Below are 144,179 nucleotides of genomic sequence, written 5' to 3'. Positions count from 1 at the left end.
AGTAAGACACTGCATTCATTGGTACAAATTTCTGTATCAAGAACCTAAAGCTTCAAATGTGGAAGAGTGATTCATCTGTACAATTGCCAACAAGTCTTCCATGTAAATTCCAATAACAATAAAAAAAACTACAAAAAACAATGAAAGTGCCATTCTCTAAATTTTATTAATTAAGTTTGCAAGTAGAAGAAAGGATTAAAGGAAGAAGAAAGCAACTGTCCTTGAAATCTGATAAACTTATTTAAGAAACTCAGATTAGAGTGAAATTGCTCGCTTGTAACCTGTATAAAATGCAAGTGCAAATCTTTCACAACTCTCACATGTTTGGTGGCCTCCCTAAGTGGGACCCTAAACACATCTGCATAGGATGCAAGTGATGCTTTATTGCAGCGAAGGACATTCCTGACAAGCTACAAGGATGCCAGGTTACATGTGAAGTGGTTTGCGATTGTTCCAATTGATAAAATGGTAGTCTGTATTGCGCATACTAAGTACACTTGGTATATATATCCATGTATAAATACATTATCCTTATGTGGAATGTATATATAAACATATGTAACATGTAGTCAGTACATAGGATGGACACATGTATTTTGTTTTCTTATGTCTTCAATTCTTCCTTTCTGTATTTCTTTGATTTCTTTCCTTTTTTTGTTTCTGGTGAACTTTGGTCTTTGACCAAATGATCAAAGTCTGACTAGCCGTTAGATACTCTTCCAGCAGCTCAAATAGAGCCATTGGAGGATTCCAACAGCTAATGCTTCTGTGCCTTTTGTTTATAAGTAGCACTGTTGCTCCGCATGTGTATTGTGTTCTTTTACCTTATATTTTAAGAGTGAAACGGAAGTACTTTTTATCCTTGAGTGCACCTTTGGTTTTTAGTGCATATTGCATCGTGAATTGGTGAACTACTCACTATTGAGTAGATTTTCGTAGGGTATAAGAGCTAGTTTTTATACATGCTGTGGAAGTGCTGTGAAGCTGCTCTGTGGAAGTGTGCCACCACAAGAACTCTCAATTCTTGGTATAAAAAGGCTTCCTAGCAACATTTGCTGACCAACGTGAAGGTTTCTTTTGACTTGGATTCAAGCTTAATGGCTCCAATTACCTTGCCTGGTCCAGCTGGAGATGCAATTGTCTGCTGTGAAAGTTACTCGCAAAAAGACAACAAAATTGGTTATTTTTATACATACTCATGGGTATTTATTACATACAAACATATACATAGGACCTACATCAGCATGCAATCACTTTGCCATTCAATTTTTGACTCCTCAGAGTATTCATGAGTCAAAGTGCATAAGGAGATGAATAGAACACATGCAAATCGGCATGCACTACACTGCAAGGAGTTGTAAAGGACAATATAACTAATAAGTTCTGGAAAGGTGTTATTTTGAAGCACTATGGTTGGTTGACAATGACAAACGACTGGCTAGGGAATACATATGTGAGAAGATGGATTGAACAAAAGTGTAAATAAAGTTAATTTTTGTTTCGATGTTTATGAATTCTTATGTAACTCACATAGTATAATAAATTTCAAGATTTTTCAACAAGACATTTTTAGTATCTTCAGCACAGTAGGTGAATATCAACCATGCAGGAACACGATATTCTGGTATGTGCCAAATCATTAATAAATGATGGAATAGACAAAATGTCATCGGTGCATGTAGTTGGGTTATACATAAAGCCCAAATCATATATGATTATAAAGATAGTGAGAGCAATATGAAACTCAAGTGCAGGTTGCATGACTACATTGCACAACTTAGGTTAGATATAGCAGTTAACACTTACATATTTGATCAGCTGATGACTTCAAAAAATGTAAATGGTCCTTGTGGTATTGACATGGTTATTAGTTTGTATGAATTTTAATCATTTTCACTAGCAACTAAAATTATTTGTTTTTTAAAAAATTTGAAATATAGAGATACCATAAAAAACAAAAGAATCTGTTTACATAACACACTCTGTGGAAATGCAGATCAGTTTCATAAGGCAATATTGGCAAATAAAGCAAACATGGCCAATAGAAAAAAACATAATGCATAGAAAAAGAAACATTAATCTGACTGCAACACCATGCAATATTGTAAAAAGCATATCGTAAGTTGTATCGATCTGGTTTTAAGATACGCTGTATCGTAAAATATCGTAACGTATCGTAACCGTATCGTCTTTTTTAATAAATCAGAAAAAATAGGAAAAAAATTCGAATAATTCATAAAAAATCAGTAAAAATCAAGAATAATATGTTCTTCATAAAAAACATGTTTTATAGAATGATAGACTTATTATTGCTATAGAGTTACGGTTCATCATTCGTAGACATCAAAATTCATAATAATATCAATCTAGAAAGCACAACAAGTCAACAATTACATAACGTATATCATAATTTCATAACCACAGATTCATAAGGTCCATAAGTCTATGAGATACCATATCAAAAAACAAGTTTTAGATGTTATGTATTACATCACAAGATGATAATGAAATTGTGAAAATGTTCAATGTCAATACATACAAAATGAAAGCACTCTCGACTCTCATTCACAATCTTCAATTCTTCATCATATTCATTCTCATCCTCATCTCCATCTTCTTCTTCATCTTCATGATTTAAAAAAACCCCTTTCCTCCGAACGGGAATCAGCCACCACGCACAAATCCATGGTTTAAACCATTGTCACAAAAGACGTTAACGGGCATAATACGGCGAGGAAAAAAATCTCGGGAATAAAACGGGAAGAAGACGGCAAATTTTGAAAAAATAAATAAAAAATCCTAACAATTATATAAAAATAAAATGAATGAGAAATCAAAAAAACATTAGAAAATAGCTAGATAAGCAACAAATTTTAGGTACACCTTGAAACAATTTGTCAACTTAAAAATTCAAATAAATAAAGTTAATAAACTCTTCCCCTGCAACGTGAACTCCAGCAATAGGTGGGAAAAGGGGAAAATAAAAAGAGAAAAAGAGAACGAAGGAGAGGTTGGCGGGAAAGCCCCTTTTTCTTTTAAAAGGACGTTTTTGCTATTAAAAGGAGTGTCCAAGTTAAAAAAAAACAATTCGTTTACAAATATTACACGCGTGCCATCTTTCAAAAGACGTTTTTGCCATTAAAAGGAGCGTCCAAGTTAAAAAAAACCAATTCGTTTACAAATATTACACGCGTGCCATCTTTTAAAAAGACGTTTTTGCCATTAAAAGGAGCGTCCAAGTTAAAAAAAACCAATTCTTTTACAAATATTACACGCATGCCATTTTTTTAAAAAACTCATTGTGTATCTTTAAAAAAACGTGAAAGACGCGTATAAAACACGTTTTATACACGTCTTTTATTTTTAAACGTTTTTTTTTTGAAAAAACGCATCTTATTCCCGTTTTATACGGTAAAGTCATTTTTAACGTATAATACGCGTTTTTTTAAAAAAAACGGCGTTTCGAAAGGAGCGTTGAAAATCGATGATTTCACAGTGAAAATCGATGATTTAACGGTGGAAATCGATGATTTCCCTCCACGGCGGCACAACCTCTAGGTTAGAAATGAAGAAGGGGCGTGCTTTTATAAAGAAAACTTGAAAAATGGGGATTCGACCCCCCTTTTTTGAAATCAGCCCGTATCATACGATATGGGACATAACGCACCGTATCGTACGATACGGGACATAACACACCATATCGTACAATAAGGGAGTCTGTGTCGTACGACAACATGCATCAGACTTAGTTATGGCTACTGCTAAATTTTTGAAAATATAGGCCTAAATGTTGTCTAAAAAACTTATCTAAAGGGAAAAACAATCACCAGTATTGGATTTATATTGCTCAATGTCATGGTGTCAGTGTTAACGTATCATACGATACGTATCGTATCGTTTACAAAATACGATACGATACACCCCTTGTATCGTAAATAGAGGTGTCTCGTGCCTGTATCGTACGATACATTTAGGCCTATATTTTCAAAATTTTAGTAGTAGCCATAACTAAGTCTGATGCATGTTATTTATTCAATTAATATATCAGATGCACACACAAGTTCACGCATGCACATTCATGTGTGCAGAACAGACATTGGATTCACACCAACATGTAGACTAGGCTACATCAACTGAAGAGAAGCATTATCACAAGACAAATGGAAAGAAGAAACTAATGTTGAATTTGCTTGCTTAATATCATCTTTGTTGAATAATATTAATGTTAGGTGGTATTTTGGATATTTAATAATTTTAGAAACAACGCTTATTAATAATTGTTTTAGTCTTGGACTTATTTTGTAATTTGTTGATTTCACCACGATTCTCATTTAACATGGGATTAGGGCAGATTAATGTTATTCAAATAGAGTTTCTCTCTCTCTTTCTCGACCTTTTCTCTTCTCCCTTTTGGCCTCACGCAACAGGGTATCAGAGCTCAATCCTTTTTAGGACTGACACCTATTTTTCTCCATTGCCATCCTCATCGTGCCCATCTTCTTCCTCTTCTTCGGTTCTCTTTGTGGGTGAAACAGTTTGCTCGTGCATATTGGGCTCGATCTAGGGTTTTCTCAACAAAAGGTTAAAACCCTAGATTGATGCCTTGTTGAAGCGGATGTGGATGCAACAAAGTTAATTGTTCTTCAAGTTGGATGGACGTCAAAATATATTAGTCGACCATCATGGTTCAGAGTTCATGTCAAACATCCCAGGCATCTTCTTCCTTGCCGCTGGTCACTCCTTGCTAAATTCCGGCGTCTCTCTTCTCTTCAACATTTGGTCTAATATATATATATATATATATATATATATATATATATATATATATATATATATATATATCTGATCATGTCTATGTGGAATATGTGATCAGCCCTCAAGTTAGGTCTAATATAAGGAATCAAACTGTCGTGAATTACATGTGGAGTTAAACGGAGCATGAAAATAGAACTACGATGACCAGTTTCCTGTCTGCCGTGGACTAGCTCAGCTCTCTACGTTATAAATGTTAGATTTTGGGTGTCGAAGTATAACCCACGTCCAGATTGAGCAAAGGAAAGATAAGAGAGAGAATAGGAAAAGAAAAATGAGGAAGGGAGGTGAGTGTTTACATTCTCACACAACCCAGTGATCCCTCTACACAATTTACAAGAATCTAGAATGAAGCAACACATTAATCTAGAGCCTAGAGTGAAGCAACACATTAATCTAGAGCCTAGAGTGAAGCAACACATTAATCTAGAGTCTAGAATAAAACAATTACAGAAATTACAATCATAACTCTGCCTAGATAAATGCTCTCAGACATGGTTAGACGTGTTGGATCTGATTCAGTAGACATATTGGATCTGGATCAGATTAGATCCAACATCTTATCATCCTCCCTCAAGTTGTATATGGTTTTGCACCATGTACAACTTGCCTTTTAGAAACCATAATCGTTGCTTAGTTAGTCCTTTTGTAAATAAGACTGCAACTTGTTCATCTGTATGAACATAAATAAGCTGAATCTCCTTGTCTTCCACCTTTTGTCTAATAAAGTGTTGATCAATCTCAATGTGCTTTGTTCGACCATGTTGTATGGGATTAAAAGCAATGTTAATAGCGCTTTGATTATCGCACATTAACATTGACGTTTTAATCTTTTCTCCAATGTCTTCTAGCACCCATGTGACTTCAGCAACACCTGCAGCCATGCATCTGTATTTTGCTTCAGTGCTGGATCTTGCCATTGCCTTTTGCTTTCGACAACTCCAAGACACAAGATTACGTCTAATGAAAATACAAAAACCAGAAATGGACTTTCTTTGATCGGGATTTCCAGCCCAATCTGCATCTGTTAATGTTATAAGTTGATGTCCAGCAGTTATATTTTCACTCTTACCATAAACTAAGCCATCTCTTGTTGTCCCTTTTAGATATCTTAATATTCTTTTGACAGCATCCATGTGAGTATCTCTAGGTGCATGCATAAATTGAGATACTTGATTCACAGCATATATAATATCTGGTCTAGTGAATGTAAGATATTGAAGTGCCCCAACAATACTTCGATATTGTGTAGGATCTTCATATAACTCTCCATCCTGAGCACTTAGTCTTTGATTTAAAACACTAGGAGTTCCAACAGGCTTACAATCAGACATACCTGTCTTTTTCAGTAGATCCAACGTGTATTTCTGTTGTGTCAATGTGAGGCGATCATTGTGCCTATCAATCTCCACTCCAAGAAAGAATCGTAAATCACCAAGCTCTTTCATTTTGAAATTTTGCATCATCAAAACTATAACTTCTTCTATGTGTTTTTCTGAATTGCCTGTGATAACAATATCATCAACATATATAAGAAGTAAAGTAAATATGTTTTCCTTTCGATAGATGAAAAGAGAGTGATCTAAAGGACATATCCGAAAACCACATTCTTGAATCTTGCAGAAACTGTCAAACCACGAGCATGAGGCCTGTTTGAGTCCATAAATAGATTTTCTTAGTTTACAAACTCATGCATGAGGATCTCCTTTCGTATATCTTGGAGGCTGTTCCATATATACTTCCTCCCTCAAATCACCATGAAGAAAAGCATTCTTCACGTCCATTTGATGTAGTCTCCATCCATGTTCAACTGCCAATGATATAATCACACGGATTGTTCCCATTTTGATCACAGGGCTGAATGTTTCATCATAATCTTCTCCATATTGTTGTGTGAAGCCTCGTGCCACCAATCTTGCCTTGTATCTTTCTACACTACCATCAGGTTTATATTTAATTTTATAAATCCATTTCGAACCTACTACATTCTTTTCTTTGGGAGTAGGAACAACTTTCCATGTCCCACATTCATGCAATGCATCTATTTCTTCATTCATTGCCTTGATCCAATGCGACAACTTGGATGCTTCCTCAAAAGAAGTAGGTTCATCTCGTTTTATAACTTGAGACATAAAGAGCTGAAAATCTAAGGAGAGATTATCATAGTTTACCCATCTATGAATGGGGTGTCGCACTCGCACCGATCTTCTAACAGGCTGATCATAGATTTCAACATGGGAAGAGGTCGGATTGCCATCTCTCCTTCTTTTCTGACGAGTGTAAACCTATCCTGAAAATCGACATGAAGCATTGTTTTCTCCTTCTTTCATAGGTGGAACAAGTTCTTTGTTTCCTTATGTTTGTGTGATATGTGAAGATCCTATCTCATCATGTGGATGTGATTCTAGACTGCCTCCTGCAAATAACTCAACACTTACCCAAGGATCATATGATTCCACGGTTTGAGAATTCTCCGTAGAAATGTTAAAATTGTGTTCATCAAACACAACATTTCTCGATACTTTGATGCGTCTGGTTATAGGGTCATAACATTTGAAACCTTTGTATTCATCTGCATAGCCAATGAACCTGCACTGCACTGCTTTGCTTTGAAATTTATTTCTCAATGACGAGTCAATGTGAACATAGCACACACATCCAAAAACCCTTAAATCATTGTAGTTTGAATTTTGATCAAAAAGAGTGAAGTAAGGAGATTTTGAATCCAAAACTGTCATGGGCAGACGATTTATTATATGCATAGCAGTGTGAAAAGCCTCTGTCCATAGAGTAATAGGAGTATTACTATCATGCATCATACTCATACCACTTTCCACGATGTGACGATGTTTTCGTTCAACTACACCATTTTGTTGTGGGGTGTATGGGCATGAAATCTGTCGAGTTATCCCATTTTCTCGTAAAAAGTTAATAAAGTCGTGTGAAGAATATTCCCCCCCACCATCACAGTGGAAATGCACAACATTAGAAGAGAACTGTGTTTGGATCATGGCATGAAATTCTCGAAAGATACTAAACACTTCTGATTTTTGTTTCATGAAGTGAATCCAAGTATGTCGAGAATAAGAATCTGTGAACAAAACATAATAGCGAGAGCCAGACAAAGAATCAATGGGAGTTGGCCCCCATACATCAGAATAGACAATCTCAAAAGGTTTAGAAGCTCTTTTATTGATATTATGAAAAGGAAGTATATGACTCTTACATAGTTCAGAACTAAAACTTTTTTTGTCATAGGAATCAAAAGATAGACTGGATTTTGGAATGAGATTATTTGATGCAAGTTTTTTCAAAAACCCAAGACTACAATGTCCCATACGACCATGCCATAAATTTGACTTACTGACGTCTGATTGGAGACAGCTAAAACTTGGAATTTGTGAAGGTTTGGAAGGAAAACAGGTCAATTGAGCTGGAGTTGAAGAGGACTGGAAGAGATAAGGATTTTCCTTGAAAACATACATGTTTCCTTGGCGTTCCCCTTCAGCGAATGTTTTCTTCGTTAGAAGATCCTTGACATACACAGAAGAAGAAGTAAATTCAACAGATGAGTTTGTATCATCTACAAGTTTAGAAATTGAAATAATATTCTTTTTGATATTTGGAGCAAGGGCAACATTTGACAAAGATAGTGGAAATGGTGATGTTGGAAGAGAAATTTGTGCATTTCCAATATGTGTGATAGGATGAAAACCTCTGTCACCTGTAACTATATTACTTTTACCATAATAAGGAAGAAGGTCATGTAACTTACCAGCATTTCCAGTTACATGAGTAGCAGCGCCTGAATCCAAGTACCATTCGCCTTGATCATTTTGTTTCACTGTCATCTTGGAGAGGGCAGTCATAAGTATTTGTTGTGCATCGGCTTCAGGTTTATTGCCTCCGTTTTGTGGATTGAACCAGCAATTTGCTTTGATGTGACCCTTCTTGTTACATTGGAAACACGTCGGCACCTTTTTTGTGGTATTAGTTTGAAATCTTCTTGTAACACTTGGTGTTGGCAGAATACCTTTACCAGTTTGTTCATCATGCCCACGATTCATGCCTTCTTGTGAGCCCCATTTCCTTGTCTATGACCTGCAAGAGCTTCCATAACTAAAACATTGTGAGCATTACCTTGGTTTGCTCCTCCCATCAGTTGTTTCATATTCATTTCATGTTGAAGCAGCTTGCCTCAAGAGCAGTAGTGGAGGCATAAAAATCTAGTCCAAGGCCGCTAAGGGTCTGTTGGACTTTTTCTTCGTCGAAAACAACATATCCAGCAACTCCCAACTGATCAGCTATCTCTTTAAGACGTCCCAAGTATTCCATAGTCGACATTGACCCTTTGCTAATATTTTGAAATTCTTTCTTCAAATATAGAATACGTGCCTCTGAAATTTGAGAATAGGTTTCAGCAAGACTGATCCATAACTGTCCTGTTGTACAGTCATCAGAAAGAGAAATCAACACTTCTTGGGAGAGCGTTGATGTGATATATGACTTTGATCTCGTTTCATCCATGTTATAAATTGAGGGTTACGAATTTCCCAAGTGGCAATTGTCTCTCCTCTCTCATTCTTAACCTCTTGTTGAATGAACTGTGGTGGGATTGGAATGGAGCCACCAAGATGTCCGTACAGATCTTGACTCCTTATGAAAGGAGTGATCTGCCTTTTCCATGTAAGATAGTTGGAGTGGTTCAGTTTTTCAGAAATAAGGTGTGGCAAGAAGTTGGAGGACATATTGGATTGTGAGAGAATATCCATTATATATATCTATCAACGTAGATATATACGAACAAAAATATAAGAGTGTTGTCAAGATAGATGAAGGATTAAGAGCAGAATGTTAGAAGGAGTATAAGAGAAAACCAACTAGGAAATTTCAAGTCTGTTCAAACATTCTCCTTGGTAAAACCAGCCAGACCTTGCTCTGATACCATGTTAGATTTTGGGTGTCGAAGTATAACCCACGTCCAGATTGAGCAAAGGAAAGATAAGAGAGAGAATAGGAAAAGAAAAATGAGGAAGGGAGGTGAGTGTTTACATTCTCATACAACCCATTTATCTAGTGATCCCTCTACACAATTTACAAGAATCTAGAAAGAAACAATCACAACAATCTAGAGCCTAGAGTGAAGCAACACATTAATCTAGAGCCTACAGTGAAGCAACACATTAATCTAGAGTCTAGAATAAAACAATTACAGAAATTACAATCATAACCCTGCCTAGATAAATGCGCTCAGACATGGTTAGACGTGTTGGATCTGATTCAGTAGACATGTTGGATTTGGATCAGATTAGATCCAACATCTTATCAATAAAGTGGTACTTTTTTATCAGCAGAAAGCTCTTTATCATCTGCTGCTGCTTGGTTCTTGTTAATCCATGGAAATACCTATTTACTGCTGCATATTCTAGTTAGTCTGTGTAGTTCTGTTTTGTATTTCATGATAGACCTTAGACAACAGTCTAATATGGCAGACAACCCTAAGATTGAGTCTCATAATGAATACAAAGTTGTTAGAAATTCATTCTTCTATGGTTATACTGTGAAATTAGATGGTCACAACTACGAAATTTGATCGCGTATGTTCATGATGTCTGTAGTAGGACATTGAACATACCACATCATTGAAGAAGATGAACTGATTGTTAAAACAGGAAAGTATACCACATGGAAAGAAGATAATAGTATTGTTATGTCATGGATTATGAACAGTCTGTAGTCAAATATTGCTCCTACTCTTGCTTATTACACAGCTGTCAAACACATTTGGACATTCTTGAGACAGACTTATTTTTATGACAAGAATGTTTCAAAAATTTTACAAGTTGAGGAGGAGTTACTCAAACTGCAGCAAGGTGACTTGAAATTGTCTCAATACTTTGCTTCAATTAAAGCAGCGTATGAATGATTGAAGGCTCTTTAACCTCCTTGTCAGGCATGCTACAAGACTCATTTTGAGCAGACAATGGTGGCAAAGTTCTTAGCTAGTCTGTCCCCTAAATTTGAGGTAGCTAAAGTACAAGCATGCTTATTGAAGAAGAAACTCTAGATCATGCTAAGGCATATAATAGACTCGGCAAATTTGTTGCATCTCTCTTTCAGCCCCAGAGTGAGGTTCCTGCTGCTACCTTAGCCATGTCTGCAGGGCATGGGCAGGCCACAAGGGGAAGAGGCTCAAATCGTGGTGTAGGGGGCAGAGGGAGATTTCAGTGTACACTGTTGAAAATTGGGACATTTAGAAGATAAGTGTTGGGACAAACATGGTCATCCGGCTTCCATTTCCCAAGGCAGAGAATATAGTACTTCAGGTGGTAGAGGGATTCACTTCTTAGATTCCTATAGGTTCAGTCCGAGCTGCTACACCACCTATGTCACACAGGTACGGGTACGGGTGCCGGTGTAGGTACGGGTACTGACCATTTTCAAAAAACTTGGGTGCGAGGGTACGGCCGTATGTATATATAAACAATAACAAATACTTAGAAAATATGTATCAAAATAAAGAATATACATCAACATAAACAAATAAATAACATAGAAAATATATATCAACGACTCTTGCAGCAGTGTGTTTAAGAAACCTATGAAAAACTTTAAACATATGGACAACCAAGCAGCCCCCAGTCAAATATGAACATCAATCGAATTTTCACATACAAAGAATATAATAAAAAGTAAGGTGGAAAAAATTAAATCAAAGTAAAATTAAGTAGTTTGGATCTATAAGTACCCAAGTATCAAAGTACCTATTTTGGGTACGGGTACGGCGACACGGGTACGTGGACCTTACTGAAGTACCCATGTGACTGTGTACACCACTTAGAGAGAGTCCTTCCATGACAACTTCTGATAGCTCTATTGTGACCATGAGCAAGGTAGAGTATGATCAATTTATGGCTCAGCGGTCTCTCCCTGCCACGACGTCTGTAGTTGCCTCCTCTGTTGTGATGGATTCTTCTTTATATGTTGGTAGTACTTCCCATGGACCAAGTACCGTGTGGATTATTGATTTTGAGGCTTCAAAACATTTTTCAAGTCAGCCTCACTTATTTATCTCATTGCATCGTTTTTCATAGCCTCAACATGTTAGACTTGCCAACGGGAGGCTTTCTCCTATTATGGGAGTTGGGCATGTGAAACTCTCTAGTTCTGTCTTTCTTTTCCATGCTTTATATGCTCTAGAGTTTTCTGCTAACTTTCTGTTTGTTACTCAGTTGACGAATGATTTGCACTGTAGAGCCATATTTGATCCTAGTTCATGTCTTTTTCAGGACTTGCAAACTAAAAAGACGATTGGTGGTGGCCATCAACACAAGGGAGTTTACATACTATCGGAACTAGTGAAGGTTGTGGCATCTACTGCTCTATCTAAGCCTATCCCGTATCAGTGGCATCTCTGACTATGTCATCCATCATTATCCAAGTTTCGTGGTGTCCTCCTTAATATTTATGTGTCTGACTCATTTCAGTGTGAAGCCTGTCAGCTGGGCAAACACACTGGAAGTAGTTTCGTTCCAGTATTAGGCTATTAGCCCATCTAGTCATGCAGTTTTTTTATCTTATTCATGTTGATGTTTGAGGCCTAGCCGAGCTGGGCCAAGTTTAGGTATTATCTTGTCATTGTTGATGATTTTTCTCGTCTTAGTCGGGTGTTCTTATTTAAAAGATAAGTTTGAAGTTATTCGTATTCTTCAAAATTTCATTATTGGTGGTGCCCTGCAGCAATTTGTGTCAACCTTGTCAGTGCACTCTATTCCCTCTAGTCACCAACAGGCATTACTGGACTCGAAGTGGTGGCAAGCTATGTAGGATGAGATGGAGACTCTATTGCAACGGGGGCATGGGACTTGGTTGATCCCCCTTCTAGTTGTGATGACATTGGCTACAAATGGGTTTGTACCATAAGTTATCTATGATTTTATTCATGGCTCAGTGGAGCGCTACAAAGCTCATAGCAAAAGGGTATACACAAACATCTGGTGTCGATTTCTTTGAGACCTTCTCTCCTGTGGTCAAGATGGGGATCATACGTCTTATTGTGTCAGTCGTTGTACACTATAATTGGCCCTTATATCAGTTGGATGTCAAAAATGCTTTCTTATATGGGGATCTCGATGAGACTGTTATATGGAGCAGCCTCCTAGATTTAAACGTCAGAGGGAGTGTGGTAAGGTGCGCAGATTGAAGAAAGCTATATATGGCTTGAAACAAAGTCCTCGTGCTTAGTTTCACAAATTCTCTGAAGTTGTGTTAGAAGGTGGCTTTAAGAGGTATCAGTTGGACCATTCGTCGTTCATCAAGAAATGATCTAGAGGTACAGTTGTGCTAGTGGGGTATGTTGATGATATTGTTTTGACAGGTGAATGTGACCAGGAGGTAGCACTAAAAAAGAAATTTCTACAAAAACACTTGGTTATCAAAGATCTTGGCCAGCTACGATATTTCCTTGGCATTGAAGTTGTCTGTAGTAATGGAGTAGTGTTATCACAAAGAAACTATGTTCATGATCTTTTACAGGACACAAGGATGCTAGGAGCTGAACTTGCAACTCTTCCTATAAACTCACGGCTACATTTATATGATGATGACTCGAAAGAGATAAGTTCACAAGGCCTACAGATCATTGATTGGTAAGCTTCTTTATGTGACAGTGACTCGGCCATATATTAGCTTTGTAAATGTGGAAAAATTAAGCCAATTCATGAAAAGACCAAAAAAGTCACATTGGGATGCAGCTATGTTTATTGTCAAGAATTTAAAATGTTCCCCTGGCAAAGGCCTTTTCTTTAAAAAAGGTACATCTCTTGATGTTGAAACTTATAGCAATGTAGATTATGCTGGCTGAGTTGATGACAGGAAGTCTACCATGATAGAAATCTAGCACCAATATCTGTAACCAGAAAACAGTACTCACGCAGGAAGATAGAGATAGAGAGAGAGAGAGAGAGAGAGAATGAAAACAAGAAGAAACTGAGGAGAAGAAGCCGTAGCCAAAATGGTTTGCACCGCCTTTATTTATAATCCCATTTCCAGAATTCTAAGAGTCTCCAATTGTAGAATCCTAGGAGATTTCACAAGCTCCAAGGACATTAATTACATCATAGAAACCTAAGAGACTTCACATATTACAAGGATATTAACTACAACATAGAATCCTAGGAGACTTTACATATAACAAGGATATTAACTACAACATAGAATCCTAGGAGACTCTTCACATGTTACAAGGACATTAAATATCTTAACACATTCTACAAGGAGGTGGAATCCTAAGAGACTCCTCTTCAACGTGCTGGTGAAGGATTTATATTTTAACACCCTCCCTCAAGTTGTGCATGGTTTTGTACCATGTACAACTTGCCTTTTAGAAACCAGAATCGTTCCTTTGTTAATCCTTTCGTAAATAAGTCGGCAACTTGTTCATCTGTATGAACATAAATAAGCTGAATCTCCTTGTCTTCCACATTTTGTCTAACAAAGTGTTGATCAATCTCAATGTGCTTTGTTCGACCATGTTGTACAGGATTAAAGGCAATGTTAATAGCGCTTTGATTATCGCACATTAACATTGATGTTTTAATCTTTTCTCCAATGTCTTCTAGCAAATGTCTAACCCATGTAACTTCAGCAGTACCTGCAGCCATGCATCTGTATTCAGCTTCAGTGCTGGATCTTGCTACTGCCTTTTGCTTTCGACAACTCCAAGACACAAGATTACGTCCAATGAAAATACAAAAACCAGAAATGGACTTTCTTTGATCGGGATCTCCAGCCCAATCTGCATCTGTGAATGTCATAAGTTGATGTCCAGTAGTTATATTTTCACTCTTACCATAAACTAAGCCATCTCCTGCTGTCCCTTTAAGATATCTTAATATTCTTTTGAGAGCATCCATGTGAGTATCTCTAGGTGCATGCATAAATTGAGATACTTGATTCACAGCATATATAATATCTGGTCTAGTAAATGTAAGATATTGAAGTGCCCCAACAATACTTCGATATTGAGTAGGATCTTCATATAACTCTCCATCTTGAGCACTTAGTCTTTGATTTAGAACACTAGGAGTTCCAACAGGCTTACAATCAGACATACCTGACTTTTTCAGTAGATCCAACGTGTATTTCTGTTGTGTCAATGTGAGGCGATTATTGTGCCTATCAATCTCCACTCCAAGAAAGAATCATAAATCACCAAGCTCTTTCATTTTGAAGTTTTGCATCATCAAAACTATAGCTTCTTCTATGTGTTTTTCTGAATTGCCTGTGATAACAATATCATCAACATATATAAGAAGTAAAGTAAATATGTTTTCCTTTCGATAAATGAAAAGAGAGTGATCTAGAGGACATCTCCGAAAACCACATTCTTGAATCTTGCAAGAGAAACTGTCAAACCACGAATGTGAGGCCTGTTTAAGTCCATAAATAGATTTTCTTAGTTTGCAAACTCATGCATGAGAGTCTCCTTTCGTGTATCCTGGAGGTTGTTCCATATATACTTCCTCCCTTAAATCACCATGAAGAAAAGCATTCTTCACGTCCATTTGATGTAGTCTCCATCCATATTCAACTGCCAATGATATAATCACGCGAATTGTTCCCATTTTGATCACAGGGCTGAATGTCTCATCATAATCTTCTCCATATTGTTGTGTAAACCCTTTTGCTACTAACCTTGCTTTGTGTCTTTCTATGCTGCCGTCAGGTTTGTATTTAATTTTGTATACCCATTTGGAGCCCACTACGTTCTTTTCGTGTGGCCTCAAAACGATCTCCCATGTTCCACATTCATGCAAGGCATCCATTTCTTCTTTCATAGTCTTTCTCCAATGATGTGATTTTGATGCTTGATCAAATGAAGTAGGTTCTTCCTCCTTGCCAACTTTTGCCATGAATAACTGAAAATCAAGTGATAAAGAATCATAGCTAACCCACCTGTGAATGGGATGACGAATGCGTTGGGATCTTCTAAGGTGGGGCATGTTGTCTTCTTCACTGTGAGCATCTCTGTCCCTTAGTCGTCGACTGTAGATAAGACCCGAATACCGATGTGCATCATTGCTCTGTTCTTCATTATTGCTTTCGTGATGACTTGATGACTGTGTTGGATCTTCTTGATTTTCACTTTGAGCCATATCCGACGGTTGTATTGCTCTCTCTGGATCTTCATTTTGAAGCACATCATTTTCTATAACAGGATCTGCATTGAATAACTGTGTACTGGTCCAGAGATCATAAGATTCAATGGTCATAGGCATTTCATTTGTATTATCAAAACTATGTTCATCAAAAATGACATTTCTTGAAGTTTTGATACGTTTAGTTGTTGGATCATAGCATCGAAAACCTTTATATTCATCAGTGTTGAAATAGATTGTAATGGGGAACCGGGTCCAATTCTGGACCCAGTCCCATGGGGCACGGGTACCGAGGCTGGCTCGGTACCCTAGGCAGCACTCTTTCTCTCCCTCCTATATAATCTTCACTTTAGTGTAATTGTTGAATTAAGTGAATAGATTTTCTCTCTCCTAGGGTTGCGGTGTGCACCTAGGTTAGAGCTTCCCGTGGTTTTTTTCCTCTTTTTGAGGTTTTTCCACGTATACCATGTATTCCTTTCTTCTTCCTTCGTGTGTTGCATGTTTCTACATGGTATCAGAGCCAGGTTCGTGAGATCGTTCGGCTTCGTCTCTTGTTTCCGCCGTCGCCCCTGTGCCGCTACCGCCTGCGCCGTTGGAGTTTTCCACGCCGCCGCCTTTGGGATCTTCTGCGCCGCCGCCGTCGGACGATCCAGCGTCACCGCCATCGGACGATCCAGCGCCGCCGCCGCCGTCAGACGATCCAGCGCCGCCGCCGTCAGACGATCCAGCGCCGCCGCCGGTTGCCGTTTGTAGCTTCCGCTGCCGTGGGTGTCTCCTGTTCCGCCGTCGGACGATCCAGCGCACCGTCGCCGACACCTAGGGTTCCGTGTGGTGCTGGTGTTTCAGCCGCCGCTGTGTTGTCTTGTTGCTGCCTGGTGTTGCGTCTGACTTGACTGCTTGTGATGGCGGAAGAGATCGCACCTAAAATTGATGTGGTTTTTGACGCGGGCAGTGCTCCCAAGAGTGAGATCTTGCCGGTCCAGGTCACGCCCATTCGTCTGACCAAAGACAACTATCTCTCCTGGTCTGCTGCTCTCGAGATTGGGATAACAAGCCGTGGTCGTCTTTCCTATATCACAGGCGACAAACCGGCGCCCAACAAAACTGATCCTCAATGGGCGACGTGGGTGTTGGAAGACAGTCAGGTTAAGGTGTGGATCATCAGCTCTGTGTCCGCTGATATTCAGCCTCTTATTCTGCGGAAGCCGACTTCGTTTGATATGTGGACTGTGCTTGCGAGGATGTATGGTCGCAAGAAAAGGGTTCTGCGTACGTACCAGATTAAACGCAGTATTTATTCTCTGAAACAGGGTGACCTATCTGTTGCCTCCTTCTATGCAGCCCTGAAAACTAAGTGGGAGGAACTTGATTATCATGTGAATGATAACTGGGACTGTGGTTCTGATCATGCCTGGTACTGGGAAAAGGAATGGATGGACCGGACGTTCCTTTTCCTTGGAGGCTTGCGTGATGAGTTTGAATCCATTCGGAGTCAAATTCTCAACTGTGATGAGATTCCTGGAATAGAAGATGTTTATGCCAGAGTGGAATCCGAGGAACAAAGACGCCAAGTGATGCAGATTGACCCCAGTCATGGGAATGGTCCCTCGGCCTTTGTTAGCCATTCTTCTGTGTCTGGCCAGCGCCCTGTTAGGCGATGTACACATTGTCACAAGTCAGGACATTCTGTTGACTTTTGTTGGGATCTACACCCTGAGAAGAGACTTGTTCGTGGTCGCCCTCCGTCTAGTCGGCGAGGTTCTTTTGTGCAGGACTCAAATCAGAGTGGTTCTTCTAGTGGTGAAAAGTCGAGGCTTTCCCTGGATCAAATCAAGGAACTACAAGCTTACATCAGTCGCCTTTCTACTACGTCAGAGGACACATCTACGTCTGATGGAGCTAAGTTAGCTCAGGCTCTTGTTGCTACTAGTGATCAAGGTAATTCCCCTCCCGGTGATTGGATTGTTGACAGTGGGGCTACTCATCATATGACCGGGGACCCTAAGATGTTTCAAGTATACAAGTTGACTTCTGGGCAGCAGCGTGTATCTATGGCTGATGGTTCTTCTATTTCTGTGGCTGGAAAAGGGAGTTTATCATTACTGAACAAATATTGTCTTCATAATGCCCTGCATGTTCCGAATATTCTCGTAAATTTGTTATCTGTCAGCAGTATTACCAAAGAGCTAAACTGTAATCTAATATTCTCTGCTGATCGTTGTTTACTGCAGGACTTGGAGACGGGGCAGAAAATTGGGATTGGTTCGGCTATTGATGGGCTCTACAGAATGCCAGTACAGGTTGCCTCTGCTTTGATTTCAGCCACCAGTGGACAGTTGTCTGGCGTGAAGGACAGATCCGTTATTATGCGCTGGCACGAGAGACTTGGTCATCTTCCTTTTCAGTTGATTAAACAGTTGTTTCCTAAGATGTTTCAGTCTGTTTCTTTGGACACCTTCGCCTGTGAAGTGTGTCAGTTGTCTAAGCATGTTAAGACCTCGTACCCTATTTCGTTCAATAAAACCAGCCGTCCATTTGCTTTGGTTCACTCTGATGTTTGGGGTCCTTCGGGAGTACCCACCTGTCGTGGTTTTCATTATTTCATGACTCTTATCGATGATTACTCTCGGTGTACGTTCGTGTATTTGTTGAAAGAACGTAGTGAAGTTCCGGCATTGTCAAAAACTTCGTTTCATTTGTTGAAACTCAATTCCAGACCCCTGTTCAGACCCTTCGTACTGACAATGCTCGAGAGTATGTCTCCCAATCCCTTGATGACTTCTTGCGAAGCAAGGGTATTATACATGAAACGTCTTGTAGCTACACACCTCCTCAGAATGGCGTGGCTGAAAGGAAGAACCGTCATTTGTTAAATGTCACCCGGGCCATCATGTTTCAACGTCATGTCTCTAAGCGGTACTGGGGTGATGCACTTCTCACTAGTGCTCATCTCATTAACCGTATGCCTACTCGTGTGTTGAATGGTCATTCCCCTTAATCTGTTTTGTGGCCTACTCAGAATCCCTGGCCTTTGACCCCTCGGGTGTTTGGGTGTGTTTGCTTTGTCCATGATCATAGTCCCACTCTCAAGAAACTTGATCCTCGGTCCATCAAAGCGGTCTTTTTGGGGTATTCCTCCACCCAGAAGGGATACAAGTGTGTTGACCCTAGCACTTCCAGAGTGTATGTCTCCAGGGATGTTACCTTTCATGAACATGAGGCATACTTTCCTGCGAATCCTCTTCAGGGGGAGTGTCTAGGTGAGAGAGTGGACGAGTATTCTTCGCATCAGTTGATTCAGTTCACAGATTTCTTGGATTACACGGCTAGTTCTCCGAGTGTGAGTGTGGTAGACACAGTCAGTGAGGACAGAGACAGTCGGATGGAGGGGGGCCCTGTGGAAGAACAGTCCCGTGATCATTTGTTTGGTCAGGTATACAACAGGAAGAAGAAGGATGTGATGGAGGTTGTTGATGTTACCAATCCCGATCTTGTGAGCTCCCCGGATGATCCAAGTCCAATGAATGAAGATCTTCCCATAGCCCTACGCAAAGGCACCAGGTCATGTACTTCTCATCCTATTCAGAGATTTGTTTCGTATGCAAAACTCAGTAAACACTACAAGTGCTTTGTTGCTTCTTTATCTATGGCAGTTATTCCCAGGTCAGTGGAAGATGCCAGGGAGGATCCTAAATGGCTACAGGCCATGACAGATGAGATGGACGCCCTGAAAAAGAACAATATGTGGGAGGTTGTTGATATCCCCAAGGAAACTCACTTAGTTGGTTCCAAGTGGGTGTTTAATGTGAAGTACAAACCTGATGGCACTGTAGAACGCTATAAAGCTCGTCTTGTTGCTACAGGGTTTAGCCAGAAATATGGGATTGATTATCTTGAGACGTTTGCTCCCGTGGCGAAACTGAAGACCGTAAGGGTCATCTTAGCTCTTGCAGTGCAAAAGAAGTGGAGCATGGACCAACTTGATGTCAAGAACGCCTTCTTGAATGGTCACCTTGAGGAAGAAGTCTATATGAGCATGCCGCCTGGATATGCTCAGAACGGAAAGTGTTGCTATCTCAAGAAAGCTTTGTATGGTCTCAAGCAGTCCCCTAGAGCTTGGTTTGAAAGACTAAGGGTTGTAATGAAGACTAATGGATATAAACAGGGAAATGGTGATCACACCCTCTTCATCAAGCAGAGAAATGGTCTGGTGAGCCTTCTACTTGTATATGTTGATGATATGATTGTCACAGGTGATAACGAAGAGGAAAAAAAGAAGATGAAAGAAACGTTAGCTGCGGAATTCGATCTCAAAGATCTGGGTAAACTAAGGTATTTTTTGGGGATTGAGATCGCGCGATCTGAGACTGGACTTGTTATGAGCCAAAGAAAATACACTTTGGATCTTCTAAAAGAGACAGGTAAACTGAGATGCAGGCCCTTTCTTACTCCAATGGAGTCTGGCACAAGGATAAGTATCAAATCTGGGACTATCTTGGATGAGGAAGGAAAATGGAGGTATCAGCGGCTGGTTGGTAAACTTATTTATCTCACTCTTACTCGCCCGGATATTACGTATGTTGTGGGTGTGTTAAGTCAGTTTATGCATGCCCCTACTGATTGTCATTGGAAAAGTGCTGAAAGAGTATTGGGATACTTAAAGAATGACCCAGGGAAAGGACTGCTCTACACTCGACAAGATCAACTCAGCATTGAAGGATACTCTGACGCCGACTGGGCAGGATATTACGTATGCTGTGGCTGAAAGGAAGAACCGTCATTTGTTAAATGTCACCCGGGCCATCATGTTTCAACGTCATGTCTCTAAGCGGTACTGGGGTGATGCACTTCTCACTAGTGCTCATCTCATTAACCGTATGCCTACTCGTGTGTTGAATGGTCATTCCCCTTAATCTGTTTTGTGGCCTACTCAGAATCCCTAGCCTTTGACCCCTCGGGTGTTTGGGTGTGTTTGCTTTGTCCATGATCATAGTCTCACTCTCAAGAAACTTGATCCTCGGTCCATCAAAGCGGTCTTTTTGGGGTATTCCTCCACCCAGAAGGGATACAAGTGTATTGACCCTAGCACTTAAAGAGTGTATGTCTCAGACACCCTAGTATCTGTGCATCCTGCCCAGTCGGCGTCAGAGTATCCTTCAATGCTGAGTTGATCTTGTCGAGTGTAGAGCAATCCTTTCCCTGGGTCATTCTTTAAGTATCCCAATACTCTTTCAGCACTTTTCCAATGACAATCAGTAGAGGCATGCATAAACTGACTTAACACACCCACAGCATACGTAATATCCGGGCGAGTAAGAGTGAGATAAATAAGTTTACCAACCAGCCACTGATACCTCCCTTTTCCTTCCTCATCCAAGATAGTCCCAGATTTGATACTTATCCTTGTGCCAGACTCCATTGGAGTAAGAAAGGGCCTGCATCCCAGTTTACCTGTCTCTTTTAGAAGATCCAAAGTGTATTTTCTTTGGCTCATAACAAGTCCAGTATCAGATCGCACGATCTCAATCCCCAAAAAATACCTTAGTTTACCCAGATCTTTGAGATCGAATTCCGCAGCTAACGTTTCTTTCATCTTCTTTTTTTCCTCTTCGTCATCACCTGTGACAATCATATCATCAACATATACAAGTAGAAGGCTCACCAGACCATTTCTCTGCTTGATGAAGAGGGTGTGATCACCATTTCCCTGTTTATATCCATTAGTCTTCATTACAACCCTTAGTCTTTCAAACCAAGCTCTAGGGGACTGCTTGAGACCATACAAAGCTTTCTTGAGATAGCAACACTTTCCGTTCTGAGCATATCCAGGCGGCATGCTCATATAGACTTCTTCCTCAAGGTGACCATTCAAGAAGGCGTTCTTGACATCAAGTTGGTCCATGCTCCACTTCTTTTGCACTGCAAGAGCTAAGATGACCCTTATGGTCTTCAGTTTCGCCACGGGAGCAAACGTCTCAAGATAATCAATCCCATATTTCTCGCTAAACCCTTTAGCAACAAGACGAGCTTTATAGCGTTCTACAGTGCCATCAGGTTTGTACTTCACATTAAACACCCACTTGGAACCAACTAAGTGAGTTCCCTTGGGGATATCAACAACCTCCCACGTATTGTTCTTTTCCAGGGCGTCCATCTCCTCTGTCATGGCCTGTAGCCATTTAGGATCCTCCCTGGCATCTTCCACTGACCTGGGAATAACAGCCATAGATAAAGAAGTAACAAAGCACTTGTAGTCTTTACTGAGTTTTGCATACGAAACAAATCTCTGAATAGGATGAGAAGTACATGACCTGGTGCCCTTGCGCAGGGCTATGGGAAGTTCTTCATTCATTGGACTTGGATCATCCAGGGAACTCACAAGATTGGGAAGATTGGGATTGGTAACATCAACGTCTTCCATCACATCCTTCCTCTTCTTGTTGTAAACCTGACCAAATAGGTGATCAGAGTGAACCAAAGCAAAAGGACGGTTGGCTTTATTGAACGAAATAGGGTACGAGGCCCTAACATGCTTAGACAACTGACACACTTCACAGGCGAAGGTGTCCAAAGAAATAGAATGAAACCTCCTAGGAAACAACTTTTTAAGCAACTGGAATGGAAGATGACCAAGTCTCTCGTGCCAGCGCATAATGACGGATCTGTCCTCCACGCCAGGCAACTGTCCACTAGTGGCTGAAATCAAAGCAGAAGCAACCTGTACGGGCAGTCTGTAGAGGCCATCAATAACCGAACCAATCCCAATCTTCTGCCCCGTCCCCAAGTCCTGCAGGAAACAACAATCAGCAGAGAAAATTAGATTACAGTTTAGCTCTTTGGTAATACTGCTGACAGATAACAAATTTACGGGAATATTGGGAACATGCAGGGCATTATGAAGACAATATTTGTTCAGTAATGATAAACTCCATTTTCCAGCCACAGAGATAGAAGAACCATCAGCCATAGACACATGCTGCTGCCCAGAAGTCAACTTGTACTCTTGAAACATCGTAGGATCCCCTGTCATATGATGAGTAGCCCCACTGTCAACAATCCAATCACCGAGAGAGGAATTACCTTGATCACTAGTAGCAACCAGGGCCTGGGCTAACTTAGCCCCCTCAGAAGTAGAAGCATCATCCTGGGTAGACAAACGACTAATGTATGCTTGCAACTCTTTGAGTTGATCTGAGGAGAGCTTGGATTTGGCAACATTGGACGACCCCGAACTAGGCTCGGGCACAGAAGGAGCACGGCGATGAGGAGGAGGAGGACGACCCCGGACGAGATGCTTCTCAGGATGAAGATCCCAACAAAAATCAACAGAATGGCCCACTTTGTTGCAATGGCTGCATCGTCGAGTAGGACGCTGCCCTGTCCCTGAAGTATGGCTCACAAAGGCTGCTGGAGAACTCCCCTGACTGGAGTCAATATACATAATCTGGCGCCGTTGCTCCTCAGACTCAATACGAGCATACACCTCTTCGATCCCAGGAATCTCATCACAATTAAGAATCTGGCTCTGAATGGTTTCAAACTCATCACGCAGGCCTCCAAGGAAGATAAAGGTGCGGTCCATCCATTCTTTTTCCCAATACAGGGCATGATCTACACCACATTTCCAGTCATCATTCACATGATAATCAAGTTCCTCCCATTTGGTCTTCAGGGCGGCATAGAAGGAGGCAACAGATAAATCACCCTGTTTAAGAGCATATATGCTACGTTTGATTTGATATGCACGTAAAACACGATTCTTACGACCATACATTCGTGCAAGAACAGTCCACATATCATAGGCAGTCGATTTACGCAAGATCAAAGGCTGAATATCTGCGGAAACCGAACTAATAATCCATACTTTAACCTGACTATCTTCCAATGCCCAGGTCGGCCAATGCGAATCAGTTTTAGAAGGCGCAGGTTTCTCCCCAGTGATATAGTGCAAGCGACCACGACTAGTAATTCCTATTTCTAGGGCAGCAGACCACGAGAGATAGTTATCCTTGTTCAGCCGGATGGAAGTGACATGAACAGGCAAGTTCTCACTCTTGGTATTGCTGCCCGTGTCCAGGGCATCATCAAGCTTGGGGATCACTGCGTCAGCCATCTCAATCCCCAAAGAAGGTCACAACCGGCGGCAGAGAAGACACAACCCACAGCGGCGGAAACAAGACAGCCGGCGGCGGCGCAGAAAAAAATAATGCAAGAATGGCAGTGGAGATAACCCAGTCGGCGGCGGCGCTGGGAGCGGCGATGGCGGCAGTGCAAGACGTCAGCAAAAAAGAACCACACCGGCGGCGGAGCTTGGAACGACGGCGGCGGCGGTGCTGGACGGCGGCGGCGTTCCTGGACGGCGGCAGCGCTGGGAGCAGTGACAGCGGCAGCGCTGGGAACTGCGACGGCGGCGGTGCTGGAAACGGCAACGGAGGCGGCACGGGAAATGGGGACGGCGAAAAAACACTACTTGCACACCAACGATCTCACACGCGGTGGCTCTGATACCATGTAGAAACACGAACCACAAGGAGAGAGCAGAGAAAGAACACACAATATACGTGGAAAACCTCAGAAAGAGGTGAAAAACCACGGGGAAGCTCTGACCTAGGGGCAAACCGCAACCCTAGGAGAGAGAAAATTATATTCACTTAACTCAACAATTACATGTAAGTGAAGAATAAATAGGAGGGAGAGAAAGAGTGCCGCCTAGGGTACCGAGCCAGCCTCGGTACCCGTGCCCCATAGGACCGGGTCCAGATATGGACCCGGTTCCCCATTACAATATATTCTAACAAGTGTAAAATATGGCAATTTAGACATCAAGAGTGTCATAGGCAAACAATTTATTATGTATACAGCAGTATGGAAGGCTTCAGTCCACAAGGAAATGGGCACATTAGTATCATGCATCATGCTCATGGCGCTTTCAACTATACGTCGATGTTTCCGCTCAACTACACCATTTTGTTGTGGTGTGTAAGGGCAGGAAATTTGTCTAGTTATCCCTTTTTCACGTAGAAATTCAATAAAATCAAGCGAGGAATATTCTCCCCCTCCATCACATTGAAAATGCATTACATTGGATGAAAATTTAGTTTGAATCATGGCATAGAAGTTTCGAAATATGTGGGGTACTTCTGATTTGTGTTTCATGAAGAAATCTAGGTGAAACGTGAGTAAGAGTCAATGTATAAGACATAATATCTTGACCCAGACATGGAATCAATAGGGGCTGGCCCCATACATCAGAAAAAATAGTTTCAAAAGGTTTGGAAGCCTTTTGATTTATATTATGGAAAGGTAAAACATGACTCTTACAAAGTCCACAACTTGAACATTTTTTGACACTTGAAGTAAGAGGTAAACTTGATTTTGGAATGAGACTATCTGTGACAAGTTTTTCAATGAAATGTCGACCACAGTGTCCTAGCCGACTATGCCACAAATCAGACTCCAAAAATTGGTTAGGGCCCCTTACTTTTGATTGAAAATGGCAAGAACTTGGCACTGATGATGAGAAAGAGAAAATGTCTTCAATCCTATATCAAAAGTGGATGAATCCTTGGGTAGACATTCCTTGAGGACGTACATATTCCCTTGACGCTCCCCTCTAGCAAACATTTTCTTCGTTTGGAGGTCCTTGACATAGACAGAAGAAGGTGTGAACTCAATAGAAGAGCTTGTATCATCAATGAGTTTAGAAATGGATATGATGTTCTTTTTGATATTGGGAGCAAGAACAACATTAGACAGTGATAGAGATGAGGATGACAATGGAATATGTGCATTTCCAATATGTGTAATGGGATGAGATTTTCCATCACCTGTTATAATGCAACTTCTACCGTAATGAGGGGATAAGTTAGTCAATTTACCTGCATTTCCTGTCACATGGGTAGCTGCACCTGAATCCAAGAACCATTCTCCCTGCTCATTTTGCTTTATAGTCATCTTTGAGAATGCGGTCATCAATAGTTGTTGCATATCTTCAGCGGTGGATTTAGAACTTTGTCCTCCTTGTTTATAATCATGTCTTACCCCTTTGTTTTTATTTTGAGGATTAAACCAACACTGTGCCTTCATGTGTCCTTTCTTGTTGCACTGAAAACAAATTGGTATTTTTCTTGAAGTATCCAAAGGAGACATACCTTGGTTATGTGGTGTTGGTAGAATGCCACGACCACCATGGTTGGAGTTCCCATGGCTCTTACCAAACTTTACATTCATAGCCAACACATTTTGGGAGTTCCCTTGATCAGTCCTTTCAATGACTCTTTTCATATTCATTTCATGTTGGAGAAGTTTACCTTGTAGTTCGTTGAAGGAAGGCAGAACAGGAAGGACCTCAAGAGCTGTAATAAAAGCATGATAATCATGCCCAAGTCCATTCAAGGTTTGCTGCACCTTTTCCTTATCAGAAATGTTATTCCCTGAGGCAGCAAGTTGGTCTGCGACGGCCTTAATACGCCCCAAATAATCCATGAAAGACGTTGAACCTTTGCTCAAATTCTGAAATTCTTTCTTTAAGTACATAATTCGAGCTTCTGATATTTGGAAAAAGGTATCAGCAAGGGTTTCTCATAATTCTTCTGCAGTACAATCATCAGAAACTGAAAGTAACACTTGTTGAGATAAAGTGGACAAAATATAAGCAACCTGACTTTGATCACGTCTCATCCACATAGCATGTTCAGGATTGCTGTCTTCATGAACAGCAATAACTTCTCCTGCCTCATTTTTTATTTCCTGTAAAACGGATATTGATGGAACCTTTGTTGAACCATCGAGATGTCCAAAGAGGCCTTGACTTCTTATGAAAGGCATGATTTGCCTTTTCCAGATCAGATAATTCTCATGGTTGAGTTTTTCGGTAATAAGGTGAGGAAGAAAACTTGAGGACATGCCAGAATGCGAAAGGTTTTCCATGACAGCAGAAAGGAATGGTATATAGGTAGAAGATGAGAGGGAAAGAAGACACGATATAACAAGATGTGTCCTTGGGTAAGCAAGAAGAAAAAGGAACAAGAATTGCGCAAGAGAAAAGTAAATTCAGGATAGAGACAAGATGAGAAAAGAGTTCTAACCAGATCAGACCTGTTTGGGCATTTCGTTTGGTAGAGATAACGTAACCTGGCGCTCTGATACCATGATAGAAATCTAGCACCAATATCTGTAACCAGAAAACAGTACTCACGCAGGAAGATAGAGATAGAGAGAGAGAGAGAGAATGAAAACAAGAAGAAACTGAGGAGAAGAAGCCGTAGCCAAAATGGTTTGCACGGCCTTTATTTATAATCTCATTTCCAGAATTCTAAGAGTCTCCAATTGTAGAATCCTAGGAGATTTCACAAGCTCCAAGGACATTAATTACATCATAGAAACCTAAGAGACTTCACATATTACAAGGATATTAACTACAACATAGAATCCTAGGAGACTTCACATATAACAAGGATATTAACTACAACATAGAATCCTAGGAGACTCTTCACATGTTACAAGGACATTAAATATCTTAACACATTCTACAAGGAGGTGGAATCCTAAGAGACTCCTCTTCAACGTGCTGGTGAAGGATTTATATTTTAACATACCACAGGGTTTTGTGTGTTGTAGGAGGAAATCTCATATCTTGGAGGAGTAAGAAACAAAATGTTGTTTCTAGCCTTCTAGGTCTAGTGCGGAGTCAGAATATTGTGATATGGCTCAAATTGCTGCTAAAATGACTTGGTCTAGATTCTTACTTGAGAGTGTTGGTATTTCTACTTCTATACCTATGCAAATGTTTGGTGATAACAGGACTGCCACCTATATTGTCAATAATCTTGTATTTCATGAGAGGACAAAGCACATTGAAGTAGATTGTCATTACATTCGTGATATGGTTCAAGGGAGAATCGTCTCCACCATACCTATAGTCTCAGAAGATCAAACAACTGATAGCTTTGTTAAGTTGTGTTTTGAATATTTAATAGTTTTAGGAACAACTCTTTATTAATAATTGTTTTAGTCTTAGACTTATTTTGTAATTTGTTGGTTTCACCCTAATTCTCATTTAACATGAGATTAGGGCAGATTAATGTTATTCAAATAGAGTTTTTCTCTCTTTCTCGACCTCTTCTCTTCTCCCTTCTGAACTCATGCAACAATCTTGTTAAGTTCTTATGGGTCCAAATTAAGAATATAAACTCCTTTCTCCTTACAAGCAGGTTGATTCAGCATTAGAAATAATAGTTCTTAAGCATAAACTTTTATAGATTCATATAATCCTAGTATTTGTCCTACATCATATTTGGTAACGAACTCTACTCCTCTGATTCTCCACCTATGGTCCTATACATTTTAATTATTTGTTGTTTAAAACAGGTTCAAATCAAATCTTTGCCTCACAGAAGAAGAAAGGAAGACAAACAAAAGTAAACATGATATTGATTCAAAAGCAACTCAAAATTTAAAGTTGCATAGGATTCTCCATTTTCAACCACACTTATTGCAATAAGGTAACCATGAGGTCAAGATCCATAGCTGGAAATTGGTTTCACAGATGTACAAAGTCCCATTGCTTTTGTACCATACTGGAGTTTTACTTGAACATATTTCTTCAGTTGATGTTCCCATTGTTGCGAGAGAGAGAGAGAGAGGCAGCAAAAAGTTGAAGTTCATTACGTGACCCTAATCTCTATTAAGAGATTAGGGTTAGGGAAAATTACAAGAGAAGTCCACTAAAAATAACAAAACATTTAAAGAGATCCTCCCTAACTTCCTAATATTTCAGAAAACCCCTTTTTGTATCTTTAACACTCCCCCTCAAGCTGGAGCATATATATCAATCATGCTCAGCTTGTTACAACATCTCAGGAAATCGCCTATGGGAAGAGCTTTAGTGAGAATATCTGCTGCCTGATCTTTTGAGGAGACGTGAATAGTGCTAACAATTCCTCCTTGAACTAAGTCCCGAATATAGTGGCAATCCACTTCAATGTGTTTAGTCCTCTCATGGAAGACAAGATTGTTAGCGATATATGTAGCTGCCTTGTTGTCACAATACATCTTCATTGGGAGATTCACTGAGACACCCAACTCTACAAGTAGTGATCTAACCCACGACATTTCAGCCGCAGTTTGAGCCATAGCCCTATATTCCGACTCAGCACTAGAACGAGCCACAACATTCTGCTTCTTGCTCCTCCAGGAAATATGATTACCGCCCACAAAAACACAAAAACCGGTAGTAGACTTCCTGTCATCTACAGATCCAGCATAATCAGCATCACTATACGCCTCGATGTCAACACATTCTCCTTTCTTGAACCATAGCCCCTTTCCCGGGGCTGATTTCAAGTATCTTACAATCATTAGAGACGCATCCCAGTGAACTTTTCGGGGTTTTTCCATGAATTGGCTCAACTTATTTACAGCAAAGCTAATGTCGGGACGAGTGACACTCAAATATAACAGTTTCCCTATCAGAGATCTGTAAGATCTAGAGTCAAACGGCTCTGAGTCATCATCATGTATATGAATGCGAGGATTTATGGGAAGTGTGGCAGGTTTAGCCCCCAATAGTCTCGTTTCCTGTAGAAGATCAAGAACATATTTCCTTTGAGACACTACAACTCCTTTATTACTACGAGCCACCTCAATACCAAGAAAATAACGAAGTTGTCCAAGGTCTTTCGTAACAAAGTGTTGCTGTAAAAACTCCTTTGTTTGAGCTATCTCTTGATCATTTTCCCCTGTAAGAACAATATCATCCACGTAGACAATCAATATCACAAGTCCTGCTGAGTCTCGCTTGATAAACAATGAGTGATCAAGCTGGGATCGGCGAAATCCACACTTAGATAACACTTCAGTAAGCTTTTGGAACCATGCACGGGGACTCTGTTTGAGTCCATAAATAGCCTTCTTTAACTTGCATACCTTGGAACACTCCCATTGTCGCTCAAAACCAGGTGGTTGCTGCATATAAACGATTTCAGAAAGGTCTCCATACAGAAAGGCATTTTTTACATCCAATTGAAAAAGAGACTACTCTCGTTGGACAGCAAGAGAGATAATCAAGCGAATAGTGCCCAACCGGGCCAAAGGCGAAAAGGTCTCAAAGAAGTCAACACCATAAGTCTGAGTATACCCTTTTGCGACAAGACGGGCCTTGAACCTTTCAACTGACCCATCAGAATGATACTTGATGGTGAATACCCATCGTGAGCCAACCACATCACAGCGTGTTGGGGGGTCTACCAAATCCCAAGTCTCTCGAGAAAGAAGAGCATCCATTTCCTCCTGCATAGCTTGTCGCCAACGTGGACCTAACAGGGCGTGATGGTGCGAGGACGGGATAACATGACTAGATAGAGCTTGATCAAACTGTACTAAGCGTGTACTCAGATGAGCAGTAGAGACAGAATTAGATATAGGATGTAAGGTACACTGTCGCTTGCCCTTGCGAATAGCAATAGGGAGATCTGCTGCAGAATAGTCATCACTTAAACGTGAGTCAGTCTTATCAGTAGAGCTTACCTCTTGAGACGATGCTGGTGGACGGTTGAGAGAGGGACCTAGACGACGAGTGTAAACCAACGGAGGCTCAAGAAAACGTTCATGTGACCTAGGTTGAGATGATGGAAATGACTCAAGTGACACTGGTGGAATAGGAAGAGGTATAGGTGCATGCATCTCAGATGAAGAGGGACTTGACGGAGGGAAATAAGGACGAGACTCAAAGAAGGTAACATCCGCACTGATAATATCTTTCTTGGTCAAGGGATCAAAGCATTTGTATCCCTTTTGATTGGCTGAATAGCCAATAAAAATACATTTGATGGCTTGGGCAGCAAGTTTGCTTTTGTTCGGGCCTAGGATATGTGCAAAGCAAGTGCATCCAAAAACTTTGGGAGGTAAATGAAATAATGAACGCCCTGGATATAGAATTTGAATTGGAATACGGTCTTGAATGGAGGAAGAGGGTAATCTATTAATGAGGTAACACGCAGTAAGAATAGCATCACCCCAAAAATAAGCAGGCATGTGAGAATGTAACATGAAGGTACGAGCTACGTTTAGGAGTTGCCGATGTTTGCGTTCGGCTACACCATTCTGTTGGGACGTATGTGGACAAGTATATTGAGGTCGAATTCCATGGTCGGCATAAAACTGAAGTAGAATGGAAGACTTGAATTCAAGAGCATTATCAGTGCGAATATTTTTGACAATGGGTCCAAACTGAGTTTTTATTTCCTTGATAAATTTTTGAAGAATACATATGACTTCAGATCTTTCCCTTAACAACAAAACCCAACTGACTCTAGTAAAATCATCAACTAGAACAAGATAATATCGAAAACATGATCGAAAAGGAACCCGACTAGGACCCCATACGTCCACATGAATGAGATCAAAAGGACTCTGACTCGATGGACTCTGACTCGAAGGAAAGCTGCTCCGTGTATGCTTGCCCAACTGGCAGGCATCACATAAGAAGGACTCTGATGCAGGAATATCTGGAAACATGCGACGAAGTTTTGGTACTGAAGGATGACCCAGTCTGAGATGCCATTGGAAGGGAGAAGGCTTGGAAGGGACTGAAGATGCAGCAACATCAACTGGGATTGACAAAAAATAAAGGCCCTCACGCTCATGGCCGCCACCAATCATTTTCCCAGTTGGTAAGTCCTGAAAAGAACAAGAGTCAGATTCAAAAATGACTTTACATTGTAAGTCGATAGCTAGCTGTTTCACAGATATCAAATTAACAGGAAACTGAGGAGCATATAGCACATGTGTAATAGTGCCTAAACGTGGAAGGTAAATATCACCGCTACCCAAAACAGGGGACAACTTGCCATCAGCCAGCTTAACATGCTGTGGTGTAGAAAATCTGACAAATGATGAAAAATTTTGTGGTTGATTACAACAATGTCTAGAAGCGCCCGAGTCTATCATCCATGTCATACCTGGATCAGCAGTAGGAGCACCAACAGAGAATGCTGAATCTACAACAGCGGCATTGGTAGATGTAGAGGTAGATGTAGAGGCAGACCTCTGAGCAAGAACACGATCATATTCATCCTTACTTAGGTTAAGGGAATATAACATAGATATAGAAGGATCAGTAGAAGACTCAACCACAGATATTGTTGCCTTTGAATGAGTTGCTTGGGATGAAGAAGGACCTCTGCTTGTGGTGATTCTACCTCCACCACGTCCAGATGAAACATTAGACCTGAGGTGAGGATGTTTGTCCCAACAACGATCCTCTAGATGACCAATTTTGCCACAATAAGAGCACTGAAATCTGCCACGTCCAGCACCACGGCCTGTACCACGTCCCCTAGTGCCTCCAAAAGAACTAGGGCTCCGTCCTCCTGATATCACAAGTGCAGAGACTGGTGTGTCATGCGTAGTCTGAGAAAGAGTGGCTGCAAAACGACTCAGCCTATTATATGTGTCTGCTAAATCTGGAAGTTCACTGCCTGTTAGAATTTGAGACTTTGCCACAGAATATTCTGAAGATAGGCCAGATAAAAACTTCGCCACCATACCAGTCTCAACGTGTGATGCATAACAATGCTGGCAAGGTGGACGAAGAGCCTTTAACCGTTCATATGCAGCAGTCAAAGTAGCAAAATATTGGGATAGGTCCTGATCCCCTTGTCGAATGTTACATAACTCCTCTTCTAGTTGTAGGATTTTGATTACATTAGTGGCATGCGAGTATGTCTTTCTCAAAAAAGACCACATATCCTTGGCCTTGGTATAATATGCAATAGTTGGGGCTATATGAGACTCCACACTATTCATAATCCAAGACATAACAATATAATTATCTTCATCCCACGCAGCATATATTCCTTTTTTCTCAATAGGTTCATCCTCCTCAAGAATATATTTCTTCCTATGACCAGCCACCGACATTATGAATAACCTAGACCATATTTCATAATTTGAGCCATTAAGTTTCATCGTGGTTCCATAAGAGAATGAATTCCCAACCATCTTGTAGTCAGTAGACCCTTCAGATTTACTGTTTTCAGCCATAGTAAATAAAGAAGACCAGATTGACGCAAACGTTTAAAGAAAGAGGGCTAGGAAATTACTGTCACTTCAGATCTGGTTCAGCCGATGACAAAAAAAAAACAAGAATGAACTCCCAACGACTGAAGACTGCTGCTCCCAACGACTGAAGACTACTGCCACTTATAACAGCAGCTAGTTCTCATAAAACTTCCTGTCCACGTGTCAAAGAAATCCACAAAATCAAACAAAAAACTTGTACTAAGGATCAGCAGCAGTCCTCACTCCTCACGCAGCCTTACTTTACTGAACTTGTATCCACGATCTATAGAAAAATTCTGATCATATTCAAAAAACTGAATTTATAAGCAGCATATAGACTCCACAAAGCATCCACAACACCTCACGCAGCCTGACTTTCCCGAAATTGTATTTATGATCATCACAAACCACAGCGTCACACGTCACACTACATCCACAATAGTCTGCTTCATACGACCAATATGAGGATCTGATCACGCCTTCCACATAGGCGTGATCAGGTCCTCCTTCACACGGCACGCCCAACCCCTATTCCCTCACTGTCTCCTTATTGGGTGATAAGAGGGAATAAGGAGTAGCGATGACAAGAGAGAGGACGAAAAAGAAAGGAACTCACTTGGCTGTTCGCCGGAAAGATTGTCGCCGGAGAAGATGGTCGCCGGAGAAGGTCACCAGAAAGCGCACCCTGCCGTCGACGCCCACACCCGCTCTGATACCATGTTGCGAGAGAGAGAGAGAGGCAGCAAAAAGTTGAAGTTCATTACGTGACCGTAATCTCTATTAAGAGATTAGGGTTAGGGAAAATTACAAGAGAAGTCCACTAAAAATAACAAAACATTTAAAGAGATCCTCCCTAACTTCCTAATATTTCAGAAAACCCCTTTTTGTATCTTTAACACCCATGATCTTCTCAAAGAATTGAGTATTACTCTACAGCCTTATGTCAGTCAGAAACAACCTTACATGATGATTCTTCTATAAGTTATCCTCTTCAGCAAATCCCCACAATATACGGGAAACTCGTTTATTTGTATTTCCTATGAGAAACAAAATCCCTTTTTGATAAAGCCATTAAGTAACAGAAAATCTAAATCAGGCACAATCAACCAACAATGTCTTGTTTGGATCATTCTTCTACAGGAGCTACCTATCTACCTATCCGTAAAATCAGCAAATATGTAATAAAATTTTTAAAGACCACAATCGTGAGTGAAAGAGCAATATTAAGAAAAGTCTAGCTTCAGAGAGCTGTGTTTATTCAAGTGTTCAATTTTGTCTGTTTTAGCATGAAGAGTGTGCAAAAATAGACAGCACAGTCCCCTTTGCAGTATGCAGTTAGTTTTTCTTTTCTTTTTTCTTTTTTTTCCTACTTGCAGCAAAAGTGTAGCTTTCGGGAATTCGTTCCGTGTTCCTACCTTTAGTTCTTCAGCCATTTGCTCATTGTTGGTATTTGCAATTCCCCGCTTTAGTGCAATTTTTGCAATAATATTTTTCTGCCATAACTTCAAAATAGCATGAGCCAGGCCTTGAAGTCTTGAATTTCTTCCTGCAAAAATGAAAAGAAAATTGTACTATCGAAGTTATGACAGTGGTTAAAATAGTATTCCCAACTCTCAAAAAGTATTAACCCATACAAAACTTTGTCAATGATTTATGAGGTGAAAATTAGATTGTATCTCAAGTTCCAAAAAGCATAACCCTTATACAAACTTCATTGAAGGTTTATGAAGTGAAAATTTCAGGAAACCAAAATCCATCCCAAACTGTATGCAAACTGAGATCATGAAGAATTAATTACCAAGAGCAAAATGAGTGGGCATTGTCCGTGCAATCTTTCGCAAGTATGTCAGCTCATCATCTGTCAAAGTAGGTCTTACATGTGGAGGACAGTGCCTCAATGGTGTCATATAACCTGGAACTACTTCGGGTAACAAGTCGGCGTCTACAGGCAGAGGCTTGGCCCACCACCAATCAACAAAACGGGGTCCCAGGCCATCCAATAATCGATCAGCCTCTCTCTCAAACAATGTTCCATTAATTGGTGGAACATGTTCCTCACCAATTATTGCTACTGCAGAAGCAACCCCAACTGCATTTTTTGTATTTAGTACTCCACTTGTAGTACCAGACTCTACCGTTCCTGAAGACACAGAATTCCTCCAAAATTTAGATATCTCAGAACCACTCATTTCATACTTGCCCTTAGCATGATCTGGCAATGAAACAACTATACTGCATGCGGAAGATGGATCATAATTACACCCCCGGTAAACAACAAGCCTGTCTTTCTTGATCCAGATAACAGTACCACCAGTCTTGGTCTGCACAACAAACAAAAGCATGAGTAACTCATAATAACAGATCCACAAGCCAATTAACTTGACCATCAACGTTTATCATCTTCCTGTATCCATGTAAGCTAGACGTAGAGAAAGAGTCATCTGAAAGAAAAAACAAATCCAGCAAAGGAAGATAAATCAATTGCAAAAATTTCAAGCTCTATAAAGACATTTCTGGCTCTTTCCAAGAGGAACATATCAGGATTACATGAGGTGCTTGGGAAAAGATTATCAGGAAGAGACCTGAACACAGTGAACATTTTCTTCTGTTCACCAAATTAGCATGCAGCTTTGCAAGCTTCCCCAGGAATAGTAGTTACAATGCCCCGTCTTGAACGCCCTTCCTTTATTAACAACCAACCCCTTCACATTCGTGTTCCCTGATCCTACCAGGGTCTAGACGACCAAATAACATGAAAACATGAGGAAAAAAACTGACTTTCTCAGTTGCTTGAGTAACATATGTTGCCCAGTTGGATTCCCGAAGAAATCTACCATTTGGAATTTTTCTCCTTTGGTCACAAAACGTAAAGCTTGTTTACTATGGTTTATAAACGAGATGTATGATAATTTTCAGTGTGAAGTTATTGAAGGCTCCATACCTCGGGTACTAACAAAGGAACCAGGATCAGAATCATGAAACTAGACGAATTTGACAACAAAATAGTTGACATTTCAGAAAAGTCTCCCAACCTCAACAATTTCTCTAGCTCTATCCATGTTGTGGCACAAAGGCACGTCAAATTTCACCATGGCGAGTTCCCCCTTCTTCCATGTCCTCCCTATCCTATCAACCACCTCTTGAGTCACTCCCGCCTTTGTTGCCTTCACCCATACCTTCATCTTCTCAGCTTCAACCCGCAATCTCGACAATAGTACCTCTGAAAGCCCCAACTTCTCGGAAGTTAAACCATAATCCTTCTTCACTCTCCTTCTCAAAACCACCCTCTCAGCTCTAGCCCATGGCAATCTCACTCTCTGTCCAGAATTTGACACCTGCTCCTTCCCGCCAATCCCATTTTCCATCTTCTCAGCAAATTCAGTAAATCTAAACTCAGAATCTGTCGCATTCGCAGATTGGAGCTTCTGCAATTCATCCCTCTCACGGAATTCACCAAGCTTGTTAACTTTCTGGATAATTTTTCGCATCGCCTGCCTCCCTCTTCCGCCACGAACCCCTCCCGTCAACAATCTGTCGCCATGGTAGCTGGCTTCCTTACCTCTGTCGCCTCCCTTCTTGGAGAGGTCCAGAACCCTATCGATGGGGAGCACAATCGGCTCTTTCATCCATGGCGCTACGGGCAACTTGACCATAACTCTGCCATCACCATCCTCCGACTTCAGGGTGTTGCCCAAAAAGGAGGGTAAATCGAAGTTCTGGCCTCCGGAGAACTCCTCCTGTTCGTCAGCGTCATCGGAGGTGGGACCAATGCCTCGTTTTCCGTCGTATGCACTAGGAGAAATTTTCTTGCTGATTGAAAATATGGTGTTCCGGATGATGGTCGGCGAAGGGAAGTGGAGAGAAATGTGGTGGAAAGTGGAAGCACAGGAGTACTTGGAAGAGAGAACTGAGGGAGGAGGGAGTTGCAGAGGAGGGAAAGAGAGCACCTCCATTCAGAGGCAGAGACCAGAGAGAGAGAGAGAGACTCCGCTGGTTAGTGTGCGTGTTGCCAACGACCAGAAGAGGACGGCTAACTAAGTTTAACCAGAAGGGGGGTGCGGCAGCTCGTTATGCAGCTCGAGCTGTGGAGGACGTCGCCTGGTGAAAGCGGGTTGGGATGAGGTCAGGTTTGGCAATTACCAAATTAACGGTTTCTGTTAGGGCGTGTTTTCGTTCATGAATTTCACTGTTCAAGTGGGTTTTATAACGCGTGTTTCTCATAGAATTATGAAATCAAAATCCATGGATTTGATTCCCTGGTGCTGCAAAAGGCTGCCCTTTAAGTACTCAACCCGACGCTCCAAAACGGCTCGGGCTAGGGCGAGCAGAAGGGGTGTCGCTGGTGAGTCTAGCGGTTCTCCCTTATCTTTAGGCTGGGCATCGGGTTGGCCGGATATTTAAAAATTTGGATTCAGGTTAGATCTACTACTGAAATTTGAGTTTAGACTCAGCCCAGTTAAAATAAAAAATTTATATAAAATAAAAAATTTATATATAAAATATATTTTTAATAATAAAATATATATCATTATTAACTAAAAATAATATTAAAAAATAAATTAAACCAAATCAATCCTGTCAAGTTGACACGGGTCGACTTTTTTGGGTCCAATTGGGCTGAGTACCAGGTACCCGAGTGATGCCCAAGCTTCTTTTTTTCCTGTTTTCCTTGGCCTCCTCTCTAACGTCAGAGATTTGCTTTTGTGACTTTATCAATGTATTTTTGTCTAACTCTTGTCGGACTTATTTTAAGACTTCTTTCTTCGTCTTTACATAGTCATGGTTGAATCTTCTTTGTCTCCATTCTATTTTTCATCCACATTTTATGTCTTTTCATGTATCCTGTGTAAGCAGGGGTTTTAGATAGGTTTTCATGAATTCTTGTTTCCATTATTTTACATCATTCTCTCCTACATAACTTTTAAACATCCTAATGTTGTGTATTATTTTAATATTCTCTTTTTTATTTTTCAAATACATGTAGCAGATGTGTGGTTTTTGTCCTCTGACGATGCTCGTGGAGTCCCCAGTTGGCAATGGTGTATGTGTGGATATGCATTACTCTGATTTTCATGGGCTTTACCTTTCTGTTATGTTGCGAATAATTATTGTGAACTATTACATGCATGATGGTTGAATTCTTAAGACCTTACGGGCAGCTTTGTCTATGGTTTTCGTTGGTTTGTGGTGTGCCATGAGAAGGATACCCACTATCTATTTAACCGCCTCATGACATTTGATTAATTACTTCCCTTAAGATTTCACACAGCAAGACGGATAATGTTTAGTAGCGTTTGAAATGCAACACTGAATGTCTTTTGCCGGGCATATTCTGTGCCACCAAAAATGGAAATGAATGTCACTACGGTGACAGCATTCGATGATATGTTGGCAGACGCCATAAATGGTCGTCTTATGTGGCGCTCAATGTATGCCTTGGAAAGGTTTTCAATGAGACTGCAGTTCTATCATAACATAGACCTCTACGCCATTGAAGTTCTTTCAGTAGCATTAATAAAACGTCATTGTATCAGCATTAGGGGAGAGTACGAATTAAATAAATTTGTCTCCTCACTCTCGTTGCTACTCAACTGCTCCTCTCCAATCCTATTCTTTATGATGAATTGAAAGGATCAGGCTTACGATCGGTTGGCATCTATGGTCAATCAATAGGTCGCATGTATTTGATTTTCAGTCAACTAAAGGTTAGAAAAAACAAAAAATCACTAGACAGAAAATGACCTGGAGTGAGCTGCAACTCACTGCAACAAGATTGGTTAAATGCAGGGGAGATGGTGTCTCACTGTCTGATGAGCGTAGCGGTGTAACGAAGTAAAACGGCTGCATTAACCATTTTTACGATAGTCCAGGAAACCTCCATCGTCTACAGTTGTAGATTACGCCTGTAATTCTTATGTATATCGTACCTTTTATCTCTTTGCTGATTTTTAGGAAAAGGGGAATGTCTATCTCTTTATCGCACAGCCTTATATATTCTCTGTAGTCTTCTTCTGTAACAGTATATAAAAAATAGACACAGATCTGTTCTTCTCTGGTCTTTTGTTCTTAGTTTCTTAGCATGGTTCTTCGTTTCTTAGCATGGTATCAGAACTAGCAAAGCTCTAATCTTCTGTCATGGTGAAAGAACTCTCTCAAGGGAGGACAGCTGCCAGTGCACAATGAGCATCGGATGTGGACAATCCGTCTTATCTCCACCACTCCGACAATCCAGGTATGCCATTGGTTTCTCAACCATTGACTGGCAATAACTATGAGATGTGGAAACAAGCCATGACAATGGCTCTCACCCAACTTCTGTTTTGGCAGCTCCATTCCAAAACCTTAGTCCCCACCGTCTCTCATCCGCTCATGGTAAGATGCATAGTATGGTATTATCTTGGTTACTCAATTTTCTAGATAAGTCTGTCCTCTACAGTTGCCTATGCCAAGACAGCCTCTACCATGTGGAAGGTGTTACAAAATCGTTTCACTGAATCAAATGGTCCTCGCTTATTTTAGATCCAGCAGCAAATAATTAATTGTAAGCAAATGAAATCTTCCATTGCAACTTACTTTACCTCATTGAAGAATCTTTGGGATGATTATGATTGTCGCAAATGCAATTCATGTGATTCTAGAGGCACGAAAAAGATGAATGACATTCTAGAAAGGCAGCGGCTTGTTTATTTTTTAATGAGCCTTCATGAAAGCTATGCAGCTGTTTGAAGCCAAATTCTTCTTATGGACCCAATGTTTGATCTCACACATGCACATGCTTTACTCATCCAAGAAGAACGTCAAAGAGAACTTAGCATCATGCCTCATCCAAGCCCATTTCTGCAGCCATTCGAAGGACTGATTCTAGAAAAATTACTCACGGTCGTCCCCGACCCAATTGCGATCATTGTGGACATCGGGCCATGTAAAGCACGCTGCTTTCATCTCAATGGTTTTTCCAAGAAGTTCACCTCTCAAGTTTCAATTCAGCAAACAAAGGTAAATTCATGCACGGTTGACGGTGCATTACCATCCAACGCCTCCTCTTCCAACCAAAATCTAGTAAACTTTACTCCTGACTTATATAAGGAGTTCATGGACTTCTCAAGTTCCTAAAGTTAATCTTGTAGGTATGCTTTCTATTCTTCATGTTAATTCTGTTGTCTAACATAATTGGATCCAAAGAGACCAGAGCCACACACCACATTACAAACTCTATCACTCATTTAACGTCAGCCGTTCCCACCAATTCCAATCCTTTAAAAATGCCGGATGGATCTATTGCAGCCGTTACTCATGTTGGAACCATGGTCTTTAACTCCCATTTCCAGTTGTCTAACATACTTTGTGTTCCTTTTTTCAAATTCAATCTGATCTCTGTATCTAAACTTGTCAATAATCAGTATAATGTGATATTTGATAATACTCTTTATGCAATTTAGGACCGTCACTTAAAAGAGGGAGAACGGGGAGTGTAGACTGATCAATGGCCTCTACTACCTTGAGATTGAAGAAAACATCATGCGCTGCTCTTGTCTCCACCGTTGACTCCTTACTTTGGCAGGACCCCCTGGACACTCTTCTTTGTACCGTTTTAAGACCTTATTTCCTTCTCTGAATGTTTCTAGTTTACATGAACAATACTCTATTTGTTATAAAGCAAACACTCATGTTTGCTTTTTTCTCTATTTTCACTTCTCATCTTTTTCAATTGATTCGTTGTCATATATGGGGGGTATCGAACAACTTCATTATGTGGCACATATTTTTCTTTAACGATAGTTGATGATTTCTCTCAATACACATGGCTATATTACAAGATCATTTGGTGGGCCGGCATATGTTTAGGAGGAATTTCGAACATTATGGTTGTCTTAATGTAAATATCTGCTTAAGTGATTGCGTTTTGAGATACTATGTAATTTTATATGATATAGGGTAATTTTGAAATATATAGATACATGTACGCAATTACGAACTATTTGATTGGTTGAATCCGTAATTGCCCTTAATATAAAATGGTAGTGGTCCCTGAGGTCGCGCGAATGGTTACTTGAAACTTTGGTTTCTAGGGTTTTCCTCTTCTCCATCTGAGAGAGACCTCACATGCGCCGCACAGACTTTCAAAGATCCTACCGCGATCTATCGTCTGTGCACTTCAGATGGATTCAATTACGCTTCTGCTACAGTTAAGGTTATTTTGTTTAATTTCAATGATTTAGCATGAGTAGGATCCTGTTTAGGGTATATACGTTTGGTTTTGTATATAGCATGAGGGAAATCAGATTCTTTCAATTGGTATCAGAGCCCATGTTCATTAAAACGTTGATTTTTGTGCGTTCTTCCCTTTTCGGATTTTCTCTTTCCCTTGATTCCCTTCGAAATTCTGCATCACTGGCGCGCTTGTCCCTTGTTGTGGGCGATGGGAGATGGAAGCTGTTGGGCTTCCATTGATGAAGCCATAGAATGAGGGACGGGGACATGAGGCGACTGAAGGAGTGGGCGATGGAAGCCATCGGGCTTCCATCGCAGCAGCAGAAAGAGGCAAAGGGAGTGGCGATGACCGGCGAGATCGCTGTTGCCGGAAGGGACCGTGTGACCCACCGGCCGTCGGACCTCTGTTGTGAGCAATGGAAGCCATTGGGCTTCCGTCGCAGCCAAAACAGAAGAACAGGGAGAGGGAAAGGGGAAGCAGGGAAGGGCGACAGAGGTGCAAAGAGGGGCGACGGTTTCCGGCCGTCTTGTCTGGCGTCGGCCGGCCATTAGGCGACGACTGAACCCCGCCGTCCTTGCGCGACCCGCCGGTGGCCACCGACGCCGTTGGGTGGCCTGCTGGTGGCTTCTTCGTCGTCGTTTCGACCGCCCATCTTCAGGAAGGGGCAGATGTGCAAAAGGTAGAAAACGGGCCGATTCCAGCCAGTTTTCGGTGGGAGACGGCCGGCCATCGCGGTGGGCGACGGCCAGCCGTCCTGGCGGCACCCGCTGGCGGCCACCCACGAAGTTGGGTGGCCTGGCGGTGGAAGACCACCGCGAGCGGTGGAGACGACGCCCTCGACGGCTCACGCGGGTGGGACCGGGTCGGCTCTTCACAGACCCGATCCGGAACCATCAGTTTCAAAAAAAAAAAAAATTGCCGCCGCGCGCTTGCTTCTTTTGTTTAAGGATTTTTGGATCCGGGTCAGGTCCTACCATACAGTTTAATTGTTTTGCTGACTTAGGATCCGGAGGGTCCTTTCGGACCCAACCCGTATCCATCAGGTTTAAAATTTTGCAGAAAATACTTCGGCCGGATCGGGTCATGTGGGTTCCGACCCGTATCCATATGGTTTAAATTTTCAAAATACGGATCTTTCGGATCCGGGTCGGGTCATGTCGGACCCGACCCGTATCCTTTTGGTTTACATTTGGATTTCTGGTTCGGGTCGGGTAGATCTGACCGACCCGTATCCATATGGTTATTGCGGATCCGGTTCAGGTCATGTTGGACCCGACCTGCATCCATAAGTTTTGAATTTTGAAAAATATGGTTTCTCGGATAAGGGTCGGTCATTTCAAACCCGACCCGTATCCATTCGGTTTAAACCCTTGTAAAACAGTTCTTTTTAAGAGCGATTCTGAGGAGAATCGAACCGGTTCATTCGGTTTAGGACCGATTCGACTCCACTCAGAACCGGTTCGTACGTTTTGGAACCGATTCAGACCATTTTCAGTCCGGTTCATTCAGTTTTCGAACCGATTCAGATCCTTTTCAAACCAGTTCAGTTGATTTTCTGACCGATTCAGGGCTTTTCAGGCCGGTTCATTTAGTTTTGGAACCGATTTTAGTCATTTTTTAACTGGTTCAGTGGGTTTCAGAACCGAGACGGTCTACTGTTGATCGGTTTGTCCAATTTTTAGACAGGTTCAGCCCTATTTAGGGCCTTGTAGGTGATTTTGTTGTGGTTTAAGAATAATACGGGCCATTTTAAGGCCAATTTAGTGGTTCTTGACCAACTTAAGCATGATTATGGTATCGGTTCATGCAATTTTGGACTTTTTTGGGCCCATTTCATTGAATCATCTTGTTCTTGGATTCAATGTAGGGATAATGTTGTAGGCAATTTTAATTAATGTATCTTGTTTTGCATGTTATTAAAATTGTGGGTGTACTTTACATGAATGTTTGGACCATGAATTTGAATTTTGGCTATGTCTATTGTTCGAAATGAGTAGGCTTGTACTTTATATCACCAAAGTGACCTCTGTTGTACGAATTTAGCTGTTTTGAACATTAGATGATAGTATACTTGATCCATGCAGGCAATAATCAACCCAAAGGAGGATTGTTGTTTGGTCAAGTTTAAGTATACAGGGCAATGAATATGTAATAATTTTCAGGTTTCCATGTGAATAGCGAGTCAATCCAAAGGTAGGTTCGTTGTTTGACATGGTTAATTATCTATATTCATTGTTGACCAAGAATACTACTTGCAGTTAATATTTCAATCCAAAGATTGGATATTAACGTTACACCGGTACCTTGTGATGAGATTTAGGCCATTGTATTTAAATTCATTTATATTTGTTATTTCATTTTTGTAAATGTATTGATTGTGAGTATGTTTTGGCTTGTTCTTTGTACAGAGAGTTCTGCATCTATGATATTTGTAAATTTGAGTACTATTCCTGAGTTAAATGATTCGATTTTTATAAGTAAGAAAAGAAAGACTGCTAAGGAAGTTGCAGTTGACCAATCATCCATTAAAAAACAGAAGAAGCATACGGAATGCCAATCAGGCTGCTTCTTTTACAAGGGTGAAGGTCATATGAAGAAGGATTATACTAAGTATCATGCATGGCATGAAAGGAATGGTACACTTCTTACTTTGGTTTGTTCTGAGGTTAATTTAACTTCAGTACCTAGAAACACTTTGTGGGTAGATTCAGGTGCTACTACTCACATAAGTGTCTTTATGCAAGGCTGCTTAAATTGTCGAACGCCAAATGATGCTGAAAGATTCATCTGTGTGGGCAATGGCAAGGAGGCGAAAGTTGAAGCCATAACAGATTTTCGGTTATTGTTAAAGACTGATTGTTATTTGAATTTGACAGAAACTTATGTGGTACCGTCTTTTAGACGAAATTTGATTTTTTATTTTCTTACTGGACAAATTTGGTTATTATTCTTCATTTGGAGGAAGTAAATTTAAGTTATTACTGCACTCAAATTTGATTGTCACTGGTTCTTTGTCTAGTAGCGATAACTTCTATTTGCTTGATACAGTTGCTTCATATCATAAAACCTTGCACGTTACGTCTAGTGGTACTAAAAGAAAATTAGCCAATGAGAATTCTGCTATGTTATGGCATAGGCGCTTAGGACATATCTCTGAAAATAGAATAAAAAGGCTTGTATCGAATAGAATTCTTGAGTCTCTTGATTTTGTAGACTTTAATGTTCGCATTGAATGTATAAAAAGAAAACGAACAAACATTAAGGGGTTATAAGTTTTGTAATCCATTCAGTAAGTCTTTCTTTGAAACAGGAAATGTCCATTTCTTTAAGGATATTGAGTTTGGGGAGGTGATCAGGTTAGAAGCATTGCCTTTGAAGAGGGGACCTAGGTCCACTCATATAGATGTTGTAAACAATAATAAGGTATTCATTCCTGCCATTGTTCCATCAACATATTCAAAAGAAGGCAATGATGTCGATCTCCCTACTGAAGAACAAACTCAACAACCTCAAGAAAATTAAGTAGAGGTTCCACTGAGGAAATCCATCTATGGGCTAAAGCAAGGTTCCCGTCAGTGGCATTACAAATTTCATCAAGTTATAGTTTCATTTGGTTTCGAAGTTAATATGGTTGATGAATGCCTGTACCAAAAGTTCAGTGGGGGTAAATTTATCAATCTGGTTTTATATGTCGATGATATATTGCTGGCAAGTAATGATGTAGGCATATTGCATGAAACTAAGAATTTTTGTCAACAGAGCCTGACATGAAGGATCTTTGTGATGCATCTTTTGTATTGGGGATCCAAATATTTCGAGATCATTCTTGAAGTATTCTTGGATTATCACAAAAGGCCTACATTGATAAGGTGCTTCAGCGATATGGCATGAAGGATTGTAAACCAGGAGATACTCCAGTTGCTATAGAGACAAGTTTAGTCTCAAACAGTGCCCTAAAAGTGAAATCGAATCTAAGAAAATGGAAAGGATTCCCTATTCGTTTGTTGTGGAAAGCCTTATGTATGCTCATATTTGTACTCGTCCGGATATTGCATTTATCGTTGGAATGTTAGGTAGATACTTAAGTTGGAATGTTAGGTAGATACTTAAGTGATTCTGATATGGATCATTGGAAAGCAGCCAAAAGGGTATTGAGGTACTTATAAAGAACAAAAGGTTTATGCTCACATACGGGAAGTCAGACTAATTGGAGATCATTAAGTATTCAGATTCTGACTTTGCTGGGTGCCAAGACAGTAGCATAGCATGTTACGAGGCATCCAATCATGCTTTGTGATTATGAAATTTTGTCACGGGGCTGTGTATTATGAATGGTATAGAAAGACCACTAAGGTTATTGTGTGACAATAATTCAGCAGTCTTGTACTCTAATAACAACCTTTTGCTGTTAAAGAGATGATACCGAATGGTCAGATGTCTTTAGAGCATATTGGGACAAACTCTATGATTGCGGATCCGCTTACTAAAAGTTTAACACCTAAGGTCTTTCACGAACATGTTGTTCATATGGGTGTTATCCTTGGATGATGTGTTGGTTTAGTGAGAGTTTGTATTTTGTTTGCTCTTATGTGTGGACACATATTCTGTTTTCTGCAGAATAAAGTTTAAAGTTCTTTGGTTCTAATCTGTGTTTGTGTTTCTGATCTCCATAAGGTTTTAAAGTTGGACCAGTTGAGAATAGACATGTCGTAATCACATTACATGTAATTCTCATGTTATACATTTATATCGGATCTATGTCATTGATTGTGTTAACATTTGTGATCATTGAAGGTTTAGCTAATTTTTTATATAGCGAAAGCCGCTTTAGTTTTGTGTTGATATGGTCATGGACGAGATTGGTGAAAATAACGTTTAATAAGATAGCAATTATGAGCTCTTAAGGTTTTGTGTAATGTTTGAATGTATAAAGACATATTTGACCCAAGTGAGGGATTGTAGGCATATGTCTATGAGGAATTTTAGACATTATGGTTGTCTTAATGTAAATATCCGCTTAAGTGATTGCGTTTTGGGACATTACGTCATTTTATATGATATGGGGTAATTTTGAAATGTATAGATACCTGTACACAATTACAGACTCTTTGATGGGTTGAATCTGCAATTGCCCTTAATATAAAATGGTAGTGGTCCCTGAGGTCGTACGAATAGTTGTTTGAAACGTTGGTTTCTAGGGTTTTTCTCTTCCCCATCTGAGAGAGACCTCACATGTGTGCCGCACAGACTCTGGAAGATCCTACCGCGATCTACGGTCTGTGCACTTCAGATAGATTCAGGTACGCTTCCGCTACAGTTAATGTTATTTTGTTTAATTTCAATGATTTAACATGAGCATGATCCTGTTTAGGGTATATACATTTGGTTTTGTATATAGCATGAGGGAAATTGGATTCTATCATATATCTCATGCGCTACAAGTGAGAAACTCTTTTTTTTCGTACCTCATGTTTTTTAAATATGGTTCTAAAGGCATTGAACGCCAACATTCTTGTGTTTCTACTCTACAACGAAATAGAGTTGCTGAATGCAAGCACAAGGACATTCTTAACATTGCTTGTGCCTTGCATTTTCAAGCTCATTTAACACTCAAATAGCTTGCCTATAAACCCACTCGGCAACAAGAGTCCATTCGAAGTTTTTTATGGACAACTTAAATACAATCATCTCTGCACCTTTGGATGCCTTTACTATGCATACAATAATTCCAAATTACATAAATTTGATTCTTGAACTTGTAAAAGTGTCTTCATTGAATACCCTTATGGCCAAAATGCTTATAAATTATATGATCTTGAAACACATGAGATCTTCACCCACAGAGATGTCAATTCATGGAAAATATTTTTCTTTTTCACAATGCTGCTCATAAAAATGGTCGAGTTGTCCTACCCTTATTTATACATGAATCTTTGGAATATGAATATGCATCTCCTCACCTTGTGCCACCATCAAACCATGATCTCTGTACTGCTCAAGATGACTCTCCATTTAATGTTGACACACATAATGCAAACCTATCTCCTTCCTCACCTTGCCAACCAACACTTGACCAACCTCGATGATCTACGAGGCAGTGCACGACCCCTTCATATCTCAAGGATTACCATTGCTATTAGTCTACTGAACTCAAAGATTCCAATTCAAGCATGGTTTTGGTTTGTACAAAAGGCACTGGTATCCATTGCAAAATTATCTTCACCTTGGAAATTTTTCTTCCTCCCACCAAACTTTCATTGCCGTTGTCCTCAATCACCAAGAACCTTCAACTTCATCGTACCATGAGGCCATGCAACATCAACATTGGAGAGATGCCATGCATGTTGAAATTGATGCCTTAGAGATTAACTCAACTTTGGAAATTACTAGCCTTCCTCATGGCAAACAACATAGTGGTTGTCGTCGAGTGTACAAGATCAAGTATTGTGCTGTTCAGTTGAGTAATAGAAAGCTCGTCTCATTGCCAAAAGATATACTCAAACTGAGGTATTGACTATACCGAATTTTTTTCTCCGGTTGCCTAAATTAAAGGATTTCATCCTTTTCAAGTCAATGTGTAATCACCCCAAATTTTTTCAAACCCAAAATCTAATTCATAGATCCAAAACCCAAGTTCAAATCCAAATCAAGCATTTAAGATCAATTTGCTCCTCCTTTTGACAAAAAACCTCTTTTTAGAGGCTGATTTTGGTCTTTTTGGTGGGCAAGACCCATTTGCCCTTTCTTTTGACAAAGAACCTCCTTTTAGAGGGTGATTTTGGTCTTTTTGGTGGGCAAGACCCATTTGCCCCTCCTTTTGACAAAAAAACCTCCTTTTAGAGGTTGATTTTGGTTGACAAGACTTACTTGCCCCTCCTTTTGACGAAAGAACCTACTTTTAGATGACGATTTTGGTCATTTTGGTTGACAAGACCCATTTGCCCTTTTTTTTGATAAAAAAAACTCATTTTCGAGGGTGATTTTAGTCTTTTTGGTGGATAAAGGTCTAACTCATTTATATATATATATATATATATATATATATATATATATATAATGGCCGATCATACCCATTTTCAAACCATTTATTTTTCAAAATAATTCAAAATTATGTGAAATTCGGATTAAAATGGGGTGAAATTCAAAAAAATGCAAATTTTGGGTTTTGGCTCCAAAATTCTCTATAAATATCCCTCATATCCCCTCCTCTTGGGTAAGATTGGCCCTTGGGAGAAACTCTAGTGTATTCTCACTTAAAGACTTAGAATTTCTCTTGAGCTCTCTCTCCCTCTTCATCTCTCCATTTTCCTCTCCAACTTGAAGCAAGCTACAACCCTCTTGGAGGCATCATCTTGGAGCTTCACTCAAAGGGGATCCTCAAGTGAAGCTGTTCATCTTCCTTAGGTCATTTCTCATTAGAGGAATGTAATCATCATTCCTCTCATTTCTCTCTTTTTTTTTCTTCTCATCTTCATCTCCTCATGGCCAAATGAGGTAGTACTCAACCTCTTTTTAGAGACAAGAGGCTATGCTCAAGTACACCGGGAGCATGAGAAGATGAAATGATATTTTATTTTATGATTAAATCATGCTCTTTCAAGTATTCTTGTTGTTGTTGTTTTTTCTCTTCATTAATATGTTCTTACTATTATGTTATTTCTTTTTGTTGAACATAGTCTTGTTGTTGTTTTCATCTTCTCTTCTCATCTTCATCTCCCCATGGCCAAAGAAGATAGCACTCAACCTCTTTTTAAAGACAAGAGGCTATGCTCAAGTGCACCGGGAGCATGAGAAAATGAGATGATATTTTATTTCATGATTAAATCATGCTCTTTCAAGTGTTCTTGTTGTTGTTGTTATTTCTCTTCATTAATATGTTCTTACTATTATGTCATTTCTATTTTTTGAACATAGTCTTATTGTTGTTTTTACCTTCCCTTCTTACCTTTATCTCCCCATGGCCAAAGGAGATAGCATTCAACTTCTTTTTTAGAGACAAGAGGCTATACTCAAGTGTTAGGAACAACACACAAAACTCTCCTCTCGCACTCTCAAGAGGGGGTTAGAAGCAACAAGGAAGAAGACAAAGATTTACGTGGTTCGGAGCAATAATCTCCTACGTCCACGGTCGCACAAATCTTCACTATTCACACTCAGATGAACACAGACACTCTTAGAGAGAAGACACACCCTGAAACGGCGCCCCCCTCACAACATAAGGATTAGGGCAAACCCACATTTGTACAAAATAACATAAATTCCCCCCTGCGACCCCCAGCCAACTTTCCGTGAAGTTGGAACCATGGTATTGCATATGAGTGTCCAGTATGAATCAAGTTCTATACACCAACATCAAGTGCACCGGGAGCATGGAAAGATGAGATAATCTTTCATTTCATGATTGAATCATGTTTTTTCTTTTATTGAATGTAGCATTGTCTTCCTTTCTTCATTTTCTTCTCATCTTTATCTCCCCATGGCCAAAGGAGATAGCACTCAACCTCTTTTTTAGAGACAAGAGGCTATGCTCAAGTGCACCGGGAGCATTGAAAGATGAGATTCATTTCATGATTGAATCATATTTTCTCTTTTGTTGAATGTAGTATTGTCTTCCTTTGTTCATTTTCTTCTCATCTTTATCTCTCCATGGCCAAAGGAGATAGCACTCAATCTCTTCTTAGAGACAAGTGGCTATGTTCAAGTGCATCGGGAGCATGAAAAGATGAGATTATCCTTCATTTTATAGTTATATTATGCCCTCCTAGTTGAATCTTTCTTTTCCTATCATCCTTTCTCTCTCTCTCTCTCTCTCTCTCTCTCTCTCTCTCTCTCTCTCTCTCTCTCTCTCTCTTTCCTTGAATATTGTCCATGTATCGCCCATGCATAGTTGCTTGGTTTTTTGTTTATATGTGAATGTATGATGAGAATAAGAGTGTGGCTTGGGGTTCTTCATTTTTATCTTATTATTAATTTTTCAATGTTGGGACTTGTCCAACCTGGGAAAACTCTCACGAATATGTGCATGTTAAAAATGCATTCTCATGTCATTGCGTATAAGTTTTCTTCCTAATCACCCCATTAGGAACCCTAACGAGTGTCTCATTATATTGCTTATTTTCTTCCATACCCAACAGTGGAAGAAATATATCTCTTGTAATAACTAAGTAATAACATTCTATGTTTATATATAAATCATAATTTCCAAAACATTTTCAAAACTAACCTCCTAATATGGCCTTAGGGACTTAGCTTAAACTCTTGCATGAGTCCAAGCTCCCCTCCGGCCCACATTAAACTTGAAGTTGGTAATCTTAAGTTATTCCTTGATTTTTAATCTTATGAAGGCACGTATGTATATACATATTATATACATCCATGCACACATGATAACCCCCCATCTTTCTCTCTCTATGCTTTCACTTTTCATTTTACAAATTTTCATATATGCATGAATGTGTATGCATATGTGCTCTATTTCCTCTCTTTCGAATATTTTATTCATCTTTTCAAGACAAATATCTCCACTTACAAAATTTTTTATACATACCCATATATACGTATTTATATTTTTTTTTTCTAAAACCTCTCTTTTTCTCTTCAAATTAATACATTTTTTTCTCTTAAGCTTTCATATATGTGTATACATGATGGCATGTACACATATATGCATGTCTTTCTCTATCTCTCTTTTTTTTTCCATAAGAGTGTTTTATCTCTTGTATTCTTTTAATATTCTCCTCTCACGAACTTTCTATTTACCAACTTCATTAAGACCACAAACCAAGTAATGACCCAATATTGGAATCATGCTTGATGTTCTACAATCCCTATCCCTTTTTAAAAACTTTTTTTCTTATATACAATAATTATAATAGCGGAATCTTAGATGTATGTTGTACTAGGAATGACTTTAGATGAATGTTGTGGTAGGAATGTTTTACATTCTTTCAATCATATAAGATAAATGCATCCATGTATTTTCACCCACTTTATTTCACTTATTATCACAAGCACCTCTCCAAAAGAACTTAAGCAAGATGGGATGAAACTCTAGCTATGTGGTAACCGAATTAGAGCAAAATCTCAAACCTACTTAAAGTCTTAAGGAAACACTAAAGTGATTTCACAAGCTTTTCAAATGATCTTTACTAGTTCCACTTTTTCCTCAAAACATTTCACATTTTCAAGCAACTCTTCAAGAACCTTTTCAAAAGTTTGAAACATTAAACTTTCAATATTTTCTACACCGCATATAGAATAAAAAATATGTTTAAGTTAAAACGAAATGCATGAATGATAAACATAGCTCTTGGGTTGATTATCCCCGGTAAAGGCACCGGGAACGGTTAATCCTCGTACCGACGGGCGAGTCCATTTCTTTCCTCTTTCAAAACAAAACCTCATTTTTCTGGAGCACTCCAAAACCAATGAAAATTTTGGGATGCAAACACGATGTCAATAATATCTTCCTTCATGACGATCTCCAAGAAGAGATGTACATGCCTCTACCCCCCTAGCTTTACCCAACAAGGGGAGAGTTTGATATTTCAACTAAAGAAGTCTTTGTATGGGCTTAAACAATCTCTAGCAATTGGTTTTTCAAGCTCACTGAGCACTTGAAGCAACTTGGTTTCTCTCAATCTAAGGTTGATTACTCACTATTTTCTAGAATCAACAACAGTGAAAGCATTTTTCTTGTCATATATGTGGATGACATTGTTATTGCATGAGGTAACATCGAAGTCGTTCGTGAGCTCAAATCCACTATTAATAACAAATTTCGGCTCAAAGATTTGGGTGCCTTGAAGTATTTCCTTGGTATTTAAGTTGCTAGATCAAAGACATGAATTTTTTTATTGTAGCAAAAATGCACTCTTGATATTCTACATGAATATGACTACCTTGGTGCTAAGCCAAGTGGCACACCAATGGAGCAAAATTTGAGGATAGATGATGACAAGGGTGAAGTTCTCAAGGACCCAACACTTTTTAGAAAGCTTGTTGGACGCCTTGTTTACTTAACTATAGCAAGGCTAGATATCCTCCCTAGTGTACACATTCTTAATCAATTTATGGCACAGCCAAGGACTTCTCATTTAAATGTTGCTTTCATACTGCTGAGGTATATAAAATCCACCCCCATGCCATGGCATTCTACTATCTGCTAAAAATCAGCCTATTGTAAGAGGATTTTGTGACTCATAGCTTCATGCCCCATGACAAGGAGATCCATGTCAAGGTTTTGTATCTACACTGGTGATAGTCCTGCTTCTTGGAAAGTTAAGAAGCAAACAGTAGTGTCAATAACATTTACAAATGCTGAGTAAAGGGCCATGGCCCTAGTCATATGAGAAATGACATGGATCAACTATATTCTCAAAGACCTTGGGATTTCTCTTAATCAACCAGTTAACACCCCAAATTCTTCTACATCAGAATTGAAGCAATGCCAACATTTTACAAAAGAATTTTGAAAAATTACAATTTCAAAACTAATTTTGAATCTAAAGAATAATTTAGATTCAAATCATAAATTTGACTTGTGATACGAATTGCAAAGTAGGTTTATGAGCCCAAACCGGATCCAAATTAGGATTTGAAATCAAAATCCAATTACAGATTTCATTTGAAATCTGTATCCAATTGTAATGTGACAGACGCATTAGGGACGGACACATTCTTATGAATGTGATCCACACTTGCATGGCAAAATTAGGGATGAACCATCTTGAGTGTTCTCTTGTTTCATTTCATTTAAAGTTATTTTGATCTATGCTTTTTTTATTCAATTGATCAAGAGTGGTAAAGGGGATTAGAAACCAGTTTTCAATCTCCCTACATAAAAAACTCAGCCATGAATCATCATGATTCATAGGCTATGTGGTCCCTCATCAAAATTTTCATTTTGAGGGGTAATGTGTATATATATATTGTTATATATATGCACGTATGACCTATAGTTAAAAGTCATGTTTCTCTTTTAAAATGAGGTTGGAACACGTTTCCAAGCTGATTTTAAGAAAAAGTATCATTTTGTTGATTTTCATAGTGCAAAGCTATGAAATCACTTTCACTTCATCTTAAAATTTGCTTATTCCAGTAATTCGTACGTAAAGTGTATGCAAGTTGCTAAAATCAGATCATACTACACTAGGACTAGTTTAAAAATTTCAAAGTTTACATGCTTGGAAAGCTAATTTTTAGTCACAAATTGGCTATACTTCGAAGAACAATAAAAAGCTATAATCCTATCTAATCGGCTCCCTAAAAGCATTTTAGGAATTATTGATTTTTTTCATCAATTTTCAGACTTCCATGTGATTGATTAAGTCTTAAGAACAACATAAAATCATACTTAAGATCCCAATTTTAATATCCTCCAAAGAACAAGATCAAAAGTGCTGAAATCGTCCAAGAAATGGACAGATCTTTTCACACAAGGATCTGAAATTTAATGTGGTTTTGGAAAAAGAAAAGTCTCTAAAACTTCATGATATGAACGAAGTATGTTCTCAAGAGGCATATGCCCCTTTGGCCCATTTGAACACTTAATTTATATGAAGCCAATTCGAATCTCATCATTCTCTAAGAATTGAACATTCTTAAAATCAATATTTCTAATTTCAAACCATTTAAATCAAAATAAAATCTGATTTTATGGTAATTTTTAAAAGGAAAGTGGGTAATATCCATGTTTCCCCTATATTTTGAAGAATGATTTCATCTTCGTTTACATAATTTCCAATTGTTTTGACGTCATTATTCAAGACTCAAGCTTATGGATGCATCTCTAATACTTGTGCTTAAGAATATGATATGCACATTTAGAGAAAGTCCTACATTTTAATTGAAATCAATCTTTTTATGTAGATTGTATGTTAGTTTCATATGAGTGGACTTTGAGAGATTATGAGAGAAGGAAGCACGAATGTTCCAAATGACTGAACTTTGAGAGATTATGAGAGAGTGAAGAATGCATGTCTCATGTAGTCTCCCCTCTTATTTCACACATTCACACTCGCTCAAAGTCGATAGAATCACAAGCACCTTCCCAAGAAATTAAGTGATCTAGATTTGAGTTGAAAAAAGTGACCAAGTTATATTACAACAAGAATTTGAAAACTTCACTTAATTTTCAAAGAAAACACAAGCATTGCATACACAATCTTGACCAAAACATGTTTAAAAAAAATATGCCTTCTAACAATTTGGAACCCATGTTTCATCAAAAAAATGAATTCTACTTAATCAAATGTGAAGTTTCTAATTTCTTAGATCCAATCACATGATTTGGCAAAAGAGAATTCAAATCAATTTAGTTTGCTAAAGTGACTTGGCCATTTTTCAAAAGTTGATCATATGACGACCACAATTTCAACTCAAGAATCATCTTGAGTTCACAACAAATTCGATTTCAATCTTTAAAATCTCCAATTTTTCCTACAAGTTATGATCGAAAATGTCAAATTGACCTTTAAAATCATGGATAAAAGCCATAACCATTGTTCATCTCATACCCATTCAAATGATATATTCAAAACTTTGGTCTTCAAATCTATTTGAAAACTCTCCAAAGAATTCTCAAATAATTTGTCATTTGTCTCAATTTACTCCAAATACAAGTTCAAAATCACTTGCTCAAAATGAACTTTGAATTCTCAAATCCAAAACCTCAATGCACAAGCATATAGAATTTGCATCAATAATTTGTACATGATAGATAATCTTTAGTCCTCGGTCCAATTATTTCTATTAAAGGTGGTAGGAACGGTTGGATCTCATACCGACAAATGGACCCCTTTCTCTTGAAATTTTTCTCAAAACCTAATTCAAAAATTTTGCTGATTCGCATTCTGATGCCCCTGAGGATAGGGTGAGGTGCAAACACAACCTATGGAATTGTTATGCAACAATCAAGCTGCATACATATGACAGCCAACCTTGTATTTCATTAGAGAACTAAATACATTGAAATGAATTGCCATGTGGTTTGAGAGAAAATTCAAAGAAAAGAAATATGCACTAAACATGTGAAGCCCAAAGAGCAAGTAGCCAACATATTCACTAAAGTTTCAGGCAAAGAAGCATTTGTCTTAAATTAAGAGACAAGTTCTGTCGGTTTGACCCAGGAGCTCCTACTTGAGGGGTAGTGTAACATAGTAAAATGGCTGCATGAACTATTTTATGATAGTTTAGGGAAACCTCCATCGACTGCAACTATAGATTATGCCTATAATTCTTATGTATATCTTAACTTTTATCTCTTTGCTTATTTTTAAGAAAATGACAATGTTGATCTCCTTATCGCACAACCTTGTATATTCTCTATAATTTTCTTTTGTAACAACATATAGAAACGAGACACAAATCCATTCTTCTCTGGTCTTTTGTTTCTTTGTTTTAACAGAGATGACACCTCACCATCTTATCAATGCAAGAGAGGATGTCCATCTCGGGGCAACTATAAGTCATCTTCCTCATTTGGGTGAGTGACGACCTAGAGAGAAGTGATGTGTTAGACTTTGGAAGAACATGATTAAACAAACCCTCAATGGGATCAAGGAGCAGAACTAGCAGTGGAGCGATTGTGAGTCATCTTCTTCCTTTGGCTGAGTGATAGCTTGGAAAGGGTGATGCCAACCGATGATTTCGAGAGTTAGCAATGATGAACAATAACTAACCTACTCCTCTCTGGCACGCCTCTAGCAACAATAGGGGCTGCAGACAAAAGTTAAGAGATGAAGCAAACATCGAGAGAGTCCAAACTCCAAAAATCTTTTGATTGAACCAGAGTGAGAGGAAATCAATTGAATGTTAGCATCCTTATTGTGAGGAAATCAGAACTCCATGGGTAGAAGATCGAGCGAGAGTGGGGAAGAAACATGAATTATTTCCCCATTGTCAATGGCATTGGATGTGCACCCTAACTTTGTCCAGATGTGTGCCCTAACGTTGTCTTCATTACATTCATAATGCACTCTAGTTGACGCTTCAGTGGCTTCAAAAGGCACCCTAATTCATCTTCTTCAATGGCTATAGATCGACACCCTTGTTTCCATTCGTTCACTGGGGTTTCAATGACTTGCTCTTAAGTACAAGTGTGGTTCTCTATTTTGGTTAACATCTAATAAATTCTTGTGCTATTAAAATTAATTTTTGTTTTTATCTTTAAAACTACTCTTTGATATTTTAAATACCCTTTTCAAAAGCTTTTCAATTTGATTGCAAAATGATTTCAAACTTAACCCCTAAAATGCCCTTTAAAAGGCTGAGCTAAAATTGTGCAACTTGATCCATACCCTAGGGCGATAGTGATCAACATTTAAAAGATCCTGAATTAGGGTGTAAGTGTTTTAAAGCTATTTCCTTTTACTTGTCAAGGCCTTTTTATAAAATTCAACAAATATTGGAAGAAAGGACTTCCATCATTGTGCACTACACCCCCTTCAGACTTTGATGAAGTCCTAGAGATGATTTCTTAGAGAAAATGAGTTAAACAAACATTTTGAATTTAGAGGAACTTGACTATAACAACTTAGAGATCAAATGTGAGAACTAAAGCCCTGAGATTTTATAGCATGGACTTGTCTCATCAGATCCGTAAATCCAAATCCAGTTTCAAATGTTTTCATTTTCAACCTCCTTTTTAAATTTCAAGGCTTTATTTTTATAGAAGTTGATAATATTCCCATGTGTCTAGAGTCTATATAGTCCATGGCTTTGTTATGTATTTCATTTGTTTATGTTGAGTCTTTGGTTTATGTTTAAGTGTTCAAATGCGACAAAACACCGTCCAATCTAGTCTCAAGTATGTGTAATGGGATTCCTTATTTTGGGTGGTTGGCAAGAATCTTATAAGTGGCTTCCTCTAACCTTATATAAGTAACTTGAGATTATTCTTTTTTCATACCTTCATCATGATGTAGAAGCTTTTCAAGAGAAATACAATGCAAGTTTTCTTTATTCAAATTTTGTGTTATTTATGCACTTTGTTTTTCAAATGATCTCTACACCCCTTTCGATGGTTTTAAGGGTGATGGCATAAGATGCTTGTCATGCCAAAGGGCTTGAAGTTGTCAGCTCACGATAACTGGTATCAGAGCCTCGTTCGCATATCTGACAAGGTGGGATGAGCTGAATTGAGTCAATGTAGAGATAGCGGACAGTTAACTGCAATTCTTGGCAGCATGGCAAGAGATCAAATAGATTCATCGGCTGAAGGTGGACCTCAGACTCGCCTGCAGAGGAAGCAAGGAGCTGGTGCTGCAATGTCAAGCACACCAGAGGAAGCTCTACTAGTTGCGGTCGAGATGGCAATGGAATCGCTCAATGCCTTGATGTCCAAAGTGGTTAGAGGTTTGAAGATTACAATGTTAGGACAAATCAAACTTTGGAACAGATGAACTCCATGTTGGAGGATGCTATGGCACACGTTTCTGCCTTGGAGGATGCACTGGCACGTGTGGCTGCTTTGGAGGATGAGGTAGAAGTCATCAAGATTTGCAATAGGTCCCTGGATAATCAATTCGCATCCTTGGGTGAAGCTGAAGGTGTTAGTGTGGCACATTGATTGAAAGTCCCTGAACCAAAGAGATACAATGGAACTCAAGATATTAAAGAGTTTGAGAACTTCCTTTATCATGTGGAGAAGATTCTCAAACTACATTGATCCTTCGATGGTGACATGAAGATTTCTATGACAACAATGTTCTTGGGGGACGATGCCATGCTTTGGTGGTGTCAAAGGGAAAATGATATGGAGAAAGGTCTATGCATTATTGACAGTTGGGAATGATTTAAGCAAGACATGTGTGATTTTTTTTTGTCAGTATATAGTCAGACAAAAGCTCATGGACTTGAAACAGAGAGGTTCAATCCATGACTATGTGAAAGCCTTTTTGGGAAAGATGCTAGAGATTACAAGTATGTTAGTTGAAGATAGACTTTTCCACTTCATGAACGGTTTACAGCCACGGGTGTAACAAGAGCTTCATTGGCAAGACCTGAAGGATTTGAGCAACGCTCTTGTGGCTGTCGAGCGGTTGATCGATATAAATAGACAACACAAATTTGAATATAAGCCCCTTACTGTCCATATCAACAGCCATTGAAGTGTTGGCACTGTGGTGGTCCTCATCTCTCGTTCAGATGCACTAACTAAGGGGACAACCAAGCAAGTTCTTTAAAACAATCTGTCAATGCATTGCAAAGTGAAGAAGAGGAAGGTCCAAAGATGGGTGCTCTCCAACTTTTGAATGTTTTGAAAAGAGCTGCAAAAGCAAATGTGATAGTGACTCCTTCAAATGGTCTTATGTATGTAGACATCCTGATCAATGAAATGCCCACGATGGCTATGGTGGACATGGGTGTCATGCATAACTTCGTCTCTGATGAAGAGGGAAGCAGATTAGGCCTCACCTTCGAGAATGGAGAGTTACACATGAAGACGATGAACTCAAAGGTAAAGCTAACTTCTTAGTGGTCCCGATGGATGATTCTGAGCATGGATTTGCTTAGTGTTGCAAAGATGGTCTCAATGCCGCACTTGTGCAACATCAATATTATGGATTAGAAATCTCCATGCAGAGTTTCGATAGTGACGTTAAAGAAAGACAAGGGTAAGGCCACAATGTTGTCCACTTTAGAATTGAAAAAAGATTTGAAGCATGACGAGGATACATACTTGGTGGCATCAAGGAAGTCCTCATTGACTCCCTAGTTTAGTTCTAGAGGCTCTTGCACCTGCATTAGGAGAATTTGCAGGGACTATGCCTACGGAGCTCCTTAGATAGCTGCCACATCGGCGTGAGGTGGATCATGTCATTGAACTCTTTTTCGGTGCCAAACCCTGACGATGGCACCCTATAGGATGGGCCCTGCTAAGTTGAAGGTACTTCATCGACAACTAGATGAAATGCTTGTTGGAGGCATAATCAAACCCTTGGAAGCTCTTTTTGGTGCATCGATGTTGTTTCAAGCGAAACATGATGGCTCCAAAAGATTTTGTGTGGACAATATGACAATAAACAAGGTAAAGGTAAAAAACAAATATCATTTACCTTTGATTGTGGATCTTTTCGATCAGCTTCGTGGAGCACAAATATTTTTCAAGTTAGACCTTTGATGAAGATATTGGCAAGCTCGAATGATTGATGATAATGAGCCGAAAACAATCTGCATCACTCGCTACAGTGCCTATGGGTTTTTAGTAATGTCGTTTGGGTTGACAAATGCCCCTACAACCTTTTCAATTTTGATCAACAAGATATTCTATCCATACTTAGACAAATTCGTGGTGGTCTATTTTAATTATAATATGGTGTACAATAGCTCTATGGAAGACCATGTAGGATACCTACAGCAGTGCACAAGGTGTTAAAGGAAAATGAGCTTGTGAAGACCATGTAGGATACCTGCAGCAGTGTACAAGGTGTTGAAGTAAAATGAGCTTGTGAAGCATGAGAAATGTTCATTTTGACAACAAGAAATCAACTTCCTTGGTCATATTGTGGGAAATGGTCAGTTGTGGATGAACACGGAAAATGTGAGGGCTATTCAGGACTGAAAACCGCCAACCAATGTGCAAGAGTTGTGTTCCTTTTCTGGTTTGGTGAACTACTATCGACAATTCACGTAGGGGTATTCTTTGATAGTTGTGCCTCTCACTGATTTATTGAAGAAGAACCAAACTTAGGCTTGGAAAAAACCTACAAAAGTTGCCTTTGATCGCTTGAAAATGGCCTTGACACAGGAGCCCATGCTCAGGTTACCTAACCACATCAAGAAATTTGAATTTCATACCGATGCTTCGAATTTCGCCATTGGGGGAGTATTGATGCAGAAAGGTCACCCGATTGCTTATGAAAGTAGGAACCTTAAAGGCATGGAGTGGCGCTATTCCATGCATGAAAGAGAAATGACGATAATTATCCACGAAAGGTCACCCGATTGCTTATGAAAGTAGGAACCTTAAAGGCATGGAGTGGCGCTATTCCATGCATGAAAGAGAAATGACGATAATTATCCACTGTCTTCGCACATGGAGGCATTACTTGTCGGGAGCTCAGTTTGTGGTAAAGACAGATAACGTAGCCACAAGCTACTTCCAAACCCAGGAAAAGTTAACCCCAAAGCAAGCCTGATTGCATGAATTCCTTGCAGAATTTGACTTTGTCTTGGAGTACAAGGCAAGAAAGACTAACATTGTAGTCGACGCGCTAAGTCGAAATGTAGAGTTAGTAGCTACTCGGACAGAGACATCTGAACCACAGTTTGAAGGTACTCTTCTCGAATGGATCCGAAAAGGCGTGAAGTAGAATCCTACGGCCAAGCATTTGGTTACGGTAGCTGAGGCGGGAAAGACGTGACGATTCAGGCTGCATGATGGATTTTTGATAACAAAGGATGGACGTGTGTTCATTCCTAAGTGAGGCGGCCTTCGGTAGGAGTTGCTGAAGGAATGCCATAACACGTTGTGGGCAGGTCATCCTGACCAGGAGCAGACATGGGTGCTCCTTGAACATGGCTATTACTGGCCACAAATACGAGATGATGTTGTGGCATATGAGAAGACTTGCTTCATTTGCCAGCAAGACAGGGACGAACCAGAAGACTGACGGCCTCTTGGAGTCGCTTCCTATTCCAAAACATTCAGATGGACTTCATCGTTAGTTTACCCAAAGTTTACGGCTTCAGCTCCATCCTTGTGGTTATTGTTAGTTTTTCGAAGTATGCCACCTTCATCCCAGTCACTAAGAAATGTCCCATGAAAAAAACCATTTGTGAAACACATAGTGAAACACTGGAGTGAACCGAAAAGCATTGTAAGTAATGTGATGCCTGCTTTACAGGAAACTTTTGGCGCAAAGTATTATGCTTGTTGGGTTCAGACTAACACTGGAGTGAACACATCAATGACTTATTGGAAATATCTTTGATAATATGTCAACGCAAATCAAAAGAATTGAGTGAAAATTGTTTGATGTAACCCAATTTTGCTATAACTTATAGAAAACAAGTCCTCTGGGCATAGTCCATTCGAAATAGCTACCGAACAGCAACCGTTGATACCGCATACCCTTGTTGCTTAGGAGAAGGGACAACCTACATTCGCCTACCAGTTTGTTTGCGACTGGTAGGAATAGATGGAATTGGCCAAGATGTTCTTGCACAAGGCTGCCAAAACAATGAAAAAAAATTGCAGATCGGACTCGAAAGCATATGAAATTCCAAGTGGGAGACCAAGTTGTGAAGTTTTACCCTGACCGTATGGCCATCTATCATGGTCGACACTGAGCGTTAATCCGCAAATATGAGGGACTATTCACAATGATAAAGAGGATTGTAAAGCTAGCTTATAAGCTAGACCTACTGCCAGACTTTAAGGTACATTCAGTGTTCCACATTTGTAACCTGAGGCCCTTCTATTTTAATGAAGAAGATCCCGATAGGAGTATCCTAGAACAAAACCTGATTGTGCACCGAGTCCAACTGATCAAGGAAAAACAGGCCAGCAGATGGAACAGATTCTTTGATATAAAACAAACTATCTAGGTGAGCCGAAGAGGTACCAAGTAAAGTGGATAGGCAAGCAGAACCGAACATGGGAGCATGCATTCTGTGTCAAACAGTGCTACCCGCTGAAAGTCAGAGCCTACCACAAAGCAATTGGCACCAAGGACAATGCATGATTTGAAGGAGGAGCATGTTTCCTTGTGTCTAGAGTCTGTATAGTCCTTTTCTTTGTTATATACTTTCTTTGTTTATTTTGAGTGTTTGGTTTATGATTAAGTGTTCACTTGCAATAGGGCACCCACTAATATGGTCTCAAGTGTATCTAATAAGATTGCTTGTTTTGAGTGGTTGGCATGAATCATGTAAGTGACTTCAGCCAACCCTATGTAAGCAAGTTGAGATTATTTTCCTTTCTTTCCTCTCTCGTGATGTACAAGCCTTTCAAGAAAAATACATTGTCAGTTTTCTTTATTCACACTTTGTGTTTTTTATGCACTTTCCTTTTCAAATGATCTTTGCACCCTTTTCAATGGTTTTAAGTCTGACAGCATAAGGTGTTTGTCGTGCCGCATAGACTAAAGTTGTCAGCCTGTGACAAATAGGGAAGTTAATAAAATTTGCAGCAAAAGTGTACTTTTCCCTTTTGAGTTAATAAGGAGATCATAAAAGTTAGAACCTTAATTCCTCTTTCAAATCTTGGATTTGAGAAAGCTCCCAAATCAGATCCAGTCACCTTTTTGGATCTCGTAAGACCCTGGATCTAAAGTTTTGTATTAAAATCCAAAATCTAAACCCATATCCAACATCTTTTCCAGGCAAGATATGACCTCTAAAATCAAGATGGAGGAAAGGCAGTCTTAGTATCACTGATTTATGAAATGTGAAATTCAAAAATGTGTGAAGCAAGATGCAATATCCAAAAGTTGAAAGGCTTGTGTAAATTCAAATGTCCTCTTAGTGTTCTTAACATTGTAACATACATGTCATGAACAAACTTTAAATAGTGATTTTGGGGTAGACTTGAAAGCTTTTTCACTCCCTTTTGTGGCATTATCAACGTATGGTTTGTCTCCAGACCAAATATCATAAGAATTAGAGTTGATTTAGTTTGTTGAATCTCCGTTTTTTAGTGTAATTTTTAACATATATGTTTTCGGGCCAAAGCATGGCATATTTGGAACCCTAACTTGAAAATAGCACTGAATTTTAAATTATGCAAAAATGAATGCTTTTTAATGCCAGCTTTTGGAATGGAGCCCTATTTTATAGCTTGGACACCATTTAACCGTCCAACTTTTTATTTTTTAGAACCATGTGCATGAAGGTTCACAAGTGAGATAGGGATATTTAGGTCCTTTCTTTTAGACTCCATTTTCAGTTGTTCTTTGTGCTTTGTGGGATGGATAGCTTCATTATGCATTTTAGCATCATAAGTTTAATTTTGCAACGTTAGTATTATGATGATCTCACTAAGTTGATATTTTTAAGTGTTCTAAGTCCAAGTGTAGTTTTTTTCACTGGTTAGGGAGTCAGCATGTCTTGTTCTTGCATTTGATTTAAATTGTACAATGCAATATTGACTTTTTATTTTTCATTTTAGGATTCTAAAGTCCGTAATCTAAGTGAGGCGTAGCTTTTAGAGTATTGTTGAATAATCAACTGGGAGCTTAAGGAAAACGAAATTGCCCGAAAAACGAAATTGCCCTTGCTTCTGGAGGAGCCAAGTAACAATTTTAGTTGTGTTTGTTTGACACCCTCAAAAAGATACCATTTTTTGAATTTGGTTCTTTAACCAGTTTCTAAAACCTGGTTTCGATCACAAATCCGGAGAGAGACTTTTTGTGAAAAATAAGGGAGGGTCGTTAGTTATTCATGCCTTTTTAAAGATGTTTTTTGTGATCAACACAGTGTTTTTTCACAAATCCAGTCTTGGTCGTGTCACCGACTCACCTAATCATTCATCAAACGCGATTTTTCAGCCCTTTCATCCCCGGCTTCTTAAAAAATAGACAAGTTTTGAGCGGTACCCGTGCGTCATATTTGAAGGGACCGTTGTTTGCATTTGGTCTTGATTATGGTACGTGAGACTAGACGTGTTCTGTTTTGAGACATTTGGAGCGTGTGCGGAAGTTGTATGGATTATGGTTCCAACCCAAGCTTGAGACATCTGGGGCACCTCATCTATCTTGTTCTTCATAGAAAATATCTGTGGTCTTTTGCATTCTTTTGAGGTGGCTTTTGTAGACACACGGTCCTATTCCAAAATAACTGTAACTTTTACATGCAAATCAGTTTTTGTTAAGGTCTTTAATTGAACATCTGGAAAGTCAACTCAAATAAGAATTTCACACGTTTTTGTTTCAGAAATTCTATTTCCACGTTCAACAATTTAAATATATGAAATATTACACTATGGATGAAAATGCAGACTAAGAAAGTCTACCACGACTAATTGTGAGTTGTTCAATCAAGTTCATTGATGGCGTCGTAAGCTGCTATAAAAAAAATTATACTTCAAACTGAATGTACTAGTTGTGACCTAGAGAATTATACTTCAAACTGCATGAACTAGTTGCCATCCACTGTTGAAAAAATGTTTCATGAATATATAAGCGTCAGATTATAATTTAACTAGGTTAGCATGAATTTAGCTTTTGAGCGAGCAAGACTAGAACAAAGACCGAAGCCTTCCTTGTTCCTCCTTGTCTCCAAGTTGCAGCAGTACGGGGTAAACCTTTGAAATGAAAAGTTTACGTTCTCTCAATGTCAATGACATTTTATAAGCGCAAGTCCTCCCCTTCCTTTCGCTCACCTAACCCGTCTGATTCACCTTACCCCAGTAGTTTGAGTGAATACAGTCACTGGGTTGAGTTGCTTCAACTACAGAACTGAACCTGAAATCCTTCAACCCTCTTTTCTTACTGGTCACAATATAGATTTGGAAAGCTCACTCTTTCAACTACAGCTCTGAACCTGAAATCCTTCAATCTCTTTTCATACTCGTCAAAATATAGATATGGAAAGCTCACACTTTCATTAATCCTTACAATACAAAATCTACATCAATAAAAAAACATGATACATTCTGCTCGTACATTTCCAATCACATTAATTTTGCTAACAGTAGAAGCAAGTTCAATATATTCTACTATAGTAAAGGATTTCTTCGAAGGATACAAGAACAAGAATGCTTCGTTCCTATTTTAAATCCTTCAAAGATATATATGCAGGAAGTATTTTGTTTGACCTTGCTACAAACAGAAAAACACCCAAAAGAATTTGATTTTCCAGTACAAAGTCAACCGCTGATTATTCATTCGCTCCGTACATCTTGCAGCACATTCATCAAAGGAAAACAATAAAATCATTGTCAGAGTAATACATCGTTGAATCTTCAGAAATTTGTTGGTAGATATCATTTTCTGGAACTCAGACAACATACAGGGGTTCGACCATGAAACGGCTATTGGGTCATACTAACTTGCAAAACATTTAAAAGTCACGACTTACCTATTTAGTCATGGACCAGAAGAAAGAGAAATTAACCAACTAAATAAGGCCTGGTGCCTACGAACTATTGCATCGACTCCTTGATTCTAGCTACTACAATCTGGAGTTTAACAAATTGATGCTACTGATTAGAGAGAAAACTGGAACGAGTTGCTAACATTTTCAGATGTGGCTGATGATGAACCGCCGTTTCAACAATGATTTAGACAAGGCCGACTCGGTTGGAACACTTCCATCAATGTGCAACATTTTATCCCTGAAAAACTCTACAGGCCACGACGAGATGATGGACATTCTCGCAAAGATAGCTATAGCCCCATGCAACAACCTCATTATGTAAAAGTACTTATCAATCTTCTGCCAAATCCCACAACCCTCAATTCCAATATTGAATACAGCAAACTAGGTTTTGGGCTGCTTCTGCATTTAACAGTGGCAATGGACAACCATGTAGAGGCACGGCACCCACGGAAATCGAATCACAGGCTAACAACCCAACCAGTTCCACTATGCGTGGAAAGGTGCAAAAACATTTTGTAGTGAATATCTCTATCCCAGCTAGAGGAGCCTACGCTAGCAATATCACATCCAGATGAAAAAGAAGGGTTGGTTGTCATTATTAAAAGACATTAATTCAGAAGACTGGCTCCTGCTAGACGGGATTCTTCTGCTGATTACTCAGTTCCTAGCCAGGATTGGCCCGTTGCAAATAAAGTCCGACAAATCCCACGGAGTCACAAAACATGGTAACAAGAGAAAAACTTCGCAGCCTTATCCCTCCATGTAGGAAGATGCAAGCTGGAGGTACATTGGAGAGCCTCCGCTAGGATTTTAGCAGACGAATGCCGGATAGGATTATTCTCTTCATTAATCGGCAAGAGAAATCTAAATTCAGTAAACTCGCCAGAATTAATCCCTTCCAAATCCCACAAAAAATCCACAATTCCAGTAATGAGCATGACACCCCATAAAAAAAAAAAATAGCAACACCTCTCATGGGCATACAAGGGGGAGAAAGAGGTTCCCTTGTGAATTTATATACCGTCTAGCTGGGAGAGCGTCCGTCTGGTATTCTAGCACGTGCCCATATGGAAGACAAGTGGAGGCTGCCATCACCTTAAATCAGAAGTCCAGCTGCCGCTGGACTAGCTGAATGCTGGACAGGATTGTGCTGTCGATTGCTCAGCAAAGGGCAAAAGAATTCAGCTCCTAACCAGAATTAGTCCTTTCCAAAGAAAGTCATAAAAAATTCCACAAGAATCCCCAATTTTAGTAATGAACATAGCTCACCAAAAAAACAAAACAACAAAAAACAAAGAGAAGGACTCGGTTGCACTTCCCTGTCCATGCAGAAAGTTGCAAGAAGGCTTTCTAAAGGATGTATATAGAGTCCATCCGGGGGAGCCTCTGCTACTATTCTAGCACAGGCTCAGATCGAAGATTAGCGATGGTTGCCTTTATCAACAGACCTCTTAATTTCGGAAGTTCTCCCGCTGCACAATAGTATTACGCATTACTCATCAAGAGGCAAAATAGTTCAGTTCCTCACCAGAACTAGTCCTGTTCAAAAAACGGAAGCAGTGCTCTTTCAACATGCTCAGCAAGAGGCAAAAGAATTCAGTTCCTTACCAGAATTAATCCTTTTCAAATTAGCAGTAGTGCTCTTTTAAAATGCTAAACCTGCCAAGAATAAAATAGTGCCGGCTTAAGCTGTCAAAACTACTGCTGCTGGAGCTAGTCCATAAATTAGCAGTAGTGCTGTTTTGTTTCAGCATTGTTGGGTATTCCAAAGCAAGACTTGCCAAGTTATCAGAGAAAGGTTTGACATCTTCTGAGTTACATGTGAAACTTATGAGATTCATGGTCTGGAACTGTGTCCCTTGCTGTCATGGCATTTACGTCTCAAAGAAATAAGAATCAGTTAAATGAGTGCAGAACAAGTTATGTCGGAAAAGTGATTTTGACTTTTCATTGCAGAGCTTCTTGGACTCATATGTGATGTTTGACATGGGATGCTAACAACATATAAGGAAAAGTTGAGCCGAAAAAAGAGGAATATGGACTTAGCTGTACAAGATTATGATAGCAAATACAAAGCCCCATGCCACTTGATGCCCCTTAAGGGTTGCAGTTTCACTTAGCAGTTAGCACATCAAAGGCTGAAAGACAGAAATACAAACATCAAAAAGATGTCTTAAAATGACAAGGTAAAGCAGTTAAAATAAAAGTTAGCATGCCATACCTTAGCTTCCAAAAGGACGAGCACATTCTAGTTAATTTCAGGTCATCTACACAAAGATTCAGCTTCTCGCTGCCAAATCTGATCATTTGAAGAAACTGAAGAGAGATCCCACAGAATGCATGAGAAAATTAAACACATAAAACCTGAAAGGATTATTATCTTGAACAGCAAAACTTTTGAGAGGAAGGATAAGAAACTCTGACCTAGTTAATTTAGTTAACAAAGAAAAAAAAATGTCTAAGCTACCTTTAAGAGTCTATCTGAATGCAAATTTAGAAGTCTAATTTTCTTTACTGTAACATCCATGAACTCTCTCCCTTCACTCTCTGTGTACGAGAGAGTGTGAGAGGGGTTGATCATGCCCTGTTACATCCATGCACTCTCTCCCTTGCTCTCTCCTTTAACTATAACGAAGATATTTTTAACAATACCACTATTGCAAACTTTAACACTATGGAGAACGTATAAGATGTACCAGTCAAGCGAAAAAAACAAGCTATACCTGTCAATAAACTTAGGTAGGAACCAGTACAATAAAGAAAACAGAAAAGGAACTAAACAGAGAAAATGTGACAAGAGGGCAATGATTTTGGTTCCGGGTAATGCTTGATCTAGGTCTGAGCAATAATATTACTATGATATGGATTTAGTTATAAAGGAGAAGGCCCAGCTAGCATTTTTATTGGACTCCTGTGGCAGATCTCTGCATGTACCTGGCTATGTCAGACGAACTATATAGTAGATCAGTCTGACGTGTTGAACTATGACGGTTTCAATCATCCTAACTCCAGTTCTTTAACCCGAAGAGCAAGCGCCTTGAAGTTGGAAGACTCTAGCACGGAGTCCATGTCTAAACATGCGACTCTAATAAGGAAAAGGGTCATGCACTTAAATACTCGAAATCTCATACTGTTGACACTCCCATCCACTGCTTTAAATGTCAAGAGTGAGGCTATATCCAGTCACAATGTCTTAATGTCGTCAAAAGAACTATCATGGCCAAACCTAAAGATGAAATCGTCAAGTCTGATCATGAAAATGCCCAAAGTGGGTCAGAGGCTCAATCCAACACTGATGAGAAGTTTATCACATATGATGGCAACGACATCTATAAACTCTTATATATATGTTATGCAGTAGCAACTTCAAAGAACCCGTCAAGCTATAAATGGTTGTAAAACAACCCTTTTATGACAAAGCGACACTGCGAAGAGAATGTCTACAAAGTCTGAATAGATGGTGGATCATGTAAAATATGGTTATTCCAAATATTGTGGATACGTTGAGCAAAACTGAGAAACTACTCTATCCTTAATAAGCTGTCGTGGTTTGCATAGGTGCTTAGTGAAAAACTATGTCACATGGGTACGAGGTGTGGGTGCAGATACGGCAATTTTCAAAAAAATTTAAATTTATGTACGGTGCATCGAGGATGTATATATGTGTGTGTGTGTATGTATATAAATCATTTGTTACGACTGTTTATAACCTCATTTATCTATATTTAGATATAATTTTGTTTGTTTTAGATATAGTTTAATTATGTGTGCAGTTAAAATGGTTAATTTTGGCCTATGTCACACGGACACGGCAAAATGGGCCACGTACCGGTGTCGACACTTCGACACCTGGATACCGACACTTGGACACGGCAGGATACGTTTTGGATCGGATCTGGGTCAGACCCGATCCGAACCACTTTACTAACCCGACATTCTTTGTTTTGTTTGAGACTTTCTTTCTTATGACTTACGAGATTGGTCATGAACAATGTTTTGTTTGAGAATTTGAGACTTTCTTTCTAATGACTTATGAGATTGTAAGAGTGAATTATTAATTTAATGTTTTTTATTTTATTATCCAGTTTAATTTTTTAGAATATAAAATTCGTAGTGTCCGCGTATCCTAAAATTTTGAAAATTGCCATATCCACGTATCCGTGTGACATGAATTTTGGCTTGGTTCGGTTGACCAAACCTAATGTAACGCTCATTATATTTTTGGGCAGGTCGGGTCGGATCGGGACCCAGATCCGGACCCGCAGCTTACCTGCGTAAGAGCCCGACGAGGGCTGTTCTCCCTCGTCCTCCTCTCGCTCTCCCCCTTTCGTTGCCTCTCTTGCTGCTAGGGAGCTCCATGTAGAGAAGAAGTGGGCGGACGGTGTGGTAGTGGCGGTGGCTGGACCGGCGGCGGCGACGGCTGCAGCTCGTGGGTAAGCCCTCTCGACCTCTGCCCTTCTCCCTCGCTTTTTCCCCCGCTCGATCTCCCTCCCCTCTACCTGTCCTTCCCATTTGCCCGAACCCTCTCTCTGGCCGTCTCCCTCTCTTTTCTCGTGCTCCTCGCACCTCTCTCTGCGGCCTCTCTTACTCCCTTCGCCTGATTCTTCCCTCTCTGTTTTTCTCCCCCTATCTGCACGTTTTCGTCCCTCTCTGTAAGAATCTTCACAAAGTACTCGTCTCTCCGCATGCAGAATAGATATATTGAGAGGAGAGGATGAAAGAAGACGATGGAGGAAAGGGAGCAGCCGGCTTAACACAGCCCTGCAAGAATAACCCTAATAGGTTACAACAGATTTGTACATAAAATTATAAAATATTACAAGAGAGCCACCGCCTAGTAACTTTAGGCGTGTGGATATAAGGAGAATGGATTGGGTCTGAACAGACCCGATCCCCATACGCTAACAGCTCCCCTCAAGTTGTGCATGAGATTTGATCATGCACAACTTGTTCTTCAAATCCCAAAAATGCTGCCCTGTGAGACCTTTGGTAAAAAGATCAGCTATCTGTTCATTGGTGGATATATAAGTAGGCAAGATCTCGGCTTCTTCAACCTTCTGACGAATGAAATGTTGATCAATCTCTATATGTTTGGTGCGATTATGCAAAATGGGATTGAAAGCAATTTTTATCGCACTTTGATTGTCACATAGTAATGATGACCGAACAATAGGAAGATTGAGCTCCCCAAGTAAATGACGTAACCATGACGCTTCAGCCATCCATGCAGCCATTGCTCTATACTCTGCGTCAGTGCTAGATCGTGCAACAGCACGCTGCTTTTTACTGCTCCAACAAATGAGATTAGAATCAAGAAAGAGACAGAAACCTAAAACTGATCGTCGGTCATCGGGATCGCCTGCCCAGTCGGCATCAGTATATGTATATATGCTATGTCCAAGAGAAACATTGGAACATTTGGTGTAGACTAGTCCATCTCCAAGAGTAGCTTTGAGATACCGTAGGATCCACTTAGCGGCATCCATATGTCCTTCAGTGGGTGCATGCATGAACTGAGAAATCTGATTTACAGCATATACTATGTCTGGGCGAGTAAAGGTAAGATATTGTAACATACCAACAATGCTGCGATAGAATGTGGGATTGGAATATGCAGCAGTTCCATTAGATGCAGTCAATTTAGTATTCAGAACACTGGGGGTAGTGATGGGTTTGCAATTAGTCATACCTGCCCTGTTCAAAACATCAAGGGTATACTTGTGCTGTGTAAGAGTCAAACTATCATTTGTCCTGTCATCGTAATTCTCCCAGATCCTTCATCTTGAATTCTTGCTTCAACATACCTTTAACATAAGATATATGTGAAGAAGAATTCCCAGTTATAACAATATCATCAACATAGATAAGTAACCAAGTGGTAGCTTCTCCAGTGCGATAGATAAACAAAGAGTGATCGAGAGAGCTTCGGAGAAAACCAACTTGTTGTATGTGATGAGAAAAACGATCAAACCATGACCTAGAAGCTTGCTTCAACCAATATAGAGACTTGTGTAATTTGCAAACCCATTTTTGAGAATCATGAGTAGTGTAGCCGGGAGGTTGCTCCATGTATACTTCTTCCTTAAGAATTCCATGAAGAAAAGCATTTTTGACATCTAACTGATAGAGAGGCCATCCATACGAGACTGCAAGAGAAATAATCACACGGATTGTTCCCATCTTGATGACTGGATTGAATGTTTCATCATCATCTTCCCCATATTGCTGAGTGAAACCGCGCGCCACAAGTCGTGCTTTATACCGATCAATGCTACCATCTGGTTTATATTTCAGTTTATAAACCCATTTGGATCCCACAACATTCTTATCAGCTGGACGAGGGACAATCTGCCAAGTCTGACATTCATGCAAGGCTGCCATTTCCTCATTCATAGCTTCAACCCAACATTTTTCCTTACTTGCATTGTGATAAGATGTTGGTTTCACCTTTTTGCTGACTTCTGTCATAAACAGCTGAAAATCCAAAGAAAAACTGTTATAGCTCACCCATCTATCAATAGGATGTCGCACGCGTTGTGATTGGCGTGGAACTGCAGTAGGAACTGATCGCCTAGAATACACCAGGCCTGAGAACCGATTATGCATAGGTGGCTCACTGGGCTGAGAAGATGAAGGCATGCTGTCCAAGGAAGTAGTGCTGCTCAAGGAACTACTTACAGATGTCTCGGGCTCATTAACAACTTGCTCATTGTGCTCAGTCAACATTGCTGCCCCTTGTCTTAAGATTTCAGCATGAAGCCAAGTATCATAAACTTCATTTTTGTCCTTAAGTGTCACAGAAGTGGCCTTGGGATCTTGTAACCTGTTCTCATCAAAGACAACATGCCGTGAAATATGTACACGCCCAGTTTTAGGGTTGTAACACCTATAACCCTTGTAATTTTCTGCATACCCTATAAATCTACATAAAACAGCACGATCTTGAAATTTGTTTCGCAAGGAAACATCAACATGCACATAGCACACACATCCAAAAACACGCAACTCCTCATAACGTGGCTGCTCTTGGTGTAAAAGAAAAAATGGTGATTTTCCATCAAGCAAAGCCAATGGCAATCGATTTATAACATGTACAGCCGTATGGAAAGCCTCGGTCCACAATATCATAGGTAAGTTTGTTTCATGCATCATGCTAAGTGCACTTTCTTCAACAATATGCCTATGTTTCCTTTCAGCAATTCCGTTTTGATGAGGTGTATGCGGACATGAAATTTGTCTAGTGATCCCATTATCTAGTAAGTACTCAGTAAATTCATTAGAAATAAATTCACCACCACCATCACATTGAAAATGCACAATATTACTGGAGTATTTATTTTGAACCAAGGCATGAAATTGAGTGAATAAGCGAAAAACTTCTGATTTGTGTTTCATGAAATGGATCCAAGTATATCGGGAATATGAATCAACAAAAATGACATAGTATCTACTCCCAGAAGAAGAAGGAACTGGAGCAGGCCCCCAAACATCAGAATATATGGTGTCAAAAACCTTTGGAGCTCTTTTATTTATTAATTGAAAAGGAAGGGCATGGCTCTTACAGATATGACAACTCGAGCACATGCTGAACTCACTGACAGAACTCAGACTGGACTTATCTAAGAGCCCATCTGCAACAAGATTTCGAACAAAAGATTGACTACAATGAGCTAACCGACCATGCCAAATGGATGGTTTATTATACTCTGTGACATTGACTTCACTATGACTTGGAAAACATGAATCGGAAAGGTGAGATTTTGACATCTGTGGAGCTCCTTCAAGGACATACATATCTCCTTTGCGAGTGCCCTCAGCGAATGTCTTCTTGGTTCGAGCATCCTTGACATAAACAGAAGAGGGTGTGAATTCAACAGAGGATTGAGTATCATCAATAAGCTTGGACACTGAAATAATATTTTTCTTGACACTTGGAACAACAAGAACATTCTTTAATGGAATCGAAGAAGAGCCCATAGAAATTTGTACATTTCCAATGTGTGATATTGTGTGATGGGAACCATCTCCCGTGACAACTGAGCCTTTATCTAAATAAGGGAGAGCACTAGAGAGATTACCTGCGTCACCAGTAACATGAGCTGCTGCTCCAGAGTCCACATACCATTCTCCTTGCTCATTTTGTTTCAAATGAAGCTTAGACAGGGCTGTCATGAGGAGTTGTTGTACGTCTGCTGAAACATTAGATCCAGATGATGATGAAGCTGACCCTGCTGCTGCCTTGTTCTCACGTCTAATCTGATTATTTTTGTTCTGCGGGTTGTGCCAACATTCTGACTTTACATGCCCCCTCTTGTTGCAATAGAAACAAGTCGGAACCCTTCTAGATGTGGCAGAAGTAGTGTTCATGCCCTGTGGTGTTGGGAGAATTCCTCTTCCCATTCCTGCCTGAGGAATCCAAGTACGAGTGCGATTCCCTTGCAATGCATGTGTTCCTGTGATCAGTACATTGTGACTGTTGGAAGGAATCAAATTCTGTCGCTGAACACGACTAGCTTCGTGTTGGAATAACTTAGCCTTGAGATCTTCGAAAGATGGAAGAATAGGTAGGACTTCCAAGGCTGTGCAAAAAATATCAAAATCTGTTCCCAGTCCACTCAAGGCTTGTTGCACTTTGTCCTTGTCGCTGACGGGATGTCCAATGGCAGCAAGTTGATCACTTACACTTTTAATTTCATTCAAATATTCCAAAACAGTACGCGTCCCACGCTTGATGTCCTAAAATTACCTTCTTAACTGCAGAAAATGTGCTTCGGATACTTGAGAATACGCGGTGGCAAGGGTAGACCACAACTCTAGGGCTGTTAAATCATCATCAATACCTCCTAATACTTCCTCTGACAAAGTAGAAGTAATATAGGCAACAAGGAACTGGTCGTGAGCCAGCCAAACTTCATACTCAGGATTATTTTCAGTAATGGTTTCATATTCAAATCTGATTTCACTCATAGCCGCAGCCCCAACAGCTTGATCTCCCACTACGGTCTTCTTCACTTCACGGTCAATATACATAGGAGGTGCTGGAGTGGTCCCATCGATATGCCCGTAGAGTCTATGACTTTTAATAAAAGGGACTATTTGACGTTTCCAAGTCAAATAGTTACTATGATTCAGCTTTTGAGAAATAAGTTGGGAGAGAAAGCTAGAAGATAGAAGAGAGGGAGTCGGCTGATCCATAATTGATTTAGGGCAACGACAGAAATTAGGGTAAAACGATGAGAAAATTAGGGCACAACGATTAGGGCAAATCAATTAGGGCAAATCACGCAAGATTTAGGGAAGAAACTGAAAAGAGGGATGACCACGCCAGAAAAGAAAGAATCTAGGGCAGATTAGGGCTAATCACATCAAACTGAAATCACTCACCGGAGGACGATGCAACCTGGCTCTGATACCATGTAAGAATCTTCACAAAGTACTCGTCTCTCCGTATGCAAAACAGATATATTGAGAGGAGAGGATGAAAGAAGACGATGGAGGAAAGGGAGCAGCCGGCTTAACACAGCCCTGCAAGAATAACCCTAATAGGTTACAACAGATTTGTACATAAAATTATAAAATATTACAAGAGAGCCACCGCCTAGTAACTTTAGGCGTGTGGATATAAGGAGAATGGATCGGGTCTGAACAGACCCGATCCCCATACGCTAACACTCTCGTCTCTCTCTCTCTGTCTTCCCTTTCTGTCAGCGCCTCCCCTTGCCTTCACACTCCTTACGTGAGCTCTCTTTCCCCACTTTTCTATTTGTTTTCCCCTTTTTCCCCAACCGAGCACTCTTTCTCATTGATTTGATCACTGTTTGATAGGATTCCAGCTTGGGGAACGTGTTATTTCCCTCATAACAGCGATTAGGTGGTATTGAGGTGGCGGGTTGGCACGATTTTTGCCGTTTGGGGATCGATTGAACGCTTGAGGTGGCTGCCGAAAGGATTGCAGCAGTCTAGACTCTAGACTCTTGATTTGGGGTGAGCAAGGCGTAATTGAGCTTATTTTCTTGTATATTTTCCTTTGGAACACGTATAATTATTGTTTAAGCATGCTAGAAGGTAGAATTGATGATTTGGAATGCATGTTAGCGACTTTGCTTTTTGGGGAAAGTATACGTAAGTTGGATGTGACTTTGGGGTTGACGCCTTGATTAAAGAAAGTTATTGAGAAAGGTGTTAGTGATGGATTGATTAATGGCTTTGGGTTTTGATGTTTGGTGGCAACGTCAAGAAGTAAGGAGGAGGCCTATTGGGGGGCTTGTAGGTCGACACTACCCGTCAACACCCTCTTAGGTGATGACACGTGTCTCAATAATTTTATTTTGTATTTGTTTGATTGTGTAGGTATCTAGTAGGAATCTTATCTTTTATGTCTGCAGGTACATCGGGCACGTCCCGCCGACCTTGAGCTACCGGATTCGAAACTCGAGGCATTTTGAAGAGTTTGTGAGCGTGCCACAGGTATGGCAGCATTCCAAGCAAATCCCTGCCTGGGGTAGAAGAATATGAATGTGTGTCCTAAGGATTGTGGGATCGTAGGATTTTGATGTGATTGATTGATTGTTTTGTGAATGAATGTATGTATGCTTGCACATGATTTGATATATGATATGAATTGTTTTGAAAAGCTATTAGAAGTTTGTTTTGAAAATGTTACGCATTTGCATGTGCATGCTAGAATTGATAACTGTTTAGGACAGATGAGGCGGGGTATCGAGTCGAGTGTCTCCTCGACCGCAATTGTGCATTAGAAAGCATCCTAGAATGATAACTGCCCAGGACAGCTACGAGCCAATCGCAGATCGAGACTACTCTCTGTGGTTTGGCTAAGTTTTTCAAAGATGTGATTGATGTGATAATTGATGGGAATGTTGTGCTTTCTTGCACACATTGCCACGAGCAATGATGCAAATGTTTGAATTCGAAGGTAGTTGTACCTGTATTGTATGACGGCTAGCAATGACTGATAATGTTATGTGTAGACCTCGTGTGGAGGCAATTGGAGGTGTGGGTGCACTCGTGAAGTGTACAACCTCCTGAGCTAGTCAGTCATCTTGTGATTGTGTAATTATAATGATAAGAATGAATGAATAAGAGATGAGAGGCCAGTGGGATGTGGCTATGTGTTTGGGAGACGTCCCGCTTTTGCCACTGGTCTCGCCTGTTCGGAGCACAGGCGGTGCAAGGCCCCAGGGTACTATTGTGTGTTGTGCTTGTAGCTTGAGCTCCCGCCTTCCCAACCTGGGTGTCCTAGAGAAGGCTGAGTATCTCTCCTTGGAATTCACACATCCATGGATGAGTGCTCTACCGCTGCAGCCGATGAAATGGATCCATACTGTTATGAGCCACCACGGGGGTTGTCTCTCGACTGTAGGCCGCCCATGATGTGCACGTGCCTGTGTTGCACCCACAGGAACTGTTAATTCACTAAAGTTAATGAAAATGTAATGTTCATAACTGAATGTATGTGATTGATGTGCATGTGATTTTGAGATTGTGTTACTATGGCCTTCACGTGCCGTGCCGTGACACGACATGATGATAGATGGTTTTGATGTTTGTTCTCTTATTTGAGCCCTACCTAAGAGGATTTGGTATTTTCTTGGCTTGTTGCCATACTGAGAAGGCTAAGCCTTCAGTTGTTTCTTTTTTTCAGGTTCTGGCAGACCCGAGGCAGCAGGTTGATCGGATGGCTTCACTCACGTCCTACTGGGAAGATTTTGGGTTTTGTTTTCTTTTGTAGTGTCAAAGCGTCGTGTTTTGGTTACATTGATGTCTTGTTTTTGTTAGGCATCAATTATGTGAATTGGAGCATTTTGTCATGCACATAAATGTAATTTTGTACGAATTGAAATTGTTATACAAATGAAAAGTAACCCCATTGTCTTGAATGGCATAGCTCTCATTTTTTTTTGAATTGTTGTGTAGTCGCACCTCGATGTTTGATGTTTAGAAAAAAATAAATGTTTGAGTGTCAAAAGGTCGGGTGTGACACCTAATGTGCTGTGCTGGAGAAGTACCAGCACCAGCATCGACGTGCGTGTGGCAACCACTTAGAAACACCCATGTGACGGGTAAAAACTTCAATGAGAAACTACTACAAGGATAAGGCAGGGGTAACGTTAACCTCTATGTCTGCCAGTCACATTTTATTGGGCGCAGTAGCAGTATGACCATAAGGCTATTCACAATGGCCATAAGATTACTTATACCTAAAAATTTAAGGGGAAAAATATTTTTACCAAGTAGGGAGTCTTAGTTCCATTAGAGGGAAGGCTTCTAATAGGGTATAGAGTCTTGTCAGTCTATCTTATAAAGATTGTCATGGTTTATTGGCTGATTTATTGCCCTATTGTGATTCAAATAAAGCATCAGATTTACAACAAGGTTAGACCAGTCACACACCAAGTAGAGTCTTGTCGACATCAATTCCCCAACCGAATGCTCATGCAGCTGATACACTTCTAACAGTGGATTCTGTTTCAAATCCCATCTCAGCAAGCCAGGGACATCTACGCACCTACTCCAAGCAGTCCGAGGGACCATCACTCCATCGCAAGTCACCCATATCACAGAAGCACTATCTCATTCGTCAAGAGCCAAATGTTTCAAGTTTCAACCCAAAGAGAATGACGCAGTGTGGTTTAGTGGCAGATTGGACCCCAGATTTGGATCCATTTAGGCTTCGTAGATCTAGTTTTATATTTACTTAAATGTTCACTGAGATTTGAACCTTTTTGCTTAGTGGATTGAGATCCAACTCAGATCTAGGGATCATGCCTCTTTTCTTTTGTTTTTTGTTTTTGGCTAATTACCAATTATGAAATCCCTAATTTTTCATTGCTATTGAATTCCCTCGCTTTTTCCATGTTTTTGCCTCTGTTCTTCACTTTTTGGTGTTTTTCCCACAAGGATTAGAGCGAGAAGTTTCAACTGCTGTGTCACAGTCTCACGATCCAAAGGAAGTCCAAATTCCTTTTAAATCCCTAAATGCTAATTCATGTTTCTTTAACCAAATTAATCAGGTTTTCTTCATATCTTTCAAAACCCAGTTGGAACTTCTCCATTTCAATTAATTGATTCTCCCAAATAATGCTTTCAAGTAAATCCTCCTCTATTCAAACAGTTTTTTCCATAAATAATGATTGAAGGTTATCAGTAATTTCGAGTTATTCTTCATCAAATTTTCTTATTCAAAATACCTTTTCCAAATCAATTGGGGACATTATGGTGACAAAGAACAATTCTCCAATCATGTCAAAGCTAATATCTGTGCTCTTGAAATGTGAAAAACAAGTGGTTCCTAAATGTGTTGTACCCAACAAAATGGTGTGACTTTTTCCCCTTCGGAGGAAGCTCCCTTCCACTCTTACCCCTTTGCTAGTTGAAGGAAGTATGTTCCTTTTTCTTTTGATTAAATTCTCTTGTTTTTCGTCTTCCTATTTCTTCCTGCTTTCATTCTCCATGCTTCCTAGTCGAGTTTGCAGCATGATTTCCTTTTCACTTCCTATTCACTTTCTATCTTAATTCGCTTCTAATTTGTTCCTTGAATTCCCAACTCATAAATATTTTAAGGTGTGATGCTTATTTTTTCGTCTTCCTCATAATAGATTTATATAAATCAAGGATGTCTTGCCAGTACATAAAGAACAAAGGATTAACCTATAAAATTGCAGAGTTCAATAATCCTGATGAATGATGAGCAACTTACTATGAATAATGCATGGATAGAGATTACTCTTTCTTCAAACGGCACTTGAGACCTTTCAGCTCCTTGCCTTGTTGCTATACAAATACAAATATCATGTTATGACCTCATCAAAAAATAAAAGTCCATGCAGTCCAAAAAGGATCCCATTAAGGATAAGTACCTCGTATAACTCCTTCCAACACCGACCAAATTGCTCTTGCAGCAACTTCCATTCCAAGGCCATTTCATACTCGATCGTGTTTGGTTGGGAACAATGAGAAGTAAAGACAGCTCTTTTCTGCAAATATGAATTTATAAACAGGCATTAGAAGAGAGCCGATTATGTGGAAGGACAAACCTTTCCAATTAAAAAGAAATACCAAGTCAAAAAAAATTTCTCTTGTAAAGATGTACTACAGACCCATTCTTCCTTATTTATGACTCTTTGTTTGTCGATAGAAAGATGGCCAACAAATTTTGTCGAGTTCTCTTTCAAAAGAGGAGCTCTTTTAGCAGCAACAAGTGGTCTGCAACAGTGACAGATATCTAGAAATCAATTACAAATAAACACATTCTGAAATAGAAGTACATGAGCTTACAGGTTGCATGAGTTTGTTGTGCACGTGCAATAGATTGAAGATGCCAAAAATATTGTTATCAGTATCAGCGTGATATCTACGATTTCAGAATGCATATTACCACCATAGAGCCTATGTCACATGGATGTAAATACAGTTGTGAAAGATGCCGACATGCATGTGAAGCAATTCTCAGAAACTTAAGACTGGAACTTAGGCAACCTTCCATTTTCAAATGTCTAGAACATTGGCTAGGACGGGTATTCTTGCCTACGCATTCAATAGCCTAGGTTCCATCATTGCCAATGTAAACTCTTTCTCCTTTGAAATTCTTCTTCTTTTAAGACAGTTTTCCCTTTTCTGTTTTTGTACCAATTCTTAACTTCTTTAATTTTGCATGTGATTTTGTAGTAAACTTATGTGTACGTATGCACACTTGTTCTTCAAGTCACAATCACAAATCATAGAACATTATACACTAAACATTTTATGCTATTTTATGCTTTTTTAACTCACATACGTACATATTATTTTCCTAGTACTTTTACTTGTTTATTAGAACATAATAGAAGATGATTTTATGGGAACTGATTATATTGAGGATATATGTTCCCTCCTTTGTCTTAACTAGGCCGTAGTTTTTGTGTTTGTTTCAGGATTTCAGTTTTAGAAATTGAATAAGAGATTTAGCGGTTAGCATTTAAGAATGATAAGACTTTGCATGCAATATATCATGAAAGCATTGATATTTACTTGTGAGCTTTCTCGGTGCTCAACTTCATTAAATTTGAATTTCCAAACTTCTTAGGCTTCTTACCATGTTATGAAATTCTTACTGTGTTTTTGTTCTCCTGCATTTTAATTGTTTGCTTGTTACAAGTTGATAGTTAGAGATTTTCCATTAAGAAAGCTCCAGTTTCGCTATCAACTTTAACAATTAATATTACATTTTATTGGCTTTTCTTTTGAGAAGGTGGCCCAGTTAATGCACCTAGTCCTGCCTAGGCTCTAGGCTCATTTAACTGCCTAGCCTGTTTTTAACGCTTTTAGCGACATAGTATTATTTAATGTGAACTTATCTAAACTATTTTTGTATCATTTTAGCAATGTTTATGTAAGAGAACGTAGGTGTGCATGTGTTTATATATGTGGCCATACATAGTAACATTTAATGTTGCATTTTTATTAGTATCGACATTTTTTGCTTCTTTATACAACTAGAAATGCCTAGTCCAACCTAGGCACACCTAGGCTCTAAGCTCTATTCATTGCCTAGGCTTCACCTAAGTTATGTATGTCGTATATACAGAATTTAGAAATCATAGATAGCCAAACAAAAAAAGTAAATTGCTACATTACACAGGTACAGGTTGCAGATGCTGATGCGGGTACAATAATTTTAAAAGAAATTTGGGTGGGCCCAATGTTATCTGTATCGTACGATACGGACGCGTATCGTACGATACGTATCGTATAGGCCAAGAAAACCTATACGATACGCTATTTAAACATGATACGCGTACGTATCGTACGCATGTCGCACGATAGGGGAGTAAATTAAAAAAGGGGTCCGATGGCCCCTTTTTTGAGTCTTATTTTGAAACCTACGCTCCTCTCTCTCTCTTTTCTTGTTTCTCAATGCTGCAAGAGATGTGGAAGGGAGAGATTTTCTCCATTTGCATCAAGATTTGCCGGTGAAGAAGCTTTACTTCTCGTTGTGGGGAGTCTCAAGACGATGGGAAGCTTGGAAAAAGAGGGTTTTTTGGTTTCTAACACCAAGAAGGTAAGAAATAACTTATGAATTGTGATGTAATCAAATACTCTTCAGTTGCTTAGTATGTTATTTTGATTTTTGAATGTTTGATTTCTTATTTAGGAATGTGTTGTTCATATTCATACTTCATAGTTCATACTTCATATACATGAATGATGAATGTTCCTTTAAATACATTTATCTTGAGTTTTTCTGATTTTTACTTGTTTTTTTGGATTTTTTTAGAATTTTTCTGATTTTTTCTATTTCTTATAATTTTTTAATATTTTTTACAAATTAAAAAATTAATTTTACGATACGTTACGATACGGCGTATAGGTCGACCCGACCGATACACGATACGATATGACAGTGATAACATTGGGTGGGCCAGTGTGACACGGGTATACATACAAAATTAATAATTTTATATGCTTATATTTTTTGTTGTAAACCAAATTTTATTGAGGGTTATTTTAATTCATTTCTAAAATTTTACATTAAATAAAATTAGTTTTATTTTTAAAATTTTGACAGACCCCAGTCATCCTTTTAAAGTACAAGGGCTGCCAACTTTTTAAAGATGACACTCTGGATGTTCCCTTGTGTCTGAGTCTGTTTTGCTTACCATTTATTTTGTTTACTTGTAACGGAGCACCCTCCCACCGGCTTTAATGCATGTTGGGGATTACGTGTTTGCGGTGGTCGACATTTGAATCCTTGTAAGAGGTTTCAACCATCTTATGTGAGTAAAGTTGAGCTTTATTCCACCTCTTTGCTTATATTGCTCTTGCGATGAAGTGCTATCTACAATATTATCAAAGGCGTAGCATATCGCGTATCGGTCAAGCTGACCTATAAGCCGTACCGTAACGTATAGTAACGTTTCGTAAAATTAATTTTTAAATTTTTAAAAAGTATTAAAAACCACAAAAAATAGAAAAAAATCATAAAAAATCCAAAAAAAATCCGAAAAAAAAGCAAAAATCAGAAAAAAAATCAAGAAAAATGTATTTAAACGAACATTCATGTATTTGAATTATGAAGTATGAAGTATGAACAACACATTCCAAAATAAGAAATGAGACATTCAAAATAACATAATAAGCAGTCGAAGAGAATTCAATTACATCACAATTCATAAGTTGAAAAGTCAAAACATATAGCTATCATCTTTCATGATTCAACAATAATCCTCGTCAATCGTCCTTAAGGACATTTCTCTCTCAAGACTGTCGGCTGTAACATGAACATTTGGGGACCTAAATGTTAATGTCTTGTAGGTCCCCAAATGTTCATGTTACGGCCGACAGTCTTGAGAGAGAAATGTCCTTAAGACATTAACGAATGTAGACTCCCTCACAGCTGTGCATATAAATTTCTGTTGATGTCCACAGCTTCAATGTATCCACGTCCAGAGATTGATATATATATATTTATCAGATCTGATATGATCCACATTTCAGGCTGATCTTGTCGTCTCCCACACAGCAACGACCAATGTGATCTGGCCTGAGTTTCTTCTTCAACAGCAGCAACTAAGAAGCTTCTGATACAACCCTTTTCAGTCTTCCACGTTCCAAATCAGAGAGAAAAAGAAAAACTGTTCCACAGCAACTCCCGCCCGCAACTTCCACGTAGTTGCTTATGCTGCACTACATCCATGTTAGGGACCTAATCACACATACCACTCACGTGTGATTAGGTTCCCCTTCCACACTGTCCACTATTTCTCGATCAGCAGAGAGAAGAGAGAAAGGAAGGGTAGAGAAAGAAAAGGAAAGAAATAGGAAGAGATAGAATAGGAGAAGAGATGGGCAGATTTGTTTGCTCAAGTTAGGGTTTCTTAAAACCTTAAGTCGATGCATTCTTGAATTCGTGTGGAGAAAACCAATGTCGTGCAGGCAATTCTGATTGTTTTTGTAGAAGTCGTGGAATGACGCACAACACTGTTTTCTTATGTCGTTGAAGTTTGAGGTCACGTTGGAAGGTCTGAAGTTGTCTGAAAATAAGTTTTTTTTTTGTTGGCTGTCGTTAGAAGATGTTGGCATAATCATCATTGTGACATTAGTGGCATGTGGCAGTGGTGCTGATATTGTTGATTTCTACTTTGCTGATCAGCACCTTGACGTGTGACAGTGGTGCAGCGACTGCGAGTGATATTGTTGAGTTCTGTGTTGTTGATCAGCCCCTTACCTGACTGATTAATTATAAGTTGGATGTTCTTTTGTGTGTTCAAACTGCTGCAAAATTGTTTTGGTGCTCCTTGCTGTGTTTAATATGGCTGAGATTAGCAAACCAGATGGTGGGAATGATTATAAAGGAACTGGGAATCCCTCCTTTTTTGGATCTACAGTCACAGTTAGCACAGATCTGAGTATGAGCAGTTTTTGGCACACAGAGTCTCACAGGCTTCAATTTCCACTGTTTTTGGCACACAGAATCTCTCTACGGGTACATACACGCCTGATTCAAGTATCTCTTGGATTATTGACTCGGGAGCATCGAGACATTTCTGCAGTAGACCTGGTTTGTTCACTGTGTTGCATAGATTCTCTCAGCCACATCATGTTAAAATTGCAGATGGCAGAATGTCACCTATATTGGGTTATGGAGATGTGAAGCTTTCTCAGTCTATGACCATTCCACATGTCTTATACGCTCCTGAGTTTCCTTCCAATTTGCTCTCTGTTAAACAGTTGACTATTGATTTACACTGTCGCATTATTTTTGACCCTAGTGCATGCTCATTTCAGGACTTACAAACTGGGAAGACTATTGGTGGTGGCTATGAAAAAGGGGGTGTCTACATCCTGTCAGTCCCTATGGGCCTTGCTGCTACCTCTTCTACATCAAATTCTACACCCTTTTAGTGGCATCTCAGACTTGGCCATCCTTCGGGGTCCAAGCTTCGTTCCATCCTACCTCACATTTCAGTCCCAGAGTCATTTCAATGTGAGGCCTGTCAACATGGCAAGCATACTCGTAGTAGTTTTCCTTCGAGTCTTAGTCCATCAAGTCAAGGGTTGTTTGATCTTCTTCATGTTGATGTGTGGGGTCCGAGCAGGGTTGCTAGCCGATCTAAGTTTAAGTATTTTCTGGTTGTTGTTGATGATTACTCTCGAGTTAGTTGGGTATTTCTTTTGAAAGAAAGGTCTGAAGTAGTACCTATCCTCAAAAACTTGATTATTGAAATAAAAACTCAGTTTGGTTCTTTGGTTAAGTGTATTCGCACTGATAATGCTCTTGAGTTCAAATCCTCTATCTTAATGACCTTTTATGCTGAAAATGGTATCTCTCCCCAATTTACATGTCCCCACACCTCACAACATAATGGAGTTGCTGAAAGAAAACATAGACAACTTCTAACTGTTGCTCGTACCCTAATGTTTCATAATCATGTACCTGCATACTTATGGGGTGATGCCATACTCATGGCTTGTTACCTAACAAATCGTTTACCATCATCCTCCATTGACAACAAAGTACCGATTAAACTTGTTTATCCCAATCGAAGTTTATTTCCTGTTGCACCTAAAGTATTTAGTTGTACTTGTTTTGTTCACATTCTTGGGCCCAAACATGATAAACTTGCTACTCAAGCCATTAAATGTGTTTTCATTGGCTATCCTCGAAACCAAAAAGGGTACAAGTGTTTTGATCCGGTAACTCACAAAGAGTATATCAGTGTGGATGTCACTTTCTTCGAGTCTCAGTCCTACTTCAGTCCTACTTCTGTGTCATCTGAGATGCCATGTCTTATTCCTCTACCTATCCCTCCAGTCCCGTTGCAGTCTTTTCCCTCTCCTACTCCGACAATGAATAGGTTCCAGGACCCTCCATTGGTATACACGCGTCGGCAGGATCCCTCTCATGGTCGACCATCAGAATCTTCTCAGGATGTGAGCTCCATTGAAGTAAGTATACCTGACATTGATCCTTCTCAGGACTTGCCTATAGCCCTATGCAAAGGCAAGAGACAGTGTACTATGCATCCAATCTCACAATTTGTTTCCACTGACCACCTTGATGACAATTTACAGCAGTTTCTTCATGCTATGACAGTTCATACTGTTCCAACTAGTCATCAACAAGCACTACTAGACTGTAAATGGCGAAAAGCCATGCAAGATGAGATGGATGCTCTCTTACAGCGTGGTACTTGGGAATTGGTTGATCCTCCTTCAAATTGTGATATTGTTGGCTCTAAATGGGTCTTTACTCTTTACAGTCAAGTACCATTCAGATGGGTCTGTAGAGAGATATAAGGCTCGATTAGTGGCTAAGGGTTATACCCAGACGTATGGAGTTGACTTCTTTGAGACTTTCTCTCCTGTGGCCAGGTTAGGTACTATTCGGCTCATTATCTCTGTTGCGGTATACTCCAATTGGCCTATGTATTAGCTGGATGTAAAGAATGTCTTTCTCTATGGTGATCTTGAAGAGACTGTATATATGCAACAGCCCCTAGGGTTCGAGCGACAGGGGGAGTGTAGAAAAGTGTGTCATTTGAAGAAGGCAATTTATGGACTTAAACAAAGTCCTAGAGCGTGGTTTCACAAATTATCTGAGGTCGTTTCACAGTGTGGATTTGAAAGATCTCCTTTGGACCATTCTCTATTCATCAAGAAGACCTCCAAAGGTATACTTGTTATGGTAGTTTATGTTGATGACATTATCCTGACAGGTGATTGTGATCAAAAAATTTCGATCACAAAGACTTTCCTTCAGAAGCACTTTGTCACAAAAGATCTTGGTCACTTGCGATATTTTCTTGGAATTGAGGTTGCTCATAACAAAGAAGGTGTAGTGTTGTCTCAGAGGAAATATGTACTTGACCTACTACAGGATACAGGGATGTTAGGAGCCAAGCCGGCTAATCTTCCGATGAATTCACATCTTCAACTTCATGATGATCAATCGGAGCTAGTAGATTCACGATCTTACAGGTCACTTATTGGCAAGCTTCTGTATGTCATTGTGACTAGACCAAATATTAGCTTTGTTGTTGGGAAACTAAGTCAGTTTATGGAAAAACCTAAAAAAGTCCATTGGGATGCTGCATTGATGGTTTTGAAATATCTAAAGACATCTCCGGGCAGGGCCTTTTTTTCAAGAAAGGTGAATCTCCAGAAATTGTTGCTTACAGTGATGCTGACCATGCAGGGTCTACCACAGGCTTTTGTATCTTTGTTGGAGGCAACCTAATATCATGGAGAAGCAAGAAACAGAATGTAGTTTCGAGATCAACTGCAGAATCTGAATATAGAGCAATGGCTCAAACGGCTACTGAGATGACTTGGGTTAAGTCTATGCTAACAAATATGAGTATTGAAGTTCCTCTTCCTATGAGAATGTACTGTGATAACAAGGCTGCCACTTACATTGCAAATAATCCAGTATTTCATGAGAGAACAAAGCACATAGAGGTCGATTGTCATTATATTCGGGATCTTATACAAGGAGGTGTTGTGTCTACAGTTCATGTAGCTTCTGAAGATCAGGCGGCAGATATGTTTACTAAGGCTCTTCCTATTGGTGATTTCTCTAGATGTTGTAACAAGCTGAGCATGATTGATATCTATGCTCCAGCTTGAGGGGGAGTGTTGAAATTAAGAGGTTTATATTTAAGTGTGGTAGTTTTCTGATTATTTAAAAGTTAGAGTCTTCTTGAGTCATTTATATCTTTTTGTGTTTCTCTTGTGTAAAGACACTAGCCAACCCCTATTCTCTCTTTAAATAAGAGATTAGGGTTAGCAATGAAAGTACGTTTTGTTTGTTCTCACTCTCTCTCTCTCCCTCTCGTTCTCTTCTCTTGTGTTCCCTCTCTTTTCTCCATCTTTTGCAACAGTCCTCACGACAAGAAAGAAAGCTTATTCACTGACAAAGCTTGATGCAAATGGAGAAAATCTCTCCCTCCCACCTATTTTGCAGTGTTTAGAAACAAGAAAAGAGAGAGAGAGGAGCGTAGCTTTTAAAAAAACACGCAAAAAAGGGGCCGTTGGGCCCCTTTCTAATTTTTCTCCCGTATCGTACGATACGGCCCCTGTATCGCATGATACGGCCCCCATATCACACGATACAGGCGATACGCGTACTATACGCACTTGTATCGTCTATCGAATGCATATCATATAGGTTTCTTCGACCTATACGATACGTATCGTATGATACGGATAACATTGGCTGTCTATGCCCATTGCAAGAGCATCCCTCCATCTCCTTGCGATCTTTGATTTCCGCATGCACTCGTTCTTTTCAAGTTATCTGCACACCCTTTTGCCCCTTTAGGCTACGGCTGACGAGCGACCGCCGGGCCGAACAAATTGAGCCCGTGACAACTAGTACCAAAGTCCAGGTTGATCATCTGGCACAGTGGGGCGTGGGGAGCTAAGTCGGTGCCAAGCTATCCGACGGTTGGCTGCCATCCATGATAGTATGGTTGAAGACAAAACAAATTATCTAGCAGAGGAAGTACAGACTCGTCAACAAAAGAAGCACATGATAATTGGGACCAACGGAGGAATGGAACCTTGGCTGGTTGCGATTGGGACAACCATTGCCTCATTGAGTCATTTGATTACCGAAGCTGCTCGGAGATTCCAAGACTACAATATTGGGACTGGCCAGAATTTAGACAATGTGAATTCTCTGTTGGCAGCCACGGAAATTAGGGTCAGGTTGGTTGAGGCAAATGGGCCCAACACAGCCAAAGCTTAGGGCATTGGGAGAGAGAAGTGCAAGCTCATCAAAGAGAGGGAGAAGTAGATGGAAGTGCCACAAGTATTTTGACTGACCATTCTGAGGGACCATTAAGTACAATAGCCATTAACGAGTCCTTGACAGTGTCGAGGCGACTTAGGTTATGCTAGCCACGACAAATGCGGCAAGATGAATGGCAGCAGAAGATAGGAACCAATGGAACTGTGTGGCCAAAGAGGCATAAAGCCTTGTGGCCGAGGCAATTGGTGACAATGCCGAGCACACAAGGATGTAACCTTGGCACAAAGGTGCAGGTGCAAGTGGGCCAAGTAGGTGGCTGGAAAGTCAGCAAATGAGATAAAATAAACACCACATCAATGTTAGTGAGACAATAATGTAAACAGTGGGAGCAACCACAACTAGCCATGAGGTATAACCAATAGGCAAAATAGAATTGCATGGAGGGGAGATGCTAAGGTTGTTGCAAGAAGCATAGGAGAGTGAACAGCTTAACAATGACCTCACATAGGCAGGCAACTGACCAAGAGGTGAAAACCTATAAGCCAGTGGCCAAGCCTCCACAGCTGAAGGGATAACTAGGAGATATGATGTGAGTTGGAGTTTATCACTTCCGTCATCGTAAAGGTTTATAAGTAGACCATTTCATAGCCTATAAGCTACTTGCTGATCATTTGTTCTTGACTTTTCAACTGAATCTTGAGCATATATAAATGGAATCTGAGAGTTGGCCAACTTCTAGTCCTCCAACAACAAAGTGTGTCCAATCTGGTGGATCAATGGGCATCGCATGCCTACATGACACTAATACTCTCACCACCAGTCAGTCTGAGACCACCACCCATATAACTGACAAAGTCATGTGACATGCAATAGAGAAAAGACCTAAGAAGCACTCCTTGCACCCACATGTTATCACCAAAGACAATGATAAAACTACTTCTATACATTGAAGCATAAAACTCTTCGCTGATCAGTCACTTAAAAAGGACTCCCATCAAGCTTTTCTTGACTAACCCTGAGAATGAGTCACAAGTTAGCCAAGCACCTTCCGTACGCAATGCTAGAATAATGAGGTTAGGACCATTCACATGAATGAGGGAGTATAGGCATTAGGCTGAGAGGTATAGTTGAGGGAGGTTATTCCTTATGAGGCTAAGCAAGATCAAGGTGTCAGCAACATTGCATAGCAGCAAGTCAAGATGCTGCAGCAATTTGAGGCAAATAAATTGTTGCCACAACAGCCTAGGCCGAAGCAATCGCATGTAGTAGAATGCAACAACAGCCAGGGCAATCAAGATGTGGCCAGTTGAGTAGATCGGATCAATGTGGCTAAAGATGAGGGCACTGCGGTTGTGGAAACTGCAAGCTTATCAATGCTACAGACTAAAGCGAAGTAGACAGATGAGCCATAAGCACCTTGACCACGATTAGGGAACTATTGAGGTGCTACCCTATTCCAACGCAAGGAGACAATGCTAGTGGCTGCCGACATGCTTATGAAATACATCCACTTTATGTCATTGACCAAGAGCTTCACCATCAATACGTCATTGATGCCTTTCATGAGCAAATGCACAAGTCACATGCAATACCCAAAACTACTGTGAGTGATATAGAGACCCATTTCTTGAGTGGGTTCTGAAGGGAGAAATTCAAGTAAACACAAACCAAATTGTGCTTCAGTGCAGCTTACCACACCCAAACAAAACGGTTAGAGTGAAATGGTAAATGAGGCTCTAGAGACCTTCCTAAGATGCTATGTAAACCAAAAAACAAAGAGCTGGACAAAATAATATTTAGGTGGCTGGACACATACCACCGGCCACCATTCTTTAACATAGGCATGACAACTTATGAAATAGTCGTTATGGTTATCCCTAACTCTAATAATAGCAAATCAAAAAGTAGCAAAAGGCTTGAAATTGAACGAGAAACTAAGAAAATGAGATAATTTGTTAAAGATTACCAGAAAGCAATTTGGCAATGGATACAAGACTTGAAATTGAACGAGAAACTAAGAAAATGAGATAATTTGTTAAAGATTACCAGAAAGCAATTTGGCAATGGATACAAGACTTGAAATTGGACAAGAAACTAAGAGATAAAATGTTAAAGATTATCAAAAGCAATTTGGCAATGGTTAAAAACATAACAAGACAAATTTTGATCAAAAATAAAGAGGAAGGAGAGTCTGAAGAAGGAGACTGAGGAGAGGTCATGAAAGGACAACGAACTCTACTTAGTCAGGCCTATCACGAGCTTCCCCCTGGATCACACATCATGCCTGAAACCTTTTCATGGCAGACCTCCTATTGGAGAAACCAATGTGGAGTGGGATGACCAGCTCCCTTGCCAACTTAAATCATAGAGAGAGGAGACTTCAAAGAGACGGTTGAATAGTGTGCCAACTCTTCGTCAGGTGGATGGGGTGAAGATGGAGGATACATGGGAGGATGTGGATGAGTTCCTGGAGAGGTTCCTTATGGTCATATCTTGATGATAAGACCAAGCAAAGGGGGAAGGAGTTGATATGGGCCATAGATGCGCAAGCACAATGGGGAGGAGATCAAGGCAGGGCATCATGCATTTAGATGATACCACAGCCATCCAGGGTAGCTGTTGGTATCTTCAGCTGTATAGCAGCCAAGCCTCACAGATTGGGACCATTCACGTGACCAAGGAACTATAGACCGCATGTAGCAACTGAGAGAGATTACAATGAGACCAGGCAAGATCAAAGGCAGGACTTATTATGAAGCAGCAAGTGAAGAGATAGATACAGCAGTTTGAGGTGGATACGCCATCTTCTCAGCAACTCTAGTCCTGTCTGGGTGGTGGAAGTTGTTCTTTTCCATAGTGAACAGACACATGTGGCTAGGCACAGCAATGGCCAGGAGGCCCAGGACAGTTAGGGTCAAGCTGGCTGAGGCAGATAGGACCAACTCGGCCGACGGTACTGAAGCAAAAGGGAAATGCAGGCTTAACAAGGGCAGAGAGCAGTAGATGGAGGCAGGAGGCACTCTAACTGCACCTGGGGACCACATGGACAGCATGAAAGCAGCTCAGGTCATAGTGGCCACAATAAATGCAGAAAGATAGACCAGCATGGCCATCAGGCCTGTATGTCTATAGATGGAAATGTCTAGCTGCTAGCCTAAAGACGTTGATAAAGGGCACTGGCTCCAACTATCTTCAGTAATCATCCATCATTTGATCTTTTCTCCAGAAGTAATTTGCTACTATTTTTCAGATCCTGCAGAAATAGAAATGGAAAATGACAGCAAGACTGATGGACAAGGAGCAGCTATTTTATATCTCTGATTCTCTGGGCTCCACACAATTGCACATTGCAAGAAATGCAATCACCAGTCTGCACAATGTTCATTCCAATAATGCATATAACGTAACTAGACGCAGTCACGCAGGATATCTATTTACTTGAGTGTATAAACGAAAGTGCCAAACATCAATAGAACAGCTAACTCAGGAAAAGATTATCAAGAAATCATCTCTCGATATATTCCAGTCTTTGTCCAAAATTCAAACAGATCTCTTGTCTACATGACAATTGCAATAGGACAAAGCAGGAATATTTTTCACTGAAAATCTACATTAGGGGCTCAGACATTTACTTAACATCTTTACCATAATATGGAGCCTACCCAACAATCCAGAACATAAGCAGGCATCCCTTCAAAGTCTAGAACTCCAGAATCATTTTTCACCTATTTGACCTTTTATTCCTTCCTGCTGTGAGATCTGAATAGATCTCATACCTTTGACAATTATGCCAACCTCGTATCAATAATCCAGAAAGTCAAAAGCACCAATCCACAAAAAGTCCACAGAACCTTGTGACAAAACATACAATAATCTTAATGTAAACTACCACATTTATTCAGCAAAACAAACAAAACCATTTCTAATAAACCATCATTTTCCTCCATTACATAACTTATTTCCTTTGTCATGAATATGCTATAAACAAGTGAACTTTTAGAAAAATCGAACCATATGACAGAAGCCAACGGTACATATTCCCTCATTCAAAAAAAAAGTTAGTATCATGACAAATAACCAAACTAACATGGCATTTTAATACATAATACAAGCACACTACCTTCCACTTGACAACATGAAGCATCCCTCATTAAGCCTTTTAATGACTAGTTCTGCAGCTTCCCTTGTCATGAAGATGACAAATGCTTGACCTATTATGGAAGCAATTGAATGGAACATTAGAATTTACAAGTTAACATCTTGGCTAGACTAATCTAGTAAACATGAATACTCATGCTGTTCAACAAACTCATCATCAGGCAAACAGCTACTGAATGGATCAAACATGTGAATGTCCTTCTGTGAATGTCCTTCAATACTCACCACAATGGGGGCTGGAAAATGAAGTAAACTGTAAAACTTTGGCTTTGCATTTTTCTCGAAAACCACTCCAGATTATTTCCTGAAAAATAAACAAGTAGGTCATATAGCTCAACTAAGACAGTGTTGTTAATATTTTGGAAAACTATATACCGAAATGCTAAAAGGGAGAAACAAAATAGCATCTTAAAAGATTTTTATACAAAAAAAGTACACCAATTTTTCATGCCTTGTGCAATCTAAAAAGAGCAAGTTATGCAATTTTTGTTCCTCATATGGGAGAAGTTTTCAACCCTTCATTTATTTTTCCCCTAAATTCTAAAACCTTTTCTTATCTATATTTTATTTGGACATCCAATTCATAATCCAGAAATGGTTAAAATGTCTAAGATGTCAACTAGATAAACATGTGGTATATCCTGGGGCGTATTTGTGTATGCACTTCTAATACTGCTCTTGTAAGTATGAGCATTATTAACACATGTTTTGTTTTCTCACAATATATAATTAAATGGAATCAGGTTATGTCCTCTACAAACTCCTTTGTCTTCCTTCTCAGTTTCAGTAAACATAGATTATGGAGGCTGTTCTTCCAAAACCTGACAAGGAATCAGAGCTAGTTTACATTCAAATGCTGTGATTTGCTCCATGAGACAATCCTAAAAAAGATCTATAGTTGACTTCTAAGTTAAGAAATTTTTACTTTCATTTAGGAGAATTGTTTCTATTCTTCTTCTTCTCAATTCCTAATTGACTTCCCTTTATGTATCTACAGCAAATACATTCTGTTTCACTGATTGCTTTTCATATCCCAAGTCTGTCATACTTTCTTAAGCTTGAAAACCCCTAATTTCATCAAAACCAAACCATAGTTGTACAAAACCCTCAATCTTCCTTTCTCATCTTCCAAGTTCAAAACCCCCACACAATTTTATTCTTTCTTTTATAACTGCAGTCCCTAAGTCAATAAAAGCAAGAGGGCACTTTGTCCATTGTTTGCAGACATTCACTTTCAATTTCATCTGAAAACTGATTAAAAATCCCCTTTCTTCATTGTTTTGAATGGCTCACAAAACTATATCATTATTCGGTTTCTGCATTCAACCAGTTTGAAGGTTCTGCAGCATATATCTGGTTAAGATGACATCAAAACAAGATTCGGGCTTATTTTCTTGGAGGTGCTGATTTTAAAAGAAAACAAAAAATGGAGGAAAAGAGAAAAAAAGAATCAATCCCTCAGGAAAAGTATGCTGCAGCCACTTATTTACATTGACGAAATCTGCCTATATTCCATACCAATAATACTTCCTTTCTAAATTCCAATTCAAAAGCAAGGACTTCTCTTCCAGTCCTTCTCAAACCTTCCAACTTGCTTTTGGAAACTCAATCATTCCAACTTTCTGACTTGGAGAAGGCAAATCCTTTTTTATAAGGAGGGAAACCTTTCTGGGCATCCGGATGATTCAATTTCAGCACTGCCATAATTTATTATGCAAGAAGAAAATGATGATAAAAGGGATGCCTCGACTAAGATATTTGAAATCTTAAATGCATGGCTTGGATTTGAAATGAGATCAGGCTTTGGTCAAACCGACAACAATTCGACCTTGTTCCAAGAGGTGCTGATATTGATTCCTCATGATTGTTCAGCTGCAGAGTTATGGATTAGGCTAAATAATTCAAACCATTGTCATAAATGTGACAGTCAAATTTTTATCAGGGAGAGTTTTCTTAAGTATTAATCAGAATTTACTTTTCTTAGAAAAATCTCAGGAAAATCTCAAGAATCCAACAAACTTAAAAATAAAAAATATACATAGTACATACTAAATTATAAGCTTACTATTAATTTTCTTACAAAAATATTGATATAACTATTCATAAAACTCAAAAGATTAAAATGTATTTAAAAATCATCTTCTTTTGAAAAACATAAAAAATTTCAGTTTTTCCAAAAAAACTTGTGATTGTCATTTTGAATGTGTTGTTGATAATTGACCTATTATAGCTGATGAATTATGAATCATGAACATGCTTTATGTGAGATGTGTTTTTATATGGAATACATATTCCCTGATTTTTTTCTATTTTTTGAATTAAAAAATAAATTCTACGATATGTTATGCTACATTTACAACACATTACGATACAATGTATAGGTCAGCCCGACCGACACACATTATGATACACCTTTTACAATATTGGTTTTGGAATAGAACCCTGAGATGGAACTATGGTTGGTGTTTGAAATATAATGCACTCATGTAGATACCCTTAAGTTCATAATTTAATTTTAAAAAAAGGGATTATTGGTTACTACATTCACCAGGAGCATTTCACATAGGACAAGTTACCTCTACTTCTGCTGAATTGTAAGATGGATCCAGATTACTAAGCAAGACCAGTTTTCCATGTTCCTGAGCTTTCTGCATCTGCTCTTCCCATGTCTGAAGGAAAATAAGAATATCACACACAGTAGAATTATAGGCAAGAAAAGTTGTCAGATTCTAAGTTGAAGGTAACAAACAATCAAGAAAATATAAAAGTTACTTCTTGTCATCATAAATAACCATGTAACATTGTCCCTTGTAATATTTGTAAACTACATGGTTCGCCCACTTTATGTAGCATCCCTCAACAATAAATGGAAATTTAGGTATCCAATGTGACTTATCTATATGCAAAAAGAAGCAAACAGATATTTATATTGCAGAAATATATGCCAGATATGTACATACGCATCGGAGAAATATACCCAGATTCCAGACATTTACATATAGACGGAAAATATATATGCAGGATATAAAAGCATATTGCCCAGAAGCCTCAGTAGATAGAGGGAGAAAGGGAAAGAGAGGGGGAAAGAGAGAAAATCCAAATTCAAAACAGGGATACATATGGCATATCTGACTCTCACAACATTTTCTTAACTGTGTAAAAGTTATCATACTTTAAATTTTAAAAAATAAGGTAAAAAGTCCAAAAACGACTAGTCACTCAACAAGGCCTTGGTGACTTCTACACCTAACCTATTACTGATGAAACCACATAGGTCCAACCTGAATATTTATGTTGACTTCCATTTCTCATCCCAAACCCAGATCCTATTGGATACAATATAGGTTGGATCAGTTTATCTAACAAGTTCAGGTCCCCATGACTGGTAATATATGGCATTGCTCAGAGCAAGAAGTCTAGTTTCTTGAGAATGGATTTGAACTTTCTAGTTCCAACTCATCCCCAACATGGATCACAGCTAGGCGATCAACAGCCCCGATATCTGACCCATCTGGAAATACCTGACTCCAACCAAGTAACATATCAACTCCTCCCTTCCATTCTCAATGTACATGTCCACAATAAGCTTTCGCTAGTAGGCATGATGGTGGAGACAAATAAAGGAATTTCACCAAAATGGAAGGGACCTCATATGATAGTAGACATAGCATAACATAGTTGGTGTAGGTTCACTGGAACATGGTAGGCCATAACTAAAACATGGACATATGGCAAGGAAGAAGAAAGGGAAAGAAGAAAGCAATAAAAGAAGAAGAAGAAGAAAAGATGAAAGAATTTTAAAAAAATAAAATAAAACAAATTAAGGCACCTCAGCAGCAGAGCTGGGTAAGGTGAGGCATGTACAACATGACTATGCAGAAGATAACCCAGGACCAGTCAGGAACTCTTGACACTAATATTATAAATAGATCTATGGGAGTTTCTTAAGCTCAGCAACTAAAACCTCTCAATCGCCAGGACACATACACGTAGTGGAACCTTATCAACACTTCTTATTGATATAGTGACAGTCAGCAGCTCAAAAAGGGTACTTTTATGTAACAACAAAGATATATCTTGAAAATGAGAAATAAGTACTCACAAGCTCTTTGAACCATTTACTTCTGTCCTGCACATAACAAACACGGAGATATAAATAGTGCAGAGTCAGCTCAAGAACATAGAGAACTCTTAATTTAGTGAGTGGCAAAAGGAAATGCATACCATGATATTCTTACATGAGAACGTTAAAATAGTAAGATACAATATTTTCACATGAAGAAACAATTTCTTGTAGCATGATATATTCACATGCAGAATGGATCATATTTTTTTAGAAAGGAATATGTTGGAGAACAGTTCAAGTGTAAGCAGATCCTGGCAAAAAAATGTACACGAGTTCATGAAAAAAGAATGCAGACAGTGAACAACTAAACATGGGAGAAATTGTTAAAGCTAGGTTTCAGGTGAACAATGAAAACATAAATGGAGAACTGTAGAAACACGAACAAGAAGAGGAAGAGAAACAACGATCACGATGTAACGTGGAAAACCCTCAACAAGAGGGAAAAAACCACGAATGAGGAGGAGCCGGTGCCCACTAGCCGCCAGACTCTCTCTCTCCTTAGTCTTTCATTCACACCATAAGGATTAGGGTTACACGACTTAAATAATGCCCAACAAGGGCTACAAGTTGGATCGGATACGGATCCGGACCCGGTCCCGAGACCCATCTAACATACTTCAACACTCCCCCTCAAGTTGGGCATACATATCAAACATGCCCAACTTGAATACTGTTAAGACGTGTTTATACTCAGTATTAGGCTTGAGAGGGCACTTGTGTAATAATGTTTCTTTTTAATGACTTTCTTGTAACTTATCCCTCTCCTCTAGTCTATATAAAGAGGAGTTAGGGATTCTTTCGAAGTTAATCAAAGTTTAGCTCTCTTAAATTCATCATGGTATCAGAGCACCAGCCGTCTCCTCCTCAGCGAGTTGTCGCCGACTGAGCGGCGCCGGCCGCCGCCTGATCGGCATCAGCTGCCGCCGCCCGACCCAGCCCTGCCCATTGCCGCCCTGTCCATTGTCGCCCGACCGCGCCCTGTCCATTGCCGCCCGACCCAGCCCTGCTTCCCCTCGTCGCCCTACCCATTGTCCGCCTGCGCCGCCTCTGCCTGCGCCGCCTCTGCCTGCGCCCGTCCGCCTGCACCCGTCCGCCTGCGCCCGTCCGCCTGCGCCGCCGCCGCGTGTGCACTCTGCCGTTGCTCCGCCCAGCAGACTGAACGCCTGCGCCCGTTGCTGCTTCGCCTGTCCTCCTGCTCCGCCGCTGCTCTGCACGCTGCTCCTCCGCTGCACGCTGCTCCGCTTTCCGCTGCTCCTGTTCCGCCGCTGCTCTGCCCGAGGTTCTGCACGCTGATTTTCTTCTCAGCGTCGTCTCTGGTATCTCTCTTCGTTCAGTTCTGCTGTTGCCTCTTCCCGCCGATCAGACTTCTGGATTGCTACATGCGTTCACTGCATATTGCTTCATGATCAGCATGTTGTCTTTCGATATGTGATTGTATTCTTTTTGCCTGCACTTCCTATTCCGTGGCTCGGTTTCCTCCTTGTGTTGAAAGATGTCTGAAATTAGCAGTGGCGCTAATCCCTCTTCCTTTGTATCGTCGGGAGAGATGAAGAGTTCCCCATTTTCCAGCATTATCACCCAAATGGATGGGGGTAATTACGAGATGTGGGCCATGCAAGTAAAAAGAACCTTGATCGCTCATGAGAAGGAACATCTCATATTGGAGCCCGAGCCCGTACAGAAGGTAGGAAAATATACTACTTGGTTTAAAGATAATTCGTTGGTTATGGTATGGATTGTTGGTACTCTCTCTCAAGAAATTGCAAATGAAGTCTTGCACAAGGACAGTGCAAAGGATATGTGGGATTCCCTTGCTGCCACGTATTCACAGGCGAGAAATGAAACGCGCATTATGCAGCTTCATCATGATATTCATCAGATGCGACAAGATGGCCGACCTCTTCACACTTATTATTCTAGTCTCAAATCCATGTTTGAGAGACTGAATAGCTACTTTCCCGCATGCAAGTGTGAACAACAAAAGGCATACAGAGATATGCTTATGGTAGGGGTCTTTCTTTCTGGTTTAGACTCTGTTTATGAATCCGCAAAGAACCAAATGCTTACTAGTCCCTCGATTCCTCCTATTGATGAGGCTTACAGTAGGCTCAGCAGAATTCCGATCTCTGCATCGACTGTTCCTGATACCACTTCTGCTATGCTTGCTACTCGTGGCAGAGGTGGACCCTTTTTTGCCAGAGGACGAGGGGGCCGTGGCCGTGGCAATACCCCTTCGCGCCCTGTATGTCAGTTTTGTCACCGCATTGGTCATACTGTGGATAAGTGTTGGCAGAAACATGGTCGTCCAGCGTTTGCAAATCAGACTGTATCTACTGATTCTCCTGAGCAGCCTAAGCCTCAGCACACTGCCTCCTCCAGTGAGCTGCATGTAGATGACATTCTCTCTCAGTTGAGGCACTTGATTGGCGACAGCGCCCATCAAGCCCCTGGTCCGACCACTTCTACTGTTTCTACCGCTGCGAGTGCTTCTTCATCTGGTACGTATTCTGCCTGTACAGTCTGCTCTGCTCCTCACACTACAGATTGGCTTATTGATTCTGGTGCATCGACACATCTCTGTAGGGATAAGACGCAATTCACCTCTTACATCCCTACTCCACCGGGTCGTTCGGTTATTCTAGCAGATGGAAAATATTCACCAGTTGTTGGACATGGAGAGGTCCAACTTACTTCATCATTGCCGCTGCAGCACGTTCTTCATGCACCCAAATTCCCCCATAGCCTACTTTCTATCAGTCAGATTACCAGAGAATTAAATTGTCGTGCTATATTTGACTCTTCCTCTCTTGTGTTTCAGGATATACTGACGGGCAGGGTGATTGGCAGTGGCCGTGAACAGGGAGGTCTCTACAGGCTAGTGCATTCCTTTCCCTTTGCTGGATCTACCTCGTCGGGGTCGTCCTCATCCTCGGCTTATACTTGGCACTTACGTTTTGGACATCTCCCGTTTCAGAAACTGCTGCATGTTCTCCCTCAGCTGTCTCCTAAGTCGTCTTTTCAATGTGAGTCTTGTCAGTTAGGCAAACACCATCGGTCATCCTTTCCTCCGCGGTCCAGTAGAAGTAGCCACTCTGTGTTTGAGTTACTTCATTTTGATGTTTGGGGCCCGAGTCGTACTCCTGACCTTCAGGGTCATCGGTATTATCTTGTTGCTGTCGATGATTACAGTCGTGTTAGTTGGGTTTTTCTTATGAAACACAAATCTGAAGCGGGTCATGTAATCAAAAATTTTATCAATGAAATTCTGACTCAGTTTGATACTTGTGTCAAGATTGTGCGCTCTGACAATGCTCTTGAGTTCTGTGCTTCCTCTTTAGAACAATTTTTCAGGGATAAGGGTATCATTCACCAAACTTCTTGTGCCTATACCTCTCAACAAAACGGGATTGCTGAAAGAAAACACCGCCATATTCTTGATGTCGCCAGAACCATTATCATCCACAGCCATGTTCCCCATTCTTATTGGGGAGATGCTGTTCTTACAGCATGCCGTCATCTGTGTTGGGAGATCTTATTCCTTTCTCTGTTCTTTTTCCTGACAGAGAATCGTTTTCTGTTGCGCCTCGTATTTTTGGATGTGTTGCCTTTGTTCAGTTGCTTGGTCCTGGGAGAGATAAGTTATCCCCTCGGGCTATCAAAACGATCTTTGTTGGTTATTCCCGCACTCAAAAGGGATATCGTTGTTATGATCCTTCTACTCGTCGATATTATGTGAGTGCTGATGTTACATTTTTTGAGTCCACCTCTTATTTCTCTCCAAATGGAACTCAATTAAGGGTGCCTGAATTTAGTGATGAAGTCCACCTTCCTTTACCTCTCATGAGTTATCCACAACCCGTTGCTTCGCGTTTTGGGGCTATCTACCAACGTCGCACTAAACCTGTTCAACCTGCCCCCTGTGCTCCTGTGCCTTCGCCCAGCATGCCCAAGGTACTTCCTGAACACACAAATCCTGCTGACCATTCTTTATGTGATGATGACACAGGGGACTCTCCAGAGCATGCTCCTGGTCCTCATATTAATGAACTTGATATGCCCATTGCTCAAAGGAAAGGCAAACGCAGTTGCACTTTGCATCCTCTCTCTGGTCATTTATCCATGGCTAGACTCACTCCTACTTACCGACAGTTTGTCAAGGGACTGTCGGCTGTAGCTCTTCCACAGACTCCCATGGACGCTCTTTCTGATCCCAAATGGGCCGCAGCTATGCAAGAAGAGATGGATGCCCTTCAGTCTAGAGGCACCTGGACACTAGTTACTCCTTCATCTGATGCAGCTATTGTTGGTTGTCGATGGGTATTTACTGTTAAATACAGAGCAAATGGCCACATTGAGAGATATAAGGCTCGCCTGGTTGCTAAAGGCTATACTCAGACTTATGGGGTTGATTATTATGATACCTTCTCTCCTGTGGCACGACATGCTTCTTTACGGGTTCTTCTCGCTGTTGCCGTCAGCAAGAATTGGTCTCTATCACATCTTGATGTCAAAAATGCCTTTCTGTATGGTGACCTACATGAAGAAGTGTATATGCAGCAACCACCAGGGTTTGTTGCTGAGGGGGAGTGTCAGAAAGTGTGCAGATTGAGAAAGGCAATTTATGGTCTGAAACAAAGTCCTCGAGCTTGGTTCCAAAAATTATCAGAGAATATTGAGAATGAGGGCTTCAGACGTTCTTCGGCTGATCATTCCCTTTTTGTCAAGAAAACTTCTACAGGTACAGTGATAGTTCTTGTCTATGTTGATGATATCATTGTTACAGGGGATGATATTCAGGGGATTTCCAACATCAAGGGCGTCCTTGGACGACACTTTGTCACCAAGGATCTTGGTGAGCTACGCTATTTCCTAGGTATTGAGTTTGCTAGAAATCAGAAGGGTCTTATCATGTGCCAAAGGAAATACGTTACTGATGTTTTGCAAGAGACAGGTATGCTAGGATGTCGACCTGCCTCTACACCCATGGACATCAATACTCGCTTGTATGATGATGATACTGAAGATGTTGATGCTAGACAATATAGAGGGATTGTTGGGAAGCTCCTATATATCACTGTTACTCGACCTGATATTGCCTATGCTGTCAGCAGAGTGAGTCAATTTATGGATAAGCCCAAGAAAGTCCATTGGGATGCTGCCATGATGATTCTCAGGTATCTAAAAAATTCACCAAGAATGGGACTCTTCTTTCAAAATGGTACATCTCTCACTATATCTGTGTATGTTGATGCTGATTATGCGGGATGTCACCTTGACAGAAAATCCACTACTGGGTTTTGTGTGTTTATTGGATCCAACTTGGTCACATGGAAGAGTAAGAAGCAGACAGTGGTTGCCAGATCAAGTGCAGAATCTGAGTATAGAGCTATGGCTCAGGCTACTGCTGAAGTTATGTGGGTTAGATCTCTGATGTTGGATCTTACTGTGGAAGTGTCTCTTCCTATGCAATTGTTAGGTGATAACAAAGCTGCTCTGTTTATTGCTAATAATCCTGCTTTCCATGAGAGAACCAAGCATGTTGAAGTAGATTGTCACTATACCAGAGACATGATTCAAAAGGGGTTTGTAAGTACCTCCCATATTTCAACTACAGGGCAAACTGCTGATATTTTTACTAAAGCTCTTGCAAGAGGACCATTCCAAAGTTGTTGTTCCAAGTTGAGCTTATTTGACATATACGCTCCAACTTGAGGGGGAGTGTTAAGACGTGTTTATACTCAGTATTAGGCTTGAGAGGGCACTTGTGTAATAATGTTTCTTTTTAATGACTTTCTTGTAACTTATCCCTCTCCACTAGTCTATATAAAGAGGAGTTAGGGATTCTTTCGAAGTTAATCAAAGTTTAGCTCTCTTAAATTCATCAAATACATTTCTCTCAAATGAGGTCGAAGATAAAGCCTTCGTCAAAACATCAGTCGTTTGGTCTTCAGATCTCATGTAAGGAAGTACAAGTTCTTTAGCATCAATTCTCTCTCGAATGAAATGTCGGTCAATCTCAACATGCTTTGTTCTGTCATGAAGCACAGGGTTGTTGGCCAAGTTAATTGCAGACTTGTTATCGCAATACATCTTCATTGGTTCTTCAACCTTTATACCAATATCAGTCAACAATACTTTCAGCCATAAAAGCTCGGAAACTCCCATAGCAACAGCTCTGTATTCTGCTTCAGCACTGGAACGCGAACAAACATCTTGCCTTTTACTTCTCCACACTATGAGATTCCCTCCCAAATAAATACAATAGCCAGAGGTGGACCTCCTAGTGTCAATACAACCTACCCAGTCTGCATCTGAATAACCTTCAATCCCAAGAGTGTCTTGCTTGACATATAAGAGACCTTTGCCAGGATTCCTCTTCAAGTAGCACAAGATCCTGTCAACAGCCTTCAAGTGGGCATCCGTGGAAGCATGCATGAACTGGCTCATCACATTCACAGCAAAGGTAATATCAGGTCTAGTGAGAGTAAGATAAATTAACTTCCCTACAAGACATTGATATCTTCTTTTTGCCTCTTCACAGAGTGGCTCCCCGTCTCTAAGACTTAGCTTATGGCCAGCATCTAGAGGAGTAGAAGCTGGTCTACACCCTAGTTTCCCAGTCTCCTTTAACAAATCTAGAGTGTACTTTCGTTGATTTAGCACAAGGCTAGTCCCAGACCTAGCAATTTCTATGTCAAGGAAGTATTTCAACTTACCAAGGTCCTTAAGATCAAACTCGATCGCCAACAGTTTCTTTAACTTCATTATTTCATCTTCATCATCACCTGTAACAATCATATCATCAACATATACCAACAGAATAGTAACCTTTTGCTTATTTCTCTTCACAAAAAGTGTATGATCTCCATGCCCTTAATGGTATCCACATTGTCTCATGACAAGTCTGAGTCGTTCAAACCACGCTCGAGGAGATTGCTTGAGCCCATATAAAGCTTTCCTTAGCTTGCAACATTTTCCAGGTTCCTCATATCCTGGAGGCATACACATATATACTTCCTCTTCAAGGTCTCCATTGAGAAATGCGTTCTTGACATCAAGTTGGTACATCTTCCACTCCTTCATCACAGCTAAAGAGATAATGACTCTGACAGTCTTCATTTTCGCAACAGGAGCAAAGGTCTCCAAATAATCAATCTCATATTTCTGACTAAACCCCTTGGCCACAAGACGAGCTTTGTATCTTTCAACACTCCCATCTGGTTTGTACTTGATGGTGCAGACCCACTTAGATCCAACCAAGTGAGCCGCCTCAGGAATCTTTACAACTTCCCATGTCATGTTTCTTCGCAAGGCTTCCATCTCTTCTTGCATTGCATAAGTCCACTTAGGATCACTCTGAGCCTCAGCAACATTCCTGGGAATCATAGTCAAAGAAAGAGAAGATACAAAGCATTTGTAGTCCTTGCTCAGTCTAGAATATGAAACAAAGTTACCAATAGGATGTTGAGTACATGACCTGACACCCTTTCGCAGGGCGATGGGAAGCTCTTCACTAGCAGCAACAGTCTGAATCTCTTCTTCAACAGGTTGCTTCTGCGCACGACTTGGGTCATCCAGGGAAGGACTAATTGGATTGGGAGTAGAATTCTCACCACCTGTCATCTCATCTGTACAAACTCTTCGCCTAGAGTAAACTTGCCCAAATAAACGATTGCACTTCTCTTCTGCCTCAGTGGAACACTCTCCATTTTTCTCCTGTTCATGCACCTCACTAGATGGACCAACGGAGTCACGCCTGTAGTCCAAAAAATATGTAAACTGAATTTCCTGACTCGGAGAATACTCTTCCCGTGACATAAAGTACTCCCCCTGAAGAGGATTCTCACCAAAATAGGAAACATGTTCAAGGAAAGTGACATCTTTGGTAACATAGGCCCGACCAGTGGAAGGGTCTCGACACTTGTACCCTTTTTGAGTGGGAGAATACCCTAAAAAATGCCCTTAATAGATCTTGGATCAAGCTTTTTAATGTGAGGACTATGATTGTGAATAAAGCAAACACAACCAAACACTCTGAGTGGAAGAGAGAAAGGTTCACGAGTCCCCGGTAACAGAGAGTGAGGCGTCTTCCCATTCAACACACGACTAGGCAACCGGTTTATAAGATACGCACTGGTCAACACAGCATCCCCCCAATACTTTTTTGGAACATGACGTTGAAAAAGAAGAGCCCGAGTCATATTCAATAACTGACGATTTTTTCGTTCAGCAACTCCATTTTGAGGAGGGGTATAACTACAGGAAGTCTCATGAACAATTCCCTTTTTTCGAAAGAAGCTATCAACAGACTGGCACATATACTCTCGAGCATTGTCAGATCGAAATGTCTTAACAGATGCTCCATATTGAGTTTCCACATAAGCAATGAAAGTCTCTATGACAGTAGGAACTTCACTACGGTCTTTCAGCAAGTAGACAATAGTGTTACGAGAATAATCATCTATAAAGGTGATAAAATATTGAAAACCATGACAAGAAGGAATCCCTGCAGGCCCCCACACATCAGAATGAATCATGGCAAATACCTCATTAGACCGATGGCTAGACAAAGGGTATGAAGCCCTAACATGTTTGGCCAGGTGACAGACATCACAAGACACCATAGTCATATCTAATCTGGAATATATATCAGGAAACAACTGTCTTAGAAGGCCAAAAGGCAAGTGTCCAAGGCGCTCATGCCACCGTAGAAGCAACTGAAGGGAGTCCTCTCTATTCTTCGTGGCTTGGCTGACTGCCGTCATGAGAGCCTGAGCAGCAAGCATAGGTAAACGATAGAGCCCGTCAGAAGCTAGACCAATCCCAATCCTCTTCCCTGTCACCAAGTCATGCATAACACAGCGATCAGCGGAAAATATAAGTTCGCAATTTAACTCCTTCGTGATCTTGCTAACCGACAAGAGATTCAAGGGAATATGAGGAACATGTAGAGCATTGTGGACTAAGAACTTGTTCAAAAGTGGGAGACTCCCTTTTCCAGCCACAGAGATAGATGAACCATCGGCAAGGGAAACACGATCCTTTCCTGATAAAAGCTTATACCCATGAAAGACCTTAGGATCGCCGGTCATGTGGTGAGTAGCGCCACTGTCAATGATCCACTCTCCCATACGGCAATCCGCCATAACGTCTATAGATAAAGAAGCTGCCATAATCACAGATAGTCCAACAGGAGGCACGAGCAGCGATACAACAAGAGAGGCACCGATGACAACAGAGAGTACCAACGGGCAGTAATATCTGGATTCCCAATCAGCCCCAAGAGTGAACGGAATGTCGATTGGGGGAAACGATCGTCGATGTCGCTCGACGGAAGCGGTGCCTTCTCTCTCTCGGGCTGCAATCTCCCACGGGTAGAGGTTGCGCCACACGTTCTCCTTGCTGGAATCAAGATCCAAGAGGCAAAACCCAACAAGTATCAAGGTATAGAAGTAAATAGGAAATCAACTTCGAGACGAGGAAAGCCTTCACCCGTAAGACCAATTTAACCCCGGTCTTTTTAAGGAAAGGGGGATGCGATCGCCGGAGCGCCGGCGGACGTTGAGGCAATCCTCAAGTTACGCTCCTCTCCTCCTTTACGTCCTCTACCAAGTCACGGACCAGCCACCTCTTCTTGCACGGTGGGCGCCAAAAAAACAAGAAGATGGAATCAAAGATCAACCAAGCAATATATTGCAGGTAAGAGGCGGATGCACTTCACCGGATTTGCAAAAGACCCCTAGGAAGTGACGTGAATAGGGGGAGGCAAGCCTAGGAAGCGCCTAAGCACGCATATCTTCTTTCTTCTCCGGAAAGCAAGACTACGGCGCGAAAGGCAGTGGCGCAAGGGACAACGGTGACGGCGACGGTCAACAACGCAAGAGCAACGGCGCAAGAGCGACGCCGCAAGAGTGGCTGTGATGGCGATGGCGCAAAGGGTGACACCGGCGGCGGCGGAAACAGCGACGGTGGTATTGGGTACAGCGGCGGCGGCAGTGGCAGCGGCAGCGGCAGCGGCAGTGGCAGCGGCAGCAGCAGCGGCAGCGGTGGTGGCTGCTGCAGCGGCGGCGGTGACTGCAGTGGTGGCGATGGTAGCGGTGAGAGATATTAGGGTTGGAACTTCACAAACCCTAAAAATTTCCCAAACTCGTCGGCTCTGATACCATGTAGAAACACGAACAAGAAGAGGAAGAGAAACAACGATCACGATGTAACGTGGAAAACCCTCAACAAGAGGGAAAAAACCACGAATGAGGAGGAGCCGGTGCCCACTAGCCGCCAGACTCTCTCTCCTTAGTCTTTCATTCACACCATAAGGATTAGGGTTACACTACTTAAATAATGCCCAACAAGGGCTACAAGTTGGATCGGATACGGATCCGGACCCGGTCCCGAGACCCATCTAACATACTTCAACACAATTCATATGATCTCGATAAAAAGTAGGCCATACAATTCTGCTACAAACACATAGTTGAACACATAGATGATGTACATCTTTTATGCCTAAGCCACTAAATCTATAAATTCACCACCAAATAAGGTTAGCTCAGGTTGCAAACTTTTTTTTTCCCTCTCATATTTCACATACTGAAAAAAGTCTATAGGCTAGTTGTTAGCATCCACCTGCTAACTACTGACCCTTACAAGAGAAAACCCCAAACTCCACGCACACACTCAGCCCTAATCTCCAGATTAGGGTTTCTCCTCCCAGAGGAACACCCACTAATTTATGTGATACCCCTAATTACAGCTGTCCAACCTTTATTTATACTTGTTCCTGGGTCAGTCTAATGGGCCTGACCCAGGACCCGGTCCCTAACAATACTCCCTCCTTGAAAAACACCTTGTCTTCAAGGTGTGCTTAGCTGAAAAGAAATTATCTGATGGATGAGAAGTCTCTTATTGATGATGGATAGAAGAATGCTGGATAGCTCTTCTGATCCATGAGATGTGAACTCAACCTCTTCCATCTGATCTGGCCCATGTGCCCTGAAATAAGCTTTATGCTTAATCGCTCCCTCAATAACCTTTACACTGATACACAAGTTGGCCTCCTTGGCACATGGAGGATGAAAGGTAGTATTGCAGTCATGAAAACTACACATTATGCATACACCCTGGTTATGCAGCAACTGTGCAAATCTCTTTCTTTAGAAAAGGATTCCATTCCTTCGACTGGGTATGGTTGTCCTCTCACATATGTTGATTCCAGCGACCACTCAGCACATGTAACGTGAACCCATTGTGCATCAGTAGTCTTGCGAAATGCACCACCTAGTCACCCACATAAGCTGCATTCAGTGTCAGGCCTGTCTTGGATATTCTTGCGAGCAGGCCCTCTATACTGCCTACAAAAGTCTTCGCGAAGTTCAAAACACCATGTTGCAAACTGATTCTTGAGTATGTGATAGTAATCCATGTGAGCAGCAACCTTGCAACTGGCACAAACTGAGACATGGTTTGAAACTCTATCGCGTCTTCCACAAATACTACCGAATGGCTGGTGGTCTTGGCAAAATTCTGAGTGCTTGCCTGATGAAAACTTTGCGACGGCCAGTCTTGACAGACTTGCCTTTGCATGAGGAACCAACTGAGAGTAAGACCCTGCCCTTCCACTTGTAAAAGTAACCCTTAAAGAACCTTCATGATGAGTAATTTCAGCATGAACCTCTTCATGTGTTTTCTTTCTCAAGGAAGAAAACCTTGAAGAAGCAGTGGTGTTTCCAGTATTAGCCCTAATGCAGGCCTGAGCAACTGAAGTTCCACCCAAGAGAAAAGAGAACCTACCAAAATTTGACAAATATTCTTCAAACATCTTCAAAAATGCCTCCAATCTTTGAATGCCAGAGTTGTTCCTCTGCATTAGTATCGCAATGTAACCACGCTGCTCAACTGCACGGAGCTGATGGAACGCTGGGTGCTGTGCAATGAGAACAAAGAGCTGAAGCTTTGTATGTAATACCAATTCATTTGGATCAACCTGAACATAGAATGGTAGTGCAGAATGCTCATCTCCATTCTGGAATGAGTCGGCACTACCTGCCACAGTCTGCCCCTCAATGATGCTGGCTGCCATGGCTCGGCTCCAAGGGGGTTTCTCGGGCTGCCTTATTGAACCCTCTTTCCATTCATTGGTGTCACCATCTTTGTGCCCTACTGTAGGGATGAAGGGATTCTCTGTCGCCAGCCCTTCCTCTTTCCACACCTCCTTCAACTCCGCATAGAAGACTCCATCTGCGATGATCCATCCGTTCTTGCTTATCTGAGATGCCAGCCTAGAGCAATAGAGAAGTGGTACAACCGTACAAGGGCCTCGTCTCCTGATATGAAGCCGTTATAAACTTTAATAAGAAGATGAGAGCTAGGGTTCAACAACAATTGTAACGCTCGTTATGTTTTTAGCAGGTCGGGTCGGATCGGAACTCAGACCAGGACCCCAATCCTTGGCATGAAAGAGACGACGCGAGGGCTCTTCTCCCTCGCCTTTCCCTCTTTTCTCTCGTCTATCTCCTGGGTGCTCTCGGGCCAGTGCAGAGAAGAAGAAGAAGACAGAGGTGGTGCCGGCAGCGGCGAGGACGGCGGCGGCGACGGTGTTGCATAGGTAAGCCATCGGTCTCCCTCTCTCCCTATCCTTTCTTTCTCCCTTCCTCTCCTCCGCCACTCTCACCCACTGTCGCCTCTCTTTCTGTCTCCCCCTTGTTGTTCCCCTTTTTCCGTCTCTCTCTCTCGTCTCTCTTGCGCTCTCTCTTCTCTGCCCGTTTTTTTTCTCTGTCAGTGCTCTCTCTCCCTTCTCTCACGTGCTCTCACCTCACTGCCTTCTTTTCCCCTTTTGACCGAACCCTTTCTCCCACTCGTTTTCAGCCTACCTAACATCTACCGTAGGTTTTTTTTTATGGCAGACCCCTCCCTTGAGGACCCTTCTCGCTGATTTTGATTATATTGTGGGTTTGGTCGATTTGCAACTAGGGGAACGTATTCTTCCCCTCACAACAGCGACTAGGTGGTGTTGGTGGTGGAGTCTTGGCACGATTTTTTATGTTTGGGGATCGATTGAGCGCTTGGGGTGGCTGTCGGAGACGTTACAACTTACAACAGTTCGGACTCTTGTTTTGGGGTGAGCAAAATCTAATCAAGCCCAAATTATTGAATATTATCGATTAGAGCATGCTAGAGTTTAGAATTGATGATTTGGGACGCATGTTAGAGATTTTGTTTTTGGGGAAAGTTTAGGATTATGTTGGAAAAGCGATAATTCATGTATTTAATGACCATTTAAGCATGATGGGTTAATTTTCGAAGCAATAGGGAAGCATGGTAGAGTTTGTGATGTTGTGGGGAAAATTTAGGACCGTTTTAGTGAGCATGTAGCACGCGTTTTTGTGAACGGGTGCATCTTGGAGTTAAATAGGGATAACGTACATAAGTTGGATGTGCCTTTGGGGATTGACGCCTAGATTAAAGAAAGTTTTGAGAAAGGTGTTAGTGGAGGATGGATTGATGGCTTTGGGTTTTGATGTTGAGTGGAAACGTCGAGATGTAAGGAGGGGGCCTTTTGGAGAGCTTGTAGGTTGACACTACGTGTCGACACTCTCTTGAGGCGATGACACGTGCCTCAACGATTTTGTTTAGTATTTGTTTGAATTGTTTGGGTATCTAGTAGGAATCTTATATTTTGTTTATGTCTGCAGGTACACCGGGCACGTCCCGTCGACCTTGAGCTACCGGATTCGAAGCTCGAGGCATTTTGAAGAGTCTTGTGAACGCGCCACAGGTATGGCGACATTCCAGGCAAATCCCTGCCTGGGCAAGTGTGTGAATGTGTGTTCCTAGGATCATGGGATCCTAGGATTTGTGATGTGGATTGATTGATTGTTCCGTGAATGAATGTGTATATGCATGTACATGAATTTATTTATGATATGAATTGTTTTGAAAGGCTTATAGTAATTGTTTTGAAAATGTTACGCATTTGCATGTGCATGCTAGAATTGATAACTGTTTAGGACAGATGAGGCGGGGTATCGAGTCGAGTGTCTCCTCGACCCCAATTGTGCATTAGAAAGCATCCTAGAATGATAACTGCATAGGACAGCTACGAGCCCACCACAGATCGAGACTACTCTCTGTGGTTTGGCTAAGTTTTCAAAGATGTGATTATTATGATGATGAATGTGAATGTTGTGTTTATTGAATACACATTGCCGCGAGCAATGATGCAAATGATTGCACAGAGGGTAGTTGTACCCATATTGTTATGACGGCTAGCCAAAATTGTTGTTGTTATGTGTAACCCTCGTGTGGAGGCAATTGGAGGTGTGGGTTCACTCGTGAAGTGAACCAACCCCATGAGCTAGCCAGTTAATTGTGTTTGTGCAAGTATAAGTATAAGAATGAAAGAATAAGAGATGAGAGGCCAGTGGGATGTGACTATGTGTTTGGGAGTTGTCCCGCTTTCGCCACTGGTCTCGCCTGTTCGGAGCGCAGGCGGTGTAAGGCCCCAAGGTACTGTTGTGTGATGTGCTTGGAGCATAGGCTCCCGCCTTCCCAACCTGGGTGTCCTAGGGAAGGCTGAGTATCTCTCCTTGGAATTCACACATCCATGGATGAGTGCTCTACCGCTGTAGCGGATAGATAGATCCATACTGTTCTGGGCCACCACGAGAGTTGTCTCTCGGCTGTAGGCCGCCCGCGGTGTGCACGTGCCTGTGTTTGCACCCACAGGAACTGTAAATTCACTGATAGTAATGAAACTGAAATGTATGTGATTGAAATGTACAGGATTGATGTGCATGTGACTGTTGTGCTTATGAATGCAAGTGACATGTTTGAGGATGCCTTGCATGTGATTGAAATTATGTTATTGTAGCCATTGAGTGGCCTCTGCATGTCGTGTCCTGACACGACATAATGATAGATTGTTCTGATGTTTGCTTGTATAATTGAGCCCTACCTAAGAGGGTTTGGACTTTTCCTAGCTTGTTGCCATACTGCGAAGGCTAAGCCTTCAGTTGTTTCTTTTTTTCAGGTTTTGGCGGACCCGGGGCAGCAGGCTGAGCAGATGGCTACACTCACGTCCTACTGGGGAGGTTTTGGGTTTGGTTTTTGTAGTGCCGGCGCGTCTGGTTTTGGTGTTACTGATGCCTTGTTTTTTATTAAGCATCGATGTTGTGATTTTGGGGCATTTGTGTCAAATGTACAGTTGAACTGAAATGCTATATAATGGAAAGCTTGCCCCATTGTTTTGAATTGCTTGGCTCATTTCTTTTTGAACTGTTGTATAGTCACACCTCGATGTTGGATGTTAGAAAAAAAAAATGTTTGAGTGTCAAAAGGTCGGGGTGTGACAACAATTTTTTGTTGTCAATCGAGTGACTACGTTCGCCATACATGGGATTTTCTCCGGCTGAGGACTACCCCCTTCCAATTTTCTCATGGAATTGGTTGGTATTGGCTTCACACACAATAAGGCTACAACAGCCCAACAATGTGCCACTGTAACTTTTCACATCATTACTATGGGAATCCTGAAATTGAAACAGGTCATTTTCTTCCACCCCTGCTACTCCAGCTGCCTTTCCGCTTATGCCTTTTGTTTCTCCTCGTTGCGAATCTCTTTGATTGCTCCATCCAGCTACCACCAGTCTCACGGCTATGGGTTTGGCTGCAAAAACCAACACCCTTAGCGTCCCCACTAGAGCTAGCCTCGTCTCTCCCTTTCGTTTCTCATCAGCTGCATCCTCAATCTCAATTTTCAGAGCGATTCTTCCCATGTGTACACAACTCCTTCTACCTAATTCACTCGGACAGATTGGAGATAACTGTGGTTGGCTGCTTACAAAATACGATACGATACACCCCTGTATCGTAAATGGGGGTGTATCGTACCTGTATCGTACGATACATGCGATACAGACACCCGTATCGTACGATACGGTGCGATACGGCCCGTATCGTACGATATGGGATGATTTCTAAAAAGGGGGCTTGAACCCCATTTTTTCGAGTTTTTTTTATAAAAACTCACCCCTTCTTCATTTCTAATCTATAGATTGTACCGCCTTAAAGGGAAATCATCGATTTCCATTGTGAAATCATCGATTTTCACCATGAAATCATCTATTAAACCATGGATTTGTGTGTGGGTGGCTGATTCCCATTGGGAGGAAAGGGGTTTAATTAAACCATGAAGATGAAGATGAATAAGAATGATATTGTTATGAATTTTGATGTCTATGAAGTATGAATGATGAACTGTGAACGTGTACGTTTATAGCATTTAGCAAAATAATAAGTCTATCATTATCTAAAAGACTAAAACATGTTTTCTATGAATAATTTATTATTTTTAATTTTTTCTGATTTTTTTATGAATTTTCTGATCTTTTTTAATTTTTTCTGATTTATTATTATTATTATTTTAAAATTTACGATACAGTTACGATACGTTACGATACGGCGTATCTTAAAGCCCGACCGATACGGCTTACGATACGCGTTTTACCACATTGATCCAACCCAATTTCTCTGCAACGACCTCCATCAGGTTGCCGTTGGAGACTGGCTCTGATACCATTGTTAACATCCACATGCTAACTACCGAGTACCGACCCTTACAAGAGAAAACCCGAAACTCAACGTACACACTCAGCCCTAATCTCCAAATTGGGGTTTCTCGTCCCAGAGGAACACCCACTAATTTCTGTGATACCCCTAATTACAGCTGCCCAACCTTTATTTATACTTGTTCCTGGGTCAATCTAATGGACCTGACCCACGACTCAGGACCCGGTCCCTAACACTAGTATACTGTTTGTTAATGACATTTATCACACAATAGAATGGAAAGCCATTAGACGAAATAAATTAAAGAAATGTGTTTTGAGACATTCCCCATTCCCAGATATGGATTGTTACAACTATCCTTCCTTACATGAGATTGCATGAGCATATAACCTTCATAGATATAGACAAAGAATCAGCAAAATAATATAAGTCCTTCATAAAAGTGAAAGTAAATGTTTTACATTATAATTGCCTTTCACATCCTTTCTGTTAGTACATTTCTCAAAGAGGTTAGCATAATTATATGTTCTATCTTACAGACAGAGGGAAACAAGCCAGCATTAGCATAACAGGAGCAAGAACATAGTTTATTACTATAATGTTTATCCTTTTGATTTCAATGTTCAGCATGGATAAGCAATCAACTCTTCATAACTCATCATGCAAGTTTATCAACAACACCCTGAAAAGACATCTCCTTCTGCCTTAAGAATTAGTAATTGAGGGACAAGCAAAAGTGAGTACTAAAGCTACATATACATATATCCAGAAATGATCTAACAAGGGACTGAATTTTTTGGTCACAGAGCTCTAAGGATGCAGGACTAGGAAGAGCAAGAAACACCCTTCCAGAGAATGAGATAATAAGTGCAAGGCCTCTCCGGAGTATATCAGGCACATGAACAGTAGGGTCACACAACAATGGTGATAGTTTGGAGACTCGATGCAATCAAGGAAATAGAGCTTCAAGGCTCCCGATGTCAAGCATTACAGGACAGAGTTTTCAATTTTCCCTAAATACTACTTGCAACACATCATGTGTAAAACATGTTGTGCATCTTGGCACGAATGGTTTTACAAATTTAAATTGTCTAATTACATTCACCTTGCAATGGCAGAAACAATTTAAAATGGAAAAGCACTTACAGTGTCAACCTTTCTAGCAACTTCACGATCATCAAATTTACTAGCCTTGTCAAAAACCTTTGCAGAAGGTACTTCAGACTTCAATTCTTCAGAAGATACCACTTTAGTGGACTTTACCAATTTTCTTGCAATTGTGTCTTCCAGTTTAGAATCTTTTCCAGTTCTTGGTTGCACATTGTTTTCAGAAGATTGAGCAACAGGCTTCTTTGGTTTCAATTCTTCAGGACATAGAGTTAGCTGCTCACTGGGCTTCACCAATTGGCTGACCATTTTGTCTTTGCTATTAGAACCTTTTACAATTTTTGCTTGCACATCTTCACATACATGATGAGAAGTCTTCTTTTCATCCTCATTAAGATCATGTTTTGATTTTTCGATTACAACACAAGTATTCTCCTTGTCAGGAATTAGTTCAGTCAGAGATTCAATCAATTGAATAGGGACATCATCCAGTTTCATCTTCTTAGAAATTCTATTTTCTGAAGATCCGAGATCTGCAGAAGCTGGTTCATTCACAGAATCACCAGTTTCTAATGCATTCTCACTGGAAAGCACCCTTGACCTTTTGACAGCCTTCATTTCGTCCTGAAAATTTCCATGTCTGACCATAGATGTGGATTTGTTTGCTGAATTTACATCAGCATCGCTCTGCTTATTGTTGTCAGTCGTAGGCAAATGATTCATTCTCAAAACTTCCAATGTACTTTGCAGTGGTTCCACAGATAGTTTATCACGGCTTTCCTTTGGAAGTGCCGGTCCTTTATTATCTGTTTCCCCTTCTTTTGACATACTCAATGTCGCTTCCTCAACCATATTACCCACAACTGTTTGCTGCACCTTGACTCCTCCATTGGCATCAACCTTCAGAAAAGCACTAGGGCCTCTATGTCCTCTCCTATTAAATAAGAGATTAACTGGAGTACATTGAACCAACACAGTCAAATCATGTTTGTTCAAAAGCAGTCCAGATACCCATAATTAGTTATAACTTGAGCTGAGAACTGAAGGAAAACTATGCCAGATTATACCTTTGACACCTCCTATCTTGTCCGCAATATTCTCAGATATCGTATAACTGGAAACATCAAACACACGGTAAAAAATGTAGTCTGCTTCTTTCAGCTCAAGCTCAGAAGGTGGATGGTTGCGCTTGTCCTTTGATGTGCAGATAACACTGCATTTGCCAACCAGGGCTTCCTGGCACCATATGTGGCATCAAAAATAATGAAAATAAGTTCATAATCCCCTACAATATATAACTAAAAATAAGTGTTCAACAATTTAGCTTTTGTTGACCACAAGCATTTATTTAATTTTAAAGAACCAATTGTTCCAAGCTCCTAGAGAAGAAATCACGGGCATAACTCTTGTGAATAGAAACTGGAGTTGCAAGTTGAGAACAACTAAAGAAATAGAACTTTCAAGCATTAAACTTTCTTCTCAATTATCGGTGACTGATTAAGAACCACCTATGAGAGAACAAAATTATGCTGTGCTGAAGAAAAAGATAAAACTTTACAAAAAATCACATATTGCTACCTAAGGAATGAAAGAATAGAAATATCATCCTCAAATTTTCAATGTTCACAAATAGCCGCTCATTGTTTTTAATAAATTCTTAAAGATCAACTCTCAAATAGAAAACTTAAAATGGAGGGTAATTTGAGAAAATTACCCTCAAAAATAGAAGGCCAATATCAACCCTCGCTGCCATCAACCCTCGGTGCATTAGGGAGGATCAACTGCCAGCCTTGCTGGCACAGCCAGAGTCAACATCCTTGATCCTTCCATCAACTCTCATTGGATGACCCGGGCCTACCCATGCAATAGGCTGAAAAGTTTAAATTTCACGAAATAGGGCCTCACATGGGTGCACGCAAGCTATTGAGTAGACCAGCGGAAGTAGTGATAGTTTGGCTGAACATTTCAATGGTTGAACAGATTGTTGGGGAGCTCTGCAGCCAATGGTAGGAATGCAATGCACCCTCCAATTGTCACTTACAAGGAGGAGACCCGGCTCAAAGGATATCCAAGATGTCTGGTGGAGTTTCATTGGTGAGGAGAGCTTAGGTGAGTTGGCTACCCTTCCAAGCTGCCTTCCAAAAGATGCACTCCGAGGGGAGCTTGAGGCCCCCAAGTGTCATCCAAGATGCCTGTTGTAAGTTTTTATCAAGGAAAGCTTGTGAGGAATGGTGTTTCACCCATGATGCCCACCAATGGATAACACCTAGGAGCGATTGTGACCTAGGAGTGACTGTGAGGTGATCAGCTGAACAGGATGCTCAGAAGCGACCCTAAGAAAGGAACCCCAAAGCCTTGCTGTGTCACACGGGTACGGCTCTGAAGGAGCGGTACCGGTACGGGTACGGCGTCGGGTGCGGCACCGGGTATGGCAGATTCGTCGCTCTCGCTTCAACATGCCGAGTCCATGTATTGTTAATTTGTTATAATACCTGCTGTTATGCCTGTGATGTACTGTTAGTCTGTTTTTTATATATATAATACCTGCTGTTATAACTGTTATATGTATTGTGATACAATTTCTTATTGCTGTGATATGCATTGTAGTACCTGTTATATGCATATACTGTTATGTGCAGTTCGTTATACCTGTTATAGCAGTTTCCAGTAATATGTATAGCTGTTTCTAGTAATATGATTTACCGTTAGTAGACTGTTACAAGTATTCTGCTTATAATTCATGTTATGTATTCTGTTTTACTGGATAACACAGTCTGCGACTCTGTATTATTGTTTAGACTGTTAGATATTATGTAACAGAAGCAGCACACCGGTACGGGTGCATGTGTGACGGCAGGTGCGGCTCGGGTGCACTGTTGACCGTACTGGGATAAACGTACCCGAGGTCGAATTCGACCATTTTCGAACTCTGTTAACTTTGACCAAGTCCAAAATTGGACTGTTTCGGGTTTTAACGTGTTTTACATTTTAACATTTTTCACATTAAGAATATCGAAACCCATCAAAATATTTTGGTCGACGACGGTTCTTCACTTCATCTTCACTGATAGAGTCCGATGACAGCAGGCGAACGGCGAGCAGCGGACGGCGATTCACGTTGACGTTCTGCTTCTTCCTCTTCGGTGAGCTCATTCTTTTGGTTTTGCTTGGTCTTTAGGATATTTCGTTTGTTTTGTGAAGATCGAGCTCATTTCTTTGTTTTTTGTTCTTCCGTTTTCTCATATGTGCCTTTCTAATCATTCTTCGCTGGTTGATCGAGCTCTATTCTTCCGTTCTTCTGTTAATGCATAAGTTTGTATATTTTGTGGTTGCTGTTGTGTTAAAACATCCAATATATCCTGTTTTGTTTTGTGAAGATATCTTGCTTCCTCTTCGTTCTTTCTAATAAGACTGTATACAAATTGAGCTTCGTTCGTTTGTTTTGTGGAGATATCCTTTTTCCTCTTCGTTTTCATTTTTCTTACTCCAAAGTTGTTCAGATTGACTTTTCCGGTTTTCCCCTTCCTCCTTTTACCTAGCTGCTCTTCGTTTTTCAATTTTCTCAATCGAAAATTGTTCAAAGTGGCTTGTCATGAGCAAGAGTGACGAAGGACTGTGAGCTCTTTCCTCCAATAACATGATTTCCATCTGTTTGGTAGACATCTCTTTTTTGTGTTTCTCCCATGTGTGCTTCCACTGTTTTCTGGTAGATCATCTAATGTTTTTTTAAGTGCTTGAATTGTTTATATATATTTTCAGTTATCAGTTATCACCTTATCGGTTATAGTTTTTTGCTCTTCAGATATAAGTTGTAATGGCTGACAAAAGAAAAGAAACAATGCCTACAAGTGGACGTAGAAATATGGTAAGCAGTACTATTAGTGTTAATAACTTAATACCGTTGTTGCAGTAGAAATGGAAAATCCATCTCAGCCTCTTTGGCGTTATATGAAAAAACTAGGAAAAGCTGGTGGTGGCGGTGGGAATATAATTTTTTCTTGCAATTCCTGTCATAGTCATTTTATTAGCTCTTATACATGTTGCAAGGCACATTTATTGCATATCAAAAGCCATGTAATTAGACCATGCGAAAAAATTAACAAAGAATCGATGACGGTATTGAAAAAAGAACAAGATGCAACTGAGACGAAAAAATCTTCAGCCAAGTCAAGTGAACTATTTGTTCCTCTTTATGCTATTGAAGAAGGTGAAGATGCTTCAAAGTAAAGAAAAATAAACATGGCAATTGGAGCAAACAAAACATTAGCACAAGCATTCAAAAATATGGGAAGGGTAGAGATGGATAGAAGAATCAGAAGGTTTTGATTGGTTGTGTACCCCAAGTTCAGAGAAGTTGAGAAGAGTAATTATTGCAGAAGAGAAGGCAAACATCGAAAAATTATTAGAGAAGAAGAAATTTTCATGGACACACTATGAGGTATCCATTGTTTCTGACGGGTGGACTGATATACAAAGACAGCCACTGATAAATTTTATTACTTATTCGTTTAATGGACCAATCTTCTTGAAATGTGTTGATGCATCTGGGGAGTATAAAGATGTTGAGTATTTAAAAGGGCTATTTATAGAATTCATAAAAGAAGTGGGTGAAGATAATGTTTTGAAATTTATAACTGCTCCAGTTTGCCAACAAGTAGGGATGAATTTGGCAAGTGATCCCAAGTATAGTCACATATTTTGGACTCCTTGTGTGGCACACAGTATAAATCTAGCACTTCAATGTTTGCAACCCATCAAAAGATGATACAAACTCAGTTAAATTGTGTTCATGGATTAAGGAGCTTGAGCATGATGTCAGAAACATCAGAAATTTTGTTGTAAACCACCACAATGCTCTTGCTATATTTAATAAGCATTCTGATTTGAAATTGTTGATGGTAGTAAAGACTCGTTTTGCATCTATTATTGTAATGATGAAAAGAATAAAGCAAGTACTTACAGTGACTGACAATGCTTGGGAGTTTTATCGGAGTGATGACATTGTGAAGGCTCAAGAAATTCAAAAATGTATTTTAGATTATCAATGGTGGGATAAGATCACATATTTTCCGCAATTTACGAAGCCTATTTGACAAATGTTGAGAGAAGTTGATAAAGAAGGGTCTATGCTTCATAGAGTTTATGATATGTGGGATGACATGATTGAAAAAATTCAAAAAATCATTTTTAGACATGAGAAGAAGAATGTTGCACTTGATGATTTTGAGTTTTTCAATCATGATCATAAAATTTTAGTAAGAATATGGAATAGAAGCAATAACTCTTTGCATTGTATGGCACACTCCTTAAATCTCAAATATTATAGACAAACATGGTTGGCAGGAGGTACTGGTTGTGTTCCTCCTAATCGAGTTCCAAAAATATCAAACAATAGGGAGATATATTTGGGAAGACTATTTTATGATTCTCATGGGTTGAAGATAATAAATAACGAGTTTGCGAGCTTCTTTGGTGGAAGAAGTGATTCATTACAAGCTGCAATGACAAGAGATGAAGAAGATTATGTTAATTGGTGTTTATGTTTTTGAGCATCGACACCAAATCTCCAACAACTTGCGTTGAAGTTATTATTCTCAACCTACAACCTCTTCATGTTGTGAAAGAAACTGGAGCACTTATTCTCAAATTCAAAACATCAAAAGAAATAATCTAACTAGTAAGCGAGCAGAAGATTTAGTTTATGTCCACTCCAACATACGCTTACTTTCACGTACTTCAGATGATTACAGGTATTTCTTTCTTGTTTTTATCTTTGATATGTATACATATGTATATTATGTTGGTTGTTTATGTGATTTTGTTGCAACTTGCAGTTCAGGATCATCCAAAGGACATTGACGTGGAACTTGAAGGAGAACATGATTTGCATGCTCTTAATTTTTTTTTACTTTCTTATGATTTGATTTGCATGCAAATCATGACCTCGAATTCTCAAACAAAACATTGTTCATGACCAATCTTATAAGACATAAGAAAGAAAGTCTCAAACAAAACAAAGAATGTCGGGTTAGTAAAGTGGTTTGGATCGGGTCTGACCCAGACCCGATCCAAAACGTATCCTGCCGTGTCCAAGTGTCGGTATTCAGGTGTCGGAGTGTCGACACCGGTACGTGGCCCATTTTGCTGTGTCCGTGTGACATAGCCCCTAGCAAGGATCAACAATGACCTCTCCTTCCAGTGAGGGTCAACATCATCAATCCTCGCCTACACCATGAGGGGGTTAATTGCTAGCCTTGATCCTCTCCTTCCTCCAACGCTAAAGGATGGAAAAGAGTGGTTGTCGGCCCTCACCTATGCAGTGATGGCAGACAACCTCATACCCTTCTAAGGAGGTATGAAGCCAGCCCTTACTGGCCACTATCCAACAAGAGTCACCATCAACCCTCACCAATGCAACGAGGGTCAATGATGGCAATGTTGACTCCATTCTTTTATTTTTAAAAAAAAAAAAGAAATTTGATTTTGTGGGGTCATTTCATAAACTATCCTCCACTTTAACATTTTCTATTTGAGAGTGACTCATTGAAAATTTGATGAAAACATTGAGCGGCCATTTATGAATGTTGAAAAGTTGAGTTGTCATAATGCAATTCTCCCATTCTTAGGCGATCATATATTTTTTATTTTTTTCTAACTTCATTTCAGTTCATAGATTGCAAGATGCTAAAAGAATTAGACACTATCCTAAACTCTAAAATAACAATGAGATGTAACAATGAGTTAGTACCACAGCAACTAGTTAACAGGTTTCAGGCAGATTAGATTGACTGCACAAAGACTAAGTAGATGGGAACCGGGCAGTATTAAGCTTCAGCTAAAACTAATTTAATCTACTCTTTACAAATGAAGGAAAAGCACTAGCAAAAAGGATCTCCAAAGTTATTATATACAAAAAGCACCAAAGAGTACGATATGAACCAAACATAAGATATACATGTGGCTCCCTCTCTACCAAACCTAAACTTTACATGTCGCTCTCTCTCTCTCTCTCTCTTCCAACTACAATAAGATGACGTACCTCAGAAAGTGATGGAGAATCCCCCACTAGAAGGTTCAAGATAAGAATAACATTAATTTAACTCGTTTGGAGATTCAAAATTCAAATCCCAAATTTAATTTAACTTGCTGCAGTTTGTTTTAAATAACATTATTGTATAGGGGTGCAAAAACTTATGACACATCCTCATATATTTACAATGGCATGATATGGTTGTCTTTTGTTACACCTTCAAGGATTCAACCCTTAAAATTGACAAGATTTATGCCTTAATCCCCCTAAATGCCCTAACCTGAACAAACAAGTGTGTTACAAGAGTGATTTTATTCATTTAAGGTGAAAAACAGAATGTGAAGCTGATTGCGCCACAAAATTAGGGTCTTCTGTGGTTTCTTTCCAAGAGCCTGCTTTGCCATTCAAAATAAAAATAGAAGTTTCATGGCTATTGTAGTTGTTCAAGAAGTTATAGACACTAATGCTTATTCATTTTATATTAATCTAAGGGACCGTCATCAGTCATGCCTCGCACTTCTATTTGGCCTCCTTCGTTTCCAGACTCACAAGCACTACAAGTGTCTTTTAGAAAGCTAATCATATGGATAGATGCAAAATGTCCAAGTTCATTAGAATTCCAAAAACATGGAAATCAGATGTAAAAATCAAATTCTACAAAAAATTTGAAATTGATGGTTTTAGCTTCTTAGATCATACAACTTAAATCTAGGCATCAAAATTTCATGATTTTCTTAATTCTCAGATTTTCTATGCTTATTATTCCACATCTATCTATGTGATCGAATTTATAAGAAAATGAAACCTTAAAAAGCTAGGAGGCATAATCTAAGGACTTCAGTTTAAATAGCGGAAGTAATTTAAGTGGTCAATTTTTTAATGAACGTGCATGCAATTTGGAGCATATAATCATTGTAACTCTGTTGTTTTATACAATCCATTGTCATTTGATGTAAAATTGTAGTTCCATTAAGTGATTGATAGTCTTTTATGCAACATTTTTTTCTATTTTTTCCCACGTTTCTTATTTGTTTGAATTTAAGAGTTTTCGAACAAATTTACAACTTTTACAATATGTCTTGCTGCTTGTGTAACTTATTTCAAGTACAGCCAGTGCAGGTTGAAAGACAAATCTTCTTAGGCCCTTGCAAAGCCCTTTATAGAACTATAGAAGAAAAGGAAAAGAGCATGATTTGTCACACAGAAACACAAACATAAAGCAGAGGCTTTAAGTGGATCTTGACAAGTTTCCTGGCCTCATTCCAAGTAGATAACAAGAAAGCCAAGAAATTTCTAAGAGATGGATGATATTCAACAAAATGACAAAGAATAGTCATACCTACCTTCTAGGTAAAAGCACTTGACAATACTGAAAAGTTCAGACCTAGATCTCTCCTAAATTGCAGGTATGAAACAAAAGATACAGGGAAATGCCCACGCCACTAATGAATTATCCGATCTCATTTAAGCAAATGCCTTTGTGCCAGAAAACTTAATTCAAGAACATGGAATTAGATGATTTACTATTTTTACATCAACATTTTGGTAGGAAATTCATGAAATGGAGCTGAAAGGTGTACATCATATACTTCATGAAAAACTAACCATAATTTTTGTTCCTTTTCATGAAAAACAGTTGACTTAGTGAACGCAACAAAAAAATAGATCACAAAAGCAAGTAATAGAAAACAAAGGTAAAGAAACGAAAAAGCTTCCACTTTACCAAAGGATTAATGTTAGCAAGCCCAACGCCTTCACCAGATGCCAGAAACAATTCATTTTTCTGTGGCTGATGATCCCCAAGCCAGTTTTGAAGTTCAATGGGACGGAAAAACCATAAGACCTTGATTCTCTTCATTGCAGGATCGCCATACTCCCAGGCTTTCAACAGTTTCCCTATATAAGGTTCAGGTTCGTTTGCTGCATGCAGGTATACAGAGTCATAGAGAAAGTATTCTATTCCATCGTAAGTGAACGACTCATAGAAGTATGCAGGCTTCTCCGCAACCCGGCCAGTGTGACTCTTTTTACCCCATTTAAACTTGGGCTCGTCTCCATTAGCTTCCGGACCAGACATCTTCACTTCCCTGAAGACCCAGTCAGGTTTCAAATTATTCAAGTTACTAACTTACTATAATGCATATGTAATCCAACCAAGAGCAGGATATGAAGAATTTGTAGAAAGAAAATAGAATTAGCTCAATCACAAAAAGGATGCAAAATCATCTCATGATATAATAACTCAAAAGCTCACCAGTCAAAAAACCGCTAAGAAGGTTAAAACAAGATGTTTTCCTCAACGGTAGGGGCAAGAAAGTGACTATGGAAGACAAAGAAGGATTGACGCAGACAGCCAAATTATTATGAACCACAAGGACGAAAACCACTGGTCTGTGTGTGGGGTGTGTGTGTGTGTGTGTGTGTGTATGTGTGTGTGTGTGAGAGAGAGAGAGAGACTCAAGTAATAATGATAGGAAACCAAAATAGGGTGCAAGTAGCTACCAAAGCACAGGAAACAACAAAAACATGAAGACGAATAGAATGGGATTTGAGATGCAAGGACGAACAGAACGGGAATCGAGAAGAAAGAAATGCCTAACACAAGATACACGCAGATGCACACGCATAGAGAGACATATGTGTGGGTGTAAAATGGAGGAACTACAATTCCAAGCATTCAAGCCAACGCAAACAACCGAAGGGTAGTATCACAACAAACCATAGAAAAAATAATAATAGTGTTCACTATTGATTGAGGAAATGGGACGTTCATTATCAGGTTGGGGTAGGCTGCGGCGTCTGCCCTAGTTGCAGGGGCGGAGGGAGGGGTGGGCCACCTAGGCCATGGCCCCACCCCAACTATTTGAAAAAAAAAATCATTGAAAAAATTAAAAAAAATAGTTGTGCAATGTATTTTTTATATTCAGATTCAGTTTGGCGCTACCCGGATCCGAGGTTGGACTGTTTGACCCGTCAATGAAAAAAATCCTCTTGGGAAATGGCCTCCTCTGTGTGCTCAGCAAGATGATGTGTTGTATCAGGTGGGCTGTTGGCAACAATAGTCACCTCAATTGATGGTCCAGCCTCTTGCTCATTAGGTGGTCCATCATCACACCTATCATGACTGTCACAAACATTAATAACAGTGAGTATTATGCATTTGTGTAATTTGTGATATTGCCTCATTGCTTGAGTCTATTGCTTTATCAATCTCAGTTGTTTCTGTGCTTGGGAACCAATCATCATAGTTTAATGTGATGAGTGTTGTGGCCTGTCTTCTTTTGTCAAAAGGAAAATATCCTTTGTCAAAAGTGCAGTGAAGATAAATATATATATTATGCCGGTAGGAACATGTAAGCAACGGTAGCCTTTGTGTGAACCACTATACTCAAGAAAAACGCAAGGTAAAGACCTTGGTTCAAGTTTATTCTTGTTGTAGCCTCAAAGGTATGGATAGCATCTAGATCCAAAAGTCCGCATGTAACCATAATCTGGTTCGGTATTATGTAGTTTCTTGAATAGTGATATCGTTCCCAATACTTGCATCGGCAGTCTATTTCAGACCCATACAACTGTAGAAAATGTCTCCACCCAATATTTTGGTGGTGGATGAGCTTTAACAATCATTGGCAAGCCTAGCTCGGTAACAGTCTGATGCTTTTTCTCTGCTTGACTATTTTGTTGTGGCATGTATGGACATGCCATGATATGATGGATGTTGTTCTTGGTGAAAATTGCTTGCATTATTTTGTTCACAAATTCTGTACCACAATCTGAATGAAAACTTTTGATCACCTTATTGAATTGGGTCTTAATATATACTAGAAATTACTCAAAGTGGCCTGAAAATTCTGTTTTTTCTTTTAATGGAAAAATCCAGCAATACCTTGTGCAGTCATCACTCAAAATACTGTAATATCTCATTCCTTGATGAGCCATGAGAGGAGATGACCCCCATCAGTCACACTGAATTTGGTCAAATGGCTCAATGGCACTTTTATTTAATGATTCAAAAGGAAGTCCACAAGACTTAGCTAAAGCACATCCATAACATAAACCACTACTTTTATTGGACGAACTGAAAATCAAATTATTTCTACTCAAAAACTTCAAGACATCAAAATTAATATGGGCTAGCCTCTTATGCCATGTTTCCAAGCTCGCTCCTTTCTGTCGACTTGAGAAAAACACCTCTTTAGCAATTAGTCATAGAGCATATAAACCACCATCTTGTGTCCTTTAGCTATCATTTGGTGTGAGTTCCTGTCCTAAATTTTAAACCCATCACATGTAAAGAGTAAGTCCACTGATGCATTTTTGTCAACTGACTAACTAAAACATCATTTAAAGTTTGACATCCATTCTGAACCTGAACATAGGCATTTCCAGTATCCAATATATGAAGACGTTTTCCATCTCCAACTATTATTTTGTCTAAACCCTTGTATTTGGATAGTTGGACAGCTTACTAATGTTTGCTGTCACATGAAATAAGGCGCCCGTGTCTGAAAATTAAGTTTCATATTGGTTATTTGACACAGTCATTGCTGCTAATGCCTTAGTTGTGCTTTCAGCTTAATAGGTATTATTGAACCTAAGCCAACATTTTAGAGCTGAATGATTAGATTTGGAATATAGTACCATTTTCTTTGTTAGTCAACTTTCTTTTATTTGTCACCTTGTTGTGATCATTTGTCTGATTTTGATGCTGTTTTCCATGATCTTGATTGGAATATGGATTGCATCGATGTCCCTATGACAAGAACTGGTACCCACCTCTTCCTTTCTTGCTACCTCCATTACACTGGCTCTATGTATAGAAGGCAGTTTGTTGATCTCCTCCATCATTATTTAGAGTTCAGAGAGTCCCATGACTTTGAAGAAGCGGAATCATTTCTTCTTATGACGGTATTGGGCATCCAAGCATAGTCGTGATGAACAACTACATGAACACTTTGTATGTCCATTCACAAGTTTCCCGATGGCCGCTATTTCATCACAAGTATTTTTGAAAATCCAAAGATAATCCGCCATCGACCTATTCTTTTCTTATGCATTTGGAGCTTTTGAAGCAAGCAACACTCACTTCTTGTGAGTCTAGTTACATGTAAAGCCCACCTTCTTCAGTTGCTTCACCAATCATTGTCAGATTAGATTGGTTCAGTTGTTGGTATGGTCAACTTCTCCTTAGAGAAAACAATTTAGCTCTTGAGTCAATTTATTCACAAAGATTAGCATTGCAAGAAATTGTAACACAAACAAAGCATTATCAAGCAAATAATGATTCATGAAAGGTAACTTTCCATAACCTTCTATTGAAACTAAGAAACCATGAGCTATTTATACTAGTGATTTCATGCATGCATGCATATCAACCAAACGATATTTATCGCCAATCATGTGGTTTATGCCATTAATTATCCCTAATCCATTTATGAGAACGTAACTATGTGAGGAGGGTTTTGCAATTATTTGATTTGGTTGTAGTTTCAGTAGCCACTGCCATATTGGATCTAACATGTTTTAGTAGTTTCTTGGGTTTGGTAATATTATCTTCCCATGCAATTACTGACCTATGGCCACGGCCAGTAAGACCATGTAAGTTCCAACTCAGTTCCCTTAAGTGTCACGTCTCATGATCAACATACATTTTAGTGGTTATTTTCCTTTGAATCTTTCAATGTTAAATGCATGTTCAAATTTATGTTTTTGCTTGTTCTAGCTTTGAACACCATACGGTCTTGGTTCACAAACAACTCTTACCTTAAATATACTCATTCATAACTTTGTGCCTTGTTTCTTCTCGTTGAATAATTGAGCATACACTATTCAAATTTCAAAGTATACACTATTCAAAGTAGGCAGCAGTTATGTCATTAAAATGTGACTATGAAGTGTATTGTAGTCTTGCCTCAGTCCAATAAGCAGCTTGCACACATTATCCTCTTCGGCTCATTGCTTAGGCTGCGTTTGATTGCAAGGAAGAATTTAATGTGGTAAATTTACCATGGTAAATTTTTTTGAAAAGAAATACAAGATGAAATTTAACCCTCTTCCGATTTGAGGCCCTGTTTGATTGCAGAGAAGTTTTTTGCACAGTAAAATTATCTGTGTTTGATGCACAGGATAGTTTTTTGCAAGGTACATTTAACTGTGTTTGGTGCACAAGGGTAAAAATTAAGAGAGACTTTTTTTCTGACCGTTAGAAGTTGTTGTTTTATTGGTTCTCCTCCAATTTCACGTGAGTAAAAATTGAAACTTTGAGACTTCATAGGATCCTTGTTGTTTTATTAGACTTCATAGGATCCTTGTTGGGCTTCAGGCTTCTGCACTTGTCTTTGGCCCAAACGACGATCTTCCACCTCTAAAGACAACAAAATCTGCTCTTGCACAGTTGCACTGGTAATTTTTTTAAGTTTACATTCAATGTTTCTTACTGCAGCAGACAATGTGTTCATCGGTAGTTTCAAGGCAGACAAAAAACTGTTCTAGAAATTTACATCTAAAACATATAACTTAGAATGAACATAATCATTCAGGAACAAGAGCTAAAGGGAAGCCCTTTGGCAATCAAGACTGCAATGCCAAAGTAAAGAAAATAAATCAGGACCAATGAAAAAAGCGACTACATGAAAGCACACACGGCCTATGTTTCATTTCCCATCAAAGCGCACAACCAGACCAAAATACCTACAAAGATTTGAGATTTTGCAATGACCAACCAAACAAAATATCGATGAATGCGCAAACCTCCAGCAAAGAATGGTTTATACGAGTTCAAGACAAGTTGTAGAGCAAAAATTTAAAAAAAAAAATGGGAGGAAGCGACGGCTTTATACCAAATATGAGAAAGATCCTGTTGTGGTCTGTGATTCCGAGAGCAACCAATGACTCCCAACTTCCCACTGAACCGAGGAACGCGCATAAGTCTTTTCGAAGAACCTTTACATGAAGTGAACGCCAGCAAAATCCTTGAAAACCTCAACGTGAGAGCTTTGTCCCTACTTTTTGGGTCAGATCTATACTTGCACGAAGGAGGAGAAGGGGGCCTCAGGCAGCGATGAGAAGGGAGCTTCAAGCAGCCACGGAGGTAGATCGCGAGGGTTCAGGCGGAAGGGTGGAGACACGAGAGCTTCGACGGAAGGGGAAACCGAGAGAAATTGGGAGGAAGAAATTTTGAGCCCTAACGGCTCAAAATTTTGTCCGCAGTAAAAAGTCGGATGTCGGACCTCCGACTTTTTCCCGCATTAAGTTTACCCGCTTCGCACAAATATTTCCCGTGAATTTTGCACGTGTTTGATGCTCTCATGTCACGGTGGTTGAAATTTCAACCGGTCGTACACTTTTCACTCGCCCTTCCAGAATTTAACGTAGTAAATTTACCGCGGTAAATTTTTCTGAAAAAAAAATACAAGATGAAATTTAACCCTCTTCCGATTTGAGGCTCTGTTTGATTGCAGGGAAGTTTTTTGCAGAGTAAAATTATGCACAGGGTAGTTTTTTGCAAGTTAAATAACAGAAACATAAGAACAAAATTATCTAGCAATGACATTAATCATAAACATTGGATGGCATTATCTAGAAATAGTGTCTTAAATTGTGTAAAACCCATGCTAAAGAGAAATCAATTTCTCTTGAATAATTCGAAGCACCCACAGTGGCCACCAGCTACTGTAAAAAGGAATCTTTGGTCACTCAAAAGAGTATGAGAATTTAAACAAGACCGATCTTTCTGGTCAAAGCAACGTGCTGTATTTGTCTTAAAGTGAAACCCTCTCTAACCATGAAACTCACTACCCCGAAATCAAACAGAGCCTCAAATCGGAAGAGGGTTAAATTTCATCTTGTATTTTTTTTTCAGAAAAATTTACCGCGGTAAATTTACTACGTTAAATTCTGGAAGGGCGAGTGAAAAGTGTACGACCGGTTGAAATTTCAACCACTGTGACATGAGAGCATCAAACACGTGCAAAATTCACGGGAAATATTTGTGCGAAGCGGGTAAACTTAATGCGGGAAAAAGTCGGACAAAATTTTGAGCCGTTAGGGCTCAAAATTTCTTCCTCCCAATTTCTCTCGGTTTCCCCTTCCGTCGAAGCTCTCGTGTCTCCACCCTTCCGCCTGAACCCTCGCGATCTACCTCCGTGGCTGCTTGAAGCTCCCTTCTCATCGCTGCCTGAGGCCCCCTTCTCCTCCTTCGTGCAAGTATAGATCTGACCCAAAAAGTAGGGACAAAGCTCTCGCGTTGAGGTTTTCAAGGATTTTGCTGGCGTTCGCTAGGGCTGAACACGAGCCGAGTCGAGCCCGAGCTCTGTCAGCTCGAACTCGGCTCGACTAAATAAGACACGAGCTCGACTCGACTCGAACTCGATTATAACTCGACTATCCTGGCTCGAACTCAACTCGATAGTCAATGGTCGAGCTCGAGCTCGGCTCGATTAAGCTCGTTTAGTTGCATCCTAACTTGTTGAGCTCGAGCTCGACTACGGCTCAAATACGTGAAGCTCGATAAGGCTCGAACTCGTGAGCTCGATTAATATTACTCATTTCTGTAGTTTTTCAAGAATAGTTTCTTTTTAATGGTAGGCAGCCACGGCGAATGGACGAAATGACTTTGGGAATCAACGATAATCAGACGAATACTATGTACTTAAGGAGGTTGAGGATAACCTCATATCTTTAGGAGTTTTGCACACAAATGTAAACTAAAAACAACATTAGAAGTGAACTTTTTATCATTATCCATGCTATACTGGTTAGAGTCCTAAAAGGCAACAAATCAACAATTTGTCATTGTCATATTTTGTTCAAATAGTTGTAGAAACAAACCCGAAGACCAATACAGTTTCAGATCCCACCTGTGCACATATGGCTCCTTTCAAATGCGTCCCTGTAACCAGATTGCCACAGAAGTTGTATAATGAATAGCATCTAGAAGGGAAATACACTTGGGGAATCTCCTTGGTAGCTATTACGAGCAGCAATCAAGTGAAACCACGAGATGCTTCCAAATAAGTGCCTTTGAGAAACACATGCCAACTGTAATAGATGTTATATGCAGATACTCCCTATGATGCTTGATCTGCTCTAAGCGGGAACAGAGGAAAAAGCATATGAAGCTTCATTGAAGAAAGTTTAAAAGGACCAGAGGACTACTTATTAAGAAATTAAACTAATGTGCTATGAGCAGTAAACGTCGTTGCTTAGGTTGTCACATTATAGTGGTTTAAGCTGCAAATGGCATTCAACAAAATTAGTTTTAAATAACATATGAAGCTTTAGTGCAAATCTGTACATGGATCTTCAATCACTCCTTTTACAGGGAAAGTGCAAGGCAAATATATTCAACTAACATGAAAAAAACCTATGTTACATGGATTTGCTTGAGACAGTTTTCATATGCAAAAGGCACTAACTTGTACTCAACTGGAACATTGAAAACAAGCACGAGGTGGAAAACAAAATAAACCTATGTTACATGGATTTGCTTGAAGGTGATCGTTTAGCAATGGAAAACAAAATAAACCTATGTTACATAGAAAACAAAATAAATTTATGTTACATTCAATTACACTGAAATTCAATTACACTGGAAAACAAAAGAAACCTATGTTACATGGAAAACAAAATAAATTTATGTTACATTCATTAGTTCTCTTGTTCGTTGTATCTCTCTTAGAAGGTGATCGTTTAGCAATGTGGTTCCATCCTCCTTCCACTCACAACAGCAACACAAACTTATACGGAGGAGGAGAAGACTTCGTGAAAGGCCAAGGAGGAAGGAATCATCCCCATTAATCCCCACGGACAGAGTCACCCTCTAATCGTTTATTGTACAGTCTGTACTGTACCCAAATGGTACTGAAAAAAAAAAACCGACCATCGAACAGAAGGGTAAAAAGAAAATGAAGGAGGCCGAGAGCAACAATGACAGAGGATAACGTAGGTAATCTCCCTCTCAGAGCGTGCTATGCAACCAGACCCTTGAAGGCATTCTGTTGTTTATTTTGATCTTTCTTTAGAAACTCTTCAACAGAAACCTCGACAGGGGTATTTCTCCCCCTCGTCCATACCGATCATGTTCAACTAGAACCTTCGACTAAAGGTCAACTCTGTTCTCTATCTCTCTCAGATTCAGATGCAAAAAACACACAGCCAGAAGAGACTTTGCCGACACAAAGATCAGGCCCTCAGGGGTTATTTTCCTTCTCAATGAAAACAGAAAAATTGAAACCCTTCAACAGACCCTAGACTAGTATCCTCGATAGGGGTATCTGTTTCCCTAGTCGAGTAAGGGTCGGATGAATTCGACTCTATCCTTTGTCCATTTCAGACTCACATACGAAAAACAGAAGATGAAATATCACATTCGAAAGAAGATAAACTGATCTATCTATCATGCTTCGTGAAGATATCTGGCATGTTCAATAATTGAATCGAGAGTATGTTCATGTGTGCGCTTCACAGGTACCAAGGCAGAACTGAACAGACCTACTTGGATTCGAAGAACCTTTGGCTTTGGCTGTTTGATAAAGCAGCCGGTTGTCCTCAGGCAACTGCAATCGGCCTTCCAGTATGCAGCAGCCAGCAAGTCCACCACCAACGGAGATTCGCCGGAGAAGAGAACGAGAAGTAGAAGAGACGAAGACCGAGAGGCGAGAGAGGGAGAGTCGGCGTCGGAGAAGAGCACATGCGAAGATTCGCCGGAGAAGCGCAGAGCACAGGCGGAGATTCGCCGGAGAAGAGAACAAGAGAAGTAGGAGAGACGGAGACCGAGAGGCGAGAGAGCTCAGAGAGGGAGAGTCTGCGTTGGAGAGGCGAGAGAGCTCAGAGAGGGAGAGTCGGCGTCGGAGAGAAAGGGAACGAAAAAAAGAAAGCGAAGGAAAAGAGAAACCATAAACTTTTTTCCTGTCGAGACAGCTGAACCGGTTTTTTTAAAACCGATATGTTAATCGAGCCGAGTCGAGCTTTAACGAGTCGAGTTCAGTGAACTCGAGCACGACTCGATTACTTAAACGAGTTGACTCGTAAACTCGAGCTCGACTCGTTTAACTAATGAAACAGCTCATTTAACTTTCGAGTCGAGCTTAAACGAGTCGAGTTCGAGTAGCTCGACTCGTTGTAAAGGTTCTCTCGGAATCACAAACCACAACAGGATCTTTCTCATATTTGGTATAAAGCCGTGGCTTCCTTCCTTTTTTTTTTTTAAATTTTTGCTCTACAACTTGTCTTGAACTCGTATAAACCATTCTTTGCTGGAGGTTTGCGCATTCATCGATATTTTGTTTGGTTGGTCATTGCAAAATCTCAAATCTTTGTAGGTATTTTGGTCTGGTTGTGCGCTTTGATGGGAAATGAAACATAGGCCGTGTGTGCTTTCATGTAGTCGCTTTTTTCATTGGTCCTGATTTATTTTCTTTACTTTGGCATTGACAGTCTTGATTGCCAAAGGGCTTCCCTTTAGCTCTTGTTCCTGAATGATTATGTTCATTCTAAGTTATATGTTTTAGATCTAAATTTCTAGAACAGTTTTTTGTCTGCCTTGAAACTACCGATGAACACATTGTCTGCTGCAGTAAGAAACAGAGAATGTAAACTTAAAAAAATTACCAGTGCAACTGTGCAAGAGCAGATTTTGTTGTCTTTAGAGGTGGAAGATCGTCGTTTGGGCCAAAGACAAGTGCAGAAGCCTGACAAGGATCCTATGAAGTCTAATAAAACAACAAGGATCCTATGAAGTCTCAAAGTTTCAATTTTTACTCACGTGAAATTGGAGGAGAACCAATAAAACAACAACTTCTAACGGTCAGAAAAAAAAGTCTCTCTTAATTTTTACCCTTGTGCACCAAACATAGTTAAATGTACCTTGCAAAAAACTATCCTGTGCATCAAACACAGATAATTTTACTGTGCAAAAAACTTCTCTGCAATCAAACAGGGCCTCAAATCGGAAGAGGGTTAAATTTCATCTTGTATTTTTTTTCAAAAAAATTTACCATGGTAAATTTACCACGTTAAATTCTTCCTTGCAATCAAACGCAACCTAAGCAATGAGCCGAAGAGGATAATGTGTGCAAGCTGCTTATTGGACTGAGGCAAGACTACAATACACTTCATAGTCACATTTTAATGACATAACTGCTGCCTACTTTGAATAGTGTATACTTTGAAATTTGAATAGTGTATGCTCAATTATTCAACGAGAAGAAACAAGGCACAAAGTTATGAATGAGTATATTTAAGGTAAGAGTTGTTTGTGAACCAAGACCGTATGGTGTTCAAAACTAGAACAAGCAAAAACATAAATTTGAACATGCATTTAACATTGAAAGATTCAAAGGAAAATAACCACTAAAATGTATGTTTATCATGAGACGTGACACTTAAGGGAACTGAGTTGGAACTTACATGGTTTTACTGGCCGTGGCCATAGGTCAGTAATTGCATGGGAAGATAATATTGCCAAACCCAAGAAACTACTAAAACATGTTAGATCCAATATGGCAGTGGCTACTGAAACTACAACCAAATCAAATAATTGCAAAACCCTCCTCACATAGTTACGTTCTCATAAATGGATTAGGGATAATTAATGGCATAAACCACATGATTGGCGATAAATATGGTTTGGTTGATATGCATGCATGCATGAAATCACTAGTATAAATAGCTCATGGTTTCTTAGTTTCAATAGAAGGTTATGGAAAAGTTACCTTTCATGAATCATTATTTGCTTGATAATGCTTTGTTTGTGTTACAATTTCTTGCAATGCTAATCTTTGTGAATAAATTGACTCAAGAGCTAAATTGTTTTCTCTAAGGAGAAGTTGACCATACCAACAACTGAACCAATCTAATCTGACAATGATTGGTGAAGCAACTGAAGAAGGTGGGCTTTACATGTAACTGGACTCACAAGAAGTGAGTGTTGCTTGCTTCAAAAGCTCCAAATGCATAAGACAAGAATAGGTCGATGGCGGATTATCTTTGGATTTTCAAAAATACTTGTGATGAAATAGCGACCATCGGGAAACTTGTGAATGAACATACAAAGTGTTCATGTAGTTGTTCATCACGACTATGCTTGGATGCCCAATACCGTCATAAGAAGAAATGATTCCACTTCTTCAAAGTCATGGGACTCTCTGAACTCTAAATAATGATGGAGGAGATCAACAAACTGCCTTCTATACATAGAGCCAGTGTAATGGAGGTAGCAAGAAAGGAAGAGGTGGGTACCAGTTCTTGTCATAGGGACATCGATGCAATCCATATTCCAATCAAGATCATGGAAAACAGCATCAAAATCAGACAAATGATCACAACAAGGTGACAAATAAAAGAAAGTTGACTAACAAAGAAAATGGTACTATATTCCAAATCTAATCCAGCTCTAAAATGTTGGCTTAGGTTCAATAATACCTATTAAGCTGAAAGCACAACTAAGGCATTAGCAGCAATGACTGTGTCAAATAACCAATATGAAACCTAATTTTCAGACACGGGCGCCACATCTCATGTGACAGCAAACATTAGTAAGCTGTCCAACTATCCAAATACAAGGGTTTAGACAAAATAATAGTTGGAGATGGAAAACGTCTTCATATATTGGATACTGGAAATGCCTATGTTCAGGTTCAGAATGGATGTCAAACTTTAAATGATGTTTTAGTTAGTCAGTTGATAAAAATGCACCAGTGGACTTACTCTTTACATGTGATGGGTTTAAAATTTAGGACAGGAACTCACACCAAATGATAGCTTAAGGACACAAGATGGTGGTTTATATGCTCTATGACTAATTGCTAAAGAGGTGTTTTCTCAAGTCGACAGAAAGGAGCAAGCTTGGAAACATGGCATAAGAGGCTAGCCCATATTAATTTTGATGTCTTGAAGTTTTTGATTAGAAATAATTTGATGTCAGGAATGCTTTCCTACATGGGATTTTGGATGAACCAGTATACATGCATCAACCACCAGGCTTACTTGATCCAACCAAACCAAATCATGTTTGCCAACTCAAGACAGCATTCTATGGGTTATATCAGTCTTCTTAGAATGTGGTTCAACAGGTTTAGTGATTTCCTCATTCACTATGGATTTTTCTTGTAGCAGTGCAAATTTTTCCTTATTTATTTATAGAGGCACCAAAGGCATTATATTTTTGTTGCTATATGTTGAGGACATTCTAATAACCAGTGGTCAGCCATTAATTTTAAAGGCGTTTGTTGAAACCACTAGCAAACATTTTGCTATGAAGGATTTGGGGTACGTCCACCATTTATTTGGCATTCAAGTTCAACGTGAAGACAACTCAATTTATCTCAATCAAGCTGGATATGCTACAGATTTTCTCAAAAAGGCCAACTTAGGGGACTGCAAATCATTGAATACGCCTATGGTGGAGTCACTTTCTTCTTCCCAAAATGATCCTTTATCTCCAGATCCTCTACCGGAGCCTCGTTGGAAGTCTTCAATACCTAACTTTCACTAGACCAAATATGGTATATAGCATGAATTTCGTTTCATAATTTATGCCGTCGCCAACAGCTTTCCATTTTCAATTGGTAAAACACATTTTGCGTTATGTCAAGTCCACATTGAATTATTAAATTCAACTACAAGGAATCTCATTGTTGGACATTCAAGGCTACACTGACGCGAACTGGACTGGGTGTCGCATCACATGCAGGTCTACCACGGGATATTGCATATACCTTGTACTAAATTCCATATCTTGGTCTGCCAAAATGCAGCCTACCGTAGCATGCTCGAGTTCAGAAGCCGAATATCGTGCTCTCACCTCTGCAGTTTATAAAATTACATGGATATCTTACATATTATGATAATTTCAAATCTCCATATCTAATATCCCAGTGTTATATTGTGATGTGTTGTAAGGGTCATATATATCCTCTTTATTCCGTAATAGATAAAATTCTTTCTTGGTGTATTATTTACGTATAGGAACCGTGCCTAGAAAATGCGTGGTTTTGGCTGAGCTCAGAGGAAGCAGCTTCCTCTGGCTTCGACTCTTTCTATTTGTAAATATGTTCTTTCAATAACGTAGGAGGCCTGACCTCAGGAGGTCCATAGATCGAATTTGACTTTGATTACTATGTACCTTGATCTTTCTTTGCAAATCCTAGCAGTTGGGTTTGGGTTTGTATCAAGTATTGCGTAGTGCAGAAACCAGTTATATCATTGAGTGCGAGCAATGGCTATTAATCCTTTTAGGAAACTAGGCGACATCGTATACTTATTTGGAAACACAGAGAAGCTGCAGCTCCTCCCTTCTTATACATGAGAGCCCGAACGTGCTTATGGTGCAACCATTTCCTGCAAAAATATATGATTCATCTGGCATAGATAAGATCAGAGCCTCGAATTAGTTGCTAGCTTGATGAGATCCTTCCTCAGTATCTTGCCAGAAGCATTCTTGGGGACCTCGCTGACAAATGAAACTCGCCGGATTTTCTTGTAAGGAGCGACCTGAAAGCCATCCAAAATATGTGTTAAGAAATGATACCATGCATACTTCTTCACCATTGTTGACAAAATGGCAGTGGATCTCAAATTCTTCTTTTGTTGGGAAATTGGGATCCTTACCTGTTTTGCCACAAATTTGATGATCACGTCTTCTGATACACTTGTTCCAGCTTTTCTCACTACATATGCCACAGGGTACTGGCCGACTTCCTTGTCAGGAAAACTGCAATTCATAGCCACCAGAAAGGCAGGTAGCCCGTTATGCATACAACCTGCTTATCATCTATAATGATAAATGCACTTGCATTTCTGTAGGAAAGTGAAGTTCAGTGGGTTTCATGCGCATTAACACCCGTTTGAACCTCAGATTTGGGTCCAAAGTCGAACCGAAAGGGTTGAAATTCTATCTAAGTCTGCTTTTGTAAATATTAGCTTAAACGTCGAACAAAATATGCTCGAGTGTATAACCTCATAAGAACGTGTATTTTATGTTTAGCATTTGACATAAATGACGTATTTTCTTGGTCAAGGAAGATGAGCTTTAATGGTACTTAAAAAAAATTAACCTTTGATTTTTAAGATCCTATTTACACATTAACAGAATGTCATTGTCATGTGGATTGTTTTAGAAATGAATTATAGCCCCATCACCGCAGTAAAGTTTGCAAAAAAAAAAAAAAGTAAAACATTGATATTAAAAATATGTAGACTATTGGTCTAATCATGAAGAATGTTCACCAGCCCTGTGTGTGTGTTTTCACGCGTGTATACAAACATGCAGCCCCCATCTGTTCTTTTTATCGAGCGGTCAACAAAACTTGGAATAATCAAGGAAACCTTGAGTTAATTATAATGGTTGGTAGAAGTAAAAAATGGAGTATATAGATATATATGCACACACACACACACACACATAATACTTACGGTATGACAGCAGCATCGGATATGTCCGGATGAGTGTGCAACAACGCCTCCAATTCAGCAGGAGCAACCTGCACCGAGAAAGTCTCAGCAAATGCAACCTCATAGACCTCATGACGGGCTTCTCTGGCGAATATCCTACCTGATATCCCTTGTATTTAATCAGCTCCTTGAGCCTGTCTACTACAAAAATGTAGCCGTCCTCATCTATGTAGCAAAGGTCTCCAGTTCTGAGCCACCCTTCAGAGTCCAACGTTGAGGCCGTCGCCTCTGGATTGGAAAAATAACCTGCGCACGCAGACCACATTGAAGTCTATTGTAAGCATTTACAATAATTTTCAGCAAGACAAAAGCCTAAAAGAAACTAAGACAGTAGATCAGCATATACAATTGGTGAGATAATTGTTAGTATGGCCAATTGGTCGAGAACAGAGCACTCCCATAAAATTTAGCTTTGTATCTCAAATTGCAAACAATCTTAGTCTTATTAACTAAATGGTTATTTATTTTGGTTTATGCTCATTTTAGAGATGAAACCTAAACTGTTAGGAGACATATTGAGACCCAAGTTGGCAAAATTGCGGAGTTGGTATATACCTCACCTCCTTTTTAAACCAACACTCATTAGCAGCCAGACCAACCAGTTAAGTTCTGCTCCTCAGGGCCTTAAAACTCTTAAATCGCAGCGCTTTTTCCTAGTGTAATAGAAGACTGAGCTTTTCCTTCCTTTTTTTGGGATGAAGCATGGAGGCCACAGCCTCATGATCTGATTCTTTAAATATTTAGCCTTTGATAAATGATTATGGGGCAGGTCATAAAAGGTGTTTAATTTGCCCTTAGCGATTTTAAAAGACGAGAAAGAAAGCAACAGAAAAGCAAGAACCACGAACGATCTGCAGGCAGATCCTGAAGTTGACAGGAGGAAAAAAGGGCTACTGCACTATGCTACTTGGTCACTCATTCTTGGCGTCAAGTGGGTGCGTCGTTGCAAGGCAGACAGGCTCCTTTTTCATCTCATGTCGCACACAAAATATACTAAATGCATTCGAATTCGAGGATAAAAGATTTTTTATTTTTCAAAATTATTTTAAAATAATTTAAAATTAATTGTTAGTTTAAAAAATAAAACGGTACAAATTTTATACAGAAACTACACCCATACATCGGGTCGAACGTCATCAAGAGTTCGCTCTCAAAGTTTGGAAGCGATTCGTAGTCATCAGATAACTATCCGATACGATTTGAACTCGGGTCACCACATGAGCGTACCTTTCATAATTGAGGGTCCCCGCAACCACAATTCTCCTTTCTGATTCGTCTCCAGCGCCTCCCCCGTCTCGGGATCCACGATCCTCGCCTCCATGTTGGCCGACAGAAGCCCTGCCGTCCCGTACCGCCGGCTCTCGTCGGCCGTGTCGGTGGACGCCCCGATCCCCGTAGACTCCGTAAGGCCGTACCCCTGCAGCACCGAGACCGAGGGGAAGCGGGCCACGAACTCCTCCATCAGCTCCTTGCCCAGCGGCGCTCCGCCGGACAGCACCTTCCCGAGCGAGCCCAGGTCGAAGCGGCGCACCTCCGGACTCTTGGCGAGCGCCACCAGGATGGGCGGCACCAGCGGCAGGTACGTCACCCGGTACCTCTGGATCGCCTCCAGCATCGCTCCCATGTCGAACCTCGAAAGCACCACGATGGTCCCGCCGGAACCCAGCAGTCCCGACGCGAACGCCGCCAGTCCGTAGACGTGGAACATGGGCACCGTGCACAGGAACGTCTCCAAGCCGTCGCCAGAGTCCAGGCGAAATCTCCCCATGATTACCGACACCATGGCGATCAGATTCCTGTGGGACGAGATCACGCCCTTGCTCAACCCGGTGGTGCCCGATGAGTAGAGGAGCGTGGCCGTGTCATCCTGGTGGATCCGCGGCCGCGGGCACCGGCGGTGTCGGCCGTTCAGGAGTCCGGCAATCGTGGTCACGATCTTGAGGGCGGTGGTGGGCAGGGTCTCGGTGTCGGCGTCGTGGTTCAGTAGGATGACGGGGAGATTGGTGCCCTTGAGTTTGGGGAGGAGCGACGATGTTGTGAAGGCCAAGCTGGGACGGGAGTCTCGGACCTGCTTGGCGATTTCCGCCGCGGTGTTGATAGGGTTGGTGGTGGTGAGGATGGCGCCGAGGGACATGACGGCGAGGAAGACGATGGGGAAGTGGATGGAGTTGGGGGAGAGGATGAGGACGACGTCTCCCTGGCGAACGCCGACGGAGGAGAGGCCGTCGGCGAGGGAATGAACCATGGACCAGAGCTGAGGGTAGGTGATCTTCTCGCCGGTTTCCGCGTCGATGAGGGCGATCTTGCCGGAGTGGGCACGCGAGGAAATGAAAGTGGCGACGTCCAGCTGGTCGTCGACGGGGAACGCAACCGGTTTCCGCTTGCTATAGAAGATGGAATTGGACGGACAGAACCCACTTCTCGGGTTCACGCCTTGCTGCTGCTGGTTAGCCGCCAATGCCATTGCTCTCCCTCTCCCTCTCTCTGTTTCTCTCCCTCGCTCCTCGCTCCTCGCTCCTGGTAAATGTAGTCGAAGCCACAGTGGACGGCAGCTTAGATCGGTGGTCAAAAGCTGCGAGTTTCTTCCAGAATCCAAAACTTATGGAAATCCGCGCTTTCCTTTCTTTTGACTTCGTCGTCCACTTTTCTTGATCAGGCCAACTCCGTTCCTCTACATTGTGGTGATGTTATAGCCCAGCAAGCTTTGTTGAATAATAAAGCAATGGATTTTAGAAATGATTCTGCTTATGATACACATAAAAATTTGTGTTTCTTTTCAAATACACCTAACTGCACAATTGCCACCACCGTACAAACAAAACCTAAATATAAAGAGAGGTTCAGCTTTATTCGTAATATGATTATATGTGGTTCAACAACAATTCATTTTTTTTAAATATCAAATCTCATCAATATACTAAACAATATCATTTTGTGTCAACTGTTAGAACAAAAATCGTTCGAATCATTGCTTCTATGAACAGCACTTGTACATTGTGAATAAATCATGTCTTATTGAGTTATGGTTAAGGTTAATTAGTTAGCACGAACATTTTTAGAGTAAATTCATGAAACTGTCAAACGAATAAAATGTAACAATTTTAGATGCGATGGTAGTCTCACTTGTCGGCGAAAAACATATTCCCAAACCGCCCTCAACGGATAGCCGCACGTTGAAGGAGTGGGAAAACCGTGTTGAGCCTTCAAGCTTCATGCCCTTGGTCCCCTAGGCCGCCTTTTGTTGTCGAGCGAATAAAATATTTACGAAACGTCGGGTGTCGTCCTTTTCATACTCGGTTGAGCACGATGATGTATAATTTTAATTTTTAGACCGTAGATGCTCCTGTGTTACATTTTTTCAAATTAATTTCAAAGGTTTTAAGGTTTTAAATTATATTTTAAATTTGAAAAAAAAAAAAGTGAAGGTGTGGGGTGATTGTACAATTTTGTCCCCCTTGGCTATCCCTTTGTACAACTCTACCATCTGCGATAGCGGACATTTATTTGTCGTGGCTTGGAACGAGCAAGAAATGAACTACGCGGGCACATGTTAATGTTTTATTTTAATCAAATATCTGGTCGAATCATTCTCAAAAAATCGGAGATTATGAAAAATATTAGAAAAGATTGAATTTGAATTTAAAAAATAATTTCTAATCGAATTTCAGATATACATCAATATCTAATTAGATTTAGATTCAAATCAGATTTATTTTAGAATAAAATATCATATCTTCTATGCTCTTATTTAAATTTTGGATTTGGATTCGGCTTAAATCCTGATTGTGAATTCAGGTTTAAATTTAAATATGACTTTCTTTATTCTTATTTGAATATAAGCTCAAATATAAATATGTGAGCATCCAAAAATGCAAATATGGTTAACTGTATATCGATTTGAATTTAATATGTTAACATTCGTGCCCTTAGACGTCTGACAGCTTTTGTTATCAACTAAATAAAAAAAAAATACTAAAGGACGCCCAATCTTTGGGCAAATAACAACTCGTCATATCATTTCAACAACAGCAAATGAACCCTTAGCTTTTCCACCGAACTCTCAAATAGAGCCCTCTATTAAAATTTATTAAAACATGTCAACAAAATTGACACTTCTAACATTTTTAAATTAAAATTAATATTGTACAAAATAAAAAAATCCATCACCCTCTCCCCTCTCTAGTGGGTGAGAAGTAGGGGCGGAGGTAGAAATTTTTTTTAGGGGAGAATGGAGGGTAGAGGAGGATAGAGCCAATAGTATTTTCAACATTTGTACAGGAGCTGAATAATATTTTTTTTTTAAATTTTCATATGTGCTACTTTAAAATTTTCCAAAAATATTCTTATCCAAGACTTGTACCCTGTAAACCTTATAAGTAAGCCATATATATGAAGATGATGAGAGTCACTCAACCCTTTGAAAGCAGTGAGGGATGCGGCGACCATTGGAAGAAGAAGTAAAGGTTATTGTGTTAATAAGTTTTAATATTTTTTTATACAAGTAGGGCTGCATAACAAGTCGAGCCAGTTTGAGCTCAACTCGAACTCACTCATAAAAACTCAACTCGACCTTGACTGGTTTATAAACGAGTCAAGTTCGAGTTCAAATGCGTGCTCGAAATGTTAAACAAGTCAAGTTCAAGATGTAAGAATTCGACTCATTTATACTCGACTTGGGTCGACTACATGATGAATGTTGAACTATAATAAGAAAATAGTTAAACAAATAACAATTAAATGAGTTAATCAAGTTAAACAAGTAAAAAAAAAACAGGACATGCTTAACATAAATGAGTTAAGTGAGTTGAGTCCAAGGTTGAGTTTTTTTAGTGGAGTTGATCTCGAGCAAGCTCGACTGAGCTTGGGTGCAGCGCTAAATGAAAGGGCCTATTTGAAAGTTTGGTAGAAAAGTTGAGAGCTCCTCAGTTGTTGTCGACAAGATAGGGCTGGCTTAAACCAACAGCTTCCTGGGGTTAGGGCCCCTTACAAGATAAGAGAGAACACGAAAGCCACCAAACTTCTCAACAAAATTAGGTTACAAAGAATTGACTCAACCCTTCCGGACAAAAAATTAGACAAGACATAGCTGTGAAACTGGACAAAAATGTCATCAAACTGTATTCCTTTACAAAAAGGCCCCACCTCACATTTTGGGTTATTCTGTCCATTAAGGCCAGGGGCCATGGCTCCGTCTCTCTCTCACACACTCTCTCTCTCTCTCTCTCTCTCTCACACACACACTATATATATATATATATATATATATATATAAACACTATTTGGTCCCTCTTAAAAAAGTTTCTTGTTCTGTAGTCCACACATAGCAGTCCCTCGTGCCTTCCAAATGCCGCTTAAATATTCAAATGTTGTCGAGAAGATGGGAGCCATTTGTTATTATTAGTCTAAATGTTGTGCGTCCTTTTATAAATTTTTCTAAAAGAAAATTACAAAACGCTGGCGTTTTATATTTTTCAAATAAATTTGACAGATTTTAAATCGTAATTGGTAAACTCATGAAAATGGGAGTTTAAATGACTTGGCTATTGAGTCACAGGTTAGCGTTCTTAAAGTTTTCTTATCATATTTTAATACGAAATGATGAAAAAGTTGACGTAGATATCAGATAAAGTAGAATAAAGAAAACTATAGTTTATGGTGGCCACTACAAAATAACAATAACTAATAAACAACATGCATGGTGTTAATTTATTTTTTAAAAGTATAATTTATTTCTGAGTGAAATTGGGTAGAGTCGATACGGAACAGTTGAGAATAGAGTGGTCGAGTGGCGGAATCAGAAAATTGTGGTTAAGGGGTACTAACAAGCCTCTTACTTAGCATGATGAGTGCTTGTGGGGGCACGGTCATAAGTCTGTGTGGACACAACATATGGCTAAACTTAGGTTCACCTTAATCGCAATAAGATATTTTAAAGGCTGACATGGGCAGTAGCGCACATCAGCGGCACAGTAGCAGACACCTTAATCGCAATAAGATATTTTAAAGGCTGACATGGGCAGTAGCGCACACCAGCGGCACAGTAGCTCTGCTACTGTAGTGGTCTGAGCGAATTCAAATTGACCCAAAACCAAACTCTTTCAAATTTTGCATGAAAGTCATGCACTTAACTCGGTCAATACTTAACTCGTGACCCAGCAACCCCAATGAATTTGGAGTGATTTTTGCCAACTACGTTCTAGTTATGTTTAATTACAAAAAAAAGAGTAACGGATATGGCCCACCCGAGGCAAGGGGCCCTCTTTAGGAAAACAATTTGGTTCCGAATAAGAAAAATCATATCCAAATCTAAGTTATAAATCTATTTTTACAATCTGATACTTAAAAATTCGCATCTGAATTCAAATCCTAATTTTAAACCAAATCTAACTGACTTTCAAAATGTAAGGGCATTGGAGAAAAGATATTTATTTAAAACTAAATCTAATATGAATTAAAATCGGACCATATGTTATTTCTTAAATCTAAACGACCCAAATTTTTATTTGGGTAATATTTTTTAATCTGATTTTTTTCTTGGAATGGTTCGGTAACATATCCAATACAAATATGACATACTTACATTCCTAAATATATTTTTATAGGTGATCTTAATTCAGCTAGCTATGCTATACCTTTTGAGACAAATTTGTTACTCAATGAATTTTAAGACAGAATCTCCGGTTTCACTAAAAGTTGCAAAT

At 40.1% G+C, this 144,179-nt stretch overlaps 4 protein-coding genes across 6 annotated transcripts in view; all 4 read right to left on the bottom strand.

Moving 5' to 3' along the window:
• LOC116257851 (chloroplastic group IIA intron splicing facilitator CRS1, chloroplastic) overlaps positions 1-37,102 on the bottom strand; it is a 40,141-nt gene extending 3,039 nt beyond the window's left edge. The window contains exons 1-5 of one of the 3 annotated variants that reach the window (XM_031634853.2): positions 36,065-37,102; positions 34,831-35,353; positions 34,448-34,578; positions 33,649-33,741; positions 1-9 (exon numbers count right to left, since the gene is read on the bottom strand). The exon at positions 1-9 is cut by the window's left edge and continues 342 nt beyond it. In XM_031634853.2, the coding sequence (XP_031490713.1) occupies positions 1-9; positions 33,649-33,741; positions 34,448-34,578; positions 34,831-35,353; positions 36,065-36,985 (1,677 nt within the window). In that variant the 5' untranslated portion in view covers positions 36,986-37,102. The remainder of the gene's footprint in view (positions 10-33,648; positions 33,742-34,447; positions 34,579-34,830; positions 35,354-36,064) is intronic. The other 2 variants (XM_031634851.2, XM_031634852.2) reach the window with 2 other exon arrangements.
• On the bottom strand, positions 31,529-33,642 carry LOC126410227 (uncharacterized). The gene is made up of 2 exons (XM_050078788.1): positions 31,931-33,642; positions 31,529-31,649 (listed from the first exon to the last, which is right to left on the bottom strand). The coding sequence occupies exons 1-2, from the start codon at positions 33,012-33,014 to the stop codon at positions 31,612-31,614; spliced, it is 1,122 nt and encodes a 373-aa protein (XP_049934745.1). The 5' UTR covers positions 33,015-33,642; the 3' UTR covers positions 31,529-31,611.
• A 29,367-nt stretch (positions 37,103-66,469) lies between the features above and the next one.
• On the bottom strand, positions 66,470-131,892 carry LOC116257793 (protein ANTI-SILENCING 1-like). The gene is made up of 13 exons (XM_031634780.2): positions 131,518-131,892; positions 122,750-123,113; positions 115,064-115,232; positions 114,036-114,949; positions 96,300-96,326; positions 94,774-94,866; positions 92,423-92,501; positions 92,160-92,250; positions 79,407-79,512; positions 79,167-79,283; positions 79,007-79,080; positions 67,511-67,605; positions 66,470-67,427 (listed from the first exon to the last, which is right to left on the bottom strand). Exons 2-11 carry the CDS (start codon positions 123,101-123,103, stop codon positions 79,030-79,032), a joined length of 2,001 nt encoding a protein of 666 aa, XP_031490640.1. The 5' UTR covers positions 123,104-123,113; positions 131,518-131,892; the 3' UTR covers positions 66,470-67,427; positions 67,511-67,605; positions 79,007-79,029.
• Positions 131,893-136,207: 4,315 nt separating this feature from the next.
• Positions 136,208-140,167, bottom strand: LOC116258011 (probable CoA ligase CCL5). Its single transcript, XM_031635065.2, has 5 exons — positions 138,706-140,167; positions 137,579-137,724; positions 137,440-137,507; positions 136,636-136,738; positions 136,208-136,518 (listed from the first exon to the last, which is right to left on the bottom strand). Exons 1-5 carry the CDS (start codon positions 139,940-139,942, stop codon positions 136,402-136,404), a joined length of 1,671 nt encoding a protein of 556 aa, XP_031490925.1. The 5' UTR covers positions 139,943-140,167; the 3' UTR covers positions 136,208-136,401.
• Between the last annotated feature and the right edge of the window lie 4,012 nt (positions 140,168-144,179).

This window comes from Nymphaea colorata, chromosome 7 (assembly GCF_008831285.2).
Source record: "Nymphaea colorata isolate Beijing-Zhang1983 chromosome 7, ASM883128v2, whole genome shotgun sequence".
NCBI lineage: Eukaryota > Viridiplantae > Streptophyta > Magnoliopsida > Nymphaeales > Nymphaeaceae > Nymphaea > Nymphaea colorata.
This window is presented reverse-complemented; position numbering and strand designations above follow the sequence as displayed.

Excerpts from the sequence above, each read along its gene's own strand:
- LOC126410227 (XM_050078788.1), bottom strand. The coding sequence starts at position 33,014 with ATGGCTGAAAACAGTAAATCTGAAGGGTCTACTGACTACAAGATGGTT. Across the intron at positions 31,650-31,930 it reads TGCTCCTACTGCTGATCCAG|GACTTACCAACTGGGAAAAT; the intron begins GTATGACATGGA and ends TGTTCTTTTCAG.
- LOC116257793 (XM_031634780.2), bottom strand. The coding sequence starts at position 123,103 with ATGTCTGGTCCGGAAGCTAATGGAGACGAGCCCAAGTTTAAATGGGGT. Across the intron at positions 96,327-114,035 it reads TTGCTAGAAAGGTTGACACT|GACAGAAGTAAATGGTTCAA; the intron begins GTAAGTGCTTTT and ends TGTTATGTGCAG. Across the intron at positions 79,081-79,166 it reads GTTGGAAGGAGTTATACGAG|CAACAAGGCAAGGAGCTGAA; the intron begins GTACTTATCCTT and ends GTATTTGTATAG.
- LOC116258011 (XM_031635065.2), bottom strand. The coding sequence starts at position 139,942 with ATGGCATTGGCGGCTAACCAGCAGCAGCAAGGCGTGAACCCGAGAAGT. Across the intron at positions 137,725-138,705 it reads GGGACCCTCAATTATGAAAG|GTTATTTTTCCAATCCAGAG; the intron begins GTACGCTCATGT and ends CTGCGTGCGCAG. Across the intron at positions 136,519-136,635 it reads TCAAATTTGTGGCAAAACAG|GTCGCTCCTTACAAGAAAAT; the intron begins GTAAGGATCCCA and ends GATGGCTTTCAG.